This window comes from Callospermophilus lateralis, chromosome 11 (genome assembly GCF_048772815.1).
Source record: "Callospermophilus lateralis isolate mCalLat2 chromosome 11, mCalLat2.hap1, whole genome shotgun sequence".
Classification (NCBI taxonomy): Eukaryota; Metazoa; Chordata; class Mammalia; order Rodentia; family Sciuridae; genus Callospermophilus; species Callospermophilus lateralis.
Window position 1 is genome coordinate 25880036 of NC_135315.1, and position 109937 is coordinate 25989972.

Genomic DNA, 109937 nt, shown 5'->3' on the forward strand with positions numbered 1-109937 from the left:
ATATTGAGTATCTTCATGTACTTATTGGCTATTTGTGTATCTTCTTTGGAAAAATGTCTGTTCAAGTTCATTTGACCTATTCTAACTTATTTAATCTTCTTGTTACTTACTTTCTCTTGTTACTTACCTCTAAACATTTTCTTATTCTGCCATTTCTTGATTTTCTGTTTGAGAAAAGACTTTGTCTATCCTGATAATGCCTCATAACATAGTTTTGTTGTTGTCGTTATTATTGTTATTACTATTATTTTGGCACTGGTGATTGATCCCAGGGGTACTTCACCACTGACCTACATCCCCAGTCCTTTTTTTTTTTAATATTTATTTTTTAGGTGTAGATGGACACAACATAATGCCTTTATTTTTATGTGGTGCTGAGGATCGAACCCGCGTCTAGCCCGTGCTAGGCGAGCGCTCTACTGCTGAGCCACGATCCCAGCCCCCCAGTCCTTTTTATTTTTTATTTTGAGGCAGGGTCTCCATAAGTTGCTGAGAGTCTAAGTTGCTGAGGCTGGACTCAAACTTGTGATCCTCCTGCTTCAGCCTTCTGAGTTGCTGGGATTACAGGCATGGGTCACTGGGTCCAGCTATTGTGTTTATCTGATGAGTCAGTTTTTGAAGCAGAAAAGGGAAGGATATTGGCAAATGGGAGGAAATCAGGGTTTTCTTGGGGATAACCAATGGCATGAGCAAAATCCCAGGGACCATAAACTGTGAGAGTCCTGTGCAGCATCCAGCAGACATGCTCAGCTCAGGCACAAAGTCTCCCAGGGAGCAAGAGGGTCTGAGCTGGTATAGAAAGTTGGATGGCCTGGATGGGCATGTGCCCTGCTCCCCACTTCCAGGACAGCCCAATGTCTGGGAAACCCAGGATGGAGGTCAGGTCAGGATGGAGCTCCTCCCTCATCCCAGCACAGACCCTTAAACTAGTAAGGGAGAACAAGGGCCTGTGGGACCAGCACTCGCCCTTATTTCATAGAGAAAATGATTTACTTGGAGCAGGGCAATGATTTACCCAGGGTTACCCAGCAAGCCAGTGGCAAAGGCTGCCAGGCAGGACTGGGAGCCTGGATGAGGGATACTTGCCAGTGCTCCAAGTTGCGTGGGGTTAGGAAGACATGCCCTTGCAAGTCCAGCTCCTCATCATCTCTCTGCTCCTTTGCTGCAATCCCATAAAAGGTGAAATGTAGGGACCATCCTCACAAGCCAGAGTTTTGAAATCACTCTGAATATCATAAAGAGGAGCAGTGGAGTGATCTCAGTTGAGCCAAAGCTCAAAGGTTCCTCAGGCCAGGCTCCACCTTCAGCGATGGCTTCCACCTGGCTTGGCTTTCCTCAGGGCCTCCAAGTCAGGAGAGGGCAGGCCATTTGCCATGACCTCTTGCCCTTTACTCTCCCCTTCCTCCTCTGGAAGAAGAGTCAAAGAGAGAGCAAGGAGGCTTGAGCTGAGTGCTTTCCATTCAGCCTCAGGGAGACTCAGAGAATTGTGTTTTAGGTCTTAAGTTGGGACAGGAAGATGGCAGATAGGATACACAGGTCCCAGTCCATGAGGCCACCAGACGGTGGACAGCCCTGTAACCATGCTCGGTGGCGGGGGAGGCATCAAGGCAGAGACCTCGGGGGAGGGTGTGAGGTGGGGATACCGCCTGCAGCCGACGCCTGGCCTCTCTGGGGACCTGACCCCGCGCCTGCGGGCACAGAGGGATTCTTTCGCAGCACTCTTTGTCCCTGATCCTCCCGCCGGTTTCTGGCTCCCTGTTCCAGCTGGCAGCCCTCGGGGCACTGGATGCCGGTTCCTTTAATCTCTGGCTCACCACCCCCGTGGTTTCCCACGTTGCCCTCGCGCTAAACGGGTGCAGGGGCCTGCGCAGCCTTGACCTTGCCATCTGGCTCAGCACTGAGGCTCCGCCGTCTTCCCCTTTAGGAAATTAACAAACTCCTCGGTTGCTACACCCAGGCCGTGTCTTGGGCTGCAGCCAGGCCTTCGGATTCAGAGGGAAACCAGGGCAATTCTTGGAGGGTGGGCCGGGAGGGACGCGGTCCCACGCGAAGGTGGTCCCGGGCGCAGAGTCGCCACCTCCCGCCTCGTCTCGCTCCGCCCCGGCGGGACCGAGTCCTCCGCACCCCATAGGCAGAGGCGACCCTCCCGCCTCCCCGCCTGTTCCGCGCTCGCCCCGCCTCGGCTCACTTTAAAAGTTTACTCGGGCCGGACTTGCGGTGGAGCGAGCCCAGGCTGTCCGTGCTGGCATGCTGCGCCTCCGGAGACTGTGTGCCATGAACCTGGCGGTGCAGGGGCCCCGGGCTGTCCTCTCTCGGGGATGGCAGGAAGAGAAGTCGCAGCACGTCCGTCCGCTCAGGTACCCGCCCCCGGGGCGGAGAGGGGGCTGGGCAGTCCCCCGGAAAGGAGCTGGGGTGGGGGGGTATCCTGCAGAACCTCCCTGGGGACCCATCCCCACTTGCTATGAAGCCCGTCGCTGGGCCTCCTTGGGATGGTTCTCACTGGTACCCCCATCTAGTACTCTAGCACCTAGGCAACAGGAAAAACTGGCCTGGCTTGCGACAAGGGCCGCTGCTGGCCACAGTGGTCCTGTCTTGAGTCTGATCTAGTCCAGGACTGTAGATTCTTCCCTTTATGGCCCAGGAGTGTGGGTCTGTAGCCATCTATCCTGAGGGGCAGGGGCCAGGGCCAAGATCTAGGATCTGTCCCTAGAACCCAGCCTCTGAGCTGAAACTCCTTCAGGGATAAACTTGGGGATCTGCCTCGATGTCTCCCCTCCCCCCCCCACTCAGGCCACTGAACTCCGCAGTCTCCCCAGTCCTTATCAGCTGCTGACAAATAGGTTCCTCTATTCCTTGCCACCTACTCCTGGGCCTTAGTTTTTGTCCATCCTTAGTGCAAAGGGATGAGGGCTGGCAGTGGAGGATCTAGGGAAAGCTGATGTTGCAAGCCTTTGGGAGGACCCCTGAGACTGCAAGGGAAAGGCCTTGGTTAGGTGGATTGGCTCTCCCAGGAGATTAGAGGTGGTATTACTTTCAGCACCCAGCACTGGCAAGCCCAGTGTGCAGACTGCCCTGCCACCCATCTAGGCAGGGTGCTAAATCTGTGGTCAGGGCACCATTTCTCCACACCATATGGGCTGTGGGCCTGGACAGGGAAGAAACCTAACAGGAAACCATAAAGAGTGTGATTAGTGCTTTTTGCATAAAGAAGGACCATGAAATCATCTGGCTTCTCTCTTTGTGTAGCTTCTGACAGCAATATCTAGCAAGCTATCCTGTGTTCTCATGTCAGCCATTTCCAGGGGAGAAAAAAAGTTGGGGAGGCATGATTGAGGATCATTTTTCACAATTTAGCAATATGTAAGCAACAGCCTTTCAACTATAAAAAAAAGGAAGGATGAATTCCACAGTTAAAATAAAGAAAGAGGACATTAGCTGGGTGCGGTAGTACAAGTCTGTGATTTCAACTACTCAGAAAGCTGAGGTAGCAGGATCAAAAGTTTAAGGCCAGTTTCAGCAACTTAGTGAGACCCTGACCCAAAATAAAATAAAAAGGACTGGGGATGTAGCCCATTGGCAGCATACCCCTGAGTTCAAAAAAAAAAAAAAGAAAGAAAGAAAAGAAACCTAACAAGACTGGGTCTTCAACAACTAGATTTGGTATTAAAAAAAAAAAAAAAAAAAAATGGGGGCTGGGGATGTGGCTCAAGTGGTAGCGCGCTCGCCTGGCATGCGTGCGGCCCGGGTTCGATTCTCAGCACCACGTACAAACAAAGATGTTGTGTCTGCCAATAACTAAAACATAAATATTAAAAAATTCTCTCTCTCTCTCCTCTCTCACTCTCTCTTTAAAAAAAAAAAAAAATGGCTAGATGAGTTCAAGGGAGTTGCACATTCCTTTTAGGCTAGTAGGCCAGAACTCTTAGGATCACATTTATTTATTTTTTTAAACTCTTAGGATCACGTTTATTTATTAGCAATGTTCCTAAAATCCAGAAAACACCATACTTTAACATCATTCTGTTTCATTTTGTGAGAAAACCCAGGGGGATCCAGTCCTGTCAACAGATGGTGTCTGGAAGAAGGGAACTGGGTTCTCTTCCATCCCCCTCCTTCCCTCCCTCCCAGTGCCCTCCTAGGCTAGCTCAGCCCTCCCCCACCCCCAGCCTCCAAGCCTCGCTTTTGAACTCCTGTGTGCCCCCTTAGGCCATGAGGACTCTGAAAGTTACTCCTCAAAATGTACAAATTTTATGATGCTAAATCAGGCTCATAGGGCCACACAGCAATATTCCTGACCTTTGACATTTTCTTGTGTTAAGCGAAGCCGGGTCACTTTCCTGCCCCAGGCCTCTGACCTCTGAGAGAAAAGGACATCAGGACTCAGAGAAATTGTCTCTGTGTCAGGAAAAGGCCTGTTTATGTAGGAAGTTAAGATTTCCTGAGTGTTTGGCCTAACTTTTTTCCAATCCTTCCATTCCCTCTCTCTTGTGCTCTTACCCATGGTCTGATTTCTTCCCTGCTTTTCTGTTCAGAAGCCTCAGTTGTCTCAAACATTCAGCAAGCACACCTAAGAACACATGCTGTGTCCAGTCCCAATAGGTGCAGTGGGTGTAGAAGCCTCAGAACTCAGTCCTGAGCCTTCTAGGAACTTGGCACTCGATGGAGTTAAAAAAAGAGAGAGAGAAATCAAGATGATTACTGGTAGTGTTCCAGGTACCACAGTGTGGAAACTTCTGGACTTCTGTCTTCCACTTGTTCTGATTTGGTCACATGTAGTTTCTTTCCTGCTGCCCAGCACCCCAGGCCTCTTATTTCAGGTCACTGGGGTTGCGTGTCAGGAAGGAGCAATAACTTCGTAGCCAGTCCATATTGAGTGACATCTTGGATCCTTCACTTCTGGGTCATGTTTCCTAACCTCTGAACCTGGGTTAGTTTGTTGCTAATAAATACCCACTTGCTGGTTTGTTGAGTAAAAGGACAAAAGCTTGCTCTTGTATTTTGCCTTTCCTTTGAGGCAGGGCTGGTTCTAGAAAGCTAAGATCTAGAACTTGTATGTACCTTAGCAATTTCATCAGGAGACAATGTCTTGAATCAGTCTCTAGCTATGAGTGACTCCTGGGCTCTTTCCCCTGGGGCTCTATAACAGTGTCTCAAGGGGAAACCTGAAGCATGGATGCCTCCTGAATCCAAGTGTTTCCGGCCTTCAGAAATGTCCCCTGTATTTTTGTTGTTGTTGTTTGTTTGTTTTTGTTTTTGGTGCTGGGGATCAAACCCTGGGCTTCACACATGCTAGGCAGATACTCCATGACCCTAGCCTGATCCCCTTTCTGTTTGAGGGAGTTTACTGGACCCAAATAACAACTTCCTTTGTACTTTTTCTCCATACCCACAGAGACACACATACCAGTGATTCCTTTTAATATGGTGAGAATGGAAGCCACCACCAATAGATTAGCTTGTTCAAGAACTTTACTGTGACCCTTATTATGCAAGAAGTCTTTATAGTCTGTATCTTTCATAGGCTGTATATTCATTCCCTCAGGGTATGTTGGGTGGTGATCATAGAGCTTTATGATATAATTACATACAGTAAATTACACTAAAGTTCTCTAAATTTTAATTGCCTTTTTTTTTTCTATTGGCTATAACCGAATACCAGACTGACAATGTATAAGGAATAGAGGTTCACTTGGCCTAAGTTCTGGAAGCTGGGAAGTACGAGAGTATGGAGTCATATTGGCTCAGCATTTGGCGAGGGCCTTCCCTTCTGGTCCTAACGTGGCAGAGAGCATCACATGGTGAGATGGAGAAGACCGGCCAGGGAGAGTTTTTTTGTTTTGTTTGTAGTACTGGGGATCAAATCTAGGTCCTCAAACATCCTTGGCAAGTCAAGTGCTTTACCACTAAGCTATACCCATGCCCATATATACCATTTTATTTTTGAGACAGTGTCTCACTAAATTGCCCAGACTAGCCTTGAGCTTGTGATCCTCCAGCCTCTGAACATGCACCATTACACCTGGCTTTGAGACATTAATTGATGATATAGCTTCTTTTTAAAATTTAATTAAGTTAATTAATTAATTAATTTTTTTTTTTAGTTGTCAGTGGACCTTTATTTTTATTTGCTTATATGTGATGCTGAGAGTCAAACCCCGTGCTTCACACATGCTAGGCAAGCACTCTACGACTGAGCCACAACCCCAGCCCAGATGATATCGCTTCTTTAACTTAGTTTAGCTAAAATGTCATCTCAATGTGTAATCTATCTTTGAAGAATTGCCAGTGAGATACTTTACTTTGTTTTGTCATAATGTGTTCTAAATGGGGTGTGCATCTAATATGTATGGTATGTCTTCATTCCAACTAGCCACATCTTAAGTATTCCATAGCTACATGTAACTAGGACACCATAGAGACCAGACAGATCTAGAAATTTCTCTCATGCCCCTTTCACGTTAATTTTTTTCTCTAAAAAAAAAATTTGATCACAAGTTTGATCACAAGTTCAAGGCCAGTCTCAGCAACTTAGTGAGATTCTGTATCAAAATAAAAAATAAAAAGGACTTTGGGGTGAGAGGAGAGGAGGGAGGTGGAAGTGCTAGGGAGTGATATTGGCCCATTTATGTTATATTGTATGCATGTATGAATATGTGACAACAAATCCCACTATTATGTACAACTATAATGTACAATAAAAAATGTGGAGGGGAAAAAAAAAGGACTGGGGATGTAGCTCAGTGGTAAAGCGCCCCTGGGTTAAATTCCTAGTAGCAATTTAAAATAAAAATAAAATATTTCCATCGTGTATATTGTTTTCTTTATACATTTATCTGTTGATGGACACCTAGGGTGGTTCCATAGCTTGGCCATTGTGAATTATGTTGCTACAAACATGGGTATGCGTGTATCTCTAGCACATGCTGACCTTAGTTCTTTTGGGTAAATACCCAGGATTGGTATAGCTGGATCATATGGTGGTTCCATTCCTAGTCTTATGAGGAAACTCCATGCCAATTTCTATAATGGCTGCACTACTTTACAATCCCTCCAATTGTGTGTAAGATCCGCCCCACCCCCAACCCCTGCACTTGCCAGCATTTATTGTTATTTGTATTCTTGATGATTGTCATTCTAACTGGAGTCAGATGAAATCTCAGTGTAGTTTTAATTTTGCATTCCCCTGCTGCCCAAAGACATTTAACAGTCAAATTACTTTTGTCTGTTTGTATTTCTTTTGAGAAGTGTCTGGTTAGTTCATTTGTCCATTTATTGAATGGGTTATTATTTTTTTGGTGTTGAATTTTTAAAAAATTCTTTATAAATTCTAGATATTAATCTTCTGTTGGAAGAGGAGCTGGCAAAGATTTTTCTCCCATTCTAGTATGATGCCATCCCTTTGATTTATTGATTCCCAGTGTTATTTCCTGAGCTATAGGAATCCTATGGAGGATGTTGCTGCCTATGTCTTTTTTTTTTTTTTTTTGTACTATGGATTGAACCCAGGAGTGCTTAACCACTGAGCCACATCCCCAGCCCATTTTATTATTATTTTTTTAATATATATATATTTTTTTTAGTTGTAGTTGGACACAATACTTAATTGTATTTATTTTTATGTGGTGCTGAGGATCAAACCCAGGGCCTGGCACATGCTAGGCGAGAGCTCTACCGCTGAGCCACAACTCCGGTCCCCTTTTTAAAAATTTTTAAAAATATTTTTTAGTTGTAGTTAAACACATAGCTTTATTTTATTTATTTATTTTTATGTGGTGCTAAGGATCGAACCCAGGGCCTCCCACGTGCTAGGCTGAGACACAACCCCAGCCCCTTATTTTTTATTTTGAAACAAGAAAACATCATTTCCCATCCTCTCACTTTTTTTTAATCTGTAGATGTTTTTGCCCTTGATGTGTGTTTCTTGCAGTCAATGTATCATTGGCCTTTGGGCATTTTTTAAATGTACCTTTATTTTATTTATTCTTTTTTTAGTCTGATGTTGAATATCAAACCCAGTGCCTTGTAGTTGCCAGGTGAGCACTCTACTGCTGAGCCACTGGGCCTTGTTTTTTAATCTTGCTAGTCTATGTCTTTTACTTAGAGAAATTAGTATATTTACATTCAGTGCTACTATAGAGATTTGTAATATTTCCTACAACTTTGATTTATTTCTAAGATTTGTTTTGATCCTAATTCTCATTTACTTATCTAGTCTTCTAATGAGACTTATTCTCTTCCAAGCTCTGTTAGCTGATTTTATCTGAATGCTCATCTCATTGCCAATGTTTGGGAAATTCTCTGCTATTATTTCACTGAATAAGCTATCAATGTCCTTAGCCAGTATCTCTGTTCCTTCCTCAATGTCTATTAGCCTTAAGTTTGGTCTTTTAATTTTGTGCCAGAGTTCTTGCATATTTGGATCATAGTTTCTTATTTTTCTTTAATATGATTTGAATGTTCAAGGCTGGCCACCTTTTCTTCAAGCTCCAAGATTTTTGTCTCCTACTTGATCTGATTTAGTTGAGAGACTTTCAACTGAATTTTTCATTTGATTTATTGAACTTTTCATTGCCAAGATTCTTTTCTTTTGAGAATCTCTCTTTACTAAAGTGCTCTTTGATATTCTTTCTCTTCTCCTTTAGTTAATTCCTTAGATTTTTTTTTAAATTCATTGATCCTTTTAACAATCAACTTTTTAAAATTCTTTGGGATTTCATCCACTTTGATATTTGTGGGTTCAATTATTAAGGAACTACAAAATTTTCAGAGGTTCTATGTTGTTTAACTATTTGTGTTTTTGCGGGGGTACTGGGGATTGAGCTCAGGGACACTCAACCATTCAGCCACATCCCCAGCCCTATTTTGTATTTTATTTGAAAACAGGGTGTCACTGATTTGCTTAGCGCCTCGCCATTGCTGAGGCTGGTTTTGAACTGGCGATCCTCCTGCCTCAGCTTCCTGAGCCACTAGGATCACAGGCGTGTACCACTGCACCTGATAAAACAATACACTTTTGAATGATGAGTGGATCATTGAAGAAAGCAGAGGAGATATTTAAACAACAAACATAAAAAATTCAGTTTTCTCCTGGTGAGATTTTAAAAGTAGACACATTTCTTTACAGGGTTTCAATTTTATAATCCCCCCAGCTATGAGAATATTTGTAGTATTCTAGTAGTATTTGTTTATTCATAGCTTTGACTTAAACTAGCCAAACTTGTTAGGGGAGTCTGTATACTGAGCTCTACCCGCTCCTGGCCTGCCAGCATGTTTTGGTGGAGAAGAATTTGGAGAAGAATTCTCCAAATCCTTTTGGAGAAGAATTCACCCTCGATTAGCTTGATGATATTTTTGTTTCTGGGGGTAGGAGCAGGGGCTTCTTGCCCACCCTCTCACCTGGGGAGCCTGTGAATCAACCTGGATTACCCAGGACTCCTGGTACTGAGAGCCTCAATCCATGTGCTGGGGGGCGGGGGGCTGTGTGGAAAGTGCCCAGGCCACTTCAGCAGATTCTCCAACTACTTCTGGGTGTTGGGGAGGTGGCAAGGTCCACAGTATGATGCTGTGGGTGCAGCTTTCCACTCAATCCTGACCCAACCCAATTCTACCTTATGTCGGTTCTTGCTCCTTAACCCATAGATCAGGCTACCAATTTCAAATGACAGTGCCCTTTGCTAGTCTCTGCTGTGCCAATCCCTGGACTGGAAGCTGCTGTTCTGGGTCAATACCTAAAGCTTCCCCTAAATCCATGTTACAGTTTCACACCTGTGCTCAGGTTGACACAGGTTGGGTGCCCACCAATCCAGTGAAAAGTAAAACATTATTGGGTGCTATGCTAAGTCTTGGTACCCCCAAAAGAAAACAAACCAAGAACAAGACCAATAAAAATAAATAGAAGGAGATAAAAGAAAAGTGAAGGATGCTTGCAGGGATTTCTAATCAGCCACTCAGAGAAGTCCAAAGAAAGAATCTTTAAGCTGATGTTGCTCCCCCACTTCCACCAAATCCGCTAGGAAGTGCCAGGACTCTGTCCACGCCTGACCCTGCTCACTTTGCAGTATCTCAGCTTTTCCTGCTCAGATTGTAAATTTGTTGGACTGTGGATCCTGCTTTCCTTCCTTCCTTCCTTCCTTCCTTCCTTCCTTCCTTCCTTCCTTCCTTCCTTCCTTCCTTTCTTTTGCTGGGCATTGAACCCAGGTCCTGTATATGCGAGACAAGAACTCTACCAACTGAGCTATATCCCCAGACCAGGATCCTATTTTTCTTATACTCACTGGGAAACTTTCTTTCAGGTCATTGCGGGGGAGTATCCCCTTCCCCACTGAGTCACCACATGCCAGGTGCTGCTGCAATCTAGTCCTTTTATTAATTCTCTTTCTTCCAAAACCCAGCATTTCTGGTTTTCACTGGATTGCTGGTCTCTGAGTTGGTTTCCAGTGTTCTCCCACAGCCTTCCTACCTCATCATGCTGCAGAACGGTCATTTCAATTCGGTTTTTGAGAGCAGTTACCATATGGTGGGGTTCTCTAGTCCTCCATTTTCAGAACCCTCCAGAGCCTGTCTTTCAATGTCTCTGAGTTCAGAGATGCACTGGATCATTTTGCTGGAACACATAAAGTGGTGGATGGGCATGTGAGGCTTCCTACCAGTATGGCCCAGGAACTTCACAGACAGACTGGGGCTCTTCTCTACATTAAATGTAGGTCTCCTGTCCATGCCAGGAGGTGGCTCAGTCTTTTTGATGTTTCAGATACCCTCCTTAGGATGCCATGAAGCCCCTAGGTTTGTTTATTTATTTTAAAGAGAGCCTTATTATGTTGCCAAGGCTGGCCTCAAACTCCTGAATTCAAGCAATCCCTATCTTAGCCTCTCCAGTAGCTGTGACCATAAGCATGCCCTTTATATTTTTCTTAAGCATTTCATATAAGATGCATACTTACACGGTGACTCATGAGGCTGAGGCAAGAGGATTGCAAGTTTGTGGTCAGTCTGGGCAACTTAATGAGTTAAGCACCTCAGGGTTCACTCCCCAGTACCAACAAAATGACTGAAAAAAAAAAAAATGTAAAAGCACTTATAATCATGCCATGTAAGTAATAAGTGCTTTTAATCTAGGTTTTGTATTCATAAACAATGCATATTATGCTTTTATGATTATAGCAAAAAAAATTTGCATGCTAGTTCCTTGTGTTTTCACTTCGTAGTATGTGCTTTTGAGATCTGTTCACATTGACACATGTAGATCTAGGTTATTCATTTTACCTGTGACATATTCATCCATTGCATGACTATATCTCTAGCAGTGGAATTGCTGTGCTGAAGAGTTGACATTTTCAGCTATTCTAGATATTGCTATGGATGGAGAAGCTGTGTTACTGTGACCACTAGCAGCAAACACGTTTTGCTGTTTTCCTATATGGCTGCAGATACTTAGTATTGCTGACCTCCGGAGTGCTTGTGGTGCGCTCTGGCGGAGGTGAAAGGGTATTTCATTGTGGTTTTGATTTACATTTCCCTGATTGCCAGGGAGATTAGTCATCTTTTGAAATGTTTATTATTTATGTCTTCTGTGACTATTCTCTTCATTTTCTTTGCCCATTTATTGTGTCCGATTATTTGCCCTTATTGATTTATGTTTTTTTTTAAAAAAAATGCAGGCTAAGTATCAATCCTTTGTCTCATTTAAAATGAAATTCATAAACATAGGCATTTGCTTGTCTTTTAGCCTTTTTTTAATCTTTGTAAATTTTTCAAAATTTTCTTTTTCTTTTTTTTTTTGTAGTTGTAGATGAATAGCATGTTTTTATTTTGTTTGTTTATTTTATGTGGTGCTTGAACCCAGTGCCTTCCACGTGCTAGGCAAGTGCTCTGCCACTGAGCTATAGCCCCAGCCCTCTTTTAGCATTTTTGATGGTGTATGTTTTTCTTAGGACCTGGGGACCAACTTGCATCAGATACAAGTGAGAGGAAGGGACAGAGGTCAGTGTTAGTCCACGATTTGGAACCAAACAGGATATTACTTTCAATATCATTTCAAAAGCTTTTCTGTGACCTGGTGTGACATTGTTTCCAGGAAAGCGGTGGTTGACCTCAGTTTGGGAGATGTTCCTGCAGCTCCTTGGGCCCCATACCAGTCCTGCCCATCCTTCCTCCCCAGTTGTTCCTGAAAGATTATGAGGCCTTGCCCAGGGTCCGAGGCAGCTCAAGCCTCCTGCAAGGGCAATGTCCACCCACCAACCTCTGCTCCAAGTTCCAAATACCTTCATCAGTAGGTAATATGTACAGGAGGCAAAGCAAACACTGTCCTCTTAGATCTGTTTGTTTAGGTATTTGCAATCATCCCTACCTCGGGTGGCTACTTCAGGAATCAGATGCCACAAATAAGTCAGTGAAAGAGTTTGGGTATGCTTGAGGACATCAAGAGATGATGCCTACAGGAACAGATGCTGAAGTAATCCTCCCTGGAGAGGATCTCCATGGACCTTGGCCTTCACTGGGGTCTCAGAGGAGGCTGGGAATGGGCCGCAGTAGAAAGAGCAATAGGCTTAGGAGAGGGTCTGTATTTGCCACCCATCAGTGTCAGACCTCTTGCTTTTTCCTTTGCAAAAAGATGTGGTCCAGGACTAACAGGAGAATCATAGGAAGCACGTGTGGAAGTCCTTTTTAAGGCATAAGGCTCTACCAAAACTCATTTTGTGTTGTATCAAGGCCTTGGAAGCCAGACAGTCCTGGGTTTGGGTCCCAGCTTGGTCGTTTACAGTCTCCGGGGCTTGGGGTGAGGCATAGCATTTATCTGTGCCTCATTCCCCCATCTGCAAAATTTAGTGCAAATTTCATGTGAATTGAATAATCACTTGGAATTAACAAAATAATTTGCTACAAATTGCGGGGACCTCGAAGGCTCTCTTTTGAGATCTCTTTAGGCAACTTGCTGGAATCATTAACATATAAGTGCTTCTTGATTTGCAATCAGCCTCTCTCCAATTCCTAGGAACCAGAGAGGAGGCCAGGCTGGTGAGGGCTGCTAAAGCCTCTTTCATAGGCTTCGTGGCCCCTGTGCTCATCGTCCTCTAAAAGTCTTTTACCAATTTACACTCTGGTCCATTTCTCCACATCCTTGCCAACATTCTGTATTATCAATCATTCTTGTTTTTATGTTGAGATGAATAACCATTTTATTAATCAGAGAAACTTAAGCTCATTTTTTATTTTCTCCAGTGCTGGGGGTTGAGCCCAGGATCCCTGGCCTGCTAAACAGGGGCTGAGCTACAGTCCCAGCTCCTAGATAGCAGTAGCATCATTATAATCCAGTACTCTGTTGTATCCCGGGGTAAACTGTCTTACTGATGGTATCACACCAGCAGGAATACAGGCTGCCAGGCTGAGCTCTCATTTAGCCGAAGCTGCTGTCTAATACCTTGCCTAGGAGGGCTGTTTGATGAGAATGCTGGTCATGGAATTTTGAAATTAAACATAGACTCCTTTAGAAAGACAGCAATGTGGTTTGGGCAAAGGATTGCTAATTTGTTAATTTTCCCCTATAGTAACTTTATATTTATTACAGTATCAGACAGGCTAAATAGCTTCTTCTCTATATTACATAGCTACAGATTTATCTACATGTATTTTTTTTTGGAATAAGAATTTTTGGGGGCCCAGGTTGTGGCTCAGTGGAAGAGCATTTGCCTAGCATGTGTGAGGCATGGGTTCGATCCTCAGCACCACATAATAAATAAAATAAAGTTATAAGAAAAATAATTTGGAGGCCCTGTGCAATGTCACGCTGTAATCCCAGCTACTTGGAAGGCTGAGGCAGGAGGATTGCAAATTCAAGGCCAGCCTGAGCAACTTAGTGAAAACCTGTCTCAAAATAAAAAATAAAAACATAGAGCTATCAGTGGTAAAGTGCCCCCTGGGTTCAATTTCCAATGCTGGGGGAAAAAAGCTTTGGGGGGTTCCGTATCATAATAATCTAAATGAATGATTGAGGGTTGAGTTTCAAATCTCAATGCTAACAGATCAGTGGGTCTCTCTCCCCTGGCCTGCACCCCCTTTCTCTGCAAACAGAGATACATTTTGGCCATTGTTTGAAGGTTAGTTGCAGATATAACATCAATGGTTTTATTCTTTGCTTATCTCTTGGGGGACAAATGCCTCTTTGAAGTGCTGATTTGATTTGTGACAAATTTTCCTATGCTTAGTGGCCATTTGTCTCTGCTCTTCTGTGAAGTTGCAGCAGATTCAACAGTCATTGTGTCCTGTGCACATCACTTGGTCATTTTAGTGGAAAACCGTGATCAGATGATAAAGCTGTTTGTATCAACTTTTTTTTTCAGTATTAATTTCTCTATCATTTTTTTTTTTTCCATTTGTAAAACAGGAGTAAAAGCCTTGGCTCCTTTGACTACTGGGATGATTTGCCTGGGCGGCTTTACAGAGGAAGAGTTCAGTGTTCTTTGCTGTCCTGCTCATGTGCCCTGTAGGCTTGCCCATCTCTGCCTTCCCCTCTGAGAGTGCTTATCTTTTTCATAAAACAGAATCATTACATTCCTGGCTAGCCCTTAAAAGTCTCCACGGACATTCTTGGAAATTGTACTGTGAAGCAGATGGTCATGGAGTGGATTCTAGTTCCCTACAGGAGCAATATTCCTGAAAGCAGTCTTGAGCTGCCTTCTGGACCAAAGCCTGGAGTCTAGTAAGCTATATTCTAAGTAGCAAGCAATGTGCCATGAACTTCTATATGCTCCTAATCCTGGAGAATGTGCATCCCTGTCTGAGATGGGCTGGAGAATGAATAGTCATAGTGAGCTATGAACTGCAGAGAGCACATAAATTACTTTCTCATTTAAGGGAACTCTCCAGAAGGAAAATACTACTACATTCAGGAATAGGATTATTTCTTTTCAAAAACTGGGCACAGTGGTACACACCCATAATCCTAGTAACTCAGGAGGCTGAGGCAGGAAAATGGCAAGTTCCAAGGCCAGTCTTAGCGCCTTAGCCAGAGTCTGTTTCAAAATAAAAAATAAAAAGGGCTGGTGATGTGGCTCAGTGGTAGAGTGCCTCTGGATTCAATCTCTAGTAACACACACACACACACACACACACGCAGTCTGGCTGGGCACAATTCAGGAGCCACTTATCAAGCAGAAACGAACTTTATTTTTAGAACCCACGAAGTACCACATGAGCTCTTCAGGAATTCCCTCAGAGCCCAACTGCCACCACCGGCTTCCCACAAACCTCTCAACCCCCACCCTCCTGCTGTTGAGGCCAATTGGCTGGGTCTTGTGGGCGGAGCCAAAAGAGTCCCCCAATGAACAGCTCCGTGGTCTGAAAGGGCGGGGAAACAGCCCAATGAGCATCACCGCAGAGGAGCCAATCAGCTGGCAGCTGGAAGTTTGCTGGGGCCACGGTGAGCCAATCAGCTGGAAGTTTGCTGGGGCTCTCAATACACACACACACACACAGATAGATAGATAGATAGATAGATAATTAAAAAAAATAAAGAAGAAAGAAAAGACATTTTGACATTTTGATGGATTCACAGAGAAACTCCATATCCTTTAGTTACCACCCCTCTGTCCTCCCATCCTCCCCAGCCATAAGTAATCACTTAATCTACTTTCTTTTCTTTTTCTTTTTGTGGTACTGTAAGGGTCCGGTGAAGCGTCGGAGGGAGAGACCACAAGAGACCGGCTCCATGCAATTGGCATAAGGGGTTTTATTGATTCAGCATGCTGAGGCTCCAGGCTCACTCAGGAAGATAGAGCAGCCCAGAGCCCAGAGCAGAGGTCAGGCAGAGCTTAAGTACACTTTTTGGAGAGGGCGGGGAGCTTTGCATACATCAGAACAAATCATCACGAGGCGCGGGAAAATTGAACAACAATTCTGAGACATGATTAGTGCATTCATTGGTGGGAACAGATTGGACAGGGGTGATTGGTCACTTCTAAGCGGGGTGCACATTTAAACTGATTGGTTTTAGGTCCTTCGATGCCTACGTGCCAGCTTCACAGAACCTCAGGTTATTAGACAACCAGAGGAGTCACTGAGAATATTTACTGGGCAGTTCGGGTATTGTCCTAACAGCTACAGGGATTACAGGTCTTGGGGGTAGCAGGGGAACTTAACAATACTTGGTCTTTTACTTTTTAACCCAAGCCCTGCAGTTTAGAAACTTCACAATGTCTGATCTTTTACACTTTAACTCAGGCTCTGCGGCTTAGAATCAGCTTAGAAATTTCACCTTTACAGTACTAGAGATGGAACTCAAGGGGATACGGTACCTCAAATTACAATTACACCAAATTACCTCCAATTACACCCCCATATATTTTTATTTTTTGAGATAGACTTGCTAAATTGCTGAGACTGGCCTCAAATGTGCAATCCTCCTGCTTCAGTATCCTTAGTGTCTGGAATTATAGGTGTGGTTTTCTGACTATGGGTTTGTCTGTTCTGGATATTTCATATACATGGAATTATACTGTTTTCTATGGTTAAAATAAGGAGATGATCAGTAAGATTTCACGAATCACCTGGTTTATTGTCACACAAATAGATGCTTCTTTTATATATATTGTTTTAGTGGCCAGTAGATCTTTTGTTTTATTTATTTACTTACATGTGGTACTGAGGATCAAACCCAGAGCCTCATACATGCCAGGCAAGTGCTTTACCACTGAGCCACTACTCCAGCCCCAGATGTTTCTTTTTTAATTCACAAAAGAGGGGGAGAATAACAAGAACAAATCTCACAGGAAATACGCTGATTAGAGGAGGCACCTTAACCACATAGTAAATGAGTTCTAAATTTACTAGGCTCAAGCGATCCTCCTGTCTCAGCCTCCTAAGTAGCTGGGACCTCAGGTGTGTGCTATCGCATCCTATATGTATTTTGGAGTCCAACAGTTGAGATCCATTACTCACAAATGAGTTCTGCTAAAGTGAGACTAACGCTCCCCAGGAGCAGAGTGTATTGCATGTTCTTATCACAGCAACAAATGTATGAGTATTTGGGATCATGTCAGAGCTGCATAATACAACATGTGGCCTTTGATTATTGACTTTTTTTTTTCCACTTAGCACAATATTGTTCAGGTTCACTCATGCAGTAGAATGATTCCATGCTTCCTTCCCTTTTATGGCCAGATAATCCTCCACTGTGGAAATGCATATGTAGCATTTTGTTAATCAATTCATTGTTGCTAGTCACTTGGGTTGTTTCCACCTTTGGGCTATTGTGAGTGGTACTGCTATAAATATTTATGTACAAGTTTTTACTTTGTCAAAGGAAAATCTTTAAAATTTAGTTTAAATAGCTTTTTTTTTTTTTTCCCCCTGAGTCAGAGTTCCACTATGTTGTCCAGGTTGGTCTTGAACTCAAGCCTCCTGCCTCAGCCTCCTAAGTGGCTGAGACTACTGGCGCATGCCACTTATGACTGGCTAGTTTAAACATTGTAGTTGGCTTTATTTTCAGTCCTAGAATCCAGGAACTCTATGTTATATGCAGGGCAAAAGCTTTACTGCTTGTTGTACCCCACAAATACTCAGGGGAGTCAGCTTGGCAGGAAGACAGATCTATTCAAAACTGTCTTTGAAGGAAAGTAGAGGAGGCTTCCTATCTCAGTCTCCATCTTCAGAGAGTTCAAAGATGAGGCCGGCTTTTAGAATAGAAATGACAGCAAAATACAACAAAAGACAGGAAATAGACATCAGCAGATTTAGTCAGCCAGGGAACTGGTCATTTTCAGTTTCCTTGGTCTGTGCTCAGCCAGTGGAGGAAGTTCAGAAGTTAAATCAGTTTGGAGCTCTAATTTCAAAAGAGGCTGTTTCAAATCCTGCAAGGAAAAAAAAAAAAAAAAGGAAAGAAAGAGAAACAAACAACAACAACAACAACAAAAACAAGTTATCAGAAAGTTGCCCCTCATTTCAGAGGGAGTCTGCTTCAACGACTTTCTCTAAAATAGAGGAAATGTTGTAATGGACTGAGCCAAAGAGGTTGGGCTTATAGACAGAGAAGGGAAAGCAAAAACAAAGAACAAATTTCAAAGTTACTTTCCTTGTATACTGAAGAGAGGGAGATAGAACTGCAGAAAAATAGCTGATGGGTTAAGATTAGATTACTTTAGATTACCATATTTTGAGTGAGGATCATTTTCATGCTGATTGAAACTGGCCTGTGGGAAATTAGGCTGTTTTCTCATTTTTTTCCTGGTATCCTGAAAGTTCATATAAATGGCTTCATTTTGTTTGACAATGTGGAACTTCAGCCTGGGTGACTCCATTTTGATTTTCAGTCTGGTCAGTTGGAGCCCAGTGCAGGAGCTGAGTTCAATACAGTAGCCTCAAATCAATGTTTATAGCAACTTAATTCACAATAGCTAAGCTATGGAATCAACAAACTAAGTTCTCTTCACCAAATAAATGAATAAAGAAAATGTGGCGGGGCTGAGGATGTGGCTCAAGCGGTAGCGCGCTCACCTGGCATGTGTGCGGCCCGGGTTCGATCCTCAGTACCACATACAAAACAAAGATGTTGTATCCGCCAATAACTAAAAAAATAAATATTAAAAAAAAAAAAAAAGAAAATGTGGCATATATATATACACAATGGAATGTTACTTGGTCAGAAAGAAGAATGAAATTATGGCATTTGCTGGAAATAGATGGATCTGGAGACTATCAATCTTAGTGAAATAAGCCAATCCCTTCAAATCAAAGGCGGAATGTTCTGTCATGTGCAGGTGCTAACACACAATGGGGGGGGGGGACGAATAGAAGCCTTTGGATTAGACAAAGGGGAATGAAAGGAAGGGGGAGGGTGGGAATAGGAAAGACAGTAGAATGAATTGGACATCACTTTCCTATATTCATATGAATACATGACCAGTGTAACTCCACATTATGAACAACCACAAGAATTGGAAGTTTTACTCTATGTATGTATAATAGTCAGAATTATACATACATGGAGTATATTATACATACATGGAGTCTAAAAAGAACAAATTTAAAAAAAAATTTTAAAAAATGGCCTCTCTGGATGTGGTGGTACATAACTATCATCCCAGCTACTGGGGAGGCTGAGGTAGGAGGATTGAAAGTTTGAGGCTATCCTGGACAACCTGGCAAGACCTTGTCCCAAAATAAGAAATAAGAAAGGTCTGGGAGTGTAGCTCAGTGGTAGAGAGCCCCTGGGTTCAATTTCCAGTACCCACCGCCTGCTATCCCCAAATTTCCTTGTTCCCAACTTCTCGCTTATGAAATAAGATCTGGGCCAACTGTCTTAAGGGCAGCATTGGGTGGGGCTGGGCTTTGTCTCTTTTTCCTGGCTTCGGTCCCATCTGGCTGTGGAAGGCCTCCCCAATCTAAGTAGTTGATGGCCGCATGAAAGGTTGTTGACTTTAGTTTTGTGAGTTGAGACCAACAAGGTCTGCTGGTTCTCCTCCTCCAACTCCTTCAGCTCCCTCCCTCCACACCCCAAAACAAAACAAAATGACAAAAATGAAAACCACAAAACATTTGTTTGAGAGAGGAACTTCCCCAGCTCTCTTTAAAAACAGAAAAAGAAATGGCTGCCTATTTGGCCCCAGGTGATTGAGGTTTGGCCAGGGAAGGAGAATCAGCTTTTGAAATGACTAAATGACAGGGGTGATTCCTACCTTTATGAGCAAATTGCATTGATAGGAGTTTCTAGAACTCTTTTAACTCCCTGGAGGAGCCATCTGTCTCCCCTCTGCCAGGCCCTACTCTAGTCCATGTGTTAGGATCAGCTAGTAGAAAAAAATAAATATTTTGTGGAATAAATAAAATTTGAGACCAGATGGTCTCTGATGGTCAGACAGGGAATAAATTCAAAGTGGAAAGAGCAGGAATTGCCCCTCCCCATGCCTTCTCCTTGGATCAGGGCGGCAGACCTGACTGTAGGTGTTGAGGCAGCTGAAATTCCACTGAATTCCCTGCCTCAGCTCAGTTATTTGCCATCCCTGCACGCATCTGACCTCTTTGCCCTTCAGCTTCCTTACAAGGAGGAGAAGGGAATTCATATTCTCACCTGAATGTCTTTCAAAATACATTTTTTTAATAACATTTTTCTTTTTTAAGTATTTTTTTAAGTTGTTGATGGACCTTTGTTTTATCTATTTGTATGCAGTGCCGAGAATCAAACCCAGTACCTCATGCATGCTAGGCAAGCTCTCTACCACTGAGCCACAACCCCAGCCCCCCAAATACATTTCTGTTGTAATGCCAGATTCCTGGGACTCCAGTAGACCTCCAGGAGCCGAATCTGATGCAATCACACAAGAGTCTTTATTGCAAGCTCGAGCCTGGACTCACAACCGTTCACAAAGCAGTGGTCCCAGGGAGTGAGTCCTGGTCCTTTGTTCAGTGAGATTTTATAGGTTTTGGGGGGATACTCTATGCGTCACAACATCACACAGCAAATCATTCCATACTGTGGGAAAGTCAAACAACAGCGCTTAACGTTGATTAGCACATTCACTGGCGGGAACAAGTTGGGTAGGGGTGATTGGTTAGTACCAGAGGGGGATTCGTTTGAACTGATGATTGGTTTAGGCCACGAGGGGTGTACCTGCTGAACGACATGGTTTCCCAACATGTTATCAATCACCATAAACTATTGGGGGGCGGGGTTATCTGGCATCCCAGGTATTTTCCCTGTCTCATGCCGATTGGTGGTTGCTAGGTTTGCTATGGGTCCTCACCTAGACTGACTGAGTCAGGGCCACTTGGCACCGCTGCAGATCTCTCCTGTTATTTGTAGACAAACAACTCAGCAGGGTGGGTATGTGCTTAGGAGTGCTCTGTGGATTTTTCCAAGGACAAGGGTCATACCCCCTTCCTTAGGACAGGCCTTGAGGTAGAAGCTGCTGTTATTTATTTATTTTCAAAAATGGAGTCACATCAGTTTCTCACTGTATATTAAAGTAACCTTAGGCAACAAAGAAACTGTGGCATATATAAACAATGGAATATTACTCAGCATTAAAAGAGAATAAAATCATGGCATTTGCAGGTAAATGGAGGGAGTTGGAGCATATCAAGTGAAGTAAGCCAATTCCAAAAAACCAAATGTTTTCTCTGATAAGTGGATGCTGATCCAGAATGGGGGTGGGTGGGTGGGGGATCATGGGAAGAATGGAGGAACTTTGGATAGGGCAAAGGGGAGGGAGGGAAAGGGAGGAGGCATGAGGATAGGATAGAGGGTGGAATGAGATGGACATCATCACCCTAGGTACATGGACAAAGACACAAATGGTGTGACTGTACTTTGTGTACAACCAGAGTAATGAAAAATTGTGCTCTATATGTGTACTACGAATTGAAATGCATTCTGCTGTCATGTGTGACAAACAAATAAATAAAACCCTTAAAAAAACAAAGTAACCTCAGATATTTGACGTAGAGGAGATGAGCGTTTGCTCTTCAGGGACAGTCCATTTGTGGCTGGCACGGGACATCTGCTACTGAGGCACCATCTCCTTCTGTCTTGTTGCCCTGTGGTGCCTGAGATCACCATGTGGTCCAAATACTCCCCTTCTTTTCCTGTCACATTTACCTCTGCTCTGCTGTGTCACCTGAGAGTTGGGAGCCTGAGCCCAGGTGCCATTCAGAACACAGGGACTTTCTTCTTCATCTGCAGGAGGCGAGCATCTTGCTGGCACCTGGTCAGTCTGTCACATAACAGGATCTTTCCAATCACCGTTCCTAGGGCCGCCATCTGCCTCCTAAACACTTTGCCTATTCTGTCTTTGAACTTTAGACCCAGAGGAGAGAAACAATGGCCCATCAAAGAACCCAAGGCCCTGGACTCCCACTCTGGGTCCAAGCATGGGCTTCATTGGTTTCTAAGGACCCCAGGGACCTCTTTATTTCCTGGCAGGCAGGGATTGGGGGTATAGGTACAGGCATGCTTCATAAGATCTCTGTGTGTGTATAAGTGGTCTCCCACAGGCTTCCCGGGGCACTTTATCCTTCAGGTGAGGCAGGTGAGGGAAGAACCCTTGTCCCCTACTTGAGGTGGCTTTGTCCCCATCCCGCTACCTTGGGGTTTTGTTTGAGGTTGGGAAAGCATCACAGGAAGTGTCCTGGGCTCATAAAAAGATCCAGAGAAAACTCTGCTCCAACACATTGGCAGTCTGACCCCAGGCTGGGTGTGCTGGGTGTCCTTGTTGGCAGGGAGGGCCAGCTTGGCACAGTTCAGACCGTGACCCTCTCCCCACAGCTCCCAAGAGCTGGAACGCCCTGCCCCTCTGCCCGTCGGGGGCTTCAGCTACCTTCAGGGACACACCAGTTTCCCTCTTATCAACAAGACTGTGGGGCAGTGCCTTGATGCCACAGCACAGAGGTTCCCCGACCGAGAGGCCTTGGTTGTCCTCCATGAAGACATCAGGCTGAACTTCGCCCAACTCAAGGAAGAGGTGGGTCCTGACCTTGACCCTCAAAGGGGGCAGGTGCCAGTCCCCAGGCTTCCCTGGGTGGGTGGAGCTGGAGGGTGGGACATGATGATGGGCAGTGGGGTGGCGTTGCCTGAGGACCTAAGGGACAGCAAGAGAAGCAGACATAACTGAGGCAGAGAGGGTCTGTCTCAGCAGCTCCTGGAGCACTGTTAACTGTGTGTACCTCGAGCTCCACCCAGAGCTCCACTGAGGCAAATCTGCCTGTCCCGGTATTCCTTGTGATTCTGATGTGAACCCTTGGGCCAAGGGCTGAGGGTGAGAGTCATGGGCCCCTTCCTGCTTGCTCCCATCTCACCCTCTGTGATCCATCTGTTTGCACCAGGTGGATAAAGCTGCTTCTGGTCTTCTGAGCATTGGCCTCTGCAAGGGTGACCGGTTGGGCATGTGGGGACCCAACTCCTATGCATGGGTGCTCATGCAGTTGGCCACTGCCCAGGCAGGCATCATTCTGGTAAGGAGGTTTGCATGGTGCAGGGGGGGTATCTGTGGGGGGAATGCCACTCGAGAGGAGCCCACTTGCCTCTTGGCCCCAGAACCAAACCAGTGCCTGGCTGATTTCAGATCAGGTAGTTCTGTCTCTTAAGGCCCTCCACATAGACCGGGTGGTGTGCTACCTCGTGCCTCCTGAGAGTAGAGGGGCATCTGCAGGGTGGAGTGGCTGCCCAGGACACACATTCCCTCCTTGTTCCCCCCAGGTGTCTGTGAACCCAGCCTACCAGGCTATGGAACTGGAGTATGTCCTCAAAAAGGTAGCTCAGCACCCCTGCTGGTGCCTGGCTCAGGGGCCAGACCTGGCCAGGCAGCAAGGGTGTCCCTCCCCCAGCTGTTTGTGGTTGGAAGGAGGACCCAAGCCTCTGGTGGTGGGCCAGACACAAGCCTGGCATGTGTGTTGTTGGGGAGCACGTGTGTATCACAGTGGTCATGGGCCAGTGTGGCTCTGCGTGTGTGGCCCATGTCTCAGGATGTGGTGTCTGGAGCTGGTTGTGTATTTGCTGTGGAGTCGGGTGCATACAGGTGCGGCCGGTGTGTGGGTCAGAGGATGGTGCTTGAGCACATCAGGGTAGTGATGCACATGTGTGAAAGAGCAGCTGATTAGTCTGGGGCTTCCTGCTGATCATAAGTGGGGGGGTGCCCTTCCACAGGTGGGCTGCAAAGCCCTCGTATTCCCCAAGCAATTCAAGACCCAGCAATACTACAACATCTTGAAGCAGATCTGTCCGGAGCTTGAAAAGGCCCAGCCAGGGGCCTTAAAGAGTGAGAGGTAGGTGTATCCTGGATTTGGGGAGCACCACAAAGCATCCCTGACTCCTTTACCCTCCATCAAGCCCCAGGGGTGGGGCTGGCATCCCCTGGAGCAACCCCTAACTTACCCACAGCCCCTGCTTCTCACCATCCTCCCTATCCCCCAGTCTCCCAGATCTGACTACAGTCATCTCGGTGGACGACCCTTTGCCAGGGACCCTGCTGCTGGATGATGTGGTGGCGGCTGGCAACACAGAGAAGCATCTGGCCCAGCTCCAACACACCCAGCAGTTCCTGTCCTGCCATGACCCCATCAACATCCAGTTCACCTCGGTAGGGCAGAGGTCTCCAGGCCCCAAGCCCAGCTGACACATGCCCCCTCCCTCTGTGACCCTTTCCCAGGGATGGGGAGACCGCAGGAAGTCAGGAGTGCAGGCACTCTCCTGACACTGGCCTCTACCCTTCTGCTCTGCCTTGGAAAATCGCTGGTGTCCTTGTCACACGACCCTTTCCTGGCCCTCCTGCTCCCCAGTGTGGTACAGATTTACTGAGCCACTAGGGCTCAGAGTTTAAAGTTGGTAGAACCTGTCCCTCCTTTAGTGGAAGCAAATCTGAGGCCCAGAGAGAGAATTTGTCCAAGCCCACATGGCTAGTGGGCCACAGAATTCCCTGAGCTTCCTCCAGTGACTCGCATGGGAGTGACATGAGCAGTGAGTCCTTCTCATTTGCATTTCTGGATCCCCACATCTGGCCCCTCGCCGCACGTGGTAGACCTTTGGTACATATACCAGAGAAGCAAATGGATCTGGGGCATTGGTCCTGGGCAGTGGCCGAGGGTGGAAAGAAGATGGGGGAAAGCAGGCCAAGTGTCACCTGCTTGTCTTCATAGGGAACCACAGGCAGCCCCAAGGGGGCCACCCTCTCCCACTACAACATTGTGAACAACTCCAACATGATAGGCCAGCGCCTTAAAATGCATGTGAAGGTGAGATGGGTTTGGACTGGGGCAAGGCTTGGAGGCTGTGGGGAGGTGGGCAGAGTGGGACAGCTTGCTGGGCTCCCCCTGCTGGCTGGAGGAACTAGCTTCTGGGGCTTCTACTCCCGTGATAGACTCAGCCTCATGTCTCCGTCTTTAGCCGCCAGAGGAGTTGCGGGTGGTCATGCCCTGCCCCCTGTACCACTGCCTGGGCTCCGTGGGGGGCACGATGATGTGTGTGATGCACGGTGCCACTCTCCTTCTGTCCTCTCCGAGCTTCAATGGCAAGAAGGCGCTGGAGGCCATCACCAGAGAGAAGTGGGCACTGGTAGACAGGCTACCCATGGGCTAATGAGATTCTCCTAGTCCTTGCACCTGAGCCCTGACCTTTTTCAAAATGTCTCCTCCTTCTAGTCATGAGCCCTGGGATGGGGTCGTGGGGGACTCCCAGGAGAAGACCAATTCCTGCCTTGAGCTTCTGCTTATTCCCCACAGCTTTGGCTTTGGCCCTCAATGAGGTTCATGGTGGGGTGGGAAGAGGGAGTTCCTTTCCATTTCTGAGCCTAATTTGAAGACCCTCCCCTTACACAGAGGCTCCTCCATATATGGCACCCCAACGATGTTCGTGGACATTATGAACCAGGCCGACTTCTCCAGTTACGACTTATCATCCTTATGTGGAGGTGGGGTAGGGCCAAGGATGGCCAGGCACGGGGACGGGGCTGCTTTCCCCCAGGACTGGCCTGAATTAGCCAGTCTTCTCTTTAGGGGGGCAGGAAGGGCCCTGTGAAAACCTGGGTGAGAGGGAGGCAAATCCCCAGTGTCCCTGGACACCAGGCGCAGGCCAGATGTTAGGTGTGGAAATAGGCCCAGGATCAGGGAAAGAAGGAAAGAAGGTCCAGGATCAACCAGCAGTAGATAAAGGGGGTCCACTGATCTGGGAGAAGGGGGAGCTGTGTCAGCCTCGCTCTCTGATTCAGGTGTGATCGCCGGGTCCCCTGCACCTCCAGAGCTGGTCCGAGCCATCATCCACAAAATGAACATGAAGGAGCTGGTGGTGAGTGGCAGCCAGAGTCACTGGGGGTGAGGGGAGGGTGGGGGGAGGACTGAATGACAGGTCTGGGGATGAACTGAGGCCAGATCTCCAAAGGTGACCCCTAGGCCAGCCCTCTTTCCAGAAAGCAGACATGAGAAAACACAGTCTGACCTCTTCAGCACCTGACGAGGCATGGAGATAGGTGATCAGGGAGTAAATACCATACATCCGTAAATTTATACTTATAGAAATCTGGAGCAGAAATGCAGCAGGGGAGGATGTGCAGCCAAGCACTGGTGTCCTGTGAGAGCGTCCTGGCAGGTGGGGCTGGCAGAGTTGGAGGAAGGGCTTGAGACCGTTTCTGGAAGCAGGGGGTGGGCTAAGGGTCTGATATTTGTTTCCAAATGGCAGGGAGAGAGGGAACAGAAGAAGGATGGTTCTGAGAGGGTGACCATCCTGATGATCACCCTGCTCTGGTTCTGCTGGACTCGGGGCTGTTGACACCAGCTTCTCTGAGCGGAGCCACAACAGGGCCAGCCGTGATGGTTGAGAGGGGCTTTGGGTCCTCCCCTGCATCCTGTCAGGTGGAGCTGGGTTGGTGGTACAGTGCCCAGGGCCCTCTGCCAGGACGTGTGTCGCTGTGGGCAGCTCTGTGCATCAGCAGAGGCTGAGGGGAGGAGCGGGTGGTGGTGGGAAGGTCAGTAGTCTCTCCGGCAGAAGGCAGAGGCCAGTCACCAGGACTGGCTGGGTCAGGACCTGTGGTGAGGTGAGGATGGGTGTTAGGACTCCAACATCATAGACAATGTAAGAGAAGACAGAGTCCTGGGCACTATCTTCCTCCCAGAGGGGAACACTAGTTCTCCCCTCCTGCAGAGGTGGGAGAATCATGAGTGATACCAGCTCACTTGCTAGAATCTCCAAAGAGGAAAAAGGGGGACCTGCCTGCCCAGCCCCCACCTGTTTAATGGCGGCCTGCTTTCTTGGACCTCTTGGTGGGGAACTTGCAGCTGCGGAAGGCGTCTGTGTCACGGATGTGCTGGCCCTTGAACTTGGCGGGTGAGGCACAGGTGGCATCTGGGCGAGAAGCCTTGGCTTCCAGCCATCTGGAGAAACAGAAAGTTGCTGGGATTGGGGAAAGTGTGTGGGAATACTGAGGGGAAGGGACAGTGAACTAAAGGGCCAGGATGGACTTGACCTCAGGATAGACTGGAGCTGTCATCCTCATTTTACAAATGAGGAAACGGAGGCTCCCAGGGTCCCGTGCTTACTAGCAAATCTGGAATGTGTACCCAGGATAGCTAAATGTGGGGCCAAATGAGGGGAGATTCTATGGGTGACATGGGAATATTCTCACCGCCGAAGACCCCGAAGCTGGCAGGTACATTTCCAAGGATTGTTGGTGAGAGTGAGGGTCTCCAGGTTGTCAAAAGGAAAGCTGGAGGGCAGCTGGTTCAGGCGATTATTTTCCAAATGGACATGTTTCAGCGTGGTCACACCCAGGAAGGCACCATCTGAGAACTAGGGAGGTGAGGTGGGCCGGAGTGAGTGCTCTAACCCGTGTCCAGCCTTTCCCAGTTCTGTCCCCACAGAGGAGCAGGGTCTTCCCCTGGACACAGGCCCTGGTACCTTGAGGAGTTTTCAAAGCAGAGTGATCAAGTTATCTATATGAGCTAATCCCCATGGCCCTTTTGAGATAGGAGGTGTTGTTCCTAACCAGCAGATGATAAAAAGGAAAAAAAAGTTCTGTCCCTTTAGCCAGAGTCACACTAGAGAGTAAATAGTAGCCCTAGGACCACACCCCACACCTCTCCCCTGGACACCACACTCCCTGTGCAAATACTAGGCTGCTAAGGCAGCCAGAATTTGTCCCCAGGAGCTCAGACTGGCACACGGTGAACCTGGTCAGTGTTTGGCAGGGTAGGCAGCAGGCCCAGGCTGCCCACAGCCCAGGGTCCTGGGACTTCCCCCAGCTTTATCCTCACTGCCTGCCAGACACTATTTGTGGAGCCACCTTGGTGAAAACATTGGCCAGTTGGACAGCTCTAGAGGAAATGTTCCATTGGTGCCCACATCTTGGCCCCAGGCGCCACTGTTCCTGTCTGGCTGCCCCTAACCCAAATCGGTCCCTGATATGCTGTTCTGCTGCCCACCAAAAGGCCACTCTGGCACTAGTGGCTCATAGAGGATCCCACCACCAGCGGGGGTGGGGTCTGAGCTACAGAAGGGCAAGCCCTGGCAGGCTCCATCCAACCAGGCAAAGTTTGGCTGCTGCCCAGGTGGATTCTGTCATCTTCTCCATGTCTGTGCCTTCTCCAACAGCCTAGGTTAAGGTGTGACATTCTCTAGTGACCAGACTGTCCTCTACCTTGTCTTGGCCCCCACCCAAACCTCCTGTCTGAAGCCTCTGTCCCAGGGTGATTTTCCAGTCCCAAGGAAGAGATCTGGCCAGACTAGCATCCCAGGGGAAGAAGGACTAAGTGAGAATGCACACAGGAGATGGGTCTGGGGACTAGAATGGGCAAAGGGCAGCCAGCAGTCTGGGGGACAGTGAAGCACACACAGCCCAGGCTTTCCTGTGGGTTGTCTAGTGCAAAGGGCTGACAATGGAGTGCTTGCCTTTGCTCTTTCATATGGCTCTGCAGCCTAGGGAGTCTTTGGTCCCCATGCCTTGACTTCCCTACTTAGGTAGAATGAACCTGAAAATATGGCGTGAGTGAGTAAGTGTGTGTGTGTGTGTGTGTGTGTGTGTGTATGTGTGTATTGGTGGGGGTGAGGGCAGCACATCCACCAGGACCTCTCAGGGGTGTAGAGGTCTTCCTCAGGTATTTGCTCCCCCCTCACTCCCCAGCCCCCAAGTCCACCTTAGCACACAGGCCTTCCCCCACCAGGAACAGGGTCTCTTTGTGGGCCTGATTTGCCCAGAAACTCTGGAAGCCTTCTCAATAAACAAACCTTTCTTTATGGGATGGTAGGTTTACTGGAGACTGGGAAAAACAGCAGAGGAGGGGAGGAAGGCCCCACCGGAAGAGGTGGGCACTGCTCACAGTGGGGGTTTGGGAGCACTACAGAGGCCTCCTAAGAGCCCATTTGTGGGGCCAGGGTAGCCCCTCTCCTCTTAGATGCAGGAGTCCTGGGAGGGCAGCCAGATAAGGATTAGGGTGGGGATGTGACAAGAAGAGGGAGAGGTGGCAGAGCTCCTTGCCTTGAGATAGCCAGAGGGACAGGGAATTTGAGGAGAGGGGCTGGTGCCCGGCTGTGGTCCTAGCTCCCAGCCTTCATGGGGAGAAGAAGGAGCCCGGCAGAGCTCTTCAGTCAAGCACTCACCTTCTCCAAATTGGTGTTGTCCAGCCAGAGGGTCTCCAGGTACCTGCCGAAAGACTGGAAGGCGTTTTCTGGGATGCTCTTCAGGGGATTGTGGGACAGCTTCAGCTCCTCCACCACCCGCAGCTTGCTCAGGGCGGCGGAGGGGTAGCTGGATAGCTGGTTCTTGTCCAGATGGAACTTGGCGAGGTTCTCTACATCGTCCAGAGCTCCGGGCTGCAGAGAACTGAGCGCATTTTCTGACAGGTAGAGCCAGCGCAGGTCCTTGGCGCCCTGGAAGGCGCCTGCGCGCAGTTCACGGATCTTATTGTTGTTGAGCTGCAAAATAAAGAGGTTGACTAGAGGGGACAGCAGCCCGCGGGGCAGCTCGGTCACCTTGTTGTGGTCCAGGTAGAGGTAGGTGAGCTCAGTCAGGTCGTCGAAGGCGCCCGCACGCAGCACGCGGATGTCGTTGTGGGACAGGTACAGGTAGATGAGCTGCTTGAGGCCGCGGAAGGCGCCCGCGGCTACCTCGCGGATCTGGCAGTGCTGCAGGTGCAGCGACACGAGGTTCGGCATGGCCCGAAACGAGTTAGCAGCCAACACCGGGAAGTTGTTGCGCTGTAGGTTGAGCAGCTTTGTCTTCTCTGACACCTTGGGGATCTTCTGCAACCCCACTTTGTCACAGATGACATGCTGCAGGTCTCCGTGGCAGTGGCAGTTCTGGGGGCAGGCGTCCAGCGCCGGCAGAAGGCTGGCCAGAATGCCGAGGCTGAGTAAGAGCATCGCGCGGGCCATGGCCAGGATGCCTGGAGCCGGGGCTAGGGTCAGCGACGGCCAGGTGCGGGCAGCGGCAAGTTCTGGGCGCTCGGGTCTCCCGCCCTATTTATATAGTGGCCCTGACCGCAGCCGGCGGCCTGAGCCAGCTACTACGTGGAGCATCGAGGCTACTGGACTTAACTCCCTCGCGCCCAGAGATGCTCCCCCGCCCTCCAAGGCGAAAGGGCCAGGGGCCCTTCCCCCACCTGGCGACCATGCATGGGGGGCCAAGACCATACCCCTCAGTCTGAGACCTTTGCTGCCTGCTCTCAGATGAGATGCCCTTTCTCCCTCTACCTCCTTTCCCTGGGCTTTTTTTTTTTGGCGGGGGGGGGGGGGCGCGATCATGGGTGTGTCTAGAGCCCCAAGTTTACACCGGAGAGGAGGCGTTCCCCGAACTTATTTGTTTGCTCAAATTTGAGTCTCCACGTCTCCCCCACCCAATGCACACTCGGCGGGGTGCCCTGAACCCGGGGAGAGAGGAAGCGGGGCCTGACAGCGGGATGCGTCTCGCCGTGGTCGGCAAGCCGGCGGCGCTTTAATAGGACTCTTGTGCTGCGCCAGCCGAGCGTGAGAGCCCTTCTGGCGTCGGGCTCCCCCTTCTGGCTAGACACTCCAGAGCTGACCCTAAGGAGCTCCTTCATCCTTGGGCTCCTCCCGGACTCTTCTCTTCTAGTCCTAGGCTTGCGATCTCTCCCGCGCACCCCACCCTCTTTTTCTAGGGCTGAAGGCTAAGCAGAGAAGTGGGAACTTGGGGGCGGAGGCGTGGGATGTGATCCACAGAACTGGAAAAACATTTGGAGACCACAGGCCACGGGACAAACACAGTCGTACCATCCCCCTCCTAGATCTCCCCCCAAATATCACCATCTCCCAGTGGTCAGGACCCACCCCTGAGGGGTCTCAGGGTGGCAGCCGAGTGGCGCCAAGGTGTACTTGGCAGAGGCCACGCCTGGGCAGTGGCCCCAGGACTGTGAGGATGGATGAGGCGGGGTCAGGATCAGCCCTGGCCAGTTCAGGCTGCCAGATGCACAAGGTTGTGGGCAGTCCTCCCCAGCTGGGTCAGGTCTCTGTGTGCCCACTTGCCAGCCACCGTGTCCGGATTCCTGTGGACAGGGGAGGGTGAGCAGGAAGGTCATAGCTCTGGTCCCAGGTAAGCTCTGGGCTGCCTGGCAGGAGATATTGTCCATTTTGAGGGGTAGGGGAGGAAGCTGTGCCAGAGCCACACCAGCTGATACAGGGGGATAGGGGGCCACAGGTAAAGATCTAGTAGAATACAGGGTAGTCTAGAACATTCTCTGATGATATTTAGGCTGGCTTCTGGTTATTCTGATGCTCAGGATATTCCAACCACTGAAAGAGTAGGGGTGGGGCTGGGGGTTGTGTGTGCCACAGGCGTTTTAAATCCCTGCTCTAGTTGTATTTTATTTTGATGAAAGTAAATTTACAGGAAATTCTGCAGAGCTCTGGGGCACCCACCCCAAGGTCAGGCACTTGTCCAAGGTTTTGGGGGTGGGTTGCATCTGTGCCACTCCTAGCTGGCCAAGGTGGACTGGCTTTCTCATCAAGTTTATGGGTCCTTCGGTTTGGAAGGAAGGGAGAGAGGATGTTGTGGCCTGAAATCAGGAAGGTGGGGCTAAGGCAGCATGTGGATGGGGGAAAGAAGTCTAGGATGTTGGTAATGCCAGGAGCCACAGACAGACATGTGACTGCTCTAAGGAAGCAGGACTGAGAGCCCTGGCTAGGACAGAATGGCTTCCCAGGTCTCAGTTTTATTTCAGATCTGGGACCCCTGCAGAGATCAATGTCTCTGTCCCCTTCCCGGGCCCCTATCAACCAATGATGTCTCAGTTCCTACTATTCAGCTGCCCTGAGTAGCTCACCCATCCCTCTGTAATTGCTGAGCTCCCATCAAACCCCCTTTCTGGACCCTCTAGGTTGTTTATGGAACTACAGAGAACAGTCCTGTGACCTTCATGAACTTCCCTGAGGACACTCTGGAGCAGAAGGCAGAGAGTGTGGGTAGAGTTATGCCTCACACGGAGGTGAGCCCCAGACCAAGACCCTCAGACCTCAACTTCCACCACTCGGGGACATTTATTGCTTTCCATTAGAGGTTCCAACAGTTCACAGAAGAGGCTGAAAGCCCCTAGGAGCAGGATCTTTGCTGGGCCTGGCCAAGGCTCTCTGTGGGCTGAAAGGGGAAGAGCTGGGAGAGAGGCCCTGAGCAGCTGCCAGCTGCCTCCCTTCCTGTCTGAGGTGTGTTTTTGCCAAGCCCACTGTCTGCTTCAGGGCAGCCAGGGAAGCCTCAAAGAGGAGCCAGAGCACAGAGATTTTTCCTACCTAGCTCTTTCTCCCCCGTTGACTCTTGCCTCTCGCTTTGGTGGAGTTGCTCTTCTGACTGGGTGTAGACGGTTTCCCAAGCAGCCTATCCCTCTGGGGCTCCCTTGCATCTCAGACACTGTCCGGAGCTCATCTCAATTTCAAATTCCCAGCCATGACTCCTTTGCCATGTCAGTTTCTCTGTCCCTGTGGGGTTACTGCCAGGGGTTCCATGCAGCTGCTTCCCTTGGGACTCACCTCTCCTCAGGTGCATCTCCTCTCTCCTACCCTCCCAACTGGAGCAGTCCCATGGGAAGTGAGTATGCAGGAATATGAGCCCCTCCCATATCTGACAGCCTCACTGCCACCCCCACTGGGATGCCCAACTGGAAGGTAGTCTGGAACTGACATATTTATGCCCATATTTGGATGCACAAACCGAGACACACTGGCCGTGGCTCCTTTTTCTTTCTTTCTTTCTTTTTTTTTTTTTTTTTTTTTTTTGGTACAGGGGATTGAACCCAGGAACTCTTAACCACTGAACCACATCCCCAGCCCCTTTTATTTTTTGAGACAAGGTCTTGCTAATTTACTTAGGGCCTCACTAAGGTGCTGGGGCTAGTCTTGGGTTTTCCATCCTCCTGCCTCCTCCTGAGTTGCTGGGATTGTAGACATGTGCCACCACGCCTGGCTGTGCGTGGTTCCTTTTTGTACTAGGTTTTCAGACTGCCTCTCCTGATCACATGGCACTGCCACACCACTCTCCTTGGCTTCTTTATTTGGTGCTTAACAGGAAGTCAGAGGAGACTCCCTTCCCTTGTGCAGTTTATAATTCTTCAGCTGGCCTGGCCCTCCATAAGCTTCCTTCCCTGCTTCCTCTTCCCTCAGCACCCCTGGCCTTGGCCTTGACTGCTCTTTCATGCCCAGCTCAGGTTTCTGACTGGTGATGAGTCTACTCTGGCCTCTCTCCCTTCCCTGGGCTGTGATGGGCAGAGCCAGGGGACTTCATTATTGGGTGAAGGGGAGGCAAAGCTTTCCCCATCCCTGAGGGCTGCCAGTCCTGGAACGAATGGGCAGGCAGCCCCAGCCTGAAGCTGACCTGTCCCAGGCCCGGATCGTGAACGTGAATACAGGGGAGCTGGCCGAGCTGAACACGCCCGGGGAGCTGTGCATCCGAGGGTACTGCGTCATGCAGGGATACTGGGGAGAGCCTCAGAAGACCTTTGAAGCAGTTGGGCAGGACAAGTGGTATCGAACAGGGTGAGAAGGCAGGGTGGGGGAGAGACTCCGACTACTGAGGGGAGACTGTGGGTTCTGAGACTGAGCTGGAAACATTAGCACAAGGAGGATGTGGGTGTCCAGAGGGCCCCTCTCATCCTGGAGACTTGACTTCCAAAATGTGTACAACGTGGGTAACCACACCCAGCACGGAGACTAGACACCAGGACAGTGTGCTGTAGCCATATTCCCAAAATTGGAGCCAAGATTGATTCAGTCACTCATTTGTTAGCTCAGCACATATTTAGTACTCACCTCCTAGGGGCCAGCATTGTTCTTGTTGCTGTTGCCCCAATGGAGAGCAAGATAAAAAGGACCCTGCTTTTAATTCCCACTTGTCTAGAAGAGGAAGACAGATTATTCTGGACATCAAAAAATTAAATGGGATTCTATGCTGTGTGCACTGTAGGAGAAAAGGTGGCTGTAATGGGGAGGGGAGCTTTCCTCAGAGCTGGTGGTCAGAGAAGGCCTCTGGAAACTTTTGATCTAAGACATGAATGATGAAACAGAAACCAGCCTTGAAAAGCAAGTGCACAGATAGGGAAAGAGAAAGAGAAAATATGTGATAGGTATTGTACTGGTTCATTGTACTCTGCCTTCCTATCTAGACTATAAGTTGCAGAGAATGTGTCTTATTCCTGGGTCTTCTAGAACAGTGGGGGACATATAGCAGGTGCTCAATAAATGTTTGATGAATGAATGAGCAAGGGAGCCAGTTAAAGCAGAGAATAGAGGGCATTCCTCGGCTTCACCTACAGAGACATCGCCTCCATAGACGAGCAGGGCTTCTGCAAGATCGTGGGTCGCTCTAAGGACATGATCATCCGGGGCGGTGAGAACATCTACCCAGCAGAACTTGAGGATTTCTTCCACACACACCCACAGGTGCAGGAAGTGCAGGTGAGGCACCCAGGCCAGGTGAGCCCAGGTGTGATCCAAGAAGCAAAAAACAAGCAGGAAAACGATGATGTCTGATATTTGCTTCTGACCTTGGAAGGTGGTGGGAGTGAAGGACCACCGGATGGGAGAGGAGATTTGTGCCTGCATCCGGCTAAAGAGTGGGGAGACCACCACTGAGGAGGAGATCAAAGCTTTCTGCAGAGGGAAGGTGGGAGCCTCGGAGTCCTCCATCTCCCCCACCCCTGAGTGTTCCCTCACACACCTGTTCCTGCCAACCATCCAGGATTGGGGAATTCCCCACCCTTACAGACATGACTCTCCAGCCAAGTGAGCCCTCTTGCCCCAACCCTAGCCCTGTGACTTTGCCCAGCCTCTTGTTTTATCTTTCTGTTCTGCAGATCTCCCACTTCAAGATCCCCCGCTACATCGTCTTTGTCAGCGACTACCCCCTCACTGTCTCAGGAAAGGTGTGTGAAGTGGAGGTGGCCAGGTAGGGGCAGGGTGTCATGGGACTCCAGGTGGCCCAACCCATGCCTCTCTCAGTGGTGAGCAGGAGAGGCAGCATAGGGGGACTAACCTGTCATCTCATCCTGATTTGTCCCAGGCTTTCTCAGTCTTAACACTAAAAGCTGAAAAAGCCCTCAGTCCCAAGCAAACGGTTGTGGTTGCTGACCCTAACAGGCAGGGACCCCACCTGACTCTCGCTCCTTTGTTTTTCTTCTAGATCCAGAAATACAAACTCCGAGAGCAGATGGAAAGACATCTGAAACTGTGAATCCAGGGGAGGAGGGGTCCAACCCGGCATGCCTCCCGCCCCTCCCCCCAAGCCCCAGTCTTCTTTGTCATTTGGCATAAAGAGCTCTATGTTTCCTGGTCTCTGGCTGGAGTACTCCTTCTGGAACGACAGTGGATGGAGAAAGGAGGAGTCTCAAGAGAAACCAGCACTTTCAGACTGATTCCTCTGAATACTACTTTTTAAGTAGATGATCTGTTTAATCTAACCCTCACCCCATCCCTTTGAGGTTGCAAACCCATTTTTTCTGTTTCTTCTTCTTCTTCTTTTTGGTACTGGGGATTGAACCCAGGGATACTTTACAACCATCCTCAGCCGTTTTTATTTTGAGACAGGGTCTTCCTAAGTTACTAAGTCGGGCTTGAACTTGTAATCCTCCTGCCTCAGCCTCCATACCCGGCTTCCATTTTTTCTTTTGTAAGCTTTCTTGGTCCATTATTTTTCACATTGTTGCCAGAGAAGTCCAACAAGAAATATTCTTTTTAAAAAAAATATAAGAGCATATGATATGTCAAGAGCTTTGTAATGTTTTGAACAACTAATAAAAAAATAAAAAAAATAAGAGCCATTGAGATATAATTCACATACTATCCAAAGCATCCATTTAAAATGTAGTTTATCCAGTGGTTTTTTTGTTTTGTTTTGTTTTGTTTTTTTGGCAGGGTGGTATTGGGGATTTAACTCAGGGGTACTGGACCACTGAGACACATCCTCAGCCCTATTTTGCATTTTATTTAGAGACAGGGTCTCACTGAGTTGCTTAGTGCCTTTGCTGAGGCTGGTTTTGAATTCTTGATCCTCCTGTCTCAGCCCCCCGAGCCGCTGGGATTACAGGCATGCACCACCATGCCTGGCACCAGTGGATTTCACAGATATGTGTAACCATCACCACCAAAGTCAATTTTGAATGTTGTTGTTACCTCAAAAAGAAACCCCATAACCTTTAACTATCACTCCTCCCATCCTTCCCAATCAATCCAGTAAAAATAAAGCAGGTTGTCATTTGACCCAAGAAATAAAAAACAGTTGGCTTCTACAAGGCACATAGGTACTGTTACTTAACCAGCCTGTTTTGCCTGCTGTGCAGTTTGCCAATCACTAACACCGTGAGTTTTGCAAAAGAAAGTTTATTCATGAAGCAGCAAAGCATGAAGAGATGGGAGAACCAAGTCTCAGACCCACTTCCCACAGGGCAGGGCTTGGGGATATTTATGCGATAAAGAAGCAGGGCGATTTAAGGTTTGGAGCAGTGTGACTGGAGGTGATCAGTGGTTGGCACATCCCAAGTGTGATCTCCCCCCATACTGATGATTAAACTCAGAGGTGTTCTACCACTGAGATACATCCCTACCCCTTTTCTTTTTCTAGTTGGAGACAGGCTCTTGCTAAGTTACTGAGGCTAGTCTCAAACTTGTGATCCTTCTGCTTCAGACTCCCGTGTCGGTGGGATTACTGGTGTGTGCCACCACACCTGACAATGTAACCAGTCTTCATAGCTCTTCATAGGACACATGTTTAGAAAATGGGGTCCCTTTAGCACCATCTGAGGGTGGAGTTTTTGGCCCCTTGATGTCAAAATGTCACCAACTGGATTCTTGAATGGGCCCAAGTGATGAATCATTGTTTTCAACCAATAGCCTTCGGGTCCCTGAAAAGTAACCTGGGCAACTGTTATAATCATGACCCCCCATGTCAGAACTGGTGGGAGACTAATAATATATCACTCCACTGCAACCTCCAAAATTAGTGATTTGAAAAGTCAACTAAAATCGTGTAATGAAAAGCAAGTGAAGCTACAGGATTTATTGTTTTCCCTCCATTTCAGTTCCCAGTTCAGAGACAAACTTTTCTCCCACCTGCAGCCCTCACCTCCTGGGATGTCTGTCTCCAGCAGCAGCAATTGCAGCTGTCTTACTTTTTAAGAAATGATTATGTATTTAGGATCCTCTGAGTGCCAGGCACTACACTAGATGTTTTCATGTACATTTTCTTTTGAAATCTTGCCAATGACTTTATCATATAGGCATTGGCCCAATTCACAAACACTGTCACTGAAACTCAAAGAGGTTTCAGTGTCTTGCTCAAGGCCACACAGCTGGGATTAGGAGCCAGCTATCTTTTTGGGGGAGGCACCAGGGGTTGAACTCAGGGCACTCGGCCACTGGGATACATCCCCAGCACCCCCCCTTTTTTTATTTGTATTTTCTTTAGAGACAGAGTCTCACTGTGTTGCTTAATGCCTCGCTTTTGGTATAGGATTTGAACACTTGATCCTTAGCCTCCTGAGCCACTGGGATTACAGGTGTGTGCCACAGCACCCTGCTAGAACCCAGAAGCAGATTCACTGTGCACTGGTCACTAACTTGTCCAAGTTCCATGAGACAAAACACACACACACACACACACACACTACATGAAGTGGGTGTATTACTTATAGATAGGCAACAAGGGACAACAGAAGCTTTGGATTCATTTCAAGTTGCCCCAAGGCTCAGAAAAGTTTCCTGGTGTGAATGGATGGAGTCTCGTCTGTGTGTGCCCTGCTTGCACTGGACTTGAAGGGCTCTGGAAGCCAGCCTACCCTTGGCAACCATGTGCCATATTGGACTAAAGCACTGAAAGAAGTCTTCTTTAGGGTGAGGGGAAGGGGACAAGAGGTACTAGAACAGAGCCTGAGCTGTTCTGACCAGTTCCTCCTTATCTCAGTAGTTGTACCTCCAGCACATTCTACAGTTATTCTTGAGAATTGCAAGCTATCACCTGTTCACTGTCTCTCCTGCACACACCATCTCTGACTGTCCTGGGTTGGCCTGACCTAGAGATTACAGCCTACTTTCATGGCCAAGCCAATCCCTCCGGGACTTTCTGCTCCTTCAAGATCCAGCCCAAGTGTCCTCTCCTCCCTCAGGGACTTCCACGGCTCTTATAACAGAGGCCCTCCCTGCACTAAACACACTGGCATGGCGTCCAGCAGGCATTGCATTAATTGTGCTGCCTGTCTTCACCTGTTTGTTGACTTCTCCCGATCTTCTGCACCTAGATGTCCTCAGCGCCCAGCTCTGAGAAAGGAACATGAAATGTGAAGGAAGTGATGGGACAAACTAAGCTCCTGGATGAAGGGAACTTGCCCTGGTATAGGGTACCAAAAGACGCGCCCCGCGTTCTTGGGAGAGGAAGAACAGGAGGCTGCGATGAGCGCATCGGTGTCCGGCAGGTGGCGCCGCAGATCCAAGGCCTTCCGAGGCGGAGCGAGGTCACGCAGCCGCTCTTCCTTCCGCCTGGGCAGCACACGCGACCTAGCTCTGCGTACACTCGTGCGCCCTGGGCACGATCCCAGTCCCCACTGCGCTGTGCGCCATGGTTCTCCCCGCGGCCCGGGCCCGCGGCTTGGTGGCAGCAGCCAAAGCGGCCCAGAGGCGCCGCTGGGTGGACAGTGGGGGAGGGTCCCCAAGTCCTGAGCCCGCGAGCAGGCGCGCGGCGGTTTACGTGCACGTGAGTGGCCGGCGGGAGGGCAGAGTTCTGGTGTACCAGAACCCAGGTGGCGTTTGTCACGCGGTGGACCTGCCTGCTGTCTTTCCCCGCCCCCAGACGAAGTCTCCGATAGGTCCTGGTGCCCTGGCAGGGAAATGTTAAGGTCAAGGTAGTCACCAGCTCTGTGACCTTTACCTTGCAAGCCTCAGTTTTCTCATGCTAAAGTGGGGATAATAATCCCAGGGCGACCTGCTTTGGGAGTGGTGGTTTAGATGTCTTAGCCACTGTTGACCGACCTCGGAATGAGGATGGGAATGTTGGCTATGAACCCAGGAAGCGCCCAGGGTGCCCAGAGTCACACCTCACCCTGCACATACACCCTCTGCCCGCAGTGGACATATTGTGAGAAGCGATGCAGTTACTGTAACTTCAATAAATACATCCCTCGCGGCGTGGAGGAGGCTGCCATGCGGAACTGTCTGGTCACTGAGGTGCAGACGCTGCTGCGGCTCAGCGGGGTGCAACGGTCTGTACTGGGGACTGTGGGGGGGGGGGGGTCTTGGAGAGGAAGACTGACGCACAGCATGCCACAGGCCTCTCCCGGTGTCATCTTCTCCATCATCTTTCCCCAGGGTAGAGTCTGTGTTCTTTGGTGGGGGAACCCCCAGTCTGGCCAGTCCCCATACTGTGGCTGCTGTTCTGGAGGCTGTGGCACAGATAGCTCACCTGCCTGCAGACTCGGAAGTCACGCTGGAGGTTAATCCCACTTCGTCCCCAGCCTCCAGGCTAGCAGAATTTGGAGCAGCAGGAGTCAACAGGTTGTCCATTGGCCTCCAGGTAACCCATCTCACCCACCCCCTCCCAGTGCACCCAGACCTTCAGGGTGTCTCCCCTTTGGTGACACTTTTTCATTGGGCAAACATTTCTGGGTGTGAGAGCTCAATAACAGTAGAGCCCATGATGACACTTTTCCCCCCAGTAATGGAATTGGACCCAGAGCTTTGAATATGCTAGGCAAGTGCTCTACTCTGAGCACATTCCCAGCCCTTGTGATGACACTTAGTCATCTGCTGCTCTACTGGGATGTAAGCTTCATGAGGTAGGCCTCTGGCATGCCTTTTTGTACACTAAGCACCACCATAGGGCCTGGAACATAGTAGGTACTCAGAAATGAGGTATTACATGATTGGAGATGTGGGAAAGCAGACACATGGTCAGATCACTGCAGCATGGAAATATGTCTATAAAGGGGGCTCTCAGAGTACCACTTGGAGGGCATCTTAGTCTAACGAAATCACAGAAGGCTTCCTGAAGGAGATAATGTTTGAGAAAAGGGAGTTCACCAGGTGAGAGGGTGTGGGAGGAAGAGACATAGGATATGGAGGAGACCTGCATGTTTTGGGGGAGCTGTGAATCATTCCTTGTGACCAGAGAGGTTATAGAGACAGGACTGCACATATAGTCTGAAAGCTCTCAGCACTTCTGAAATACACATTTCAGGAGTTTGGGTTTCTTCCTAGTGGTGATCTGGGAGCCACCGAAGGTTCTCAAGTAGGGAGAAGCCTGTTCTTCTAGGTTCACCCGCTGATGTTTCCATAGCCAGTCTTGCCCACCTTCAACACTACCACTTCCATTGAACCACTTCTCCTAGGGTCATGGGCTTTGTCTTGATTGGATAAACTGAAAGAGACACACAATTCTGAGACATTCCTTCCCCAAATGTATATCTTGAAACTAATTTTGAGGAAACATCAGGTAAATTAAGACTGGGGATGCTTCTCAGTGCTAAAGGATTTGCTTAGCATACTTGAAACACTGAGTTTCATCCTCAACACAGAGGTGGGGGGACAGAGAGAATGAATGAATGAATTAATAACTGTTTAGATCTGCCCTCCTAAACAGTTTTGTGTGCCAGTATAGTATTATTAACTGTAAGCACACTGTTGTACAGCTGATCTCCAGCATTCACACATTAAGAGACAGTTTTTAAAAAAATTTTTTAGGGGCTGGGGTTGTGGCTCAGCAGTAGAGTGCTCGCCTAGCACGTGCAAGACCCTGGATTTGATCCTCAGCATCACATAAACATAAATAAATAAAACAAAGATATTGTGTCCAACTACAACTGGGAAATGAATATTAAAAAAATATTTTTTTAGTTGTCAATGGACCTTTATTTTATTTATTTATATATGGTGCTGAGAATTGAACCCAGTGCCTCACACATGCTAGCTAGTCAAGCACTGTACACCGAGCCACAACCCAAGCTCAAGAGACATTTTTAAAAGCAACTGCCTTGTACTCTTTGAAAATGTCAATGTCATGAAAGGCTGAGAATCTGGACTAGATTAAAGGAGGCTAAAGAGACAATGACAGCCGAATGCCAGGGGTGACCCCTGGTTGTAAAAGAGGAAATTATTATAGTAGACATTACTGGGACAGTTGGCCAAATTTGAATATGACTACTTATTAGGTAATGGTGTTGTATCTGTGTTACATTTCCTGAATTTCTGTAATTGGATTGTGGTTATGTAAGAGAGTGTCCTTGTCCTTAGGAAATACACATTTCAGGATTTAAAAATTAAGAGATATAATACCTGTAACTCTACTGTCTAGCACACCAGCCACAAGCCACATGCTAATGGAGCACTTGAAATAATCAACTTACATGTATCTGGTGTCTACTGTATTGAACAGTGCAGATATAAAAAATTTCCTTCATCACAGAAAGTTCTGGGCAGTGCTTATCTATGATTTGCTCTCAACATAATAACAATAATTTGCACATTTAGAGAGAGACAAAGTAGCTGGTCAGATGTTGCTGGTGAGTCTAGATGAAAGTGTTTATTGTACCTTTCAACTTTCCTATAAGTTATTTCAAAATAAAAAGTAAAGGAAGAAAAGATTCTTGATTTTGGAGCCAGTCCTGACTCTGCAGTTATATGTCCTCAAGATAAGTTATTTAACATTTCTGAATCTCAGCTCTCTTATCTGTAAAAATGGAGCTAATATTGGAGGATTATAAGGATTACATTGCCTTTCAGTGTATAGTAGTTCTAGGTACTGACTTGACTGTTCCTCACCTTCCCCATCTTCCCACTCCCTGATAGGTACTGGTTTCCCCCATATTTGTTTCTACAATGCTGTGTCTGTGGCATTGCTGTCTCTCTCTGAGCTGGCCAGCACACTAACAGCTGACTATCTCTTTCCAGTCTCTAGACGACACTGAGCTGCAGCTGCTGGGGCGGACACACACCACCAGCAGTGCTCTGCGGACGCTGGCAGAAGCCCGGCGCCTCTTCCCTGGCCGCGTGTCCGTGGACTTGATGCTGGGGCTGCCGGCACAGCAGGTGGAGCCATGGCTCAGGCAGCTGCAGGAACTGCTGCACCACTGTGACGACCATCTCTCCCTCTACCAGCTGTCTCTGGAGCGGGGCACTGCACTCTTCGCCCAGGTGCAGCGGGGTGTTCTTCCTGCCCCTGACCCGGAGCTCGCCGCTGAGATGTACCAGGAGGGTCGGGCGCTGCTCCGGGAGGCTGGCTTCCGCCAGTACGAGGTCTCCAACTTTGCCAGGAACGTGAGTCCTGGGGCTGTTGGCTGGAGGTGTGGAATGGCAGACTGAGTGTAACTAGGTAACTCGGGCCTCTGAGGAGAAGGGCCCTGCTGGGTGCTCTCAGACCCCAGATGGTGGAACAATCTAACCAGTTGCCCCGTCCCTGAACACAAACAGGGAAACCTCCTCCCTCTGCGCTGACTATTCCCTTCTTCCCCACAGGGGGCGCTCAGTACCCACAATTGGACTTACTGGCAGTGCGGTCAATACCTTGGCATTGGGCCGGGTAAGTCCCCTGTGAGCAACAGAAGGGATGACTTAGCAGAGGAATGTCATGGCTGTGTGAACTTGGGCCACTTACTTCGCCTCTCCAAGCCTGAATTTCCCCACATGTAAAGTACAGCTAACGATAATATCTACTGTGTAGAACTGTTGAGGATGTATTGTAAGGTGTTTGATTGACTGCTGTGTTTCTGGGTCTTCAGTGTGTGTCAGAGTCCCCTGCAGGGCTTGTTAAAGTCCAGAATGCTGGGCCACTCCTCCAGAATTTCTGATTGATCAGGGCTGGTTTAGGCCTGAGGGTTTATATTTCTAGCATATTAGAAGCTCTTGGTCCAGGGACCAGACTTGAGAACCACTGATGTAAATCTGATAAGAACCCATTGTTAGCTCATTAATGTGGGGTTCATTGTTGGTGTTGTTAGGGGCCCATGGACGATTTACGCTTCAGGGGGCAGGAGGCCATGCCCGGGAGGCTCGGATCCAGACACTGGAACCAGACAACTGGATGAAGGAAGTGATGCTGTTTGGTCATGGCACCCGGAAGCGTGTCCCCCTGGGCAAACTGGAGCTGTGAGCATCTCAGGGCAGAGGGCTCTTCACCCAAAGTTGCCCACACCCCAGAAGCATCTCCACATGTACTTCTTTATGTCCTGCCTTGCCCTCCCCATAGTCCCCAACACATCCCAGCGTCTGTGTTAGAGTGGGAGAGGAAAGGCCCCCTCTCCAAGGTTCCTCAATGACTTCTCTTTCAGGCTGGAGGAGGTTTTGGCCATGGGGCTACGCACTGACGTGGGGCTCACCCACCAGGTATGGAAAAAGGTTTTTGTGTACTGTTTTCTCTTCCTAAGCCTTGCAGAGTCAGCCTCTTTCTCCTCCTGTTCCCCACTGTACACACACACAGAAAAAACACCACAAAACACACCCCTCCTGTACCTCTGGGGTTGACAGCCAGAGGTTGGGCCATGGTCCAGCTGAGGCCTGATGAGCAGATGCTGTAGGTAGTGCGGTACAGTGGTAAGAACCCGGGACTTGGGCTGGAGAGATCCAGCGTTGGCCCCTATTCTACTGAAATCTAGGGCACATTGCCTTTCCACTCTCGGAACCTTGATTTTCTCAGCTATGTGAGGGAATAGATGAGATAAAGGGTTTCCATGTGTTTTTAAGCAGAGCTGAAACCTCAGATAGGAAGCACAATAGATAATGATCGATTAGACTCAGAGCTGCTTTAGATGTCGTCAAGTCCATAAAACCTGCAGGCAGAGGAGAGAGAGGAGGAGCAGATGGAGACCTGGCTTGGCTGGGATCTGGGTTTCCACCTGAACGTGCCACAGGGGTGATAGTGCCCACCTCTGCACCTACCCATTGACCTGTCCTGGTGTTTATGAGTATCAGCTGCTGAGACCCCCATGCCGGACTGGATCCTCCCTCACCTCTTACCCCTGCCATGAGACCCAGAGTAGTTCAGCTGGCTCATCACTTCTAACCTCTGGTTTCCCAGCACTGGCAGCAATTTGAGCCCCCGTTGACCCTGTGGGACATTTTTGGAGCAAACAAGGAAGTAAAGGAATTGCTGGAGCAGGACCTATTGCTGCTGGACCACAGGTGTGTTGGGGCAGTGGGCAGAGGGGACGTAGGTGTTCCCAAGATCCCTGACTGCAGATCCAGAGACCAGGAAGTAAGAAATACTGGTGAGGATGGGCCTGTGGGTGCTGGGGCCTTGGCACAGGTGGGGATAGCATTGAAACTGGTAAGATGAAGCCGTCACATCCAGGCTTCTTGGTTTTTCCAGGGGTCTCCGGTGTTCCTGGCAGGGTCTGGCTGTGTTGGATTCTCTACTGCTTACCCTCCTGCCTCGACTCCAAGAGGCTTGGCACCAGACAACCCCATCACCTGCACCAGGAGGATGAGAAGATGTTCCTGTATCCCAGGGCAATGCCAGGTGGACTTGGGGGTCTGGACCAGCAGTACAGGCATCTCTGCTGGCAGGTGCTATCTCTGCTCCAAGTGGTCATTGCCTGGCCCTGGGATCCCCAGGGGTGTGGCTACAGTGAGGTGGGTGGGAGGATATCTGGCTGGGAACTGGCATCCCACCAGCTTTTCAGACTCACCAGTGTATGTTCCATGACTGGGAATTGTTCATTGCCCATAACAGCTTTTTTTTTTTTTTGTATTGGGGATTGAACCCAGGGGTGCTTAACAACTGAGCCACATCCCCGGGCCTTTTTATTTATTTTGAGTCAGGGTCTCACTAAGTTGCTAGGACTTGAACTTGTGATTCTCCTGCCTCAGCCTCCCAAGCTGCTGGGATTACAGGTATGCACCAGTGCACCTGGATGTTTACATTTTTGGTATCAAATAATGACCAGTATTTGGAAATCTTTCTGTAGGCAGTTGCCTCCTTAAGACGCCTTCCCCTGTTGTGAGGTCCTGGACAGCTAGCTGTATGAGTCAGATCCTTTCCAGGTATCTTAAACAGGAAGGGATTTAATATAGGTATGAGACATTTAGAAAACCACTGGGTTTTTTAGAGTCAAGGCCACTTGTCCCATAGAATGTCCCACATTCTGGGTATGTCTGATTGTTTCCTAAGGATTGAATTCAGGTTGAATATTTTTAGCAATACTGATACTCAGTGTTGTGTAACTCAGGGTCCCTAATGCTAGGCCAACCCACTATCTAATTTTGACCACTTAATTAAGGGGATGGATGTTCTGTTTCTCCATGGATAGATATAGTTTTCCTTGAAATTAAATAACACAACAGATGATGTGTGATATCTTGAGATCAATTGAATATCCTGTTCTCCAATAATCACTTGCTCAGTGATTTTGGCATCTACTGATGATCCTTGACCAAATCAGTTCTTAATTTGGAAGTTGCAAAATGTTAATTTCTGACTGTCATTCTTTCTACATTCTTTATCCATTAAAAAAAACACAAAAAACCTTTCCATTTTAGTCAAAGGGCTAATCCTCCTTCTGACCTGGAAATTGGTACCAGATGTGAGTGTGTGTGCCTATGTTTGGTGGGGTTGGAGGTGCATTTTCCTGGCAAGAAGCCACATAACTTTTGGGGGGATGGGGGGGAGACTAGGGTTTTAATCCAGGGATAATTTACTACTGGGCTATATCACCAGCCCTTTTATATTTTGAGACAGGGTCTCACCAAGTTGCTTAGGGCCTGACAAAGTTGCTGAGGCTGACCTTGAACCTGTGATCCTCGTGTCTCAGCCTCCTGAGCCACTGGGATTATAGGCATGCACCACCATGCCCAGTTAGGAAGCTCTGTAACTTTAATTCATTACCATTTCAGAGGATACCATGATGCTAAAGGTAATTTAGTTCCACTGCAGATTGAGGCATATAGACTTGGCCTTTAGGAGGTGATGGGGGATTGAGTTCCCCGCCTCTCATCGGTGAGCACTTGCCTTTCCCTGTACTCAGTGGGTGTGAATGTCAGGTCTTCTCTGACCCTGTGGTAACATGGTAAGCATCACTCCCTCTCTTTTTCATCATGAAATATTCAGCTGGCACTGGTTGTGTGCCAGGCCTTGTACCAGGCTCACAGAGAAGAAGACCTGCCTCACCCCTTAGGGAACTGGCTGTCATGTTGACAGATGTGGAAGAGATTCTTCCCAGGTTGTCAGTCAAGGCACCATGGCAGGCTGTGGGAGCCTGAGGCATCCCTTGGTTCTGAAGGGCTGGGAGCAAGAAAAGGTGTTTTTTTCTTACCACCTCCTGTGCCCCTACTGCCCTGGAAAGCCTGGCCTTGGGACAGCTTGTAGGGTGACCTGTGCTGCCCAGAGACACCTCTTCCTGAGCCTTCCCCTGATCTTGATATTCAAGAAGTGAGCATGGGTGTGCCATCAGATAACCTGGGCCCACTCAGGTTTCTCCCAGCCGCCAGGGCTCATGCCACCTGAGATGTCTGGGCACTGCATGCTGGGCACCTCACGAGACCCGTGCCGAGGGCTGGGCACAAGCCAGGAACAGGTAGGGGTGGCACAGATCACCTTCTGTGACTCAGCCTGGTCCCACCCTCACCTTATGAATCAGAATCTCCCGAGAGCAGCGCCCAGGAATCTCGTTGTTAAATGCTTCCTAAGTGGCTCCAGTGACCAGTTGGGTTGGGGAAGCCCCGATGAGTGACGTGTCCCACCTTCCATCGTGGGAGGCTGGGGTTGGGACAAAAGAGGTACTTCTCTCCACATCCTGGAGATGTCCATGGCTCATCCATCACAGGGGTCCTGCTCCTCCCTATTGGGACTCTGACTGTCATCTTCTCACTGGCCTTATGTGGGCAGAAGTAAAAGGGGTAAACCGCCTGCTTTGGTAATAAGGTGATGAGAGCAAGTTGGAGACAAGCGGTACATGTAATCACATGAACTGTGGGTACAGCTTGAAGGCTCAAGCGTTCCACCTGCAAGGAGAGTACTGACAATTTTAAAGCCTCCACGTGAGCCCCACCCCCTCCCCCAGGAAGTGTGATGTAGGCAGGACAGCTGTTTCAATTTCCATTTTACAGATGGGAACATTCAAAGAGGTTCTCTAACTTGACTCAAGTCCGGAAAATGCAGTCACGTGTCACTTACTGATGGGGATGTGTTCTGAGAAGGGCCTGTGCGATGGTTCATTGTTTTGTGAACACTGAGAATCTACTTTCACAAACTAAGAAAACTAGGATGTGGCCTAGGGACTACCACTATATACTGAGGTCCATCATTGACCAAAACATTATTCTGGAGTAAGTTGCAGACCTGGTTTAATACTTCTGGACATCCAGAACTTTCTGTTAAATTCAGAACTTTCTGCTTCACCATCATTTTATACTTACTATGGGTCCAGGTCAATTCGGCCATCCATCCATTTAATTAATCCTAAAAACTCTTTTTTCCTTCCTTCTTTCCTGTTCTGGGGATTAAACCCAGGGGCTTGCACATGCTAGGCAAGCATTCTGGTACTTCCGTGTGCCTGAAGTTGCCCAGATTGGCCTTGGACTTGCAATCCTCCTGCCTTAGCCTCCCAAGCAGTTGGGATTACAGGTGTGCACCACCACACCTGGCTGGCATGCCTTTTAAATTAGGCCAAATCCTAACCTCTTTCTGGTTTCTTTGTCTCATGTTTGAAGCTGCCATCTCTGCCTGGTACTGGTAGCTTGGGCTCAATATTCAAACAGTTATGCCTTGGTATCTGCAGGGACATTGGTTCTAGGACCCCCTCAGATGCCAAAATCTGAGAATGCTCAAGTCTCTTATGTCAAATGGTGTGGTATTTGCATATAACCTATGCATTTCCTCCTGTATATTTTTAAAAAACATTTATTTATGTGTCTTTAGTTTTAAGTGGATACATTAGTTTGTTTTTATGTGGTGCCTAGGTTCGAACTCAGTGCCTCATGCATGCTAGGCGAGCACTCTACCACTGAGCCACCACCCCAGGCCCTCCTGTATATTTTTAATCATCTCTAAATTATTTATAATACTTAATACAGTAGAAATGCCATATAAATGGTTGTTCCTATTGGTCAGGGAATAATAAGAAACTAAAGTCTGCACGTTTGGTCAGACGCAAAAAAAAATATTTCCCCCAATATTTTCCATTGTCAGTTGGTCAGAGCTGAGATGCAGAACCCGTGGACACAGTAGCCACTGTACTCCCCCCTCCTCAAGCAGCTCTAACAGTAAAACCCCACACTACCCAGGCCCTATCTCTGTGACTAGACCTGCATTCTCTCCCTACCTGATTCTGCAAAGAAAAGAAGGTCAAGTAATCAGATGAAATAACTTAGGTGGTAGATTGCATTATTGTTCAAAATGTTTGCTACCCTCCTCAGAGTGCCCTCCCTGAGGCCTATGGGAGGATCATAAAATTCCTGCACCATCATCACCATCATCATCATCATCATCATTATCATTATTTTGGAAACAGAAATTGAACCTAGGGGCACTTAATCACTGAGCCACATCTCCAGTCCTTTTTAAACAAACAAACAACAACAACAACAACAACAAAAATACACATTTTTTTCTGAAAAAACATTTTCCCTGAGGCAGAGAAACCAAAAAGGGTTTAGGATTTGGCCTAATTTAAGGAGGGGGAGTTGCTGAGGCTGGCTTTGAATTCCTCATCCTCCTGCCTCAGCCTCTGGAGCTACTGGGATCACAGGCATGTGCCACTGTGACCTGCACCTGCCTTATTGAACCCAGAAAGGGCCATGAGACTAGCTCAGCCCTGGTTGTCAAAGCTGGTGGGTGGTCCACCATCTGTCTTGTGCTTCTGTCACAGTGACCTGCAGTGTTCAGTTTTACCAGAGACAGTTTTATCAACCTGGGTTCCAGAATGAAGAAAATGGGCAGAGGAGCAACCAGCCACAATAGACATGAGATGGAGAGGGAAATGAACATTTGTTAATTTATTAGATAATGCAAGAAGGCTCCAAAGCAAGACATATATAGTATTCCATTTTTGTAAACTCCTATACCTAAGTATGCTCATTTCTGCAAAGATACACAACCAGAATTCTAACATTTGTTAATTTACATGTGTTAATTTCTACATTCTTCTGTTGTAAACCAGTAGATTTTTCAGTTTATTAGCACAGCATAACTAAAACTAAATTGATACAGTGACAGGATTCCATCATTCAAAGATTAACTACTGTTAAAATTCTAGTGCGTAGCTCTGCAGAAATTCTTCTATGCAAATGAACATACTTAGATATTCAATCCTACAAAAATTATACACACACACACACACACACACACACACTGCTTTGGGGCCTTCTTGTAGACATCTTTCTATGTCAGGTTTTTTGTTTTTTTGTTTTTTTTTTAATGGTCCTGGGGATTGAACCCAGGGCCTTGTGCATGTGGCAAGCACTCTACCAACTGAGCTGTATCCCCAGCCCCTTTCTACATCAGTTTTATTTCTGTGTCCTATTTTTAGTATGGATCCATAGTGTACTCACTGCAAAGTAATGCCAAAAAATCTAGTTCTGCAATTCCTTTTCTAAGATATGGGGTCTCATTTTCTATTATTATAAACTGTGCAGTGATCATCTTACATAAATAGTTTGATGTATTTGTTGGATCATTTCCTTAGTTCAGGATAAATCCAAGAGGCAGAAGTGCTGACTCTGAGGGGGTGCGCATCCTTTGGGTCCACCTTGCCACACCGTCCCCCAGAAGGCCTGCTTGTGCTCTCACCAGCTCACTGCTGCTCATTTCTTTACAGCCTCATCGATAGCAATTACGATCAGTTTTGCCAAAAGATCCACAATCTGATATATACATATTTTTTATGATGGTGGAGATTAAACTCACATGCAAAGCAAGTTCTCTATCTCTGAGTTGTATTCCCAGTGCCTGAAGAGCATTCTTGTTTTGTTTTTTTTTTGCCAGGGGTGGGGGGTGGGGGGGTGGGGCGGGGTGATGAGGTGAAGGTACCGGGGAATGAACTCAGGGGCACTCAACCACTGAGCCACATCCCCACCCCTATTTTGTATTTTATTTAGAGACAGGGTCTCACTGAGTTGCTTAGAGCCTCACTTTTGCTGAGGCTGGTTTTGAATCCTCCTCCCTCAGCCTCCCCAGCCACTGGGATGGCAGGTGTGTGCCATTGCACCTGGCCTGAAGAGCATTCTTAAACGTGGCTTCAGTGTCGGCTAACACACTGCCTCCCTAACTTTGGCAACTATTTTGGTCCATTTGCTTGCCGTAAAGTCAGAGAGCAAAGGGGATGCAGCCTTTGGAACCTTCCAGGTAGAAGGCTGAACTGGTGCCACTTGCCCAGTGTTATAAATGACCTCTGAATTTTTCTTAGCCAGAAACCCTTTCAGAGAGTCCCAGATCTCCCTTCTATCTTCCTCTCCCTGCCTTCTCTTCTTTTCCCTGAGGGAAATATTAAAACTAACTTTTAAATTTATTCTTAGGCAATCAACACGAAAGAAACAGAATTGTAGATGAAAAAGGGAAAGAAAAAAAAAAAAAAAAAACCTCACCCACGATAAACGGCCCCAGCCGTTGCGGTTTTTATCTGCCTGTTTCCTTCTGTCCTTGTCCAGAAGCACACCATGTTTTGCTGAGCACCCAGGCATAGGTCTAGTTTTACATTTTGCCCCTTTCTCTTCTCATTTTTCATAAGCAGTTTTCCACCTTGCTCCGTGGTCATCATCTTTCTCATTTTAATTGGTGCACAACGTTTCGATGAGTGAATAATTTAATAATCATTACCCTAATGGAAGTCACTTACATGGTTACTCGATTTTGCCTATTATGAATAATGCTGCACTGCATGTTTTTATGGATATCGCTTCTTCCTTTATTTGGATTATTTACTCAGGTCAGTGCCCCAGAGAGAGATCGCTGGGTTAAAGTGTCTGAGTGCTTTAATGATTCCTGGCATGAACTGTTATGTTGTTTTCCAAAGGGTTTTCTCTTATTTATTTTCCTGCCCAACCCCCGCCCCCCAAATAAGGGGGAAAAAAATGCATGCTTTCTCCCTCAACCATATAGAAGAAAGCAAAAATTATACTAGGAAAATAACCACTACAACATTTGGACAACCATCCCTCCAGATATCTCTTAATGCATAGATATAGATGGAGAAATAAAAATAATTCCTCACAAGAGGGATCATACTCACGTGCCAATTTTGCAATCTGTTTTTTTACTCAACAACATGTCCTAGGTTTTTTTAATTGGTTCTGCCACCACCCACGCCTAGGTAGTAGCATAGTATGTAGTTCAATAACAGCTGTAAACCAGGCACTGTGTCAAGAATTTTATCTGCATTAGCTCATTTAAGACGTTCTGTTATTATCATGCCCATTTTACAGATGAGAAAATAGACTTAAAGAACTGTCTGCCCAAGGTCACATGGCTAGGAAGTGATGGGGCTGGCACTCAAGAACTCAAGGGGGTTTTCTGGGTCTCCAAATTGGGCTTATACAAAATAATACATGAATGTATCATCTTATAAAAAATAAAGTGTGAAAGTCCCCTTTACATTTCCACAGGGGTTTGATGTATCAGTTGAGGTTCAACTGCATATAATGGAAAACCAAACTAGCAGGCTTAAACCAGGTAGGGATTTATTTTTCCTCACATAAAAGAGATTAGTATGGTGGGCCCAAGATCGTTGTCTTGGAAAAAAAAAAAAAAAAAAAACAGCATTTAACTTTTTGCTCTGCATTCTCATTTTGTGGCTTCCATACCTAAGGTCTCCATGTGGTCTGCTATGGTCCCTGAAGTTTCAGCCATCATGTCTGCATTCCAGGTAACAAGAAAGAGAAAGCCTGGAGGGGCAAGAGTATGTTTGCTCCCAGATGAATCAGCTCCTTGTAAGGCTTTCCCTAAAGTCTGTCCCCTCCATGACATCAGCTTGCTTCTGATTGGCCATCTTTAGCCACAAGGGCCTCTGGGAAATGTAGTTTTAAAACTGATAGAGTTGCTCCTTTACTACCTATCCACACTGCTCCATTATACAGGAGCTTGGTTAATCAAAAAGCAGATGGAGCTAGGGATGTGACTGAGTGGTGGAATGCTTGCTTAGTATGCAGGAAACCCTGGGTTTGATCATTGCAAAAAGAAAATAATATTTAAAAAGCAGGGGGAGGGAGAATGGATATTCACAGGCAATTAGATAACTCTACCATCATATAAATCCTTCTTAATTATTTTCTATAAATATTTAAATTACCTATACATATATAAAAATGGTCTAACATGTTAAAGGTATCTTGTTTTAATTTACATTTTAAAGGTTTATCAATCAGATTACATACCCTCTGGAGATGGAACCTAGAGGTGCTCTATCACTAAGCTACATCCCCAACCCTTTTAATTTATTTTTATTTTTCATTTTGAGAGGGTCTTGCTAAATTGCTGAGGCTGGCTTTGAAGTAGTGTTCTTCTTGCCTCCACCTCCTAAATTGCCGGGATTTCAGGCCTGTGCCACTATGCTTGGCTTCCATTAGATATTTGTTTAGTAATTATTGTGTTGTTTACGCATTTAAGCTCTTTGTTTATTTACTCAGTGAGAGCCTGCTTTCTTTTTCTTTTTTTCTTTTTTTTTTTTTTTTTTTTTAGTATGAGAGATTGAGCCCAGGGACACTTAACCACCGACCCACATCCCTGGTCTTTTTTTTTTTTTTTTTTTTTTTGATACAATTTGCTAAGTCTGGCTTTGAATTTGCTATCCTCCTGCCTCAGCCTCCAGAGCCACTAGATACAGGTGTGTGCCACCGCACGGCCCGCCTGATAATTTCCTGATCAAGTCAAATGGACTGTCTAGATTCATTAATTGATAGGTAGATGTTACAAACACATTAACTCCTTGTCTTCCTTGCTGCATATAGTGCTTCTGATAAGCTTCTCTTTTATCTTTCATGGATTGTTCCTTTTCGGAAGTGAGTTTTCTACAATGTCAACCATATTTATATAGTTGAGTATTGCCTGTGACTTTTTCTATCAGTCCTAGTCTTGGGCATATTTGTTCCACCTCCAGGGATATGGTCATTGTTTAAGTTTCCATTCTCCTCCCAAGAGCGTCAGGATAAGGTTGACAGTAGGTTCACCTAGATCCAGATCTCCACTCTGTCACTTCCCATCTGCATGACTAGCTGGGACACTCCCTTCTTCTGAGTTTCCTGACCGGTGAAGGGGTGGGACCAGCCGTGGATCCTCAAACTTGTCTATGCATCAGAACCACTCAGGCTCCATAAAATGCCTGTTCCTGCCCGCCCCCTGCCCTGCATCTATAGAATCCAAATCTCTAGATCCAGGAATCTGTATTTTTCAAAGGTCTCTAGTGAGTCCATTGCTCAGGCCTGTTTCAGAATCACAGGACCAGCCTGGCTACCTGCACCCTGCTGAGTAGTCACTGAGGGAGCTGGGGGCAGCAGTTCTCGGCCACTGTGTCCCCCAGAGCCAGGTGGCCCTGCCTCTTCCTCTTGGTGGGGGCTCCTGTTTCACATCCAGCCTGCACAACAGCTTCTGCTCACTGCTTCCTCAGGGCAGTAGAGAGGGGTGTTTAGGATCCCGGAGGGCTGCCGTAGCCATGCCTCTGGGAGGGGCCAGGGCCACCTACTAGTTGGGTGACCCAAGCTACTCACCCCGTGAGTCTCAATTTCCTCCCTGTTGAAAGCAGAGACAGTTCCCTTCCTTCAAGGCTGTTGTAAGGTTGGTGATGATGGATGGCTGGGCGATGATGGATGGCTGGGCGGGAAGAGCCTAGAGCAGTTCCTGGCTCAAAATGTGCTTGTGACACTTGTCGTGAGGATTACTGTTGGTGTTGTCATTGTGATTTACAGCTGCAGGGGAGGAAAAAGTGCACCTCGACTGTCATAGGGTTTGTGGTTGGGCCTGAGAATTAAACTGAAGTACGACAGATTGACAGGAGAAAACACAAACGAACACAAGTTTAACATGCACCAGGAAATGGAGGCCAAAGGCTGAGAGCTGAACACTGCCTGAACTGGACGAAGAGTAGTAAATGATGAATGGGGAGAGGCAGAGGGGCTTGGGCAGTTAGTTGGGTGGAGAAGTGACTAGAAAGATGAAGGTTTGTATCCTTCTCCCTTGACCTCAACTTTCCATCCTTGATGACAATGATTTCTAGAATAAAAAGGACCCCTTACACATGGGAATATCATTTACTGCTTTTTTTTTTGTTCTGGGGCTTGAGCCTTGGGCCCTGGGCCTGCTATACAGGCACCCTACCACTGAGCCAAACCCCCAATTTGTCATCCTCTACTTTTAAGAAGAACCAGGAAGGTCAGAGTGATCTTCTTGCACCTGCTGTTTCTCAAGTGCCTTCACCTGAAAACAGTCAATATGCCAGAGAGGGATATTTTGGGGTGGCGTGTTCTTAACTGCTTCTCAGTGCCCTAGGCATGTTTGCCCTAGGGAATGAGCATCCCCAACAGGAATTTCCTGGTGCCTGACAAGACAGGCGGAGACCTATAATTTCCCTGTGATGCTGAAACTTGTCAGAAGGAAGCCCTGGAATTCTGGAAATTTTTCCCCCTGGCTCAGTGTAGAACTTGCAGCCTTCTGGGAGGCTGGGAGGGTGTGTGCCACAGTGCCAGCTAGCACCCACACTGGGTGACTCTTCATACCAGTGCTCCTTGCCTTCCCTCAACAGGTCTGACAGGAATGGCCCCATTCCTCAGGTGGTTGATCAATCCAGGAAGGGACACCCCCACTTGCCACCCAGACCCCTGATCCCTGGGGTGCCCATGAGTGTGCCTTGCTCTGCTTCTGGATTAGGTCTCTCCTGGTGCCCTTCCTGGAACCTAGGGCCTCCTTACCTGCATTCCTGCCATTTTGACTCTGTCTGGGGCAACTGCCTGCCCTTGAACTTGACCAACTTACACAGGCCTCACATCCTCTGTGGAGCTTTCTTACTGTAATTAAGACCCCAGCGAGAGGCCAGAGCCCTTTATTGAGGGTCTTAGCAGCACCAATGAGGTCTCCGCCACTTTAGAGTGTTGAGGAAGTTGCCATGAAAACGCCCCTCCTCCTAGCCCCACCAAGCATGGACCCTTTAATCTTCATGAACAGCAAAAGAGCTATGCGAACTGTTGAACTGAGAATCCTAACCTTGAGCAAGGTTGGGAGGTCCTGGGACAATGTGGGGGTCCCACTTGTGCACCCCAGCTTGAGTGGTTGGGCTGAGGCCGAATTGAGATCCCAGTTTTGCTGCCCATTTGCTGCTAATCCTCTTAGACTTAACCCTTCTGTGCCTCAGTTTTTTATCCTGAAAAATGGGGATGCTAATGATATTCTCTATGTGATTGCTGTGAACATTTAAGAAGTTAGTACTTGCCAGGATCAGTGACGCATGCCTGTAATCCCAGCTATTCAGGGAGTTGAGGCAAGAAGAACACAGGTTCAAGGCCAGCCTGGGCAATTTAGTGAGACCCTCTCTCAAAATAAAAAGGGCTAAGGCTATAGCTCAGAGGTAAAACTTGCCTGAGCTCAATCCTGAGTACCACAAAAAAGGGAAAAAAGGAGGGAAAAGGTATAACTCATTACTAAAACAAAGAAAAATAGGTTAAGTTGGATTTTGCCAAAATTTTTAAATTTTACATGTCAAAGGACACTGTCAAGAAAGTAAAAGAAGTCAGGCACGATGGCACATGCTTATAATTCCAGTTGTTTGGGAGGTTGAGGCAGGAGGATCAAAAGCCTGAGGCCGTCCTGGGCAATTTAGTGATACCCAGTCTCAAAATAAAGGAAAGGTCTGGGGATATAGCTCAGTGTTAGAGCACTTAACTAGCATGTGCAAGGGCCTGGGTTAGAAAAGAGAAGATAAATTTACAGAAGATACTGCAAATCACATTTCTGATAAGGGTTTACTATCCACTATAAATAAAGAACTTCAGCTCTACAATAAAGACAGTCCCATTAAGAAACAAGCAAAGGTGCCAGGTGTTGTAGTACACCCCTGTAATCCCAAAGACTGGGAGGCTGAGGCAAAAGGATCACAAGTTTGAGGCCAGTCTCAGCAACTGAACGAGACCCTGTCTCAAAATTTAAAAAAATAAAAAGGCTGGGGATGTAGCCCAGTGGTAAAGTGCCCCTGGGTTCAATTCCTGGTACCAAAATAAATAGATGAGCAAAGGCTTTGAATAGACATTTCTAATAATAAACACAAATGGCCAACAAATACATGAAAAGAAGCTCAACATCATTAGCCATGAAGGAAATGTAACTCCAGACCACAGTGAGATATTACTACACACTTAGGATGGGCACAGTGTGGGTTTTTGTTTTGTTTGTTTTCTTTTCTTTTTTTTGGTACCGGGGATTGAACTCTGGGGCACTCAAGCCCTGAACCACATCCCCAGCCCTTTTTTGTATTTTATTTAGAGACAGAATCTCATTGAGTTGCTTAGGGCCTCACTAAGTTGCTGAGGCTGACTTTGAACTCGTGATCCTCTTGTCTCAGCCTCCTGAGCCACTGGGATTACGGGTGTGTGCACCACCGCGCCCAGCTACAGTATATTTTTTAAAGAAAAAGAAGTGCTGGTGAGTATGTGGAGAAGTTGGAACCTGTGTATGCTGCTGATGGCAATGTAAATGGTGCCACCTGTGTGGAAGTCAGCCTTGTAGTTCCTCAAAAAATTAAACCTAGAGTTACCATGTAACCCGGCAACTCTAGTCCTAGGTATGCACCCAAGAGAATGAAAAACATATGGTCACACAAAGCCTTGTACACCAATGTTCATAGCAGTGTTCTTCGTAATAGCCACAAAATGGCAACAATCCAGTGCCCACTGACTGATGAGCGGGTAAAGAAAATGTGGTCTATCCATGCTATGGAATATTATTCAGCAATAAAAAGAAATGATGTCCATACAATGTGGATGAACCTTGAAAACATTATGCTAAGTAAAACCAGGCACAGAAGGCTACTTATTGTATGATTTCATAGACACGAAATGTCCAGAAAGAGACAGAAAGTAGATTAGTGGTTTTCAGAGACTAGGAAGGAAGAAGGAATTGGAATGACTAATGGGTATAGAGTTTCTTTGGGGGTGAGGGAAGTGTTCTGGAATTGGATAGTGGTGATGATTGCACAACCTTGTGAATACTCTAAAAAAAAAACCTGAATTGTACACTTTAAAGTGGTGGAGTCTGTGTTATGTAAAATTTTATGCTATGTGAATTGTCTCATTTGTTTATATATTCAGCACTGGGGATTGAATCCAGGGATATTTTACCACTGAGCTATATTCCCAGCCCTTTATTTATTTATTTAGAGACAAAGTCTCACTAAGTCACTAAGGCTGGCCTCGAACTTGTGGTCCTCCTGCCTCAGCCTCCTGAGTTGTTGGGATTATAGATATGTGCCACTACGCCCAGCTATCTTAACTTTTTTAAAAAAAATTGAATCAGTACAATAAAATGTTCAGAAGGCTGCTCAGTTCATGTAAACCCTCAGTAGTTAGTTGCCAATTTGAGGGTTGGTCCGGGTAAGGCAGAAAGGAAAAACAATTCTAAATGGAGCATTGCCTTTAGAGATTGAATTCACATATTTAATATTGGTTGAAGAATTAGCATATAATTTCTTCCTTCATTCATATGCATACTTGTTGATTTTACATGCTTTTATGGGTATATGTGTACATACAAGCATTTATTTGTATTTGAATTTTATTTTCTTTTTTTTTTTAAATATCTTTAAAGTATGAAATGGGTTTCTAAAGCTCAGATTATTATTTAAGTCTCCACTGGTTCAGTCCAGCTGTCATGTGGCTCAGGGACTCTACTTAAGGTCAGGTCTGTGGTAGAGCAGGATGCTCACCGACCTTGGGGTTGGAAGACCTGTGAGGGATCCTTAGCTCTGTTCCCCGAAAGCTCCATGAGCTGGGATGGGACTAAGGTTCTCAGGTTTAAAACAGCAGACACCCAATTACATTTAAATTGCAGATAAACAATGAGTACGTTTTTGGTGTAAGTATATGTTCCAAATATTGCATGGGACATACATTAAAAATTGTTTATTTAGTGCCAGGAGCGATGGCATATGCCTGTCATCCCAGCAGCTTAGGATGCTGACACAGGAGGATCGTGAGTTCAAAGCCAGCCCCAGCAAGGACAAGGTGCTAAGCAACTCAGGGAGAGCCTGTCTCTGAACAAAATACAAAAAACAGGCCTAGGGATGTGGCTCAGTGGTTGAGTGCCCCTGAGTTCAATCCCCAACACCTCCAGCCCCCATCAAAGTTATTTATTTAAAATTAAAATTTAACTGGGAATTCAGTATTTTGTCTGTAACCCAGACATGACTCAATTTCTGTAAAAAGAAAGACTTTTTGGAGGAAATCACATTTAATTCTCATAGCAAACCCCCCCCCCCCATTTTGCCATGGAAGAGACTGACTCAGAGAGATCAAGTGACCTAGCCCAAGGTCATTCAACTAGAAAATCACAGAGCTGGGATTTGAACTTGGGTGTGTCGAGTTATGGCATGATCTGCTAAAATGGAACTCAAGACAGATATTCAATGACCTGTTTAATGACGGCATGGAAACCTTGAGCTAACTTGGGAAGAACAGAAGCTTTCATTGACTGGGAAGGAAAAAAAAAAGTTGGAGAATCACATTTGAAACAGTGCTTCTGTCACTATGTCTGTATTACTTCTCATTGCTCCCACAACAAATGACCTTAAATTTAGTGGCTTAAAACAACACAGATGTATTCTCTGACGTCTAGAGATCAGAGGTCCGAAGTGGCTAAAATTAGGGTGGCGGCTGAGCTGTGCATCTCCTGTGCCAGCTCCGGAATGCCGCTGCATTTTCTGGCTCCTGGCCACCATGGCTCAAGTCACGTGCCCCTTTCAGACTCAGACCCTTCCACCTCCCTCTTTTAAGGACCCTTGTGATGACCGAGGGCCCACCAGATAATCCAGGATAATCTCCAAATCTCAAAATCCTTAATCACATCTGCAAAGTCCTCTTTGCCATGTAAGCTAACAGATTCATGGCCCCCAGCAATTAGGATGTGGACGTCTGTGGGGAGTGATTATGCTGCCTCCACGCTGTCTAGAGAGAAATTAGTAGATTCGAGTGTTCTGGGTCTTAACTGTAATCCCTTTCATCTGTACGGCTTCCTGAGTACTTGCAGATACACCCTTTTTTCTTTTTTTCCTTCTTGAATTGATCCTGGGAGCTCCATTAAGGCTGTGCTGACTCTGCTGTAAAGAAATCAGTTGAAACCCAGGAGGCATCGGCCCTGTCACATAGCTAAGGACTCAGGCCCAGTCCTTGTCATTAAGTACGCACTCCCTCACAGTTCCCAGCCACGTACCACTAGAACAGTCTTCTCCTTGGTGGGGTGGACAGCTCCTCAGGTCCCTGCAGTCTAGAGGAAGAGGCCCAGCTCTCTTTCAAGATTCTGCCCTCCGTGGGCAACCTCTCTGAACCAGGACAAGGAAAGAGAGGTGCCAGAGGAGAAACTTCTTTTTGTGGAGAGGCTTGGCACAGAGCCCCAGAACCCAGTGTCCATCCATTTGGCTCATGTCCTTGACAGCAGCCCAGACTGGAACTTCTACATGCCCCGAAGGGGGCTTGGATTCTTAGAAAAGTCGTCTTAGTGCGTCTTAGCGCAAACCTCTCCAGAACATGTCACTGTGGTTTGTGGTTTTTGCCCTTGGGTGCTGCTGTGTGGGAAGAAGCAGCTCTCTCCTGCCCACTGACACTTCTCCAGGCTGCCCCCCAACTTGCCCCATCCGCCATGATGGCCTGCGTGTGCCAGGCTGTTCCCAGAACTGGGGTACACCTTGGATCTGAGAGGGGAGGCCCTGCTCCCTGAGAGGGACAGGGACAGGGGACAGGGACACTGCAGAAGTACACGTGATACTTCCGAGGATAACAAAACTGGAGGACAACAGAGGGTGACAGCAATCCCATGAGGGCGACACTGTTGCCACTCTAAAGAGGACAGCCCAGGCAGGAGTAAAGGTGACATGCAAGCCCATGTTCTACTCCAGAGCCCTGGTGCTCCTAACACCTAGTCCAGTGGCCTCTAAAATACTTGTGTTCTCAAGAAGGGAAGAAAAGGAATTTGAGCCCCCGGATGGTGTCTGGTCTGTGTCATCCTTGAGACTAAAGTCAGTCCATCCTGGGAACAGTGTCACCTGAGCAAGTGACGTGATGTGTCCTGTAAATGGGAGTGGCAAACAGAGGTGAGGATGGCGAGGCCAGAGGTGGGGATGAGCCAGCTGTGTGGGGAGGAGGGGTGGGGGGGCATGGAGATGACAGGGCAGTGGGTCAGAGCAACTGGAGGGGACTGAACGGTGGTGTGAACTGGAGAGGGGAAGCTAGAGGTGAGGGCTTGAGAAGACACTACCTTCAGCCTTGGGCTTTGGGCTGGTGGCTGTCCCCAGGACAGGGATGGTGCAGTCTAGACTTAGCCTCTGGAAAGAGTAGTTGATGACATGCTCAGCACCTGGCTGGGTGAAATAAACAGACATTAAGCAATAATTGATGTCGTGCCTTCTGTCAACCTAGTTACCTCGTCCACCCTGAGATCAAGGAACAGCTTAGAGTTGCCACCTGGGAGGAGACTGCTTGGCTTTGCTGCTCTGAATATTATTCAGTCACAAAAAGGGCTGAAGTCCATGCTAAGAAAAAGAAGACCAAATAGCATATGGTTCCATTTGCATGAAATGCTCAGAATAGGCAAAAATAAAATAAAGACAGAACAGAGTTTGTGGTTTCCAGGGGCTGGGAGAAAGGGGCGGGGGCTGACTGCTTAATGCATACAGAATTTCCTTTGGGGGTGATAAAAAAAACCTTCTGGAACTAGATAGCAGTGACAGTTGCACAGCACTAAATGTATTAAGTGCCACTAAATTTTATATGTTAAAATGGTGAATTGGGGGGGCTGGGATATAGCTCAGTTGGTAGACTGCTTACCTCACATGCACAAGGCCCTGGGTTCAATGCCCAGCACCACCACCAAAAAAAAAAAAAAAAAAAAAAAAAAGGGTGAATTTTGCTGGGCTTGGTGGCCCATGCCTATAATACCAGTAGCTTGGGAAGCTGAGGCAGGAGGATCACGAGTTCAAAGCCAGCCTCAGCTAAAATGAGGCCCTAAGTAACTCAGTGAGACCCTGTCTCTAAATAAAATACAAAATAGGACTGGGGATGTGGCTCAGTGGTTGAGTGTCCCTGAGTTCAATCCCTGGTACTCCCCCTTCAAAAAAAAGGTGAATTTTATGTTACCTGCATTTTGCCACCTTAAAAAATATCAAATGCACATTTCTGGGGAAAGATTCTTAACTTTGATCAGATTCTCAAAAGGTTAAGCAGCTCTGATCTGGTTCACTTTCATGAGGCACAGAGGAAATGAGACCTGTGTATGGTCACTCAGGGGCTAGTGGCAGAGCCCAGCCGGCGGCATACCTGTCTGACCATGAAACCCCCTTTTTCCCTTGTCCTTTGATTTCCATTGACAGACACAAGCTGTATAACTCCCTGCAGTTAAAAGAACTTCCGGAAGCCGGGCGCACAGATTAGAGTTTCATGGTGTTCGTCTTTTCTCTTGGTGGACTCTGAACTCCTAGAGGGCAGGAGGAAGCATGTCTTACTTTCCCCCAGCGGAGCTCCTGTGGCAGCCATGGAGGTGAATTGTTCCTGAGTCCACCTTCAAGATGGAATTTGATGTTCCCCTGCTTAGCCGAAAGCCTGTAACAAACATTGTTTGCCCGGAAGACACACTGGGTTGACCTAGACTTCATCAGATCTGCAGTTCTCTGAGGCTCTCCCGGTCCAGGCCGGCTTCCTCTCCCTTCATTTTTTTTAAGTCTTATTTTATTTTTAAATATGCTGTTTTAATACCCACCCTCTCATCATTCATAGGCCTTACCATACTTCCCACTCCTCTCTGACATAAACCTCTTGCCCTCCTATCTCCATCTTAGTATCTATTTCCTGGAGGACCCAGGGGATACAGCACCCCCAGGTGTACCATAAGTGCCCAGTAAATCTTCATGGAGTGAACTGAAGAGTCACTCTGGAGGGGGCAGGGAGGCTGGTGTCCGGGCCTTAGAAGGAGAGAAGCTGCCCTTGGTGGATGTTTATGTCTCAATTGGTGTAAGATCTCGAGGGGCATGGAGAAGGGGCTATGACTTGGGGGAGGGGGACAAGGAATGGGGAACACTCAGGGCACAGGAGAACTGACCAGCCCAGCTGACATCCCTCCTAGATTCCTCCTTTGTCTAGGGCAAACTGTGACAGAGCTCATAAATGGCCCAGGAGACAGTGCCTTGGGACTTGGGGAAACCAGGTTCAAGTTGTGCTGCTTGCAAGTCTGGTGATTTTTTTTTTTTTTCGCCCTTTCCTCTCTAGAGCTCAGTTTCTCCATCTGTGAAATGGTTATAGAGTATTGTCTCCTTCGGACACCATCATGGTTTTGAGAATTGACAGAAAAGACATTAGAGTTTGTGGGGGGTGGGCACTGTGTCGGGTATTTTAAATGTTTACTCACTTAATCCTTACAGTGGTTTTGTGAAGGAGGCAATGTAAGTGAAGAAAACAAGCGACTCCGAGTGGTCAAGGGGCTGGCCCATGAACACACAGCTAGCAATCAGGCAAGGTTCAGATAGGAACCCAGTTCCGTTTGGCTCTAGAGCCTTCATTCATCATTGGACACGGTTACTGAGCAACTGCTCTGTGCTAAATTTGGGGTTTGAGGAAGGGCAAGGGTCAGGCGGTCCTGCTCTTATGGAGCTGACATTCTGGCAGCGAATGTGACCACAGACATCCTCATGAACAAGATAACTCCAAAGCGCATTAGGACTCTGACAAAAGAAAGAAGCAGCAGAAGCGACAGCAGATGGGTGTATACATTTGAGATGACCGAGAAGGGCTACTTTTAACTGGGGAATCAAGGACAGCCTCTCCAGGGACTTGGACCCCACGTCGGGGTAAAATTTGGCTCACTTGGGAAGGGACAGAAGGCCAAAGGGAAGCCATCCCCGGCTTATCAGCAGGGCCTCAGAAGAACTGTCCCCGGGCGCAAAGGCCAGAGGCTGGCAGGTGACGTCACCGCGCTCGCCCACGCTGCCGTGACGTCACGAGTCGGCCCAGGCGTTCTCGGGTCAGAGCGCCCGAGCTCGCCTATGGCGGACGCGCAGGCGCGGCACGATGAAGAAAGTGGCCAACAAGCAGTCCCCGCCCAAGCTGTACGGTAGGTGCGCGCAGCCGCGCGGGCCGCTGGTTGCTATGGACGCCGCGGCGGCCACCGGCGGGAGAGGGCGTGTGGAGAGACCTCACAGCCCCGCGGTCTCCGGTCCCCGAGGCACAGGGCCCCTCTGCAGCAGGGGACCGTACCATGAGGAGTTCCAAGAAGGAGTCCCGCACCAAAATACCGAGCAAGTTCGTGGAGCCCCCGGAGAACATGAAAGGTTGGCACTGGCTGCCTTAGGTGCTCAGGAGAACCCGACAGGGACGCTTGAGACCCCGGAGTTCAGGACAGGGGGCCTGGAGGATGGGAGTGAAGACCTCTGGGAAATGGGGTCCAGCACATAGGAACCCTAACCATGAGGGACACGTTGGAGACTTCCCAAGGGAGGAAGCCCCGCACACTGGGCCTTGGGGGTGGGGACACAGCAAGGGGGGGATTCATAGGGAGGCTTCTGGGATCAGTGGTTAGGGACATGTCTTGGACAGGACTCCACCTCTAACCATATCATAGGATGGAACACTGGAGGTAGGATCCCTAGACTAGATGAGGTGCCAGGGAAGAGTTTAAGGCCAGAGGGGACAGGAAATGCGGTCCTTGGGAAGAGGAATTCAGGAGTGCAAGAAACCACTTTGATGGTGTCTGGGGGTGGGGATTGCACCTCAGAGTCCTGCTGGAAAAACCCAAAGAAGTGCTGAACCCCTGTAGTTCTGGGACTGCCTTTTTCTACCACATGACCTTTCCAGCCATATGACACTTGTCCAGCTTGTTTAACCTGGAGTGATTGCTTCCTGACTGTAGTTACCCTCTGGTTGCTGGTGAGAGAGCCACAGGTTTCCTGACAACAGACTGACCCCCAGGGACTAGTTCCCCTTTGCAATTCACTCCATCTTTGACCTGCCCTTTGTTGTTGTTGTTTTGTTTTGTGGTGCTGGGGATCAAACCCAGGGTGGATGCTTGCTAGGCAAGTGCTCTACCACTGAGACGCATCCTCAGCCCTGTTTTCATTTATCCAGACCTGCTCTATGTGGACACTGTGCTGGGCAACAAGGGTATTGATAATGTCACTGGCAGGGATCTGAAGAGTTTTCAGAGAGGGGAACCTCAACTCAGGATGAAGGGGTCCTTCATAATTGTCATAGAAAAGAATTTCAAGATGTGTCAGAGGCATAGTAGAGATTTAGATAGGAAAGCAAGGAGTACACATTCAAAAGGAGATGTGGGCTATCTTGAGAGTGAGATGGCCTTTTGGGGTATCAGGCCCCTCCACCTGCATCAACTCTGCTCCTGGTACTGGGGATTAAACCCAGAGCTTCACACATATTAAGGAAGCACTTTACCACTGAGCTAAGTCCTCAGCCCTTTTTATTTTATTTTGAGAGAGGGTATTGCTAAGTTGCTTAAGGCCTCACTTAGTTGCTGAGGCTGGCCTTGAACTTGCGATCCTCCTGCCTCAGACTCCTGAGTTGCTAGGATTATAAGTGTGTACCACCATAGACTGCTGGGGCTCTTCTTTTAAAGGGAACTTGAGGGTGGGTGGGCATGGAAAGGTTTGTGAGGATGGTGTTAGCCTGGAAATCACAAGACGATTTGTGGTGGTCTTTCAGTTCTCAGGATCTTCATGTTGATGCTATCTCCTCTAATTGATTGACAGATAGTGTTTGAAAAGTACCCTATTCTGTAGGTTTCTTAAAATATGTCTCCCTTTGTTTAATCTATTCTAAAAGTAACGTTGTACAAGGAAATTTTCATAAGCAAGTGAATTTGTAGTAGATTTAAGATTGTGAGAGAAGATTTGTAGACTGATCAGAAATTTGGGAGTGAAAGGCCTGGGGAAAAACTAGACTGGGGAGGGCCAGGCCTAGAGGGATATAGGCCTGGGGAGAGAAGGTATGAGAAACTTTAACCAAAGCTTTCAGACTAAAGCCACAGACTTGTTTTCCTTCCTTTTTTCTCTTTTCCACTTGTCTTCTATTTCTTCTATCCTCCCTCAGTATGAAGTGTGTGACCCCAGCCCTCTAGAGAGGACCTGGAGGAGGATTCAGACAATGCAGAAGTATAGAGGCTGGGATATTAGTGCCCAGGAGGATTAAGGGGGCTCAGCCCCTGACCCAGACTTGGGATGGTAGAGTTAAGGGGGAAAGGTTTTCTGAAGGTGACATTTATGGCAGATCCAAAGGAAAAGAAAGAAGAAAAAAAATTAAAAAGGAATGGTTTGTTTCTCTAGGTCTAGAGAGAAGCATGAGTTCATAGATTTATGAACATGGGCGCCTGAGGGGGCTGTGCTGGTAGGCAGGGACCAGGCCATAAAAGGCCTTTACAGGCGAGGTCAGAAAGTCTGGGTGTGCTCTTGTAGGCCCCGGGGGACCCAGCCTCGGCGGCAGGGCGAAAGCTCAGTGCAAGGAGAGGGGCAGGCCTGCGCGCAGTAGGGTCCCCCAGGAGGCCCAGAAAACTAACAAGAGCCTCGTTGCTTTTCAGTATAGCTTTCTTTTATGCTTCTTCATAGTATAAAAGGCTGATGCTGTTTCATGACATACTTTCTAATAGTTAAGAGAGAGGAAAAAAATACCTGGTTTGCTTTCCCAAGGGCAGTCAAGGGCTTTCCCAGCCACTGCCTCATGCTCTCCTGTTTCTGCTCCATCTTAATCGGACTTGAACTCCTTCTGTAAACAAAGATTTTTTTTTTTAATATTTATTTATTTTTTTTTGTTTTTGGTGGACACAACATCTTTGTTTGTATGTGGTGCTGAGGATCGAACCCGGGCCTCACGCATGCCAGGCAAGCGCGCTACCGCTTGAGCCACATCCCCATCCCAAACAAAGATTTTCACTGCATATCTGTTTTTAATAAGGGGAAGGTTTCATTTGTAAAATAGCCCTTAATCTAAGAACATGCACCAGAGTGAGGAGGGAGAAAAAAACAGAGTGTTTTAACGTGGTTTCCAGAACCATGGTGCATGTCTGTAATCCCAGTAGCTTGGGAGGCTGAGGCAGGAGGATCTCGAGTTCAAACTAGCCTCAGCAACTTAGCAAGGCCCTAAGAAACTCAGTGAGACCGTGTCTCAAAATATGATATAGAAAGGACTGGGGATATGGCTCAGTGGCTAAGCACCCTGTCAATCCCTGGTATGGAGAGGAGAGTTATTAACATGCAAGATTTCTTTTTTCCAGAATGTTCTCAGGGAAGCCTCAAATATAGTAGGATGGTACTTTCTCCCATATAATGCAGCTGCAGCCAATGAACAAATATAATCTTATAATCTAGTGCTGTTTCTCAAGGTCTCTGAAACACAAGCAAAAAGTCAAGCAAATATGGCAACTGGAAACCTGTTTAGGGACCTGGGAGCCCTTTTGAGTCCCAGGTTTCTCCCTGGTCTTGTTCTAAGAAACACGGAAGACTCCTGGTCACACCATGTCCCCCTCCCCCACCAATTATAGCTCTACCCTGGTAGGGACAGCTCCTGCCTTGATTTCCCCCAGTGCAACCCTGAGGTCAGAATTTCCCACAGGCTTTAATCAGCATGTGGAAACAATAACATTTAGGTAAAACAAGCCAAGAATGGAGTTCAGGTTAATTTTCCTTCCTTAGTTCCCTCTCCCATCCCTACTCCCAGCCTAAGGGCTTCATTTCCAGCTTCCTTGTTCTAACAGAGGTGTCCCTTGACTGCTATCGGCAAGAAGGCAGGTGTCTTTGACCGCTCAGGCTTTCAGAAGAACAGAGAAATGCTAGCTCTGTGTCTTACCAGTGGCCCCGCTCAGCCGACATTTCCAGAAGAAAGAAGAGGAAAGAGCTGGGCCTGCACGGGTTCAGTAGTGACTTACTCCACCACGGGGCATTCTGCAGCAGGCCTCGAAAAGCCCCCTGGAGGCTCATGCTTTCTCCCTGATCTCCCTACAGTCCATCTGGCTCTTCTCCATCCCACTCCTCCATGGATCATTCCTAAATGCCACTGTCATCAGCTCACTCTCCTGGACCAGGAGTAGATGCCAGAGCCATGCTTCACAGAGCCGCCTTGCCCTGGCTTCCTTCATCCCCAGCGGCACCCCACCTCCCCAGCAGGGCTTCTGTGTTACCGTATCCCACACTTGCCTGTTCATCCCTGCTCCTTCCGAGCTCAGACGGGGCCTTACCTGGAACATCTCCTTTCTGTGTTTGTTTCTTGCAGTGCTGGGGATCGAACCCAGGGCCTCACACATGCTAGGCAAGCACTACACCCCCAGGCCTCTTTTTACTGCTCCACATGTGCCCCTTCCATGTTCTCAGGATCATGGGAAGCTGTCTCTGCAACCGTTCCTCCAAACCTTCTTGAGAGCCTTCAATTCTGTGAACTTCAGGGCTCTGTTCTTCTCTGATGCCTAAGCAGACCTCTTGGCTGGGCTTCTCAGGCTCTTGTGTTTTGTGATTGCTTTGTGTTACGGTCTGACTCATCTTTCAGTCCCTCAACAGGAGAAGCCATATCGTAACCTTTTATATCATCTCATCCGTCATTTATAACACATTGAAGGTCCTTGGATCCATCTCTAGGATGAATTTAACTTTAAAATATATATCTCATTTTCATGGCCATTTTATTCACTGAAACACACCCTTTCCTGGCGGTGTGCAGTAACAGAGCCCTATTGTACTGCATCAAGATAGCTTTCTCAGAAAAACTTCAGACCCGAGTCTCACTGACTACTTCAATCTCAACCAAACATGAAGAATTAGTTTCTGTATCACTCCAAGGGATGGGGGTTTGGGCTCCCATAAATCTTCAGCAGCGTTGATAGTTTGTATTTACACGTGGTGATGCTATAGCCACCAGAGAAAAACACCATCTGGAGAATGTAATCCCTTAGGAAGATGTAGACCAACCAAGGTGATGGGCAGAAAAAACAGATGTCCTGAAAAAGATGAATTATACCAACATATTTACAAAAGCAGACCTTCAGCTGGTTCTAATTCTCTTGTGGGCTGCCACCAGCTTTGGTGTGTTTGTGTAGAAGGGAGAGAGAAATAGAAATCAAAACCCCATGCTGCGTCTCCGTGCATGGAGGCAGATCAGGCCAAAGCTCAGGTTGAGCTGCTTAGGCCTGTCTGTGTGGATGTCATGAACTCCTGCAGACCCTACAGCGGAGGATGTGGGCTGCGGCTGATGGGCAGAATTCAGAGTTACGTTTGGAATGATTCTGGCTTTTCTTTCCCCACCCCTCACCCCATCAACTATGTAGACATCTCTTTAAAAGGTAGTTTGATTTTGTCAGCCAACACCCCTGCCTTGATATTTTAGTGCTATGGTCTCTTAAAGATTAGGATACTTAGAGAACTGTAGATAAAACCAAATTTTAAGTCAGGGCTTAGGTTTTCTTGTGATTGTTTTGTGTAGGGCCTTACTTCAAACAGTTCAGAACCAGAGGGAAAAGGATGGGATTATCAGCCAGAGAAACAAGCAGTACACTCAACACATTTGTACCAGGTCTTGGAAAGCAGGCAGCATCCTGGTCAGAGAGTGCCCCTCTTCTGTCCCATGTGATGTCCGAGTAGCGTGTCCCAGCAGCCACCGGAGAGATGCACACTTCAGTCTCTCCACTTTGTTCCAGTCCTGTGAGCCCCTGTCACCGTCAACCAAGTCATTATTGTAGTTGGCTTCTAGATATCCTGGCCCATCCCCACTGCCTTGCTGTGGACCGCAATGTAAAGTCCTCTGCCTGGCTCAACTCTTCATGGTGGGCTTCTGCTTCCCTCTCCTGTTCTGCTTCCTGCCTCCCACCTCGCTGTGCTCCAGCTATTTTAAAACACACGGTCTGCCTTCCAGAGCGGGGCTCCCTTTCCTCCTGCCCCCAGCCCGCTTCCTGCTGCTACTTGGAATGTCTCTTCCCAAGCTCCATTTCCCTCGTCTGACTGGGCTCCATCTCTCCCCCTCAGTTTAAACATCGCATCCTTGGGAAGCCTCTCCCGACCATGACACAGACCCAGTGGACCCCTGAATGCCCCCTAGTGCCCCAGCTCAGGTGGCAGCCTTGTCTCTCATGAGCTGTGTGCCCTTTGAAGACACCTTCTGCTGTTTCTCCCCAGAACCCAGCACAGTTTCTGGCACAAAGAAGCTGCTCCACATTTTTACATGAAATAATATGAAACAGATGGTCAGAGGTGCATGTTCTGCTCCCCCCCCCCCCAGAGCATCTGCATTTTAACCAGTGTCTTGAGAAACTGATGCCTTCATACAGAACAGACCAGTGCCAGCTCTGGAAGAGGCTAAGAAAACAGCTAGCCCAGGTGTCCCAAAGCACTGGGCATCAGAATCCCAGGATTTAATTTATAAAACTCCCGTGAGTTGAAAAAAAGAAAGAAAAATGACAGCTCTCTAAGGCCAGGCAAGCAGTACCCTGGAAGCTGTAATTGTCAAACTCCCCAGAGGATTCTGAGGCAGACATTTAGGAACCACTGATTTAGTCCATTTTCCTCTTTTCACATATGGAAGACGGAGGGAGGCCCAGAGAGGTCAGGCGATATGCACCAAGGTTGTCCAGCTTGTAAGTAACACAAGCAGAAATGGAATATATATATATATTTTTTAATCTCAGTTCTGTCTACAGAAGTCTCAGCCACTGGGGCCAGCTTGGGGGAGTGGGTAGGACCTCCCCCAGGAGAGAACTCCCACCCCCCCAGCCAAGTGCTATCCAGACCATCTTGGCAGCCTCTGCTATCCTGTCCAGGTGGCCAGCTCTGTCTTTACCATGCAGTCTAATATGGATTTATTGATTTGTTTACTTTATTTTTTGCAGTGTTGGAATTGAATCCAGGGCCTAGCTGCCTCGCACACATTGGGCAAGCACCCTACCACTGAGCTGCACTCCTAGTCCAGGATTTGTAATTTTATTTATATAGTTATATGTACATAAAGCTCTTTGAGCACTTCCAATTTTTTGCTTCTCTTCAGAAAAGAAGCGGGCCAAGGCACCCGAACAGCCCACACCCCCCATCCAGGAGGAGCCTGAGCCCGTGAGCAATGTCCTACAAGGAGATGACATTCTTGCCTTAGCCATCAAGAAGGAAGACTTGAAGAAGGTAAGGATAAAGTGCATAGGTCCCTTGCTGCTGACACTTTGCTACCAGCCTGTGTAACCTAGAACATCAGCCATGCCAAGGTCTCTCCAGCAGCCCTCTCTCACAGGGGCGTTTCGTGGTATGGGAAAAATCCATTGAACACAAATTCTATTCACTTTACCATCTAAAGGATTTTACTGCGCTGTTTTTAACATTTCTTTTCTATTTTCTTTTCTTTTTTCTTTTGTGGTACCAGGGATTAAATCCAGGGATGCTTAACCACTGAGCCACATCCCCAGCCCTGTTTTATATATTTTTTTAAATTTAGAGACAGGGCCTCACTAATTTGCTGAGGCTGGCTTTGAATCTGCGATCTTCCTGCCTCAGCCTCTTGAGTTGAGCCTGTGACCGCACCCAACTGTTTTCACATTTCTGAGATTCATGTAGAACCACAGGAGACAAGATGATGCCATACCTTGCTTCCCAGAGGGGACGTGACACTATCCCCATCTCACAGATGGGAAAATGGGATGACTCAGAAAAGAGAGAGATCTAGATGAAGCTGCTGATCCCCAACCCCAGGCCTTTCCTGAAAGAGGCAGCCACTTCTCACCTGAACTGTCTGGAGTCATCAAGATATTTTTTCCTTCCAGACATTTCTGCCTCTTGTCTGTTACATCGGCAATTCCTGGACATAGCTGGGGAAACACGCTGGTCAGCCCTCAGGAATTCCACCAAGAACCAGGGCAGAGAAGATGGTACTGCTCTTCTACTGCCTCCTCTCAGGTGGAATTCTCTCTTTGGTTTCTTTTTAGCAACACAGTCCTCGCTTTCCCGAAACAGAGGACAAGCCTTTCACTTCCCAGAAATTTATCATCCGCAAACCCAAACCCAAGGATACTAGGAGGAAGATCTGCCACTTAGTAGCACATCCTGCTAATCCAGAAGTAGCCACAAAACCCCTCGACTACTCTGGTATGATCAGTCTTGACCCTGGAACCCCTGGGCTTTGAATTCATGGGTCAACTTTGAAAGAAAGCCGGATCCCCATTAGAAAGGCAGCCCCTTGGGTAGGTCACACCAGCTACCTATAGTTTGTCTTTTTCCACTCTTCTTTTCCCCCCAGGTCCAGGTGACCACTTTGATGGCAGTGATCAGATCCTGCCTCACCACATCTTGGGGAGTCTCCAGGACTTTAAGAGAATTGCGATTGCTAGAGGGAACACCCAGGTTCGTTTGTGTCCTGGCTCAGAGAAGTCACCGAAGCCACTTTAGTCTCCCTGCTGGAGACTCAAGCAGGACCTGGACTAAAGAGTCAAACCAATCTCTGGGCCTCAAGTTTGAGATAATCATTGACTCTCCCCCGAGGGTAGTTTAGACACTTTGGTTACAAGTCCCAGAAGCCAGTTGAAGCTGGTGTCAGCTGAAGTCAGGGATTTGCTCTCAGGCTACAGATGTTGCCTCATGTACCTGAAGGGGGAGAGGACATGGTGTATGTAGGCCAAGCCACCAAGGCACTGGGATGCAGGGCCCAGCTCATTGCTCTCTGCCACTCTGTGCCTGCTCTTCCCAGTTCCATGGTGGAGGCAGGTGGCTTACCACTGCTCCCTGGGTGACCCCCTCATCATGCAGTGCTTCTCTGTCCCTTAGATACTTCGCTTTCATTGGGCAAGTGCTAAGGGGCATGGGGACATGTAAAAACAGCTCCATCTCCCTGGGCAAAAGTGCCAGTTAGCATCAGTTGTGAGGAAGAGGCCATGCTGAAAGATGACTGTAACCTCAGAACCAAGGTTCCTTTTGGAGGAAAGAAGGGAGGGGCTGACGCCTGATCCCAAAGCCTCCAGGTTCTGATTTGTTTTCTGTCACTTGCCACCCTGCAGTCCTAAAGAGGAATTCTCAGCAGAACAGGACAATGACAGAACCTAGGTGTCTGGAAACTTCAGCTTGGGCCGACTCACCGCTTTCCATGTGCTCACCATGTGCTCACGTTATCCTTTCAGCTGGCTGAACTGATCCACATCCCGCCCAGTCTGATGACCCTCATCTCAGCTAAGGAAGAACCACAGCAGAAAGACCCAAAGGAAGAGAAGCGACATCCCTGGGTCCCACCTCCTCAGCAGAACTTTCTGAAAAACTGGCAGCATCACATCACCCTGCGAAAGAAGCAGCAGGAAGCCCTTAGTGGTGAGCAGAGTGGACAGGGCTCCTGCCTGGTCTCCATTTGGCTCGAAGGCTCTGGTGTGTGTGTGTGTGTGTGTGTGTGTGTGTGTGTGTGTGTTTTCTTCCCCACCCCCCCCAACCTGTCCAGATCCTGGATGATGACCACATTTGTGCTGTTCATTCCCAAAAGCTTGCTGCTCCTAAATCTTAGTTTATTGGTCCTATAATCAGGCTGGCCAGCCCGGCTGCCCTGTGTAGTTCCAGGGCCCATTTGTTCCGATTTCGTGCATTCTAATAGCTTCATTCTTGCCTCCTACTCTTAAGAGCATCTGAAGAAGCCTGTCAGTGAGCTGCTGATGCACTCCGGGGACACCTACAGACAGATCCAAGAGGAGCGGGAGCTCATTGACCGGATACTTCCAACACAACATGATGGGAAAGTAAGGGCGGCCATTCCCAAGTGCCCGGTGCTGTGCCATGGGGTCAGGGGTTGGGACGCAGAAATGACTTGTTTCAGGTTGAATACTTGGGGAGAAAATAATCTATGCATTGCAAAGCATTGCAAAGCCCTTGGGACCTTTACTAAATTTTGTTAGTGGATATTTGTGGACTGTTCAATTAAATAATTAAGCCTGTGGTGGTCGCCAGTAGTCAGTTTGTCACTGAGTTACTATGAGTTCTAGTGTTTGTCTCCTAGAGGCTTAGTCTCCTGCCTTTGGACTCCCCATCAGTGAGTACCAGCACCTGGACCAGCTTACATTATCTTTCTGGGGTCAGTAGAGGCTACTGCAGGGCATCCTGCAAACAAGAAATTGGGTACTTTTGCCATCAGGGCAGCAACAGGTTCCTCAGAGAAAAGTCTGTGGTGCCGTTGTCTTCCCAGGCCCCCACCAGATGCCAGCTGAGGCACTGACTTGAGCTCACTGTCCTCTCTTTCCTTACCAGAGCTATAAGGACACCAGCGTGTTCTGGAGTCCACTGGAATACTTGGGAGATGAGATGACAGGTCTGGTCATAACCAAAACAAAAACTCAGCATGGCTTCGTGGAACCCATTGCTCGCATCAGGAAGCCCCGGTCCATCCGGGTAGAAACAGGTGAGCAGCAGGGCTGTGAACCACCTGGCTTCTGGTACCTGGCACGGAAAGCAGGGCAGTGTGGTGCGACCAGCACGGCCTCGCTCTGAGGTAGACCTGGGACCAAAGCCTGGTTCAGTGTGATCTTGGGCAAGACCCCACCCTTCCTGAGGTTTAGTTCTGCCTTCAACACCTGATAGAAATCACAGAAAGGGCAAGGTGGGAGTGAGGGCCATAGAGCTGTGCTGTCTAGTGCGGCAGCCTCCAGGCACTGGCAGCCGTGAGCACCTGGAATGTGGCCGGTCTACGGAGTGAAGGCACCCTGTCGGTGTAAACTGCACCCAGCTTGCTTGCTTTCTTTCGTAGTTTTTAATAAATATTTATTTATTTATTTATTTATTTTGGGTCTGGGAATTGAACCCAGGGGCACTCTATCACTAAACTACATCCCTGCACTTTTTATTTTTTTGAGACAAGAGTCCTGCTGTATTGCCCAGTCTAGCCTTGACCTTGGGCTTTTTCTTGCCTTAACCTCCCAAGTCAACTGGGATTACAGGCCTGCCACAACTACACCCAACCTACACCCCGGGTTTTGAAGACTAGTTTGAAAAAGTATATTTTATTAATAAGTTTTATATTGATTACATGGTGGATTGATAATAGTTTTGATAGTCCATGTGCCGAGCGGGCTTGGGGCTACCGGGTTGAGGAGGAGCAGAGAGCAGCCCAAGTAAGGATGGGCTCTCACACCTCCTGGAGCCCGCTCCCTCCAGGACATTTCCATGAGGAAAGGACGATGGCAGCCCTAGTGACCCATGGGACACGGCTGGATCCACTTTCTAGCCTGATCTCTGGGCCAGAAGGCGATTAAAAAGATGCTGCTCAACACAGCTGCGCTGCCAGTCGCAAGGGCCTTCCTCTAGATTTTTTCTGACCTGATGGATTTGCAGTGATGTTCGGTCTCCTGGGGAATTAGGCTTGTGGAAGCTCGCCCTGGAATCACATCCAGCACGTTTCAGGATGGTGCAAGGGATTTTAAGGAAGATCCTGGCTGAGTGCCTGCGGGGTGGGGGTGGGGGGTTCTTCCAGCCTAGATGCCCTCAGGGGAACAGCTGCCAGCTCCCTGGGCTCCCTCTGAAGGGAATCTTCCCCCAACTCTTGCTCTGTCATTATTGAGAAGGGAAAAAAGTTATTGAAGATGCACAATATGAATCCATTTGTGAGGAAATAGTGGATAAACTCAAAAAGAGGGACTGCTTTACAACACCCAGAAGTGTCAAGGTCATGAGAGTTAAAGGAAGACCGAGGAATGTTCCAGACAGAAGACTGAAGTGACATGATTGCTGGATGTATGGAGTCTGAATGTTGTCGAAACTTGAATGGGGAGGGAGAGTAAGATGTGAGTTATCTTTTAAGGTCAGCTCCCTGTTTTCTCTGTGGAGTGTGATCCCAAGGGGGAATGTCCTTGCTTTAGGAAATGCACACAGAAGTATTTTGAGGCAATTGGGCACAGTGGCAAATGCGTGTAATCCCAGCAACTCAGAAGACTGAGGCAGGAGGATTGCAAGTTGGAAGCCAGCCTCAGCAATTTAACAAGGTTCTATCACAAAAAAAAAAAAAAAAAGAAAAGAAAGAAAAGAAATAAAAAGTGCTGGTGTTATAGCTCAGTGGTAGAGTACCCTGGGTTTAATCTCTACTACCTGTACCCCACCACACACCAAATATAAAAGTATTCTGGGGTAAGAGGTGTTTGGTCAGTTACTTTCTCCCCCCATGGTGTAGGAATGAGGATTTGCCTGTACTCCCTGCTTTTCCATAAGTCTGTGAGTATTTCACAAATAAAGCAGTAACAATAATCAAAATTCAGCTAATCAAAATAATAATAATAGTTTTGACATATTGAATTAAATAGACTGAATTACTAGGATGAAGCTTATCTGTTTACCTTTGCAGTATGGCATCAAGGACATTTGATCTGACCCATGGCTTGCTGTGTGGTTTGTGGTATTCTGTTTGCAGCCCTGTTTGAGAGCTTGCCTGCCTGCCCGGGTTGAGATCTCAGCTGGGTTGGGTTTCTGAACTCCCTTGAGGAATTTGACCCTCTGGCCCTCAGGTCCCTATTTGCAGAGTACTCATGATAGCATTGTGAGAGGGTTAAAGAGGAGACATGAGTTATGCACATTAAGAAATTCTGGCTCATTGTCAGTAAAAGGTAGCTACTTTTGTTCTTCTTATTGTAAACCAAAGATTTGGCTCTTTGGAAACTAGTCTCCTAGGGTCTCCAGGGCTTCTGGGGAGCTTTGGGGCAGGAGTCTGGTTGCCCCAGGAAAATGTAGTTTTTCACCTTTTTCAGAAATGGTGTTAAATGGGTGTTCTCATGGGCCTTGAGTATTGGATGGGGAAGGGGGTGTGACAGCAGCCCTGCTGAGTGTCCTTGGACCCCACTTTAGGACTGCCAGCCCAGAAGGATGCATGGTACCGCTATACCTGGGATCGGAGTCTGTTTCTAATCTACAGACGCAAGGAGCTACAGAGCATCCTGGCTGAGCTGGATTTTAGCCAGCAGGTTGGGAGAGCCTCCAAGCCCAGTGTGAGGTCCCTTGGGGTGGTACCTGTCTTCAGTCAGCTAATGTGTCCTTTCTCTGTCCCTCTGAGGATATTGATGGCCTGGAGGTGGTGGGCCGAGGGCAGCCATTCTCATCTGTCACGGTGGAAGACCGTACAGTGTTTGAAAGGCTCCTGGAAAGCCCCCCTGAAGACAAAGTGCGCTTGTGAGTGGGGCCTGCACCCCAGGGAGGAGGCTGAAGAGTGTGGCTTCCCTGGGTGGCCACAAGTACTGAATGGCAGGCTTCCCTCCCTGCAATCAGGGTGTCTCTGTGCCTGCCTCCTTAGTGGCTCCCCCACTCCTCTAGCCATAGGCTTCACAACACCTGTGCTAGCTTTTCTGTTGCCATCTGCTCTTTTCTAACAACCTGGGTGGGGCCCTCCAGCCCCTCCCATTGCTGTTCAAAGAGTAGGGCTCTGGCAGGAGGGCCTGGGAAGAAGGTAGGCTGGAGCAGGACTGATCACACTGTACTTCAGGGCACAGCCAGTCATGTCCCCAGACTGCCTGGCAATCATCTCCATGGGTTCCATGTGGCCTGAATGTGCAGCCTACAGGTGAATAAGTCCTTGGTTTTTACAGAGACTTACTGGACAACTGCCCTGATTCGGTCTCTATGCCTGTTCTCGGCCCTTCACTGCTATTCTGTGGGAAGCCAGCTTGCTGGATCAGAGGCAGCAACCCGCAGGACAAGGTAAAACTGCCTCACCCTCACTCACCTGCTGGAAGGGACTCTCATGGGTGCAGGCCCAAGGTGACTATGACATTCACAAGGAGCCTTCATGGTCTCCTATTTTGGGGTTTTTATCTGGTCATACTCAGCATGTCTGAAAATGTTAACAGCAACACTTACTTGAGCAAGAATAAAATCACAAGCTACCTACTTTGTACCCTGACCCACCAGGTAAATAGACAAACTCTCTCACAGAGATGGGACTTCCAGAAAGTTCCAAAATATTATTCTAATGTTAAGGAGCAGAAATGTTCATGGGGTAGAAATTCTCTTTGTATTATTGATAGTGAACTCAGAGATAGCCACTCTTGGGGTATGACACTACTTTGAGGCTATGGGCCCTGGAGGCCTGAAACATAGGACTTTGGTTGTTAAGCCAAGAGAAGTCACAGGCAAACTGGGAGGAAATGGTCACCCTAAGCCAGGGCCTCCAGCCTAGACCACCCTTGTGTCTCCTCCTTCCCCAGAGGCAAATAGGAATTGGTGTTCGATTGACTTTCGAAACCCTTGAAGGGGAGAAAACATCTTCAGAACTGACTGTGGTCAATAATGGCACTGTGGCCATTTGGTACGATTGGCGACGGCTGCCCCAGCTGGACTCTTTCCAACACTTGAAGAGAGACAGGATGCAGCAGTTTTACTTTAACAACCGGGAAGGTACCTAGAAGCTTCCCTCCTCACTGGCTCCGTGTCTGGGAGACGCCAACGTCTAGTTCGTACCCAGCTACCGCAAGCTGGAGCCCCAACTCCCAAGCTTGTCCCTCCTGCTTCTTCGTCTATTTCTATCTGTTGAGAGTGATGGGTCTCTTGAGAACACAGGAAGGTGAGCCACTTGGGAGCAGGAATATTCTAGGGGCTCAGTTGTCTACATGCATAGGCCTGGGGCTAGGATCACCAAGTATCCCTGCTTGCCTAGAACATTCCAAGATTTCAAGCTCAAAGTCACATATTTCAAGAATCCTCTCAGTCCTGGGCCAACCAGGATGGTTGGTCACCAGACCTGGACCTTAGTTAACTGTGTGTGTTTAGCTTAGGGCTTAGTTAAACTTCTACCTGTGAACTTAGGGCTCAACTAGCGCCTCCTCCTTGAAAACCTGCCTCTGCCTCTCAGGTGTGATTCTGCCTGGGGAAACGAAAAACTTCACCTTCTTCTTTAAGTCTTCGAGTGCTGGCATCTTCAGGGAATGTTGGGAGTTCAAAACTCATCCCACCCTACTGGGAGGGGCGCTCCTGCAGGTCAACCTCCACGCAGTCTCCCTGGCCCAGGACATTTTTAAGGATGAGAGGAAGTTGCTGGAGGTAAGGGACCTGGAATGTTGGCCCCTGGGGACATCAGATAGGTTACTCTGGTGTTCTTTCTGGCTGTACCTGGAAGGATCTTATTTCTCCCAGCCCAAGAAGTTAATTTTTCACCAACAGGCACCTACTCTTGGTTAAATACTTTCCAGAGTTTTGTGTATAGAAGATGAGGCAGGCAGGCTAAGGGAGGGGCTTCTCGTAGCAGCCACACAGGGCCCCGACGGTGCTTTAAGACGCAGACTGCGCAGGGTATTCCCTGGAGTGCAAACAGATCATGTGACCCTCTGTGCCAATGCTGTCTTTTGTTCACTGCTGTCTGGTACTGTGCAGTGGAGTGGCATTTAACAGACAAGACTTCCAAACCAGAGATGACAACTTAAATAGCTTACCTCAACACCCCACCCCATAAGCTGACATCCTAGTAAGTGTGAGATGGGAACTGGGAACCTGCCACTCCCAGTTCTCAGAAGTGTCCCTTCTGCTTCATCTTGGTGAAATCCAGATACCATTCAGGAGCAGCTGTTCCCCCAGGAGTGGCCTCCTCTGGACCCTTTGTATCCTCTGTTAGGGAACAAGGAGGTGTGGGAAGACCAAAAGAGTTTTGAGGCTTGGGACAGGTACGTGTGTAAGACACATAATAGCAGGAATTTCGACCCGAGGAAGCCACAGTCCCAGGGATCTGGCTTCCTTCAAGTTTGCATGGTTGCTGGGAGCCTGGGCTGCCACCTTATGCCACTTTCCCTTCCTCAGAGCAAGCTGGCCACTCATGATGCAGTCTCCATAGCGAAGGATGTGCTGCAGGAGCTGCTGAGGGGGATCCTGACCCCGGAGCGCATGCCTTCACCTGTGGATGCCTATCTCACTGAGGAGGAATTGTTCTGCCATAGGAATCCTCATGTATGGGGTGGCACCACGGGTGCCCTGGGCAGTTTTGGGACCAAACCCATCTGTGTGCCGGACACAAGTAACTCACTTTCTCCTTACACCAGTCCTATGATAAGATGTGGGTACTCTTATATCCTCATTTTACACTGAGGAAACTGAGACCCAGACAGATTAGGGAATGTGCCCGAGATAGCTAGTAAGTGGGTGCTTGGTAGGGACAGGGCCTCACAGACTCTTTCATCCAAACCCAGACTTTCTTGGAAGCCCAAATATTAAAAAAAAAAAAAAAAGTTTTAAATTGAAGGCTGGAGGGGGAGTGGGAGGGGGAGTTCCCCTGGCCTCAGCCACTCACTCTCTGCTGTTATCTGGCTCCTCTGCTGCAGCTGTATTACCAGCACCATGTGGTACAAAACCTGCATCAACTGTGGAACCAGTGCAGGATCCTGTCTGCCAAGTCTGAGGAGGCCCGGGCAGGTGAGGAAGAGCACCTGAGCCCCAGGGTGCCAGTGACCCCATCTGCCCATCTGGAGAAGGCGTCGTCAAATGTGGACAACATGACAAACTTCAGGAACCCAGTCAGGGAGCCTCAACCATCCCAGCATGAGAATGAGGCCCACAGCAACTTTCGAGATTATTCCACATTACAGAAGACTAGAGTGGGGACCAGGATTTCTCAGAGGAAGAGCATCATGGAGGAGATCCTAGTGGAGATCCCAGAGGTGGATAGCACATGGAGCCCTTGCGAGCTGCCAGATGTCCCCCTGACTGAGTGGAACCTCTGCCTGAAGGAATTCAGAAAGGTGTGTCTGAGACCTGGAAGGGATTAGTGGAGAATGGCCCCAGACAGCTGGGCACACTGCTCCTTGCCCCAAACCAATTAGCTCCATCACCTCATGGGCAGAGTGAGTGAACCTTCCGAGGGCCCAGAAAAAGTGATCTTTTGACTCAACTTTTTTCCCTGGGATCCTCAGGAAGCTTTGGTGTAGGAAGGGCTCCTTCTGTGACCTGGCAAACCTCAGAGAAGGGGTTCATGACAGATTTCTGGGGGAGGTTCCAGGTGCCACAAAAGGCACCTTAGAGTTCATGGCTCCTGATTCTTCAGCCACCTGTCTCATCACTAGATGACACAGGGACCTCTATTGTGCCAGGGCAGAACAGTTGCCCATGGTGCTCATGCCCCTTACCAGGCAGTGATGAAGCTCCCAGAAGACCACCAGAAAGAGGATGCCCTGATCAGCCTCAACAAGGCAGCCTTGGAACTGTGCCAGGAGCAGAAGCCATTGCAGTCCAACCTCCTGCACCAGCTGTGGTACCCCCCACTCCCCATGTCCCTTCTCCTTCCCTTGGTGACATTTGTCAGGGAGTTCCTGGACTGAAGGGGCTGAATATCCCTTGAATTCAGATTGCTGAAGGATGTTCTAGGACTTGCCACAGCAGCTCCACAGCTGCCTCTGCTCCCTGGGGAGCAGGTGCTGCAGGGTACATACCTCGCCTTGTCCTCCTCCTCCTTCTCTTGTTCCTTCTCAATGAGTAGAAGAATGAAAAAAGGAGATCCCAGTAAAAGCTTCACTTCTCTCTTGCCTGGCAGCTTCTTGGGTGGGCTTGGGGGCCTTTTGCAAGGCTCTCAGAATACAGCCCCAGGAGCCTCATGCTAAAAAACTCTTGCAAGGCTCAGCCCCTCCAGTGGGGTGGACCCAAGCCTAACTGTAGCCCCAAACTATAGTTAGATGCTGAAGTAGGACGGGATTCAGGGAGGCCTCCAACCCCTGTCCTGGGCCATCTTTTCTTGGCTGCTGCCCCAGGGAAGCCAGACTTCCATCTGAGCACTGGCACAGTACTGGTGAGAATGCTGTCTGCTTGGTGGCATGGCATTTCCATGGTAGTTCCTGGCACTAAGGTCTTTGAAGGGAGTCAAGCCTCTGCAGATTCAAGGACAAGTGGGGAGTGGTGGTTTTTCTCCAACACATCTTGCCCTCTAGTTTGCAGCTGTGGCGAGATGTAATTGACAGCCTGGTGAGCCACTCCCTGTGGCTAAGGGTTCTGCTAGGCCTGCCTGAGAAGGAGACTATCTATTTGGATGTTCCAGAAGAGCAAGGTCAGACACTGAGCAGCACCAAGTAGTCTTCCCCAGCACTCTACCCAGACAGCAGTTGTACCTTGGCTATTTGTAACCCTGTGGTGGGCACTCTGCTAGGTTGGGCCATGGAGTGGGCATATGATATCCTCTGTCTGCTGCCAGGATTTGGGGCTTAGAAGCTACCTTAATGATCGCCTTCATTCAAGTCCCCCAAGTTTGCAGGAAGAGTCCCCAAAATTTAAATGACCCGTCTGTGGCCATACATGGGGCATAGTGGAGCTGGGGCTAGAACCTAGGCCTTCTGCCCCTGCCCCACAATCTTGTACCACAAGGTCACATGCCTGAATAAAGGAGCTCAGGGAAGTGGTGCCGGCTTCTGCTCTCAACCTATGGGAATTCTCTCCAAGCCTCTGAGAAGAGGGTTCAAAGCCTTACCCTTTGCTTTTCCGTTTCATTCCCAGCCCCCTCACAGGCCTGTGGTGTCAGCTAGACCTCAGGGGGCCTGCTACATGTTCTTCCACTCACTCCCCTTAGATCGAAAATCACCTCCCATCACGGAAGTGAAGACGACAGCTGGAAAAATTGGGAGGGAGACAGAAGGCCGGAAAGGAGCAATGCAGGAAAAGAAGCAACTGGGAATCAGAGACAAAGAGGACAAAAAAGGAGCCAGGATGGCAGGGAAAGAGGCATGTGGGACATGGTCTGAGGTCTGGGGAGGGCGTCCAAGGGGCGGCAGGAACCTGGTGGTCTCTCTAGCACTAGGCCCAGCTCCCAGGGAGCCGCTGTGGAAAACCTACCCGCCCTACCTTGGGAGCTCCTGAAGGTTGTGTGTGTGTCTCCATCTCTCCAAACAGGACCGCATCAATAGCAAGAAGCAGAAGGCAAAGGATGACAAGAAAATACTGAAATCTTCAAGTCGGGACAGGCTTTCCTCCGACGATCCTGCCCCTGACAGCACCGTTCCTTCCCACGAACCCATAGATCCCCTGGTTAAGGAGAAATATATGCGGAGGATGCACACGGAGGTGAAGGGAGGAGCCCAGTAGCCAGCCTCCCCTCCCCCACACCTCCTTCCCCCTGCATCATTCATTCCATTTATTCCCTAAATGAGCACCTGCTCCATCAGTGATGGAGGTAGAGCTGCCTCATGAGGGGCATCCTAGAGTGTAAAGCTGCCCTCATGCATGCATGTCAGGAGATGAGCACTGTGACAAAGACCACGAATCGGGGTCGGCCAGGGTCAGGGGCCTCCCTGAGAAGGTGACACCATAGAAAAGCTTGAAGGAGGGTAAAGGGTAGCTAGAAATGTGTCCTAGGCAGAGGAAGCAACTCTTGCATTGGAGGGAGCAGGCCAGCGGAGTAGGCCACTGGCAGGCACATGGGATGGCCACACAGGACTTTGTTGCCTATTGGGAGGACTCAGGATTTTCTCTGAGAGACTGAGAAATCACACAGTATCTTGAAGGAGCAACATGGTCTGACTTAGGCTTTAGAAGGTCCTTTTGGCTGCTGTCAGGAAACAGACTCCAAGGGAACAGAGAACAAGGAAGCACTTCTCTTTCTGCCATTTCTACCGCTGCCTTTATGCGCACCCTGGCAGACAGGTTCCTTGGGAGAAAACTACACAGGATCATCTTTGTCTCTCTATTGCTATAACAAAATGCCACAGACTAGGTGACTTACAAAGAAAAAAGTTCATTTTTGATTCACAATCTGAAGACTGAGCAGTCTAAGAACCTGGTGCCAGCAAGGGCCTTGCTGCTTCAACTCATGGTGGAAAGCCAAAGGGCAAAAGGGCAAAATACAGGAGTCTCATTTATAACCAATTCAGTCCCAAGAGAGCTCACCCACCCCCCAATACTGGGAAAACCCAGGGCTTTTGGTCACACTAGGCAAGCATTCTACCACTGAGCTGCATCCATAGCCCCTTTTATTTAAAAAAAAAAAAAAATTGAGACAGGGTCTTCCTAAGTTGCTGAGGCTGGCCTCCAACTTGTGATCCTCCTGCCTCAGTCTTCTAGGCAGTTGGGTCACAGGCACCGCCATATTGGGCTTAGAACTCTCATGCTTCTGAAGACATTATGCCTTCTCGAGGGTGGAGTCTAGTGACTTAAGTCCCACCACCTCTCAACACCTTTACACTGGGAATAAAATTTCAGAGGGGACAGGTCACATTCACACTGTAGCAAGGGTACATCCACAGGAAAGCCTTCATCGTGATCTGTTTTTAAGCAGCGGGTCCTAGGTTCTAGGTTCTGTTTTCTTTTTTGATATTGTTGCTTGGGAGGGACAGCCACAAAGCTAGCTGGCTGTGTCAGCGAGTCTGTAGTGGTGCTTTCTCTTCCTCTTATGTGGACAGTTGGGAGTGAGGCTTACATCACTGTGCACTGTGGTAACACTCTGGATCTCATTTGATCAGAAGTTCCAATTGCTGCTGGTGACGTTACTGAGATTTCTGATGATCGATGGGGTCTAGAAAGGAATTAAAGGGCTCTGAGAACTCATGGGGCAAACTCTTCCTTAGCTCTTTGATATTAAAAATCAAATTGCTTAGGCTTGTGTGGTCCAGCCTAGTGGGGGACAGTCTTGGACGCCTTTCAGTATCTGCATCTATGATCTTACAGGAAGACAAATTGGCCTCCGGGGAGGTAGGAGTGGAATTGAGACTGAGCCCAGCCCCACCCTTGAGGGGCTAATAGGTGCTGCTCCCTGGGCTCTCTGGAGTTGCCCTTTTAACATCTGTGGGCTCCCAGAGCCTCCAGGGCAGGATTACCTCCCCCAGTAGGTCTGAAAAATAAAATTGTTTGCAAAAAACAGAAATTCTATAGAAACTCTTGAACTTGGTTCTCCTCTCTCCATCTCTTCTAGCATCTCTTGACTAATAGCTACCTTTCTGTCAGGTCTCCACAGAGCAAGCCCTTGCCTGTGACATCTGTCCTGTTCTTCCAGGTCTTTGAACTGCTGAATGTCCTAGTGACTGACCTGATGATCTTGGCTGACGAGCTCAGCCCCATAAAGAACGTTGAGGAATCTTTGCATCTCTGCAGCTAACTCTCGGGCCCATGTATCTTCCTGGGAAACTGGCTGATAAGTTAATAAAGAACCCTTTAGGCTTCTACCACTTCCCCTGTGCCTCTGTGTCTTGGTGTTGGATCTCAGTGAGGTCAGCTCATGGCCCAGGTGCTCCCATGGCCCACCTGCCCCCGGATTCCCCTCTGCCCTGCTCCTGGAGCCATGCCCACCCGGGAGGTGATATAGAGAGCATGAACAGAAGCTCAAGTTGGTAGCAGGACAAGGAATGAAATCAGATGACAGGACAGGAGTAGTTCCTGCTCCAGTCTGTCTTGGTTCTAAAAAGGATCATGCTTCTTGGAGCCAGGTCTTCCAAAGTGTCATCACCAAGTTTGACAAAGTTCGAGACTAGGAGAAGCAGAGCCCATGGGACCTGGCTCCTTGAGATCTTCCACTTCAGCTGGCCTCAGAGTCCAGTCCCCAAGAAGACACTACCACACCTTCTAGACCCTGGAGGGCAGACCCCTTTGTCTTCAGCCGGAGATTCTGGAATCTGTTTCTCCCCGCTTTATGTTAAAGCAGCTGGTCTGACTTCACACTACCTTCCCTGTATAGAGGAATGTGAAATGAGCTGAGGTCCCTGATCAGACCCAGCACCACAGGGTTTTCTAAGGGTGGCACCCATGTGGGCAGGGCTCCTGAGATTGGAGCATCACTCTCTGAACTGTGGCAGAGGGGCTTGTGGTCTGATGTGCTGATGGGGCAAGACAGGTGTGGGTGGGAGGCTCAGGAGTGGCTCAAAGCCCCCCGTATTCACATTTGGTGTTTCTGATAATGACCTCATGGGCCTCCAGCACCCTCCAGTTGAGACCTGAGAGAAGGAGGTTCAGAGAGGGCAGGGTGCTTTCTTCCCAGTTGGAGAGTCCTGAAGCCCCTCAGGGTGGCTGGGGACGCCGGCTAGAAGCCCACAAAGGGACAGCCCCAGGGAATGGTCCTGCCCTCCACTTTAATGTCCTCTAGAGGAGGAGGGGTGTGGTGTGGTGGGGGTGTTGGGAAGCCCCCCACCCCTGTTTCTTGTTGAGGAGGTAAGGGAAGGGTTAACTCACTGTGGGATGGGATAGGTCCCAGGCTCCAGATCCGCACCCTGGAGGATCACCAGCAGGCAGGACTGTCTCCGAATGCCCCGCCCTCCTGGAGGCAGCAGGAAGGGGTTAACACACCGCCTGCCCTGCGTCCTCCTGTGTCCTGTTACTGCTGAGGCAGACCTGCCCGGCCAGCCGAGCAACTTTCCTCCTGAGTGCTGCTCGCTGGCCAGAGTCTAGGAGGCAAACGGGCAAGAGGCAGAGCCGCAGCCTATTGGGGGACCCTGCCACCACCCTTCTGAGGGGTCTGTGCCTCCTGGGAGAGGGTGGGTCTTGGGGTCGAGGGTCCATGGTGGATGGCTCTGGAGCCACTCCCGAGGCTGTGCCATCCCCCTGCCTTGCTGGTCAGAGGGTCACTGCAGAGGCTGCTCGGGCTGGGGCTGAGGGAGCCCGCGCTGGAGGTAAGCTCCCTCCCTGGCAGCAGAAGAGCCCTCCATGACAGGTGGGGCAGAGTGGGCTTGGGGCTTGGTCTCTTTCCCAGGTGCTAGAAAGGACAGGGCTGGGCTGTAGTGGACTTGAAGGCTTCTTACCTGTGTCCCCTGCCCCTCCGAGTCTCCCCCGGGAAAGACTCAGGGTCTCCCTCTCCATCCCGGGATTAATGTCTTTGGTGGCATCTAGCATCTTTGGTGGCACTTCTCACAAATTCTGGCACATCTCTGCTGGTCCTTCTTCCTCAGTTCCTGCTGCACGTCTAGCCCCAGGGTGACCCTCAGCCCACTCCAGTGCCCCCAGCACACAGCTGCCCCAGAGCTGACAAAACCAACAGAAGCTTAGGGCTAGCATCACTCTCTTGTCCCTCCAGCAAAAGAAAGGTCCTGCCACTCCTCCCGTGTTCACGCTGGACCGAGGGGAGTAGAGGGTGGGGAGGGGCTGCTGGCTGGAGGGGCACATGCGGACTTGAGCAAACTTGTGCATGTGACTGAACAGATCTAGGTTTTGCCCATCTCTCTGAACCCCACTCTGGGGATGCCATCTGCTTACACAGTGCTGACTTTTGGGACTCTCTCCAGGTCTCTCCCCATTCCCATCCTGCAGACCCTGAGAAGAGAAGCCCTGGCCCCCCAGTTCTCCTGAGTCGCGTGTAGACCCCTACCCTCCCTGCCATCCCAGCCCAGCCTACTCGCCCCCTCTACCTGTCCCCTCCTGCCTCCTGCCCCATCTGAATTGGCCTCCCAAGTCCTGGCTTCTCAGTGTCCTTCCCTCCACCTGACAGGGTCTGGCTCAAGGTCACTGCAGTAATTCCATACAAGCTGCCTGGGGCTGCCGCTGCGCCTTATCGGCAGCGGGGTTTCTGTTTCACTCCCTTTTATTCCTGGGCATATTGTGTTCGATAAAACCCTTTGCTTGTAACACGGCTGGCAGGGCTCCCAGCTGCTCCTCCTGACTGCCTTTCCTCCCCCCTCCGGACTCCCTTGCCTTCACTCTGCCCCCCTCTTCTTCCCTACCTTGTCCCCTCAAACTCTAGGGGGAGGAGGTCAAGGCACCTCCCTTTGTTTCTGGCCCCTCTCCCACCCCAGTTCCTGCAGAGGTGTGCAGAGATGCCCACCTTCCTCCTAGAAGAAAAGTCCAGGCAGGGTTGCCTGGCCACACCAGGAGGTCCCCCTCCCACTAAGACCGGAAGGAGGGCTAGAGCAGCCAGGCCCAGGTAGGGCTCTGGTGGAATCAGGATACCAGACTGGTTCTGCTAGTTCCATTGGCCAGCAGGGAGGGGCATGCACTGGGGCCAGCTTCTGTGCACAATTATTTCCCATCTTGACTCTGCCACTGCTGGCCTGCCCCGCCCCTTGGGGAGGTAAAGACAGGTCTGAGTCACTAGCAAGGGGGAGGGCAGGAGTTAAACAAGTTGAGGCCATAGCATCCCCACAGAAGGCCTACTACCAGCTGGACAGAAAGACAGACAGAAGGTAGGCAGCACTTTGGGCCAGCCACACTTCATCTTTCCTGACTCCCACAAGATCAGATCCTCGGGGCCGTGCCCTCTGAGGCACGTGGGCCCTGACAGGACTTGCCAAGGCCTGTGGGGTGCTTTGGACTGAGCTCAGCACTGGCAGCACTGGGATGGAAGGAGAGTGGCTTTGAGGACCCTGGGAGCAGGACAGCTTTCTGAGTCCCGTCTTTGGCAGCCTGGGGACCAGCTGACACACAGCCAGGCTGGGGCGGAGGGTGATGTTGGGAGGTACGATCTCCGTGGCTATCGGGATGTCATGGGGGAAGCGGAGGTTCTACAAGCTCAGCCAGTGCATGTGCCTTGTCCCTGTACCAGTGCCAGAGGAAGGGAGGTGGCAGAGAGGTTCCTCTTTGGTTTCTGATAGGGCCTTGAGAGAATTTTTCTGTCTTGGGCCTGGCTCTGAGGCTGGGGCAAGGAGGGAGGCTAGCCCTGTTCCTCCCTGTGCTGGGCTATTAGAGGTCTTCTATGCACCCAGGGCCTTGGGAGTTTGAAGAGCCTGAATTGTCCCTGCCTTCAGGGAGCTTCTATTTTGGCTGAGAAAATGGAACTGAGATAGTAAAATATTCAGATTCATTAATTACCAATTTAGGTAACAGTGACAATAAGTATCGGATTAATCTTATGGAAATGTAGATGTCAGCCCCAAGCCCTTCCAACTACACACCATGTGATGTGAGCAGGTCACATCCCCTCTCTGACCTCTGGGGGTGGCAGGGGGTAATGGTGGCTAAGGTCTCTGCGAGACACAGCTACCCCCACAAGCTCCATTCCTTTGCCTTCTCTCTGGCTCCCCTCTTCAGCTTCTTCTCCTCCTCCCCTTTGGGTCCCCAATCTTGGCTCAGCCACCACCTCCTCCAAGAAGTCTTCTCAGATTTTCCTTGCATGCATCTTCTGTGCTTCTGTGCATGCCTGCACTGGACTGTGATCATCTATACCCTTACAACCAAATGTGGGTGAACCAACACATGTGTCCTGAGTTTGGTGTAGGGCCTGACCCAGGGAAGGTCCCAGGAACCAGGTGCTGAATGAATCAAACTATAAAAATCAGCATAGGAGGAAAAGAGGAGAGCGAACAAAGAAGGCAGGAAAGCTGTGAGCAAGATCCTCCCCAGAGGGAGCCAATCAGGAGGGAGGCAGGGGAGTGGGCATCACAGCAGTCATGTTAAGGTCCTTGCTGAGGCCACCCACTCTGGGTCATCCTGGCCCCCCACTTAGCAGCTCTGTGATTTTGGACAAGCCATGGAATTCCTCTCTGAGTCTCACTATCCCCACGTGTGAGTGGAGATAGTTATCATGGCATCTCTGGTGTGGTTGTGTAGATGGGTGTGCCAAGCTACAAATACCTGCCGAATAATAAGTAAAATAAGAAAAATAAAAGTGAGTGTCCACTGAAGGCTGTTCCTACCAGCTGGAACACTCTGGCTAGGCCTTTGTCAGTCAGTGCTGAGTGACCCTTGGGAGGGGAGCACTGATCCTGAGTTCCGGACCTTCTCTTCCTCAGCCCCATGTGGGACCCAAGGACACAGCCGCCCTGCTGAGAGCACGGGCGGCTCGACCTTCAAGACCGTGACCTCGCGACGGTGGCCCTCGGCCCTCCACCTCCAACGGGGGCGGGGGCCGCCCACCTCCAAGTCTCCAGCCATGACGACCTCTGCGCTCCGCCGCCAAGTGAAGAACATCGTGCACAATTACTCCGAGGCGGAGATCAAAGTGCGCGAGGCTACTAGCAATGACCCCTGGGGTCCACCCAGCTCCCTTATGTCGGAGATCGCCGACCTGACCTTCAACACGGTGGCCTTCGCCGAGGTCATGGGCATGCTGTGGCGTCGACTCAACGATAGTGGCAAGAACTGGCGGCACGTGTACAAGGCGCTGACGCTGCTGGACTATCTGCTCAAGACCGGCTCGGAACGTGTGGCGCACCAGTGCCGCGAGAACCTCTACACCATCCAGACGCTCAAGGACTTCCAGTACATCGACCGCGATGGCAAGGACCAGGGCGTCAACGTGCGCGAGAAGGTCAAGCAGGTGATGGCCCTGCTCAAGGACGAGGAGCGCCTGCGGCAGGAGCGAACTCATGCCCTTAAGACCAAGGAGCGCATGGCCCTGGAGGGCGCAGGCATCGGCAGTGGGCAGCTGGGCTTCAGCCGCCGCGGTGAGCGGGGTTCTCCATCCTCCTACACCTGTGAGTGATCCCCGAGAGTGTGGCTGGGACAGGGAGGTGGCCAGAGTCCAACCCTGGCTTTGCAACCCTGAACCATGGTGAATAGTATTTACCTTGGAGGGATGTTATGAGGACCAGCAAGATAAGGAGTGTAATGTGCAAGATATAATGCCCTCACATAGCAAGCGCTGCTCAGGTTAGCTCAAATATAATGTTATTATACATTTGCCATTCAATTTATTAATTAACCATTGCTAGGATGGCATGGTGGTTGCACAGACTCAGGTCAGATACCATCTATTGTACCCCTTCCAAGCTGTGTGACCTGGATAACCAACTCTTTGAAATTCAGTTTCCTTATCTGTAAGATGGGGATAACTTCTGTTGTTTGATCTGTTAAAAAACAAAGCAAAACAAAACAAGAACAAGACAAAACAAAACAAAACAAAACAAAACAAAACAAAGGCTCTAAACCAGACATGTGGCATTCCTCTTAACTCTCTTTCTTGAGGGCACTGTCCTTGAAAATAGGGGCAGTTGCTGGGCAGTTCCTGAATGCTTCCCCCAGCAGTGAAGACTGATCTGAGGAACTCTGGAATAGCCCTCCTTTTTTTGGAGGCTGGGGATGGGGGACTGAACCTAGGTAGGCTCCACCTCTGAGCTGCATCCCCAGCCCTTTTTATTTTGAGACAGAGTTTCACCAAATTGCAAGGCTGTCCTCAAACTTTCAATTCTCTTGCCTTGGCCTCCTGAGTAGCTGGGATTATAGGTGTGCACTACCTGATGTGGCTTAGAATGACCCTGCTTTCATAAAGTTGTTGATGGCTTGCTGAGAGCTTTGGGCTGTGACTTTGTTATATTGGAAGTTCCTGCCTTCCCATTCCTCTTGGCTCCAAGCACAGTGGGGTCCAGCTGGAAGAGTCCAAGAGCAGGAGTCAGGGGACCTGAGCTCAAGTCCTGCTTCAGGATCCTGGCACCCTCTGAGGTGTCTGCCCATCTTCTAAGGTGGCACTGGCATCTGCACTTCCTGGGTGGAATGGGGAATCTACAGGAAGTGCCCAGTAAAACACCTGGCTCACTGGAGCCCTTGACAGTCAGTTGTTGTTTTTTTGCCACAGTTTCCCTATCTGATCCTCAGCTTCCCAGCAGGCAGAGGAATGTGGGTACTATGGCCCTGTGGGTACTAGTGTGGTCATAGAGGCCATGATGGTTGTTGCAGCTGCCTCCTCATCCCCCCGCTATGCCTCGGACCTGGAGCAAGCGCGGCCCCAGACGTCAGGAGAAGAGGAGCTGCAGTTGCAGCTAGCACTGGCCATGAGCCGAGAGGAGGCTGAGAAGGTGAGACCTCAGTTGTCCCGGGCGGGGCGGGTTGAAGAGGGAGGAGAGAGGCCTGGTGCTCCATGACTCGGGTTTCCCACCCTGGGCCTCAAGCCCTACTCCTCTCTCAAGGACAGTGCAGGGCCTGTGTCCCTGGGTTTGTTTCAGGCAGGACTCCTCTTGGACTTCAGTCCTCTCTGGTTGGGCCTGGGAGTGTGATGTGTGGTTGGGGGTATACAGTATGTTTGAAGGGCCTTATGATGGGGGAGGGGAGCGTGCTGATAGTCATCCTTGAAAACACTGGGATTGCTGCTCCCCCATCAGCTGTCCTTTAGGGAGGACGGTGATAGTACCTCTGATATCATCTCTGCCATAACCTCTGCGGATGCAGGCAGACCAGGTAAGAAGCAGCTGGGCACACATGGTGATACTGGGGAGCACTCAGGCCACCAGAAGAGAAAGACCCAGCTTCCTGATCCTTAAGCCACATCCTCACTGCCCGCCCCATTTATGGTGGCCATTTCTGTCTCCATCCCTGCTTCCTGGGCAAAGCTATGCTGGACCTCTGGCCAAGGGTGGGGAGTGCTGAGTCAAGTTCACCTGTCTTCCTCCCTGCAGCCAGTACCCCCAGCCTCCCACAGGGACGAGGACCTACAGCTGCAGCTGGCTCTGCGCCTGAGCCAGCAAGAGCACCAGAAGGTAGTGAGTGGGCTGAGCCGCCTGGGCCTGGGCTGCAGTGCCCCAGTGCGGTGCTGGTGGAGGTGCTATGGGCACTAACCGGCTTCTCTGCTGCTCTAACTTGGTGCCTCCCACCCTGCTCTCTCCTTGACCCCAGGCTGTGCACACAGGTCCCCTCAAGTTCAGCTTGAACTGCTCATGCTCCTCCTGCCTCTGTACCTTCTGCAGGAGGTGAGGTCCTGGCGGGGAGATGACTCCCCCGTGGCCAATGGTGTAGGGGCTGTGGTTCACCATCGCCATCGGGGGGACACAGAACCAGAAAGAGAAGAGAAAAAGGAGGAAGAGAAGCTGAAAACCAGTCAGGTAGGGAGCAAGTGGGGTGCGTAGGCCAGCAGGCCTGGAGGTAATTGAGTTGGTATTTGTAGAGCGTAGAACAGTGCTTGGTGTATAGTAAGTACTACTTAAATATTTATTAAAGGAAAATGGGGGTGGCAGCCTGTAACAGCCCCTGGTCCCATAAGCATGGTCTAGACTTGAGCTGATAGAAAAATGGGATGTGACAAGATCCTGACCAAGATCCTTGGATTTGCTGCCACTTACTTTATGACTTGGAGAATATCACTGTCTAGGCCTTGGTTTCCCCTTCTACACAGTAGGTTCATTGATCCTGATATTATAGGATCATGGGATACTATGGATCATGACTAGGGGCTGGCTCTGGCACATGGTTCTGAAGACATCTTGGGCAGCCTGGCAAGGGTGGGTGGGGGAGTACATGGCTTCTGAGAGCAAGACCACCCTCCAAAGCTATTCAGGCCGCCCGAGGGGTGTCGCTGTCCCCTTTCTGCCCACATTCATTGTGGTCAGTTTTTCTTGGACACTGACCTATGGTGGTAGGTTTGTTTAAAAAAAAAAAAAAAAACATCATCTCTGCTCTTACGGCCTCTTTCTGCTGGCCTGAATTCTATCCCAGTGCTGCCTCTCCCTGGCTGTGTAACTTCAGGCAAACCATTTCCCCTCTTTGGGTTTGAACTGGCTCATCTGTAAAGTGGGTATATCACCTGCTTTACCTTCCTCACAGGATTGTTATGAAAGTGGGCAGTCAATGGATGAGGAAACATTTTATAAACTGGAAGCTGTACAGAGGTGAGGGATCATTAAGAGATGTTTGTGGAATGAATAAAGGAGGGAATGAGTTCGAGTTAGGCTGGCAGGTCAGGGCCTGCCCTCCCTCTGGGCCCTGCCTACGTCCAAGCTGCCTCTCCCCTCCACAGTCCTCCATCCTGGACTTGGCTGACATCTTTGCACCTGCCACAGCCCCACCCTCCACACACTGCTCTGCTGACCCATGGGACATCCCAGGTGGGTATGTAGGTCTGCAAGAGGCTCCTAGGCTGGTCCCAGAAAGCCCCTTCCTTCCCAGCCACTATGGTCAACCACTTCCCCACATTAGCTGGGGCAAATCACTCACCTCCCCCAGTCACAGCGGCCTCTGTGACCTGGCTTTTATGGTGAAAGAACCCAGTGATGTGAATCTCAGTAGAGGTTCTCTTGCTGCCCTCTCATCATTCCAGCCCTGAATGGGAAGGTGGCCAACATTGCCCATGCCTGGGGGTCCAGAGGCCTGGGATAACTAGCTGAACCTGGACTCCAGCTGCTGGGTGCTCCTGAGGCAGCATTCCACCTGTGAAGTGGCTCCTATACCTCCCACTTGGGATGTGTAACTGGGAGAGGCCCTGCATGAGGGATTCTGGGAGCTGGGGGTCTGGGCTTACACCTGTGCTATTCCCATTCTAGGTCTCAGGCCGAACACAGAACCCAGTGGCTCTTCCTGGGGACCTTCTGCAGACCCCTGGTCTCCAGTCCCCTCAGGAAATGCTCTGTCCCGAAGCCAGCCTTGGGACTTGCTTCCTACCCTCTCCTCCTCTGAGCCCTGGGGCAGGACCCCAGTGCTGCCTGCTGGACTCCCCACCACAGACCCCTGGGCACCAAAGTCTCCCCACCATAAACTCCCCAGCTCTGGAGCTGACCCTTGGGGGCCCCCCATGGAGTCTTCTGACACACCTGGTAAGCGGAGGGCAGAGGGTCTTCTGGGTCCCCCTCCCTCTGGTGCCAGCAGGTACTGTGCTAAGAGGGCCACTTCCCAGGAAAGGGGTCAGACCAGTGCCTGCCCTTTTTGCCAACTCATCTCCCTCTTTCTCCTTGTCTAGTTCTAGGTGGTACCTCGAACTTCGACCTATTTGCCAAACCTTCAGAATCCACAAAAACCAAGGAGGGTCTGGAGGGGCAGGCCTTGCCCTCAGGGAAGCCCAGCAGCCCTGTGGGTGAGCAGGAGGCCAAGAGATACGGAGGCTTTGGGAATGAGTGGCCCAGCAGACTGGGCTCCTGCCCTCTTCCCTTCACCTCAGTGGCCAATCTGTCTCCCACCAACAAGCTCTATCATGTACCTTTCAGAGTTGGACCTGTTTGGAGACCCTAGTCCCACTTCCAAGCAAAATAGCACGAAGGAGCCAGATGCCTTTGACTTGGATGTACTAGGAGAAGCACTAACCCAGCCTGGACAGGAGACCCGCACCTGCCGTACCCCAGAGTCCTTCCTGGGCCCCTCGGCTTCTTCCTTGGTCAACCTTGACTCATTGGTCAAGGCGCCACAGGCTGCGAAGACCCGGAATCCCTTCCTGACAGGTAGGGCCCGCCCCCCACCAGTCCCTGGATACCGGGAGCCTTGCTCTCACCCGCCCTCCTAGCAGAGCCCAGCTGCTGCCCAGCTGCTGTCTTCCTCTTCCCTGGCTCTAAGACCCCGATCTCGCCGCCCATTCCTGCGCCCTCTCTCGTTCGCAGGACTCAGCGCTCCGTCCCCCACTAACCCGTTCGATGAACAGGGCAGGCCGACCCTGAACCAGATGCGCACCGGGTCACCTGCGCTGGGCCTGCCGGTTGGCTGGCCTACCGGGGCGCCCCTGGGCTCCATGACCTACAGTGCCTCCCTGCCCCTCCCGCTCAGCAGCGTGCCGGTCGGCATGACCCTTCCCGCCTCGGCCAGCGTCTTCCCACAGGCTGGAGCCTTCGCCCCACCGCCCGCCAGCCTGCCGCAGCCGCTGCTGCCCACCTCCGCCTCGGCTGGGCCGCTGCACCCGGGCCCGCAGACTGGCACCAACCCCTTCCTCTGAGCGATGCCCCAGCCTCTGCGCGAGGCCACGCCCCCTCGTGACCTTGGGCGGATGGCAGTGCTGGTCAAGCACCGATCCCAGCCTCGCGGGGCAAGGCGGAAGGTGCACTCCTGAAGTTGGAGACTGAGGACTTTTTGGGGGCGCGGGTGGCTAGACCACACCCCAACAATAAAGACTGGAACCCACGGGCTCAGCTCTTACTACCAAGGGGACTTCTTGTGGCGTGTGGCACTGGGGTCTGGACTACAGGAGGGATCACTGGCTGTGGAGGAAACTACTGCTCTACAATCTAGGGCACGAAACGGTCCCATTTCCCTTACAACTAATTCCTCTCAAACCTCCATCCACAGCCTCATCTCCTGTTGGCCTGGCACCTTTGCTTCCAGATGTTCCCAGGCTGTCACTCATTTGGTCATGGTCATTTCATTTATTCATCGCACATCAGCAAGCACTGGGGATGATCTAATAGGGGACGGTAGGCGTTTGTTCCCATTTACTAGGCACTTGTTAATGTGATAAGCACTTTAGGCAGAACATTGCTTTTAATCATTGCAACTCTGGGAGACAGGGAATATTGTCACTCCCATTCAGGACAGCAACAGAATCTGCAGGGTCCACTGCAAAATGAAAATGCTGCCAGATGTAGTGGCACACGCCTGTAATCCCAGCAATTCTGGAGGCTCAAGCAGGCAGATTCCAAGTTCATGTTCAGCCTGTGCAAATTCAGTGGGCCCTTAGCAACTTAGACCCAGTCTCAAAGTAAAAAAATAAAAAAAGGACTTGGGCTATAGCTCAATGGTAAAGTGCCCCTGGGTTCCATCCCCAATACTTCCCACCCCTACAAAATAAAGAAAATGCAGGGTACCCTCTTCAAAATTGGGTTAAGAATTTCAATACAGGAATAGCAGAGCATCAAACCAAGTGCATGGTCCTCCCAAGTGCAGTTGCACAGGTCTCTCTTGCAGCAGCTCCCATTTTATAGGTGAGAAAATTGAGAAATCAGAGAGGTTAAGTGGCATGTTCAAAGTCAGAAAGCAAGGACTGTGAGGAGATGAGATTCAAAGTCATCAGACAGTCTGGCTCCTCATCCAGGAGCTCCTAGACTGGGCCCCAGATTTAATTCAGCAAATATTGACTGACTGTTGTGGACAAAGTGTTGGGCTGTCCTGGGAGAAATCCAAGAATTGCTGAGCTCACAACCTGCAGGAGCTCAGAGTACAGCAGAGCAGACAAAAGGTGTGTATGGGGTGGGGGGGATGTGACACAGCTGCAGCAAAGCCAGGTCAGGAGCACTCATGTTCCTATGTTTACTGGGTCATCTTAAATCCAGCTCTGAGCCCTGCCCCCACCACCAAGGCTGACAAGAAACTTCCCTTTATCAGTGGGAGTCTGCTCCTACTGCGGGTTCGGGTTCGTGAAGGGTTTTAGAAACCAAGAGTGGGACAAGGCCTGGTACTCATCCTGGGAGCCATCACAGCCACTTTTACCTTCACTCAATGCTTCGTGATCACTGGGTCACTGGACACTGCTGTGTCCTCAGTGCTCAGGGGTGGCCCTGCAAGCCAGCCTGCTGTTAGCCCCTTCCCCTTTTAAGGTACTGAGAGCAAACAGCCTTCCATAGCCCTCCCAAGAAATATCCAAGTTGTTGATGGTGGGGGTGTGTGATGCCACTGTTCTCCTGGGGTGGGTTGCTTTGTTTGTGTGGAGGGAGGAAGTCCCACTGTTGCAGACCAGATGGACAAGAGCACTTACTTAGAAGTCAGACGAACAGGGTTTAAAACTCTGCTCCCAAGTTTGAACTTAATGATAATAATCTCTTAATAGGTGGTTATGCTGTCTGACCTTGAGTAAAATTACTTCACCTCTCTTTGCCTGTGCCTCGATTTCCCTACTTGTCAAATGGGATCAAGAGTTCCTTCTTTGGGCTGGGAGGGAGGGGTGCAGCTTAGGGGGAGAGCACTTGTCAAACAAGCTTGAGGTCCTGGCTTCAATCCACAGTTCTGCCAACAAACAGAACTGTGGACTGAACTTCTTGCAATCCCCAGTCCTTTTGTTTCTGAGACGCCCATCTCTGAGCTTGCACTCTGGTCATTTCATGTCTGTGAGTTTTTCAACAAATAAATAAACAAGAGCCGGGGTCCACCCTCTTCATACACTGACCATGACAATGATCCCTGCCCCTTATCTCTGGCTTTTCCAGGCAGCACACACAGCCCAGATCCATCTCTGTGCCTCTACCCTAAATTGACTCTCCCCTGGAGACTCCAAGAGGGGCTATTACGTCTCCAGGGAAAAATAGTTCAGTTGCCTTGCTTCTGGTAGCTACTTCTGGGACATCTTCCTCCTTGTGAGACCCTCCTCCTGGAGACTGGCACTGTGGGGCTGCCCGGCCTGTTTCCTGCCTGTGGCTGCCACTCCTCCTCATTCTTGGGATGCTTCCCTCTTGGCTCACTTGACCCCACCCAGATCCAACCTCAACACCTTATCCAGGAGGATGACCTCACAGCCTCTTGACCTCTCAGCTCCCCTGACCCATGAGCACCCTTAGGGACTTGTCACCGTCCCAGTTTCCTCCAGGCTTCCTGATCTCACTCCTCCCAGCTGGAGGATGTCCTCTGGAGCATCTCCACCTGCCAGTCCCCCACTCCCAGAACTGCTCAGTATTAAGGATCTCTTCTCTCCTCCATAGCTTCAATGGCTTTCTCTCAACCAAATTCTTCCCATCAATTTGTGTTCTTATTAGCTTCGTCCCCAAAGTATCTTTCTCCTCACATTGACTGTCCAGGGTATCCCTCCATTTCTCCTCTCTGCCCTCCCTCAATGCTCTCCAGTTGCTGCCTGCTCTCAGCCTGGTATCATTGGATGATGGTCACCACACCAACCCAGGGATTTTTCTGGTCTATCCTGGGTGGATTCCCAATTCACGTTCCTTCCTTCTTGCAATCCCCAGTCTTTTTGCTTCTGAGACACCCTTCTGTGAGCTTGCACTCTGGCCATTTCATGTCTGTGACTTTTTCAGGCTTATGGAGTCCAGACCTGAGCCTTCATTCTGCTTCTAATGCAGTCTCCCTGGGGACTTCTCCCCAGAGAAACCCTCATTCCTCTCTCTCAACAGCTTCCCCTCTGTGCTCCAAGCCTTGTCACCTCCATCTCCCTGTGTTCATCTCAAAGGCACCTCAAACAACAGATCCAAAGTGCCAATCACGCTTGACACCTTCTTCTCCCACGGGACCAGTCCTGATAATCATGCCTAGGCCCCCAGCCCTGCCTTTTCTCTGCAGCTCCACCCCCCCCTTGTGGCAACCCTCCCATCTCCCTGTCTTGCTGCTTTGGCCTCCCAATCACTGCTGCTTCCTCTCTTGCCTCTTTCTGATCCATTCTCCACTGAGCAGCCAGCAAGATCTAAAATGTAAACCCAACTGGGTCATTCTCCTGACTGAAGCCCTCCAACAGCTACCTCCTGCTCTCATCAAAACTCCTCCTTCTCACAAGTTTCTCCAAGACCTGGTCCCTGCCCTCCTCCCCAACCTCCAAGTCTCATTTATGACCTATCTTCCCCTTGCTTTCTGACCTGCAGTTCCTTATCCCTGACTCACTGTGACACGTGGGGGCCTTTGCATATGCTGTTCCTTCGGTCTACTTCTCCAGTGCCCTGCCCCCCAGGCACAAATGTAATTTCCTCAGGGAAACCTTCCCTTCTTGTCCCTTCCACCAGATCAAGTGCCTTGTTACATTATGCACACAGTGGGTGGTTGAATATTCATTTGTGTGGCTGTCTGACTGGCCTCTGTCTCTCAACTGTCTGTGAGTAAAACCAGGGGAACAGGCTTGTGTCTGTCCACCTACCATTCAGTATCTGGCAGAGTGGCAGATGGACACTTGGACACTCACTGCATACTGGCTCAATGCATGTGTATAAAGCATACTATACAACATAAAATTGGCTCAGTGTTATTATTCAGGAAAATGTTCCTGGAGTGGGTGGGATTTGAGCAGGACCTGGAGTTGGAGAGACTGAACCAGTCTTGCTAGCTGGATGGAGCTGGACAAGACATGCCTTCAGCTAGAGTCTCATTTCTCAAAAAAGGTCAAATTAGCTGAGGCTAATGCATGCCAGAGGACCCCTCCCTAATTGATATGGCCCTGGCACCCCATATCCATGAGAGTCGTCCTCCAGCTGGCAGGGTTACTCAAGCCAAAGCAGTTTTTAGGTATGGACCCCAGGCTCTAAAGCCTGGGCTGCACCGGTTTGCAATCCTCCTCTCGGCCACATGGCGACGCTCAGAGACCAGACACTCGGCTGCGAGTCCGGGCGAAGACCCGCCCGCGGCTCTGAGGGCGCCGGGCCCGCCCCTCGCAGCCTGCCGCTGGGTATCTCTCGGAGCAGCCATGCTGGGCGCGCGGGCCTGGATGGGCCTCAGCCTCCGGCTGCCCCGCGCCAGGCTGGGTCTCACCGCGAGCCGCAGGTACGAGCGGGCCGCTGGGGTGCGCCCTGCACCTGCGGCGCCGGTGGCCGGTCTCCCTGGCTCTGGGTCCATAGTGCCTGCTCGCCAGCCCCGCATGCCAGGTCCTCCCCGCACCCCACCTGCCTCTGATCTGACTTGGACACCTGGCCCTGCAGAAGGGTCCTGAGACCTGCACTGGCAGAAAGGGCCTCCGTCTCTCCCTAACCCCCTCCACTTATGGGGCTGGCTCCTGGGGGGACTAATCTGAGGCTACCACCAAGAAGCCCTCCTTGAGCCCAGTGCTGGACTAGGGCCCTTCTTCAGTAACACATTGTGACCCGTCACTGCCCTGTATTGATGTGGGGCCTGTCCATTATTAGGTCTGCCCTCAGCATCACTCTCCTAGGCTGAACTCCTTCAGATGGGGCGTTTCTGATTCCCTGGGTGTCCTCAGGGTCTGACACAGGACCTGGCCCATTGGGCTGCCCAGTGGTGGGTTTTGAGTAAGGAGTCCTCTGGACTGTTTTCCTCTGGTTTCCCATCACCTGGCTCAGTCCCAGACCCTGTTTATGTGTGGTCCAGCCACTCCTAGAGCAGCCACCAGCAGCTGTACCTTTCTACCCAGTTCATGCCCCCATGCATGCCAGAGGACCCCTCCCCCACCCAGTGTAAACCACCCTTGGGAGGGGCCCTGTGAGGGGGACAGAATGGTGCTGGAAGGACCATTCTGCCCATTGTGACCCGCCCTGACCTCACAGTCATCCTTCCCACCACCAGGTCTTGAGAGGTTGGGGGAGACTAACCTGGCAGGGAGCGCCCAATGAGCCACCTCTCCTCACCCCCCAAAAAACTTAAGGGGGAGCACAAAGGCCACGGTCTCCCCCGTGGTTCAGAAAGGTGTGTGGGGCTGGCAGCTGGGGTTCTTTGGGGTTCGAAGGAAAGCTGGGTGGGATATGGGGGGAGGTGGGCATGGGCACAGGTGGAGCAGGCCTTGACCAGTGTGACCCATCTGCCCACACCAGGGGTAGCTCCTCCCGGGACAAGGACCGTAGTGCTACGGTCAATAGTTCAGTGTCCATGCCTGCCGGAGGGAAGGGAAGTCGTCCCAGCTGCCCCCCAGCTACACCCCAGAAAGCCCCCAACCGCCTGATCAATGAGAAGTCACCATACCTTCTACAACATGCCTACAATCCTGTGGACTGGTAAGTACCTTTCCAGTGCTCTCCTTGAAGAAGCTGGGGCCCCAGACCCCCCCTCAACCCCCAGGGCTGCTGATTGATGCCACACCCTGCTGGACCTAGGTACCCCTGGGGACAGGAAGCCTTTGACAAGGCCAGGAAAGAAAACAAGCCAATCTTCCTCTCAGGTAATGTGCCCACCTTCTCTGAAATGGGGAGGGCTGTGTGGGGGAAGGGTTGGTCAGTAGGGGAAAGGTCCTGTGGGCCTTACGGGCTCCCAGGGGGGTCTAGAGATCAGCTTCTGGTCTAGGTGGGGCCCCTGGGCTGCTCGGTCCCATCTTTGCTGCCCCATTTGCGTTCCAGTGGGGTACTCTACCTGCCACTGGTGCCACATGATGGAGGAGGAGTCCTTCCAGAACGAGGAGATTGGCCGCCTGCTCAGTGAGGACTTCATTAGTGTGAAGGTGGACCGGGAAGAGCGGCCCGACGTGGACAAGGTGTTCATGACGTTTGTGCAGGTGAGCTGCTTTCCTGTGGGAAAAATCCTGTCCCTTGTTCACAGCGGTTCCCCTGACCCTGATGCTCTCTCCACAGGCCACCAGCAGTGGTGGGGGCTGGCCCATGAATGTGTGGCTGACTCCCAACCTCCAGCCCTTTGTGGGGGGCACCTATTTCCCCCCTGAGGATGGCCTGACCCGAGTTGGCTTCCGCACAGTGTTGATGAGAATACGGGATCAGGTGGGTGTGCATCCAGGAGGGAGATACTCCAGCCCAGGTCAAGGAGCCCCGAGCTCCATGCTGACCTCCAGGTGTGCTCTCCCCTCCCACAGTGGAAGCAGAATAAGAACACCCTGCTCGAAAACAGCCAGCGTGTTACAACAGCCCTGCTGGCCCGTTCGGAGATCAGCATGGGTGACCGCCAGCTGCCACCCTCTGCCGCCACCATGAATACCCGCTGCTTCCAGCAGCTGGATGAGGGCTATGATGAGGAGTATGGTGGTTTTGCTGAGGCCCCCAAGTTTCCCACACCAGGTCAGCATCCCCCAAGCCCTCCTTACCCCAGACCTGGTCTTGTGCTTCCTGTCCTGGTCAATGGTCTTCTGCTTCCTGGCATAGTCATTAGCCTCCTGTCCTCCCAACTGGCCAGGAGACTTGATCCTGCTCTTAATAATGACATTCTGACCCTGACCTACATAACGATCTTCCAACCTGTTCAGTGACCCTGGGCAATGTTACCGGTCTGGTCTGTAACTTCCTGGTCCCCCATGGCTGATGATATTCTGTTCTCCGGCTCAGGTGATGACCTTGTGTCCTTTGGGTTGCCCATTGACCTCCTGACTCTCAGGCTTTCCAGAGATGGCCTGCCTGTCAAGTGAACTCCTCTGGGTTGACTGTTGACCTCCTGACCTCAGCCTGGCCAGAGGCCTCTTGACTATCCACACTCCATCATTCTCTCACTTACCTGTTCTTGCCACCCCACAGTGATCCTGAACTTCCTGTTCTCCTACTGGCTCACTCACCGTCTAACCCAGGATGGCTCTCGGGCCCAGCAGATGGCCTTGCACACCCTGAAAATGATGGCCAATGGGGGCATCCGGGACCATGTGGGCCAGGTGAGGGGCAGCGGGGGGCATTCCCTGGAGGAGCAGTGGGAGGCGGTGGCTGGGATCAGCCTCCAAGCCCTGCATCTCTCACCTGGTACAGGGCTTTCACCGCTACTCCACGGACCGCCAGTGGCACGTCCCTCACTTTGAGAAGATGCTGTATGACCAAGCACAGCTCGCAGTGGCCTATTCACAGGCCTTCCAGGTGACCCCCTTTCCTAATCCTAACCTTGGCTGCCTCTCCCAAGGCCTTCCTAGTACTGTGGCTCTTCCTTCATTTTTTTTCTGCTTTTTCTTTTCTTTCTTCCTTTCTCCCTTCCTTTCTTTCTTTTCTTGCAGTACTAGAAATTGAACTCAGAGGCACTGTACCTCTGAGCTGTGTCCCCAGCCGTTTTAATTTTTTAAGTTTTGAGACAGGGTCTCACTAAGTGGCTGAGGCTAGCCTCCATCTTCAGGTCCTCTTGCCTCAGGCTTCTAAGTACCTGGGATTACAGGCCTGGCCCATCACCCTTAGTTTCAACTCCTAATTCCTACTACCCAGGCTCCCCTACCCAAATTTCCTGGGAGAATATCACCCCTATGTACTTGGGCCACCCCAGTGCCCTCTACTGACAGCCTCCTCCCTCCCCAGATTTCTGGTGATGAATTCTATTCTGAGGTTGCTAAAGGCATTCTGCAGTATGTGTCCCGGAGTCTGAACCACCGGGTATGTATCCCAGAGGAAGGTGGGCCTGGCTGTAGGAGGGATTTGGGGCCTCCACTGCCCTTCAGGCTGTGGGACCCAGCCAACTCTTCTCTTTCCACAGTCTGGAGGCTTCTACAGCGCAGAGGATGCAGATTCTCCCCCAGAGCGGGGCTCGCGGCCCAAAGAGGGTGCCTTCTATGTGTGGACGGTGAAAGAGATCCAGCAGCTCCTCCCAGACCCTGTACAGGGTGCCACCGAGCCTCTGACCTCAGGCCAGCTTCTCATGAAACACTATGGACTCACAGAGGCTGGCAATATCAGCCCCAGTCAGGTGAAGACTTCTGGGGACACAGGAGGGGGCCTAAGACCTGCTGGGTATGTGGGCTCCCTCTGATAAGGCCGTTTTCCTCAGGACCCCAACGGGGAGCTGCAGGGCCAGAACGTGTTGACTGTTCGGTATTCGTTGGAGCTGACTGCTGCCCGCTTCGGCTTGGATGTGGAAGCCGTGCGGACCTTGCTCACCACCGGGCTGGAGAAGCTCTTCCAGGCCCGGAAACACCGGCCAAAGCCACACCTGGACAGCAAGATGCTGGCTGCCTGGAATGGTGGGGCAGTCCTGTCTGAGGCCCAATCCTGTTTGTAGAATTCCCCTCACCAAGTTCCCCTGTCAGGCACCCTTAAAACTGCGGATTCTTCCTTTATTAGGTTTATTATCCTTAATTTGCAAATGTGTTCATTCGAGGCTTAGAGAGTGGAAGTGACCTGCCCAGGGTCACCTTACAGGGGCCAGGAGTCCAGTTCTAACTGGTGTTGGGTCAGAGCCTGGGGTGTGGCAGGGACCTCCCTGGAGAGCTCTGGCCTCATCTTATACCCTTTCTTCTCCCACCAGGTCTGATGGTGTCTGGCTTCGCTGTGACTGGGGCTGTCTTGGGCATAGACAAGCTGATCAACTATGCCACCAACTGTGCCAAGTTCCTTAAGCGGCACATGTTTGATGTGGCCAGTGGCCGCCTGAAGCGCACCTGCTATGCTGGCAATGGGGGGACCGTGGAGCACAGGTTGGGGACTAGGCAGGCTGGGAGGGCTCATCTTCCTTATGTATTCCTAGCCCCCCTCTGCCCTTCCTCTGGATGAGGCCTCACTATGAGCTCCTAACTTCCCTGGGTCCGTTTACTCCTCTGGGAAATGGGCCAGTGGCAGACACCAGATAGCTGGATTTTGAGGATTAAATGAAGGAACACATGAGAAATGTCCCCTCTGTGAAAGCCCCAGGCCTTCACTAGCCTCTCTCCTGTTGCCTGTGTCCCCAGCAACCCGCCCTGCTGGGGCTTCCTGGAGGACTACACCTTCGTGGTACGGGGCCTGCTGGACCTATACGAAGCCTCACAGGAGAGCTCATGGCTTGAGTGGGCTCTACGGCTACAGGACACACAAGACAGGCTCTTCTGGGACTCCAGGGGAGGCGGCTACTTCTGCAGCGAGGCTGAGCTGGGGTCTGGCCTGCCCCTGCGTCTGAAAGATGGTCAGTGTGGGTGTGGGTTGGCCTGGGGTCCTGCACCCAGCTGGGTTTGGCTTTCCCTGCACAAAGCATAGTTCAGGGTGGTGGTGAGGAGCTGGTATGGGCTGGCCTCACATCTCTGTTCTCTGTTCCTTACAATCATGTGAACCTGTTTCTTTCTTTCTTTTTTTTCTTTTTTTTTGGGGGGGGGTATTGGGGATTGAACCCAGGGGCACTTTACATCCCTAGCCCTTTTATTTCTATTTTTTATTTTGAGAACAGGATCTTGCTAAATTGCTTAGGGCTTGACTAAGTTGCTGAGGCTGGCCTTGAACTTGCCATCCTTCTGTCTCAGCCTCCCAAGTCACTGGGATTATAGGCATGTGCCACCATGCTGCCCCCCCCTCTCTAATTTTTAGTTGTAGGTGGACACAATACCTTTTTTGTTTATTTTTATGTGGTGCTAGGGATCAAATTCAGTACCTCACACATGTTAGGCAAGCACTCTACCACTGAGCTACAACCCCAATCCCTGGCCTCTCTTAATATGTAAAAGGATATTAATGCTGGTACTGCCTCACAGGGTTGATGGAAAGATTTATCTAGGTGCTCAATGGTCACTGGCATCCGGGGATTCATACCTGGAATGGGGCTGACGTGATCCCTGCTTTCAGGAAGCTTACAGTGTAGTAGAAGACAGCTAATAAACAGAAATAAGGCAATAATGCACTTGCCACATGTAGTTAAAGTTGTGATGAGGGCTGCAAAGAAGTAGGAGCCCTATACCATGTGGCTGCCCCCATGTCTTGTCTGTTGTTAATGGTCTCTCAAAGAGCAGGACTTATCTCCAGGGTCCAGTGCAATCCTGGCAAGTTGTAGTCGGTGCTCAGTAAATGTTTACTGAATGAATGGAATGGCCTCAGGAGAGAACCAAGAGGAGGAGATCCAGCTCAGCCTGAGGGGAGATCAGATTGAACCAGGCCTGGGAGGCAGGAGAGGGACCATGGGATCACAGAAGAACTGTGGAGATTGTTCAGACAGAGGGGAGAGTCTGAGAGGCCTCAAGGAGGAAGCCTGGGCCCTGGAGGACAGAGGACAGGGCCTGCATGAAAGGAGGGCATTGGGGCCTGCAGGAAAAGGAGAGAAAGGCTCAGGAGATGTGCTTAAGGAGGTCACTCGATAGTGAAGAAGGGATGGAGGTAGGGGAAACAAGTGACCAGTTAGGAGACCATTCATGGTGTTCAGTGCACGCAGGCATTGGCGAAGGCTCAACTAAGGGCTGAGCTTGGGATGGAGAGAAGTGGCAAAGTGGCATGTATTGTGGCTGCAGCCCTGGCGGGACTCAGACAGATTAGAAGTGGGGGGTGAGAGACAGGAAGGGTGTGGCCACTCTGGCTTGAGCAGCTGGGTGGTGGACAAGAGGTATCAGCAGTTAGACAGGGCCTGGGGACTGGCCAGACAGCAGGAGGAGTTGAAGGTGCCACGAGAGAGCCATGTACCAACCACTGCTAGAGCAGGCAGGAGGTGTCTTCCTCCATCCCCTCCCCCGAGGCCCCGGAATTAGTCTGGGGCAGGGTCCTGAGACCCAGTGACCCTTTCTTGCCTCCAACCCCTGCCTTCCTCTGCCCTGCAGACCAGGATGGTGCGGAGCCTAGTGCCAACTCTGTGTCGGCTCACAACCTGCTCCGGCTGCACGGCTTCACCGGCCACAAGGACTGGATGGACAAGTGTGTGTGTCTATTGACCGCCTTCTCAGAGCGTATGCGCCGGGTCCCCGTGGCATTGCCTGAGATGGTCCGAGCCCTCTCAGCTCACCAGCAGACCCTCAAGCAGGTGTGGGTGCTGTTCCTCTGGCTGGGACCTGGGTAGGAGGGGAGCCTGGTTGCAACAGGGAAGAAAGTATAGGATAGGGATCCTGGGACTGTCCCTGGCAAGTGCCCTTGAGGCAGGTCCCTGCTCTGCAGTGGAGGTGTCTGTAGGCGGGTGTGCATCTGAGGAGATGGCCTGTGGCCTGGGCACATGCCCATATGAGTGCCTGTCTCTGGCCTTCAGAGTATGGGTGCAGGAGGCAGGGACTAAATATGGGTCCCTGGTTGCTGGTGAAGTGTTCTCTGTAAGGCTCTGACCCCATGTGTGGTTTTGCCATGTGTGTGCAACCCTGGGGAGTGTGTCTGTGTGTGCATGTGCCTGCCTTTCTGGGCGTGGGCACTCTTGTGAGTGTTGGCAGTGTGCATTTGCCTATCTGCATGTGTACCCCCCGTCTTCAGGTGTGCCTGCTTGTGTTACATGTTTGCTCTGTTGTGTGTGTGTGGTGTGTGTGTGTGTGTGTGTGTGTATGTGTGTGTGTGTGTGTGTGTGTGAGAGAGAGAGAGAGAGAGAGAGAGAGAGAGAGAGAGGTGGGGTGGGGTTTGTACGTATGGCATCTTCCCCTGTATGGGTATCTGCTATGTATATACGTGAGTACCATCTCTCTGTGGATGTGTCTCTGTGATACGTGTCTCCCACTGTATTGAGTCTTTTGGGTGTGTGTCCCCATGTTTGTGTCTCTACCATTGTGCATGGCATTGTCACTGTATTCTCCTGGGGTCTGTGTCTCCACTTGCAAAGCATTAAATCCAGTGTGGCCTCCTGGTAGCTGGGTCTCCATTCCTCTTAGAGAGAAAGGGTGGTGCGAAGGGAGGATCTGGAAACCCTGGTAGGTCTGGGGTTCAGCTCCTCCCTCATCTAACACTGGAATGACCTTTTTATTCTGGCCAGATTGTGATCTGTGGAGACCCCCAGGCCAAGGACACCAAGGCTCTGCTGCAGTGTGTCCACTCCACCTTTGTGCCTAACAAGGTGTGTGTCCCTGTGAGCCCAGCCCCACCCCTGCCTCCCTTGAGTTGCCCTCTCCTCTCCTTAGCTCCCCAACATCTGCCTTGAAGGATTGAGGAGAGGTCATCTCCACCATGGGCTCTGTAGTGTCCCAGCACTTTCCTCCAGGTGACCCTCCCTGCTCTGCCACTGCCCCAGGTGCTGATTCTGGCTGATGGGGACCCCTCAAGCTTCCTGTCCCGCCAGCTGCCCTTCCTGAGTACCCTGCGACGGCTAGAAGACCGGGCCACTGCATATGTGTGTGAGAATCAAGCCTGCTCAATGCCCATCACTGAGCCCTGTGAATTACGAAAACTGCTACATCAGTGACTGACTCCACAGGGCCAGGGCAAAAGGTGGCGCTTCCCAAGTGACCAGAAACTTAGGCCCATCAAGGCTGTGTACAACCTGCAGCCACCCCTGGGCACCCTGCCACCAGGTGACCTTGGCCATCCTCACTGCTCCCCCATGGGCACCCACTTACCCTGGAATAAACCGAACAGCGTCCCGCAGTGACCTCAGGGCCTCAGCCTCACTTGTGAGGGAGGGGATCAGCTCTGGCCTGAGAACTAGCAGCCTAGGACCCCTTCCTCTGCGAGTCCTCAGCTGACCTCTTTGTCTTCTTCCATCCCCCTTTACCTTCCAGAGTGACCCTGCCCCTATCCATAGTCATTGAGCCTGAATGAAACTGAGGTCAGGGGGCTAAAACTAAGTACAGTGGACCTGGGTGGAGACAGGGATGTATACCAGCCCAAGAAGGGGAAAGCCAGTCCTTGCCTGTAGAAGGGGTTAGCAAAGAGTCCCGCCCTTCCCTCCCATTGTTCTGAGCAGGGAAGGGATAAAGGGACACTTTATATTTGACAGGATGGCAATATTGCGTATACCATGGTTCACGGTAGCAGCTGCTATCACAACTAAGACATTTTTTTAGGGGATCCATCCCGCCCTGACCTCATCAGGAAGCAGGGAGGCCTCTGGCAAGAGGTCAGATTGTTCATCCCCTGCTTTTTGCAAGCCAGTTTAGGAAAGTTCTCTCTCTCTCTCTCTCTCTCTCTCTCTCTCTCTCTCTCTCTCTCTCTCTCTCTTTCTTTTGAGCATCTGTTGTGTTGGAAGTCCTTCCCAAAATTTATCTAAGTTTTTCCTGAGTAGAGTAAGCTGATACCTTCCTGTGACCTTCTCCTGCCTGCTAGATGTTGGGAGATGCTCTTGAGTCCTCTCCTTGGCACACGCATCTTTGCAGGCTCTAGAAAACCCATCTAGCCCCCACCAGGGGAGGAGACAGGGAATCTTGCTTTGGGAAGGGCAGGTGTGGAGTGATGGGGCTGACAGGTGGGGTGGGGGGAGCTTCCCCTCAGGCCTTCAGGGGTCTGCTGAGTCTGGGCATCCTCCTAGGCCCCAAGCCCAGCAATACTGATAGCCAAAAGAAGCTGCTAGAGACAAGGAGGCCTGAATGGGGCCACTTCTGGGGGAAATGTCAACAGTGGGGAGTGGAGCAGGAAAAAACCAGGAGACTGGACAGTCACTCCCTGGTATATGGTCACATATAGTGACACATGGTCCCTGGAACCACAGTCTGCTTCGTCTGGGCAGCTGGTCCTTGGTGCAAGCCACCAGCCCATCTGGAGGGGATTAGAGCCCTGGCCAACAAGGTCAGCTGGCCTCTTTCTCCTTGGATCCCACTCAGCCATGCCAGGAAATCAGAGGCTGGACATGAAGAGCCTGGCCCAGGGGGTGGCAGGGAGGAAAGGTGTAGCATGCTGAGGCACAGGTGGCCTTTTTGGCAGCCCAAGGCCTGGTTTTGGAACGGTCTGAGTAGTTGGCACAGCCTTCTTGCCACCGTGGTCTCACTGACCCTCATGAATGAGGTGGTAAGGCCAGTACCTTCAGCATCTCATATGGATAGTTCTTCAAGACCCAGAGAGGGTAAGAGCCTGGTCTAATAGCCCTCAGCACATCAGCATCTCTTCCTGCTGCTTTCCTTAGGAGGCCCAGCCACAGCTGTGAAGAAGGGTGCAGCTGGTGTCTTCTGTCTCTCCGTCCAGCCTAGTTTCTGCATCTCCTTTCCCTCCAACCTGGGATCAGGCCCATACATGACAATGGGATTCTATACATGGTTTCAGAGGAAAGAGGGCCTTAAAGGGTTAGTTCTCCCAGGAATCCTTGAATTTGCAAAGAGGGCAAGGCTGGATATAAATCTTGGTAGATGTGAGATTAGAAAGCCCCCGCAGCATCCCTTTTCCTTTGTGGGCTTCCCTTTATGTGCTCCCTGTTCTGCCAGCATGACTGTTCTGCAGCAGCTGTGGGCCAGGGTCACTGGAGACAAAGCATCATGGTTTGGGTAGTCATTTAAGTCAGCCTCAGCTTGCTTATCTGAGAAGTAGGGAGGGGCCACCCATCCAGCTCCCAGGGCTCTTGCGGTGACCACATAGAATGATGTTTATATCATCCCTGAGTAGAAGACATTGCAGATGGGAAGAGTCTCTCAGCTCCTGAGGAAGCCAGACGGGTTGAGGGAGAAGGGAAAAGTCTGAGGGTTGTAGGGTACCCGAGGGGCTGGCAGGGCAGGGCAAGCTGCATATAGAGAGAGATCTCAGCCCAGAAGAGAGCTTAGACAACATCTAGTTCTAACTTCTTTTTTGGGAAACCGAGACCCAAAGAAAGGAACTTTTCCCTCTTCTTCCCCCTCGCTGCCTGAGGTTATAAATTCAGCTATAGAAAATTTACTAAGTACCTACTGTATGCCAAACATTGGACTAGGGCCCAGAGAGCAAAATCGACATTGCCCCTACCTTCAAGTAACAGAGAGCCTGGAAGCAGAGACAACCATTCCACTATTGTAAACATAAACAGAATCCCCGCCTGGACTAAGTACTATGAGCTTGCAGACTATTGTCTGGCTCAGTACTGTATCCTCAGTACCTTGGCACTTAATAGCGTTAAACACTTGCCAGAAAGAAAGCCAGTCTAAAAAGGTGACGTCAGAGCTGAGACTTGGAGGACTGGAGTTAACGACTGTTCCAGGTCTTCCTTTGCCTTCTTCCTCCACTCTCCACTCAGGTAACCGGTGAGCATCTCTGGCCAAATATAAGAATCCTCTAGTGCCTACATACTGGGTTAAGGATATTCCAGGTGAGAGGTCTCTCCCAAGACCCCAACCCAGGAAGTCTATCTCAATTTATCCATATGGTCATGTGTGCCTACCCTTTTTCTGGGCTTATTTTATTTTTTAATAACAC

At 49.7% G+C, this 109937-nt stretch overlaps 6 protein-coding genes across 10 annotated transcripts; 5 read left to right on the forward strand and 1 right to left on the reverse strand.

Annotated features, from left to right (window-relative positions):
* The first annotated feature begins 1947 nt into the window (after positions 1 to 1947).
* Positions 1948 to 35682, forward strand: Acsf2 (acyl-CoA synthetase family member 2). Of its 2 annotated transcripts, XM_076869384.2 has the most exons (16): positions 1955 to 2357; positions 22253 to 22448; positions 22810 to 22938; positions 23183 to 23236; positions 23630 to 23748; positions 23897 to 24062; positions 24619 to 24714; positions 24866 to 25023; positions 25297 to 25388; positions 25686 to 25762; positions 31798 to 31905; positions 33291 to 33442; positions 34219 to 34360; positions 34458 to 34568; positions 34759 to 34827; positions 35085 to 35682. In XM_076869384.2, the coding sequence occupies exons 1-16, from the start codon at positions 2248 to 2250 to the stop codon at positions 35133 to 35135; spliced, it is 1830 nt and encodes a 609-aa protein (XP_076725499.1). In that variant the 5' UTR covers positions 1955 to 2247; the 3' UTR covers positions 35136 to 35682. The 2 variants fall into 2 exon arrangements, with proteins under 2 accessions (XP_076725500.1, XP_076725499.1); XM_076869385.2 differs by lacking the exon at positions 24866 to 25023 and having other exon boundaries at positions 1948 to 2357; positions 25297 to 25393.
* Positions 26703 to 29839, reverse strand: Chad (chondroadherin). The gene is made up of 3 exons (XM_076871250.2): positions 29066 to 29839; positions 27096 to 27259; positions 26703 to 26844 (listed from the first exon to the last, which is right to left on the reverse strand). The coding sequence occupies exons 1-3, from the start codon at positions 29837 to 29839 to the stop codon at positions 26703 to 26705; spliced, it is 1080 nt and encodes a 359-aa protein (XP_076727365.2).
* Positions 35683 to 38447: 2765 nt separating the features above from the next.
* On the forward strand, positions 38448 to 45388 carry Rsad1 (radical S-adenosyl methionine domain containing 1). Its single transcript, XM_076869882.2, has 9 exons — positions 38448 to 38645; positions 39017 to 39150; positions 39257 to 39461; positions 41834 to 42199; positions 42398 to 42461; positions 42880 to 43027; positions 43210 to 43264; positions 43956 to 44059; positions 44247 to 45388. Exons 1-9 carry the CDS (start codon positions 38511 to 38513, stop codon positions 44362 to 44364), a joined length of 1329 nt encoding a protein of 442 aa, XP_076725997.2. The 5' UTR covers positions 38448 to 38510; the 3' UTR covers positions 44365 to 45388.
* A 17680-nt stretch (positions 45389 to 63068) lies between these two features.
* On the forward strand, positions 63069 to 84058 carry Mycbpap (MYCBP associated protein). Of its 2 annotated transcripts, none has more exons than XM_076870157.2 (19): positions 63069 to 63155; positions 70070 to 70197; positions 70992 to 71151; positions 71303 to 71406; positions 72177 to 72360; positions 72661 to 72776; positions 73291 to 73432; positions 75862 to 75977; positions 76067 to 76182; positions 76596 to 76707; positions 77214 to 77403; positions 77858 to 78045; positions 78796 to 78942; positions 79314 to 79730; positions 80118 to 80239; positions 80910 to 81025; positions 81542 to 81693; positions 81862 to 82032; positions 83957 to 84058. In XM_076870157.2, exons 1-19 carry the CDS (start codon positions 63113 to 63115, stop codon positions 84056 to 84058), a joined length of 2826 nt encoding a protein of 941 aa, XP_076726272.2. In that variant the 5' UTR covers positions 63069 to 63112. The 2 variants fall into 2 exon arrangements, with proteins under 2 accessions (XP_076726272.2, XP_076726271.2); XM_076870156.2 differs by lacking the exon at positions 63069 to 63155 and adding an exon at positions 63262 to 63372.
* Positions 84059 to 88750: 4692 nt separating this feature from the next.
* Positions 88751 to 94438, forward strand: Epn3 (epsin 3). Of its 3 annotated transcripts, none has more exons than XM_076869151.2 (9): positions 88751 to 89294; positions 90493 to 90611; positions 91209 to 91289; positions 91497 to 91631; positions 92543 to 92630; positions 93066 to 93335; positions 93479 to 93592; positions 93723 to 93953; positions 94110 to 94438. In XM_076869151.2, exons 1-9 carry the CDS (start codon positions 88751 to 88753, stop codon positions 94436 to 94438), a joined length of 1911 nt encoding a protein of 636 aa, XP_076725266.2. The 3 variants fall into 3 exon arrangements, with proteins under 3 accessions (XP_076725266.2, XP_076725268.2, XP_076725269.2); XM_076869153.2 differs by having other exon boundaries at positions 93485 to 93592; XM_076869154.2 differs by lacking the exon at positions 91209 to 91289.
* A 5265-nt stretch (positions 94439 to 99703) lies between these two features.
* On the forward strand, positions 99704 to 107031 carry Spata20 (spermatogenesis associated 20). The gene is made up of 16 exons (XM_076870698.2): positions 99704 to 99780; positions 99906 to 100085; positions 100185 to 100249; positions 100425 to 100579; positions 100656 to 100799; positions 100892 to 101093; positions 101544 to 101674; positions 101766 to 101870; positions 102297 to 102371; positions 102472 to 102681; positions 102763 to 102955; positions 103240 to 103408; positions 103661 to 103872; positions 105482 to 105681; positions 106606 to 106686; positions 106861 to 107031. The coding sequence occupies exons 1-16, from the start codon at positions 99704 to 99706 to the stop codon at positions 107029 to 107031; spliced, it is 2370 nt and encodes a 789-aa protein (XP_076726813.1).
* Positions 107032 to 109937: the final 2906 nt, after the last annotated feature.

What these genes read in the sequence shown, in the direction of transcription:
- Acsf2 (XM_076869384.2), top strand. Translation starts at nt 2,248, where the DNA reads ATGCTGCGCCTCCGGAGACTGTGTGCCATGAACCTGGCGGTGCAGGGG. An exon ending in TGAACATGAAGGAGCTGGTG is followed by an intron (nt 25,763 to 31,797) that starts GTGAGTGGCAGC and finishes TGGACCCTCTAG; the next exon opens with GTTGTTTATGGAACTACAGA. An exon ending in AAGCTTTCTGCAGAGGGAAG is followed by an intron (nt 34,569 to 34,758) that starts GTGGGAGCCTCG and finishes TCTGTTCTGCAG; the next exon opens with ATCTCCCACTTCAAGATCCC.
- Chad (XM_076871250.2), bottom strand. Translation starts at nt 29,839, where the DNA reads ATGGCCCGCGCGATGCTCTTACTCAGCCTCGGCATTCTGGCCAGCCTT. An exon ending in ACAACACCAATTTGGAGAAG is followed by an intron (nt 27,260 to 29,065) that starts GTGAGTGCTTGA and finishes TCACCTCCCTAG; the next exon opens with TTCTCAGATGGTGCCTTCCT. An exon ending in CAGCTTCGGGGTCTTCGGCG is followed by an intron (nt 26,845 to 27,095) that starts GTGAGAATATTC and finishes CTGTTTCTCCAG; the next exon opens with ATGGCTGGAAGCCAAGGCTT.
- Rsad1 (XM_076869882.2), top strand. Translation starts at nt 38,511, where the DNA reads ATGGTTCTCCCCGCGGCCCGGGCCCGCGGCTTGGTGGCAGCAGCCAAA. An exon ending in GCGCGGCGGTTTACGTGCAC is followed by an intron (nt 38,646 to 39,016) that starts GTGAGTGGCCGG and finishes CTCTGCCCGCAG; the next exon opens with TGGACATATTGTGAGAAGCG. An exon ending in ACGTGGGGCTCACCCACCAG is followed by an intron (nt 43,265 to 43,955) that starts GTATGGAAAAAG and finishes CTGGTTTCCCAG; the next exon opens with CACTGGCAGCAATTTGAGCC.
- Mycbpap (XM_076870156.2), top strand. Translation starts at nt 63,300, where the DNA reads ATGAGGAGTTCCAAGAAGGAGTCCCGCACCAAAATACCGAGCAAGTTC. An exon ending in AGAAGGAAGACTTGAAGAAG is followed by an intron (nt 70,198 to 70,991) that starts GTAAGGATAAAG and finishes GTTTCTTTTTAG; the next exon opens with CAACACAGTCCTCGCTTTCC. An exon ending in CCTGAAGACAAAGTGCGCTT is followed by an intron (nt 76,183 to 76,595) that starts GTGAGTGGGGCC and finishes TGGTTTTTACAG; the next exon opens with AGACTTACTGGACAACTGCC.
- Epn3 (XM_076869151.2), top strand. Translation starts at nt 88,751, where the DNA reads ATGACGACCTCTGCGCTCCGCCGCCAAGTGAAGAACATCGTGCACAAT. An exon ending in GCCAGCAAGAGCACCAGAAG is followed by an intron (nt 91,290 to 91,496) that starts GTAGTGAGTGGG and finishes TACCTTCTGCAG; the next exon opens with GAGGTGAGGTCCTGGCGGGG. An exon ending in TGACCCATGGGACATCCCAG is followed by an intron (nt 92,631 to 93,065) that starts GTGGGTATGTAG and finishes TTCCCATTCTAG; the next exon opens with GTCTCAGGCCGAACACAGAA.
- Spata20 (XM_076870698.2), top strand. Translation starts at nt 99,704, where the DNA reads ATGAGCCACCTCTCCTCACCCCCCAAAAAACTTAAGGGGGAGCACAAA. An exon ending in GGGGGGACCGTGGAGCACAG is followed by an intron (nt 103,409 to 103,660) that starts GTTGGGGACTAG and finishes CTGTGTCCCCAG; the next exon opens with CAACCCGCCCTGCTGGGGCT. An exon ending in GCCCCTGCGTCTGAAAGATG is followed by an intron (nt 103,873 to 105,481) that starts GTCAGTGTGGGT and finishes TCTGCCCTGCAG; the next exon opens with ACCAGGATGGTGCGGAGCCT.